The 123634-nt window shown below is 37.4% G+C and overlaps 11 protein-coding genes and 1 long non-coding RNA gene across 13 annotated transcripts; 7 read left to right on the top strand and 5 right to left on the bottom strand.

The window, feature by feature from the left end:
• The first annotated feature begins 21659 nt into the window (after positions 1–21659).
• On the top strand, positions 21660–26881 carry LOC142625518 (aspartyl protease family protein 1-like). Its single transcript, XM_075799158.1, has 4 exons — positions 21660–22147; positions 22256–22397; positions 25744–25979; positions 26785–26881. Exons 1-4 carry the CDS (start codon positions 21816–21818, stop codon positions 26879–26881), a joined length of 807 nt encoding a protein of 268 aa, XP_075655273.1. The 5' UTR covers positions 21660–21815.
• A 1068-nt stretch (positions 26882–27949) lies between these two features.
• On the top strand, positions 27950–29689 carry LOC142623396 (uncharacterized). The gene is made up of 4 exons (XR_012842136.1): positions 27950–28023; positions 28108–28207; positions 28291–28342; positions 29134–29689. It is a non-coding gene; the product is annotated as an uncharacterized LOC142623396 (long non-coding RNA).
• A 10208-nt stretch (positions 29690–39897) lies between these two features.
• LOC142625517 (uncharacterized) lies at positions 39898–40272 on the bottom strand. The gene has a single exon (XM_075799157.1). It carries the CDS (start codon positions 40270–40272, stop codon positions 39898–39900), a length of 375 nt encoding a protein of 124 aa, XP_075655272.1.
• A 188-nt stretch (positions 40273–40460) lies between these two features.
• Positions 40461–40829, bottom strand: LOC142625516 (uncharacterized). Its single transcript, XM_075799156.1, has one exon. The coding sequence runs from the start codon at positions 40827–40829 to the stop codon at positions 40461–40463; it is 369 nt and encodes a 122-aa protein (XP_075655271.1).
• Positions 40830–40973: 144 nt separating this feature from the next.
• LOC142625515 (uncharacterized) lies at positions 40974–41732 on the bottom strand. The gene has a single exon (XM_075799155.1). The coding sequence runs from the start codon at positions 41730–41732 to the stop codon at positions 40974–40976; it is 759 nt and encodes a 252-aa protein (XP_075655270.1).
• Positions 41733–44540: 2808 nt separating this feature from the next.
• LOC142625514 (uncharacterized) lies at positions 44541–45755 on the bottom strand. The gene is made up of 2 exons (XM_075799154.1): positions 45450–45755; positions 44541–45362 (listed from the first exon to the last, which is right to left on the bottom strand). The coding sequence occupies exons 1-2, from the start codon at positions 45753–45755 to the stop codon at positions 44541–44543; spliced, it is 1128 nt and encodes a 375-aa protein (XP_075655269.1).
• A 1601-nt stretch (positions 45756–47356) lies between these two features.
• On the top strand, positions 47357–48787 carry LOC142625513 (uncharacterized). Its single transcript, XM_075799153.1, has 2 exons — positions 47357–47743; positions 48215–48787. Exons 1-2 carry the CDS (start codon positions 47357–47359, stop codon positions 48785–48787), a joined length of 960 nt encoding a protein of 319 aa, XP_075655268.1.
• Positions 48788–57254: 8467 nt separating this feature from the next.
• On the top strand, positions 57255–63321 carry LOC142625601 (aspartyl protease family protein 1-like). Its single transcript, XM_075799254.1, has 10 exons — positions 57255–57808; positions 57904–58048; positions 60557–60792; positions 61397–61621; positions 61743–61878; positions 61964–62037; positions 62122–62233; positions 62310–62370; positions 62858–62929; positions 63037–63321. The coding sequence occupies exons 1-10, from the start codon at positions 57477–57479 to the stop codon at positions 63198–63200; spliced, it is 1557 nt and encodes a 518-aa protein (XP_075655369.1). The 5' UTR covers positions 57255–57476; the 3' UTR covers positions 63201–63321.
• Positions 63322–68274: 4953 nt separating this feature from the next.
• Positions 68275–70410, bottom strand: LOC142625512 (uncharacterized). Its single transcript, XM_075799152.1, has 3 exons — positions 69796–70410; positions 69021–69531; positions 68275–68773 (listed from the first exon to the last, which is right to left on the bottom strand). Exons 1-3 carry the CDS (start codon positions 70408–70410, stop codon positions 68373–68375), a joined length of 1527 nt encoding a protein of 508 aa, XP_075655267.1. The 3' UTR covers positions 68275–68372.
• Positions 70411–71165: 755 nt separating this feature from the next.
• Positions 71166–76503, top strand: LOC142625600 (aspartyl protease family protein 1-like). The gene is made up of 10 exons (XM_075799253.1): positions 71166–71616; positions 71714–71849; positions 74042–74277; positions 74444–74668; positions 74835–74970; positions 75064–75137; positions 75217–75316; positions 75407–75464; positions 75846–75917; positions 76001–76503. The coding sequence occupies exons 1-10, from the start codon at positions 71276–71278 to the stop codon at positions 76216–76218; spliced, it is 1596 nt and encodes a 531-aa protein (XP_075655368.1). The 5' UTR covers positions 71166–71275; the 3' UTR covers positions 76219–76503.
• Positions 76504–79545: 3042 nt separating this feature from the next.
• Positions 79546–88500, top strand: LOC142624615 (aspartyl protease family protein 1-like). The gene is made up of 10 exons (XM_075798262.1): positions 79546–79974; positions 81421–81562; positions 85370–85602; positions 86025–86249; positions 86373–86508; positions 86596–86669; positions 86759–86879; positions 86959–87016; positions 87869–87940; positions 88046–88500. Exons 1-10 carry the CDS (start codon positions 79661–79663, stop codon positions 88276–88278), a joined length of 1608 nt encoding a protein of 535 aa, XP_075654377.1. The 5' UTR covers positions 79546–79660; the 3' UTR covers positions 88279–88500.
• An 18631-nt stretch (positions 88501–107131) lies between these two features.
• Positions 107132–114035, top strand: LOC142624616 (aspartyl protease family protein 1-like). 2 transcript variants are annotated; one of them, XM_075798263.1, is made up of 10 exons: positions 107132–107618; positions 108164–108305; positions 110957–111189; positions 111615–111839; positions 111963–112098; positions 112186–112259; positions 112349–112457; positions 112545–112602; positions 113433–113504; positions 113610–114035. In XM_075798263.1, exons 1-10 carry the CDS (start codon positions 107311–107313, stop codon positions 113816–113818), a joined length of 1566 nt encoding a protein of 521 aa, XP_075654378.1. In that variant the 5' UTR covers positions 107132–107310; the 3' UTR covers positions 113819–114035. The 2 variants fall into 2 exon arrangements, with proteins under 2 accessions (XP_075654378.1, XP_075654379.1); XM_075798264.1 differs by having other exon boundaries at positions 107169–107618; positions 111615–111830.
• Positions 114036–123634: the final 9599 nt, after the last annotated feature.

Here is a 123634-nt window from a genome sequence, read left to right as displayed (position 1 = left end):
GTCCGGAGGTGGTAGACGTAGATTTCATCGTGGTCGATGCTTATTCTCCCTATACGGCTATTGTAGCAAGGCCTTGGCTGCATGCATTAGGGGCAGTTTCCTCAACCTTGCATGTCAAAGTCAAATTTCATACTGGGGACCAGGTGGTGGAGTTACTTGGGAGTCAATTTGTGGCTCGACAGTGTGTCACGGCTGCAATTCTGCATCGACCAGAACCAGACTCCTCGGCCTCGGCTAACGGAGAAGCATAGCAATCAAAGTCTCTTGCCGCAGCCGACGTAGATGAAGCGGTATGGGAAGAATTGGAGAAAATTCTTATAGACAATGACCCTAAGAAGTTCTTCCAGGTTGGAGTTCAATTGCCACAGGAAGAGAAGACGGAGCTGATTTTATTTTTAAGGAAAAATATGGATGTATTTGCTTGGAACGCGTATGAGGCCCCTGGGGTTGACCCGAGCTTCATATGTCATCATTTAAACGTCAGTCCAACTGTAGTACCGAGGAGGCAACCACCTCGGAGATCCTCCAAAGAACATTCTGAAGCCGTAAAAGAGGAAGTGCTCAAACTCAAGAAGACAGGTGCTATCAAAGAAGTATTTTATCCTGAATGGTTAGCCCATACGGTGGTGGTGAAAAAGAAGAATGGGAAGTGGAGAGTTTGTGTAGACTTCACAGATTTAAACAAAGCTTGCCCGAAGGACTCATTCCCAATGCCTCGGATTGATCAATTGGTTGACGCTACTGTTGGACATCCTCGGATGAGTTTCTTGATGCTTTCCAAGGTTATCACTAGATACCTTTAGCCGTTGAGGATCAAGAGAAGACTGTATTCGTCACTCCTACAGGAAATTATCATTATAAGGTAATGCTCTTTGGTTTAAAAAACGCAGGGGCTACCTACCAAAGGATGATGACGAGAATGTTTGAGGCACAGCTAGGTAAAACTATTGAGGTATACGTGGATGATATGGTGGTAAAGAGTAAAGAAGTTTCTGCACATCTGGAAGATCTGAGCAACACTTTTCAGAAGCTAAGAGAGTATAAATTGCGGCTCAACACCTCTAAATGCTCTTTTGGTGTGGGATCGGGCAAGTTTCTAGGATATATGGTGACTCACCAGGGAATTGAAGTGAATCCTGCTCAGGTTAAGGCAATAAACAGCTTACACCCACCTCGGAATCCTAAAGAAGTGCAAAGGCTAACAGGTATGACTGCTGCTCTCAACCGATTTATATCTCGGTCCGTGGACAAATGCAGAACTTTCTTTCAATTATTGAATAAATGGAAGGGTTTTGAATGGACCGAGGAGTGCGCGGTGGCTTTCCAACAGCTAAAAGAATATCTCTCGCGACCGCCAGTTATGTCTCGACTAGAAGTTGATGAAATTCTGTTTGCATATATTGCAGTGGCTAACCGTGCAGTTAGTTTGGTTCTTATCCGAGATGACAATAACATCCAGAGACCGGTTTATTATGTAAGCAAATCTCTGCATGAGGCCGAGCTGAGTTATTTGCCACTGGAGAAAGCTATCTTGGCGGTGGTACATGCTACACGAAGACTTCCCCATTACTTCCAATCTCATACGGTTGTTGTTCTTACACAACTCCCTCTTAAATCAATTCTGCGAAGTGCAGATTATATGGAAAGAATTGCCAAATGGGGAACTGTCCTAGGAGCTTTCGATATCAAGTATATGCCTCGCACCTCTATAAAGGGACAGGTTATCGCGGACCTTGTGGCGGAATTTGCTGAGCCTTCGTTAGAAGACTGTGAAGAAGGCATGGGTAAAAAGTCAGTAGGCATGATTTCGTGTGAAGGGCCTCCATTATGGAAAGTCCATGTTGATGGAGCAGCAAATCAGAGGGGATCGGGTATAGGACTAGTTTTGATATCCCCAGAGGGAATTACTTTTGAGAAATCTTTGAGATTAGGATTCTCGGCCACCAACAATGAAGCAGAATATGAGGCCGTCCTCGCAGGGATGAGCATGGTTCATAAAATGGGAGGAAAGACGGTGCAAATGTTCTCGGATTCACTATTAGAGGTAGGCCAAGTAGAAGGGAAGCTAGAAGCAAGGGATTCCAGAATGCGAGAATACCTAACCCAGGTCAGGTATATGCAATCTAAATTTGAGTCTTTTTTACTATTGCATGTATCCAGATGTGGCAATACCCATGCCGACTTATTAGCCACGCTCGCAACGTCCTCGGCACAAAGTCTACCACGAGTTATCCTCGTTGAAGATCTGTTGAAACCCACTGGGACGGATGGTAACTCCACTCAAATTCTTCAAATTAGGACAGGGCCTAGTTGGATGGATCAAATAGTAACATTTCTAAGAAAAGACATACTGAATGGAGAGAAAGCTGAAGCAGATAAAGTTCGCAGGAAAGCCACTCGTTTCTGGTTATCCGAGGACCAGAAATTGTACAAACGTTCCTTTTCGGGACCATATTTGTTATGCATGCACCCCAAGGCAACGGAGCTACTTTTGGAAGAGTTACACGAAGGGATTTGTGGAAGTCACACAGGGGGAAGGTCTTTAGCTCACAGAGCCCTTACTCAGGGCTATTGGTGGCCAAATATGCAGAGAGAGGCGTAAGATTATGCAAAGAAGTGTGACCAATGTCAAACGTTCGCTCCAAATATACATCAACCAGGGGGAGTCCTGAATCCTCTATCTAGTCCATGGCCTTTCGCTCAATGGGGCTTGGACATTGTTGGACCCTTCCCCAAAGCAAGAGGAAATAGACGGTGGCTCCTCGTGGGAACAGATTATTTCACCAAATGGGTTGAAGCCGAGCCATTATCAAATATCAGAAACATGGAAGCAAAAAAGTTTGTATGGAAGAATATCGTTACCAGGTTCGGCATCCCTCATACTCTCATTTCAGATAATAGTTTACAATTTGATAGCAAAGCCTTTCGAAAATACTGCTGTGATTTGGGCATCACGAATAGATATTCCACTCCGGCTTATCCCCAAGGAAATGGGCAAGCCGAGGCTGTCAACAAAGTAATAGTGAGCGGACTCAAAAAGAGGTTGGGTGACGCCAAGGGGAGGTGGGTGGAAGAACTGCCACATGTCTTGTGGACGTATCGAACTACACCACGAAGATCCACAGGTGAAACACCCTTCGCCATGACTTATGGAGCCGAGGCAGTAATACCCTTAGAAACTGGGTTCCCAACCCTGAAGAAAAGCTCCTTCATTCCAGATAGCAATGATGACCTATTAATGAGGAACTTAGACTTAGTTGAAGAACGACGAGAAAACGCCATGGTTCAACTAGCTTATTATCAACATAAGCTCAAGCAGGGGTATGATTCTCATGTGAAACTTCGACCTCTTGGACCTGGTGACTTAGTATTAAGGAAAGTTTTGGGCACGACGAAGAATCCTGCGTGAGGAAAATTGGGGCCCAACTGGGAAGGACCTTATCGTATTACTTCGGTCGCAGGAATAGGGGCCTACAATCTGGAAGATTTGGACGAACGTGTTGTACAACGTCCCTGGAATGTAAATAATCTACGAAGGTACTATTACTAAATAAAAGGCACTTCGGCCGTTTTTTGTTGTAAACTGCATTACGTTCATTATCTTCGTTCGTCTAAATTGATATTCTTTACTAAAGTGTTAAACAGAACCTAAGTTACGTCTGGTCCTCGAATCATTTACTTGGGGAAAATTAACCTTTCAATGTGTTCGTCTAAGTATCAAGCTGAAACTTGGTATGCCTGGATCCTCGGACCACATACCTCGTTTAAATTGATATTCTTTACTAAGTGTTAAACAGAACCTAAGTTACGTCTGGTCCTCGGATCATCTACTTGGGGAAAATTAACCTTTCAATGTGTTCGTCGAAATATCAAGCTGAAACTTGGTATGCCTGGATCCTCAGACCACACACCTCGTCTAAATTGATATTCTTTACTAAGTGTTAAACAGAACCTAAGTAACGTCTGGTCCTCGGATCATCTACTTGGGGAAAATTAACCTTTCAATGTGTTCGTCTAAGTATCAAGCTGAAACTTGGTATGCCTGGATCCTCGGACCACATACCTCGTCTAAATTGATATTCTTTACTAAGTGTTAAACAGAACCTAAGTTACGTCTGGTCCTCGGATCATCTACTTGGGGAAAATTAACCTTTCAATGTGTTCGTCGAAGTATCAAGCTGAAACTTGGTATGCCTGGATCCTCGGACCACACACCTCGTCTAAATTGATATTCTTTACTAAGTGTTAAACAGAACCTAAGTTACGTCTGGTCCTCGGATCATCTACTTGGGGAAAATTAACCTTTCAATGTGTTCGTCTAAGTATCAAGCTGAAACTTGGTATGTCTGGATCCTCGGACCACATACCTCGTTTAAATTGATATTCTTTACTAAGTGTTAAACAGAGCCTAAGTTACGTCTGGTCCTCAGATCATCTACTTGGGGAAAATTAACCTTTCAATGTGTTCGTCGAAGTATCAAGCTGAAACTTGGTATGCCTGGATCCTCGGACCATACACCTCGTCTAAATTGATATTCTTTACTAAGTGTTAAACAGAACCTAAGTTACGTCTGGTCCTCGGATCATCTACTTTGGGAAAATTAACCTTTCAATGTGTTCGTCTAAGTATCAAGCTGAAACTTGGTATGCTTGGATCCTCGGACCACATACCTCGTCTAAATTGATATTCTTTACCAAGTGTTAAACAAAACCTAATTTAGGCCTGGTCCTCGGATCATTTACTTGGGAAGAATTAACATTTCTTTTCTTTTTTGTCAAAACATCAAATCTTTGCATACCTAAGTTAAAAGACCATATGCCTTATTTTTACATAGTTCAACTAGAGATCCAAAATGAAGAATCAATTACTTAAATGCATCACTTAATGCAGTTCCCGGCATAATTAAACCTTCCTGGAGTATCAATTTCAATTCAGGTTATTGCTATTAACTTTGGTAAAGAGCAAAAAGATGGTACTTTTTGAACAATATGATCAAAATAAAGCAAAAAAGTAAGAATCATCTAAACAAGGAAAACAACATTCATGCTTATATTAGATTCCAATAGTACTTTTGCGATTACACTTAGATATTACACTTAGAGATAAAATAAAATAAAAATAAAGAAAGGAAAGACAACAAGGCCATCCTTTCAAATTTCAGCTTAATCTTCAGAGGGCCTTTGGGGTCTTGAGGAGATGGAAGCTGAACCGAGGACTCAACGGCAATTCCTTTGCCTTTAGGATCATCTATCAAAGTTATTGGATTAGCTTGGTCACCCAACTCATCCTTTGAAGATTCCTGAAGGTCACTTGAGGGCTGTACGTCTTCAAGTGCCTTTTCTTGTGCTGGATCAACTTGTTTAGGAGCATCTTCATGAAGAGTTGAGTCTTTAGCCAAGTCACCCCCCCTATCCTCAGATGATCCCTGGGCAGCTTCTTGGGCAGCTTCAGGAATGGTAGAAGCTCGAATTGCAGGAGGATAGTAGACACTCTCTGCTTTCCAAAGAGTGGAAGAGACATCAACCCCAGCTTGGGAAAGTGCCTCATTCCACACTTGGAGGCAGTAATGCCTACATACCTCGGGAACCTGAGCCTTGAAAGTTTCGGTGACCTCCTTCACACCTATATCATAACCGTCTTGTTCGGCTTGGTCCCTTGAGATCTCGGCCTCTTCTTTTGCTTTCTCAGCCTTTTTCTTCTCCTCAAGGGCTTCCTCTTTGCCCTTGATGGCCTCCTCTTTGGCCATCTCAGACTCGTTCAGATCTTTCTTGAGATCCTCTACGAGCCTTCGTGCTGCTAAGAGGTTATCGTCGGCTTGACGGAGCATTAGGCGCTGATCCTCGGCCTATTTAGTCGTTGTTTTCAGATCAGCCTCTAAGCCTGCCTTATCACTCTCTGCCTTAGCCAACTTTTCTGTGACCTCCTGCAGTTTCTTCTTGTGAAGGTCCAAGATCTTTTGGGCGGCTTCACGCCTGGATTCCTCGGCCTTCAGAGATTTGTAGGAGCTGATGGCAATTTCTTCTGCCTTATGGGCAAATTGAACGACCTACGAGAAAAAAATATAAAACTTAGACACATATATATATATATGTAATAAAAATAATAACCAAGGTTTTAGAGGAAAAAACTCACCATTGCAAGCTCCTTCTTCAAAGTCATGAAAACGGTGTGGTCCCTTTTCTTTCTAAGCTCAACCATGTCCTCGGGGAGTAACAGCGCCTGCTCCAATGCATCTGCGACGCATGCAGCTGTCCCTTCATCGGAATTTCTAATGGACGCGTCCACGGTGATGGCCTCATCGTCCATGGACATGTCAGGAAGCCATATAGGGGCACGCACGGCCACCTGTTGTTCGGTTCTTCTTTTCGACCTAGTCTGCATGGTGCGGGCCTGCTTTCCACCCTTTTCCACCTCGGGCTCCTTGGAAAGAGAGCCCTTTCCTGCCTCCACCACTTCCTTCCCTTTCGGCTGATCCCTTTTTCTTTTGAGATCAGCTATGTTGGTGCGTTGAGTTTGGGAGGATGGGGGAGGAGGAGGAAGCCTAGTTTCAGGGCCTTTGTCAGCACCCTTTTTCTTGAGTCCGAGGGCGCACCTCTTTAGGAGGTTCTTGGACTCTAGGGCCCTTGTCAGCGCCCTCGAGGACATCTTTTAGGCTGGGCTTAATCTTACGTTGAATACCCATGTTGTCAGGTTCTTGACTAGTAGCCTTTGAGATTTATGTAGAGGTGCCGAGGATGGGAGTTGAATCTTCAGGAGAGTAGGGTCGATTAAAAACCTCAAACTCGTCCTCGGAATCTGATACCTCAAGTATTTCTTCTTCTTCTTCCTTTACGGTAGGGTAGGAAGACGCAGCTTCACCAGAGGTTGATTGTGTGGAGAAAGGGATTGTGGGAATCCCAACTGGAACGAATTGTGGTGGTTGGATTGGTTGGGTGACCAAAGTGCCTTGAGGAATGGTAGTCCCCTCCGGTAGCAAGAAACCTTCAACGGCAACGCTAATCCGAGGAAGACGAGGATCGTGGGCTTTGATCACGCACTTCGGTGCCTGAAAGGCTTTGGATATCGGAGTGTAGCCGAGGATCAGATGAGCCGCTCAGAGTTGGCCATCAGTATGCACGAAAACCTCAGCTTGTAGGATCCTATCCAACCGTCCAAAATCAACAAGATTAGGATGACGATCCGCGGCGTGTGGATCTGTAGAGTTATCCAAGTAAAAGAGGGTAAGAATAAGTAAAAAGACAAAGGATAATAGTATGTAAAAGAAACTTCACCTGGAGTCCCTTCCCTTGTCGGGCAGGGGAGGCCGTCGTGCCAATTCCCTGATACGATCAGGAAGTCATTTTTTAGGCCCTTATTTGATTCAGGCAGGCATTGAATTAGCCTAACTTCTGGGTATCTAGATTTTAGGTAATATTCGTCTTTTTTGCTTAGGTAATGGAGGTTATAAACCCAGTTCACGTCATGGTAAGTGAGCCCGAGGTTCATCTTCTCATTTAAGGCATCTATAGAACCTAGGATCCTAAAGACATTTGGGGCGCACTGGGTGGGAGCTAATCTAAAAGCCCTAAAATAATCCCTAGTCACGGTTCCCATGGGGATTTTCATTCCCCCTTCGATGAACGCAATCATCGGGATTACAACTTCCCCCGTTTTCCTTTTTGTATAATATTCTTCCTCGTTACAGTACCTAATAGATACACCCGAGGGGATTTTGTACTTAACCTTAAACTGCTCTATCTTTTCGTTTGAATCCACCAAGGACGCAAATCTACCCATCTTTGAAAAAAGGGGGTGTGAAGAAAACTAACAAAGAACTACGCCGAGGATGAAAGATACAGAGAAAAAGAGAAGATGGGAAGGAAAAGAAACAAAAGAAACAAAAAGCTGATAAGAAGGGAAAAGAGTATTGAAGAACTTACTTTTGAAAAAGAAGAAAGCACGGTCACCTCGGACAGGGTACTTGATAGAAAGAGAAAGTATGGGAAGATGGAAAGTGTGGCAGGTACGTTATGAGGTTACTGTAGTGTGAAGAATTTTGAAGAAAGTTAGTATTTATATATCAAAAGGTGTTTTGAAGCGGGCGAATTCCCGCCTCAACACAGGAATCGCTCTCGACCGTTGGATATGTGTCACATCATTAAAACGTGGGAGACATAGAGGCGCCAACAATTAATTCGGGGGCGTTTCGCATACCGAAGCATCGGGAACACGCGATGGGTAATTCAGAAGTTATTTACGTCAGCAATATTGCCAAGATTCTGCAGGTTAAAAAGGTCTTTTAAGTCGAGATTCTATTTTTCTCCCGAGGTTAAAAAATAAAGAATCTCGAGGGGCTATTGTAGGGGTATTAGGCCCAGTAATTTATGAAGGATGGCCCAACGAAGTCTTTTGGGCTGGAAACCCAAATCCGAAGACATCAAAATGATTGTGGAGTATCTAAATGTCCAAATACGTCCGAGGAGTAGATTTGTCCTCGGATTATTAGGCCGAGGACATAGGAAGAGAAGTTTAGTGTCCCCGGGTTATATTATAAAGAATCCTACGATTATGGGAATACACAGTACACGTGGAAGACAATAGAAAGAGCGGTGGAATGTCTAAAGTAAAGCTGCTACCACCGCCCATACATTAAAAGCTCTGTAATTGATACGCTGACTGTATAGATGGAAGGATGGGACCTGAGCATGGAGCTTGGAACTTGGTCCCTAATCCCAGCGGGCTTTAGGGAAGAATGGATGGGACAAGTATCCGGAATGAGGATTGCAACCAAAAAGTGGAAGATGATGAAGAGAAGGAAATGAGTATAAATAGAAGGGAAGACATATGAGAAAAGGAGAGGACTTTTGGAGTAGAAGAGAGAGAGCCAATAGTAGATGATAATCAACCTTTGTATCCAAACTCAAAGAAATATTATTATAAACTATCCTCAAATTTCGTCCGATGAGGAATTCCCTGTCTTACTTTTGCAAACAACTCTTTAATTTGTCCCACTGGGCCCAAAGCCCATCCTTTCCCTGATTGTCTAAACCATCCTTGAAATCTAGATTACAAACCCATCCTCTACAAATTTATTGTAAAGAAAGGCCTTTCAAGCCCATCTCCCACCAGTCAGAGTTTGGGAATTTGAATTGTGTCCTTACACCTTCTATATTTACAAAAGATCAAGGTCGAAGATTAGTAACTACCCAATCCTAAAATATTTAAATTTCAAGATTTTTCTACTTTAAAAATTATATATAAAACTGAAGTTTGTGTACGAGATAGTAAATATATAATACCTGATTAACATAAAATTTGGAGTAAAATTTAGAGTGGTCAAAATTTCAAAATGTTAATCGTATATAAATTAAAAGTGGGTCATGCTAACGAGTGCCCTTAAGGCATTGGCTAACAATCCTTTTAGAAAAATTTTAACACTACTTTTATGGGAAATGAAAAAAGTTGTTAAAACGTTAATTACTTTTTTCTTTTTCCATAAAAACTTTCTTTAAATGGATTATTAACCAATACCCTAAAGGTATTCGTTACCATTTCCTCCATAAAGGTTATGGATTAGTATAATATTGTAATGGCCGGGTTGCATCAATTGTAACTATATTCAAGTCAAAGCTAGTATAACTCTTTACCTACATAAATTTTTATATTATTTTAATATATTTATGTTTCATACCCATACTATCATTTATTTCGTGCCACAGTATTTTTTGGCAAAGAATCTACTCTTTTGAAGAACTTTCTACAAGTGATTTAGATTTGTAAGGGTAAAACACTTGACCTTCATTTTTAGAGCACTAGAAAATCCAAAAAAAGGGTATACATCATTTCAAGAGAATGATCTTTGTACGTCCAAATTCCACAAACTATTATTGATAACATCATTTTGTGAAAATTGTATTCAACATTCTCTGTTTTTATTCCACACGTCATTTTGTGACGTACTCTAGCGTTCCAAGAAACCTACATTTCAACGCAAGAAGGGATATGAGCTAGTCTTTGCACTTACGTACGTGAAAGTGCAATTAATACATAAATAAGTTTATGCTCGAATATTATAATTATCTCTTAAAAAATAAAATTAAATAATCTGTAGAGACATTTTCACCTCTCTTTCTAACTTAATTTATCATAATCATTGATGAAGCTGAAGATTGGCCTCGTCAGTACGCTCTTCGTCAGTGTCGATGGACAAGCTTCGGTACCTGTTATCCAAAGAAGAAAGGCAGGGGAGGTTTCACCGGTATGGTGTCGGTTAAGAATACTCTGATGCCAAAGTCAGCTAAATGGCTTTCGAAAAGTTCTCTCGCAAGTGTATCTCTAGATTTTCAAGTGTCTTTACCTGAGTTCTATAGTTTGCCTTAAGTGGGTGCAGTTATGTCTGTTAATGTTGCTCTGAGCGTTTTTCTCCTAAGAGAAACGTAGCATTAATTGACAATGATGATTCCATTTAAGGTGTAACGGATGACCGTTGGGCCATCATTGCTGATCTTGTAACTGTTTCGACGCACTCATTGCTTGTCAGCTGTCCTGAGTGCATTTATTTGCGTCTTTAATGAATAATGGCTTTCCTCGTCTGTAAGGACAACGTATGACGACAGGGTCTTGCCATTTCTCTCATTCTTGACTTGAATGTGGTTATGATCATCTCTCATCTAGACAATCTCCACTTGATATTCGTCAGTTGCCCCCCCATTCCTTGGTCGTCAAGCAGTTGGACGATCTTAGGAATGTGACTGGACGTGACGCTTCCTATCTTTTCAATTCCTGAAATTTGGCTTCTCGTTTTAAATGCAAAATGACTACTCTTCAGGAAACGAACACGTGTTGGTCTTCCATTCATGGCGCGTGTGAGGCTTCCTTGATTTTGGCGCGCTTTAATTCCAAGTTTTCCTTTTAGAGAAAACTGTTCCTTTTCCTCCATCCTATTTGGCCTGGACTTCAGGGCGCTAAGAAATCTTCATTCTTCAAAATTTCCCTGTAAGGCCTCTTTTCCTATGCTTTGATGGTTGGTTTTGAATTCCTTAGTCAAGAGTGACCCTCGATCTTGTTTTTCTTTGCTTGGTTGGGAGTTTTCTTAAAATATTCCTCGGGTCAACACCCCCAAGTAGGCATGTTTGTATCTCGTTTTTTTGCTCTTAGGCCCGTTTTACTTTTTCTCTACCCTCTAATCCATCAATCTCTAATAAAACACCATTCAGAGATGACTGCCGTCGAGTAAACGGTGGATGATGTTAGGTCTAGCGAGTTGGAGACTGGGTTGTCCTCCAATGCAGAATCTTTGAGTAAGGTAATGGATACTGCTACTTCTAAGTTACCCTCATCCTCGTCTTCACCCCCGTTGCATGCTCTTTGGGAGTCTTGCTCCTTAAAATAGAGTCATCTGAAGGGTTTTAGGAAGAGATTTTAGTTTCCCAAAGGGACCTCTGTTAGATTGCCTCGCTTTGGTGATTGCCTACGGAGAGGTGTGTTTTTACAAGGCTGATTTCTTGTGTGGCCTTCGCTTCCCCATCGACCGTTTATCATGCATCTTCTAAACGAATTCCATATTGCCCCTGGTCAGCTCGTCCCTAACGCTTGGAGGACGATAATAAGTTGTATGTCCATTTGGATGTCTGCTTACGATGGGGAGATGATTACTTTGAACGAATTTTTGTTTTTGTACCGTTTGAAAGCCTCTACCCACTATGGGTATTTTGAACTTTTGCCTTGGACTAGGGAATCTAGGATCGTTAGGGGTTTTCCATCATCCTTTCGTGATTGGAAATCACTATATTTTTTTCATTTCTGGAACGGGTTGGGAAACCTTGTCTGACGATTTCTGGGGGGAAGTCCCAAGATTACTACAAAAATGGGAAGTCCCAACACTTGGTGCGTATTTCCGTTGCTCTCTTCTATTTTTCTTTCATGTCTTGATTGCTCGTCTAATGACGTTGTCCTTCTAATTTTTTACAGCTCTTGATCATCCTAATCTGGAAGATAAACACCGCCATCAGGTCCATGCTGCCCTTGCCTATGCTCATGAAATTGAGGATTTTGACGACCTCGTTGATCCTTGTCACCTATTGGACTGTTGCTTAGGCCCTGAGCCCTCGAAGTACGCTTTAGAGAAAATTTGTCGAGAGGAAAAAAGTAAGATCCTCTATCCCTTACTTTGTCTTTCTAACTTTGTTGGTACTCTTCCTAACTGTCTAACTGGGAATTGCCCTTACTTCCTCTTCTTTTTCTTTTTTTTTTACTTAGCAGAAATGGCCACCAAATACAGTAAAGATAAGTATGCCCACATCAAGAACTTGAAAAACGAACCTTTAGCTAACCTGACTTCCAATTCAAAGAAAAGGAAGCTGAGTGATGAGAAGACTGAGACCGTTACTCTCCCCCCCATTCATGCTGCCCTTTCTTCTCCTACTCTGTCTTTGGAAGTGATTGCCATTACTCCTCCAATTACTCGTGCAAAAGGTAAAGGCAAAGTTGGGAGGAGTGTATGGGACAATCCTGCTACTGCTCTGGGTTGTGCTCACAACGTGATCACCGATGATGAACTCAAGGGTTTGTCGTCCATTCCCTCTCATGAGCTGGTCAGTCGACATATTCATAAGTTAGTGCATGTATGGGGTTTTATTCCTCGAGCATTTGTGTTTATTTGTACGAGTGATTGTGCATAATTTCCCTCCTTAGTTACTGGTTTCCATTAGGTTCTCAGGGAGTCGCTGCGCATCACAACTGACTATTTGAACACAGAAGAGAAGGTTGTGGTGGCTACTTCAAAGGCAGAATCCGTCGAGGTTGAATGCTCCAAGTTGAGGAAGATTGAATAACATCATGAACGAGATGAATGATGCGAACTAGAAAGTAAAGGAGCTTACTGAGGCCTTGCGTGTAAAAAAGGCTCTTGTTGTTCAGAAAGACGGAGAGATTTAGGCTGCCCTCCTAAAGACTGACACGGAGAAAGACAAAATCATCCAGAAGTTCAAGCAGTTGAAGGAATTTTTAGATCTTCAATTTATGCAGTACTTTAAAGGGTTCGAGCTTTTGCATCGATGGAAAATGAAGCACCACAACTTAGCCGTGGACTTCTCAGTTTGGACTTTAAGAAGATTGACACGGAGATCCTTGAAGACAAAGCTAAGGAGCAAGAAGAAACTAAAGCTGGTGCCATGGAGAAAAACCCTGCTGAGGACGAGGTCATTGAAGGAAAAGACGTTGATGTTTCTGTTGTTCCTCCCTCATAATTTCTTTCCTTTCTTTTTTTTTTTCGCTTGTTTGGAAAACACTGGGTGCCCCTTTTCTTTCGGGGTTTTATTTTTCAACAAACATTGGTTGCCTCCTTGTTTTGAGGCTTTTACTTTGGACAAACTCTGTTTTTTTTTAAAAAAATTTGTCGCTTTGCTCACACTATAACTTGTTGCTTAATTTGTTGCTTAGTTTATGATCTGGACTTGTCAAGTGCATTGGCTTAGTCTTTTGTTCTCGTGATTTAAACTTAACGTTTTTATCACATGATTTGGATTTGTGACTTCGCCATTCATATAGACGGAGTTTTTCTCCTTGTGATTTAAACTTGACGTTTTTATCACTAAATTTGGATTTTAACTTTGTCATTTACATTGACGAGGCTTTTATCCTTGTGATTTAAACTTGACGTTTTTATCACTGAATTTGGATTTTAACTTCGTCATTTACATTGACGAGGCTTTTATCCTAGTGATTTAAACTTGACGTTTTTATCACTTTGCCCATAATTCAAACCCATCAGAGTTTTTATCATAACTGTTGCGCTTTGAACTTTTCTTTTCGATTGAGGGAGATTTTCACCATGAAGTATTTGTCATCAAAAGAAATAGCTCTGCAGACTTTTTGTCTGTTTTATTCATCCTCGTTTGTAAAAAGGGGTTACAAGGGTAATACTTCATGAAAACACAAAAAGTGCTAAAAATAGAGTACTGAAAGAAAAAAAGGATAAATGCATAAAAACAATGAAATTGAAGTCCCACTTTTCTATGGACGAATAAACGAGATGTTCCAAACCCTGGAACTTATTAGGGTCGAAAGTCTGTTCCTTCACTAGTAATACTTTTTGAAATGCTCTGTGTTTTAAGGACGAGACAAAGGTTTCTCATTCACGCCCTCTAGGTAGTAGCTCCCTCTTCTCGAATAACGAACGACCTTGTATGGGCCTTCCCAATTATGGCGTAGCTTCCCTTCATTTGGATCTTTGGTGGGTTATGAAACCTTCTGCAAAACCATATCTCCAAGATTAAAACGCTTCAACTTTACCCGCTGAATATAGTACCTCGTCATCCTTTCCTGATACAAGGCCATCCTCTGAGCTACGTCGTCTCTATCCTCGGGTAAAAAATCCAGAGCTAACTTGAGGCCTTCGTCATTACTCTATTCATCATAACATGTCCTTCTAAGGCTTAACACTCCAACTTCCACAGGAATTACTGCTTCAGTTCCAAACGCCATCTTAAAGGGTGTCTCGCCTATTGGTGTCCTCACCGTTGTCCTATAAGCCCATAACACCCCTGGGAGCTCATCAGGCCATGCTCCTTTTGCCTCCTTAAGTCAGGTTTTGATCAGTTTGAGCAAAGTCCAATTTGTGACTTCAGTCTGGCCATTTTCCTATGGATGTCCAGGGGAAGAATAGTGATTTCTTATCCCCAATTCCTTGCAAAAATCCCTGAACTTGTGGCTATCAAATTGTCGTCCATTATCGGAGATGATGATCGTGGAATTCCAAATCGACAAACAAGGTTTTTCCACACCAAGTGTTGTATCTTGGCTTCCGTTATAACTGCCAAAGGCTTTGCTTCCACCCACTTTGTGAAATAATCAATAGGGATGACTGAAAATTTTACCTGCTTCTTACTAAGGGGTAGGGGGCCCATTATGTCGATTCCCCATGTGAAGAATGGCCATGGTGAGGTGATGTTAGTTAAGTGCTCTGCTGGGACATGCTGCATGTTTCCAAACCGTTGGCACTTGTCACATCTCTAGACGACCTGAGCTGCATCTTTTTGCATGGTTGGCCAGAAATATCCTACATGAGCAACCTGTCCAACGAGTGATCGAGGTCCAGAGTGATTTCCACAAACTCTTTCGTGGATCTCTCTTAGCACATACTCGACACCTTCTAGATTGAGGCACTTTAAGTAGGGTTGTGAAAATCCCCTCTTGTAGAGCTCGTCGTTCAAGATGGTGAATTTGGACGACCTTATCTTGACTCTCCTAGCTTCTGAGTGATCTGCAGGGAGGTTACCATCCTTGATGTACGTGATTATTGGGTCCATCCAGCCTTCTACTAATTGAACGTAGTTCATGTCAGACCCCTCAATGCTTGGGAGGTGCTGCACTTCCATGTACAATCCAAGTTGTCCTTCATTGGTATTTGATGATGCCAACCTAGCAACTTCGTCCGCTTCTAAGTTTTCCTCCCTTAGTACCTAAGTGATCTTGACATCATCAAAGTTAGAAACTAACTGATTAGTCAATGTTAAGTACCTTTTCATCCTGTCCTCCTTAGCCTCGTATTCGTTGGTTGTTTGTCCTACCACAAGCTTTGAATCAGAGTTTAGCTTTAAGTTTCTTGCACCCAAGGCTTTTGCATCCTCAAGCCCGTTAGGACAGCTTCGTACTCCACTTCGTTATTCGTTGTTGGGAATTGAAGCTAGACCCCGTACCTGAGAATGTCTTTCTTAGGGGATAAGAGGACTACTCCTACTCCGCCCATGCCTGATGCTGAAGACCCATCTGTATACACCGTCCAGTAATCTGATTCTGGATCTTGATCCATAGTAAATTCGGCGACAAAGTGCTCCAATGCTTGGGTCTTGATTGTCGTTTTGGGCCTATAATCAACATCAAATTGACATAACTCCACCGCCCATTGGACCATTCTCCCTGATGCATCTAGTCTTCCCATCGCCTTGCGTAAGGGTTGGTGTTAGGACATATGTGATTGAATGTTAGGAAAATATGTCAACATTTTATGTAATTGGCTAATCCTTTGACAAAACGCACTTTACTTTTAATTGGATAGATCTAGGATGTGTTTAATGCTTCAAGAAACCTTGTTTCAAGATCAAGTATTAAAGTCATGCAAGTCTGTCCAAGATTCAAGTGTGAAAAGTGTTGTTCATTAAAACTCGACAGCTAGCTCAACAGCTAGCATCTATCGAGAATTAAAGAATTATTCTAGCTCGTGGCTCAACAGCAGCTCGACAGCTAGGGTATATGTCGAGATTTATGAAACTCAGTTTGTCTGAACTATTTTTCATCCAATTCGTGATTATGTGTTTGGGATTTCTTTTCTCACAACCCTAAACATATATAAGGATTATTTTAAGGACCGTATCAAGTTACACAGCGGAGAGCACAATTGCATAAAAGCATAATTCCTCAAGTGTGACCAAAAACTTAGTTTTCCCTAGTTCTTGAAGAAGCTGCTGTGTTTGTACATCATAGGGTTTTGTGACCAAGCAACTTCGTGATCTTTATGTGTTGAAGAGCAGAAGAACTTCGTGATCTTTATGTATTGTTCAATTTTGTTAATTGGGTGTGTTTTTGAAATCAGCCTATTTAGATTTTTACTAATTACTTTTTGTTAAAATTATGCTAAAGCATACATGTATTTCGAAAAAAAGAAAAAAGAAAACTCCAAAAAACTATACATAAAAACTATAAAAAAAATAAACAAATAAACTGGTGGCAAACATTTCCAGTTCCAGCCCAAACAGGTTTGGCCCAAGAAACACACTTAAACCACTGAAGATTTAAAACACCCACGGCTTTGACCTCACTCTCGTCTATAAGCATAAACCTATCACACGCAGCACTCGATAGCTCTCTGTCTCTCTTGACGACTATTCTATTCCTTGTTTTCTAACTTTTTTTTAAATGGTTTTGATATTTCAATTTGTATTATGCTTAAATACAAACACGAGAAATTGAAAAATCCAAAACGCAAGAAAAAAAAAGTGTCATAAACAATCTTGATGCCCGCCATATTCGTTAAGAAATTTTGAGTTTGGCATGCAACGATTAGCGATCCACCATTTGAAAGCAATAAAAGTGATTGACTGCATATTTCATTATTATTTCTTGCATTTGCCTCTTCAATGTCATATTAGCTCTATAAAAATGATCTAATTAATTTTCTCGGCAAGAAATAGTAATAATAATTAACTAATCGCTATCCCGTGTGATGCACAGGATAGTTAAATAAAAATGAAAAATACTTATTTTGCTTAAAGGTTTATGATTTAGCTTTAAAAAATGTATAACTTGAAAATAAATGAAAATAAGTAATTTTTTGTTCAATATAATAATTTAGAAAAATTCTTTTTCTTTCATATCATTTGTTCTACATAACACATTCCGGCGTGGGCTATTTTATAGTGATGACTTTACATAATACTCAACTTCAATTAAATCTACTATCCACCACTAATCTAATCTATGTTATCTTGATAGTAAATCTACATATTGCATTCTCATATTCTTAGAACTTGTCACATCATTATTATTATCTATATCATATACTATATAATAAAAGTTGGGTATAAAAGCCGTAGTTGTGCCAAGTGGCTGCACTAAATTGCAAATAGAAATTTAGAATTTTAAAAAAATTAATATTATTTTTTTATTTTACTTATCTTCTTCTCCTATAATTTCTGAATTGATAAAAATCTTAATTTGATTACAATCCAAACTCTTCATCTAATCATTTTATTATTATAATTTATAAGTTGATAAAAATTTTTAATTTGATTACAATTCAAACTCTTCATCTAATTCTTTTTTTTATTTAAATTATACTATTACGTATAAAAAAATGCTCTCAAAGTGATAAAGAAAACAAATAGGTTTATTCTTTGTTGTTTTTCTAAATTTATATCTCAATTTATAATTTGCGTTAATATCTTAATTTTAAATTATGAATAATTTTGATTATATTCTTTATATTGAATGTAAATTATTGTTTATAATTTTTTGGTTGTGTTATATTCTTCGAAAAAAAGAAATAAAATAAAATAAAAGAGTTTATATAAATTTGGCAACAGAGCTAAATAGATAAAGCTAAGAAATGTTTGCTAATAATAGTTTTGTTAGTAACTTTATTTTAGCATGATTTAAAAAAAAAATTGAATAGAGAGATAATTTATTAAAGTGATTTAAACTCTACTAAAACTTTCTTAAGGGATTGGTTTAAAAAAATTGCAAAGTAATTTTCTAATTGTTAACTACTATGCGCTAACTTCTAACTACCAAACCCCACAATTGAAATACTAATCCGTGTGAGATACTACTTTCAAGTATTAATATTTTAGCTATTATATATTAACGCTGACTTTTATATATATATATATATATATATATATATATATATATATATATATATATATATATATATATAAAAGAGGGGTTTTCTACCACCCTGCAAAACAAATGGACTATAACAAAAATTAGTTAAATAGGGATAAGACTACACCGCCTCTTTTCTACAATATATATTAAATTCATATCATTTTTCATGCATATTCACACGCTACATGAAGGAATTATAATAAGAATTATTTAGACAGAGGTAAGACTACACCAACTTTTTTCTACAATAAATATTAAATTTAGATCAATTTTCATGCATATACACACACATGTTGCATGCAACGCACAAGACTTAAATTTTAAATTTAAACTTAGACTTGGTAGGGTGAAGCCCACTCAAGTTTCAATGCCTTCTTCCATGCTTTCAATGACAAAAATTAAATTCTCATGTGAGTCTCTCTCTACTACAAATTTTTAAATGTTTAATAATTTAGATTGTTCTTAATTATTGAATTGAGGTTTCACTTAAACATGATTTCAATTATTTTTTCGGATACTTTTTAATTATTAAATTCAAAGGTTTTCCATTAAAATATATGTGATTAATTGAGCCTTAAAGTTCAATGTATTATTGAAAATCATTATATATATATATATATGCATTTTATGATACCTTAGTTTCACACAACATGCATTCATTATGTAATTAAAAGTAAAATATTCATTTATTTTTATTATTTATTTTAAGTAAATTAATAAAAAAATTATTTATATATAAATTTTGATTAAGCCGTGCATTGCACGGGCATAATGCTGGTATAATATAAAACTGAAAATTTTGACTTTTTTAGATACTTAGGTTAGAATTAGGATTAAAAAAATAATTATAATTTTTTTTAATTAGACCTCACATTAGAATATTTTTTTTAAAAAAGGACTCACTTTAGGTTTAAAAAAAAAAGAAAAAAGAAAAATTCACGTAAAAAAAATTAGGATTAAGGAAAAAAGAGAGAAACTCCTGTTAGGATTCTCTCACTATTTAGTTTGAAAAATTAAAATTTTTTTATAAATTAAATGATGATGTCACGTTAGATTTTTTTTTTTTTTAAAAGGACTCACTTTAGGTTTCAAAAAAAGAAAAAAAGAAAGATTCACGTAAAAAAAATTTAGGATTAAGGAAAAAAAGAGACTCCTATTAGGATTCTCTCACTATTTAGTTTGAAAAATTAAAAAAAATCTATAAATTAAAATGATGATGTCACCTTAGTTTTAAAGGACTCACTTTAGGTTTCAAAAAAAGAAAAAGCAAAGATTCACATAAAAAAAATTAGGATTAAGGAAAAAAGAGAGAGAATCCTGTTAGGACTCTCACTATTTAGTTTAAAAAATTAAAATTTGTTTATAAATTAAAATGATAATGTCGAAAATTGTGGGAGTTTCAGCGGTTTCGGTTATATATATATATATATATATATATATATATAGATAAACATGATCCACACGTCAAGATAATACCAACAATTGTTCATCCATTTTGTACTCCTTTTTAAAAAATAAATAAAATGGGCATGAAGTTAGTATTCTATTATATTGCATGTAGAGACCTATATTTGGATTCTTCTAAGAGAATATATATATATATATATATATATATATATATATATATATGTATGTATGTATGTATATATTGTAACAGCACGATTTGTACCTGGACTCAAGAACAAGTAATGGGCTCAGGCCCAAAGAGCCTTATATAATGAAATTTGTAGAGTATGGGTTTGAAACCTATGTTTGGGATGTTGGAAGTTGATCAACAGGCTAAAATGCCGCTGTCTATGCAAGTAATAGATAGACGTAACAAAAATCCTCCTCGGACGTAAGCTGGGGACAATTTATATAGTTTTTCCTTTCTTAAGTAAAATATTACAATTCTTCGTTTTTCAGCCAAGAAGCAGATCCCCCTCTTCTTTCCTCTCTCGTCTTCTTATATACTTCTTCTTCTTCCCTGTTTCATCCACGTGTCACACAAATCTTCCTCCTAGATACTTGTTCCATCCACCACATTCTTGAAGTCTTCAAATAATAGTAGGAAGGCTAAATTCTACTGTTTAGAGGTCATTTATCTATTAATGCGGCCAGGGAAGTAGATGCAGGGCCTTTAATGTGGTCATAACAGCTTTTTTCTCAAATATTTCTCACACGTTCCTGCTTCTAAAGGGTGCTTGGATCACACTTTTACCCACCAGTTCTTCCAGAATTCTGCCTCTAGGCCGTTTAGCAAGTCCCTGGGCCTTTATTGGGCCTGTCCGAGAAGATACTCCTGCTCAGACAACTCCTCGGACCACTATAGTGCGGACTGACCTGTGGGCCTAAAGACTCTGATCAAACAGACTTGTACCAACCAATCAGGTCCAAAACCCAAACGTTTATTCAAGCACTTTTATCCCTCACACACACACACACACACACACATATATATATATATATATATAATAATTTAACAAGGCTTAGTTAGAAAGGTTTTGTTAAGATGGGTCACCTTTAAATTGAAGGGTTTGTTGTGATATTCAAAATTGTCATTAGGTTTCTAACCTTTATTAAATCTCTTTAAAATTGTTTGAAAGGTACAAAAACATTAGTTTTAAAATTACGAAGTAAATGGAATAGAGTCAAAATAGTCTTCAACTGAGGCACGAAAATCCTATACTCCAATAGAATTTTTCTTTAACTTCTCTTAGCCAATATATAACCTCTAGTCAGTATCCAACTGAGGCACGAAAATCCTATTCTCCAATATATAACCTCTAGTCGTGAACTGGGTGATGTATATTAATTTACTTACGCACTCATGATACTTAATTTATTTTTGTTTCATTCTTTACCATTGTTTTATAGTCTTTTTATTTGGCGAGACTTTCTCAACCCTTGTATCATTATTTGTATTGAATTTAAAGTAAACTCAAAAGAAATTATAACCATCATAGTTTGCAAATTTTCTTGGCATTTGGGTTCGTTTGGACTAAATGTTTAAAAAATCTGTAGTTAAATTCAACAAACATTTTTATGAACAATTTTTTGAGTGTGTGAACATAAGTATTGTTCGGTTTTGTCAGTTGAGTATTCGTTGGATAAGCATTTCCAAATCGAACCCAATCAGAGGTTTGGCCCAAAAACCAAATCCGCGTGGTGACTCACACTTCATCCTACCAATAAAATTATAAAACAAACACTTTGACCGCTGAATATATAAATAAAACACCCGCGGTTTCCACCTCCCTCTCGCAACTATCATTTGACTTTCACCTACTGGCGTGGCGTCGATAGATGGCTCTCTCTCTCTCTCTCTCTCTCTCTCTCTCTCTCTACGACTATCTATATCCCCCATGAGAACGTTTCAACTTCCTCTCCCTACATATAAAACCAAAAATCTTCATTTTCATGCTTCAAGTTTACGAGACCCCCAAGTCTTTAAAAAAAAGCTAACTAAGCAATGGCTTGTGCTTGCACCTCTACTTCTTCATATTCATTGACTTCGAGATCATACATGCTACTGGTATTGTTACTACTGGGATTGAATTCCAGGATCTGTCACGGGTTGGGATCATTTGGATTCGACATTCACCACCGGTTCTCGGATCCAGTTAAGCAAATTCTGGGCTTTGAGGGGCTTCCAGAGAAAGGGAGCGTAGAGTACTATGTTGCTATCACTCACCGAGACAGCATAATGCGGGGCCGTCACCTCGCCGCCAGTAACAACCAGTCACCGGCACCGCTCACTTTCGCCAATGGAAACGACACCTTCCTATTCAACGGTTTGGGATTGTATGATCCTTAAGAGTCACTCCTTTTACTTTACTTTTTTTTTTTTCCTGGGAGTTCCAGTTCCTTTTCTTCTAACTTTGTTTCTTCAAAATGGTGTTGATATTTCAGTTTGTATTATGCTAATGTTTCTGTGGGGACACCAAGTGTATCATATTTGGTAGCATTAGACACAGGCAGTGCTTTATTCTGGCTACCATGCGATTGTAACAACAGTACTTGCGAAACCAGCTTACAAACACCATCTGGACAGGTATGTAATTTATTATCTATAACTTATTTGCTTGCACTCATGGATTTCTAATCTTTGAATTATATTTTTACTTCAAGTACTCCTATCTGGAATCATTTATTGTGTAATTGTGATATATTTTTCTTCTAAAAAAATTTAAATATATATATATATATATATTTGCATTACAAAGGATATGACAACCAAAGGATATATATATATATATATATATATATATATATATATATATATATATATTTATATATTTGTTCTGGCTACCATGCGATTGTTTGAATAGCAATACTTGCTATTCATCTGGACAGGTAATATATAGTTTTTTTATTTACTTTATTTGCTATTGGTATCGTTATGGAACTTTCATCTTTTAATTTAATATTTACTTCAACTCCTATCTAGAATTATTTATTGTGTGATAGTGATCCCTTTTTCTTCTATAAATTATGTTTTTTTTATTTTTGACTTTAATTTGCATGAAAGGGGATGACAATTAAAGAAGATAAAAAGTAGGTAAAGAATTCAAAAAGACTTAAATACAAACACTAGAATTAGAAAAATCCAACGTGTCTCTATATTAACCGGAAATTATGCAGTATTCTTGTTCATCATTTCACTAAAAGATTCTTACTTGTTTAAAATTACTGAGTCAATTTATAATTAAAAATAAATAAATAGATTTGTTAAACTAAGAGAGAGTGAGAGAGAGAGAGAGAGAGAATTGTCATAAACAATTATATATTTGAGCTGACCGTACGTGCCAAACCTTCCACACATTGATAGCCTCTTGAAAAATATGTCTAAGTGTTACCTTTAATGATTGCACCAAAATGGATCTACAATCCAAAATCAAATTAGTTAATATAGGTGAAAATTAATGGCATCATATATAGCAGAATTTAACCAATTATATACTTAATGGGAGGAGATTCTTATTTGATTAGCAGGAAAATTTTGTAATTTTAATTGTTTTGGTTTCAATTAAGCATGTGTAGGAAAACTACTTTAGGCAAGTTATAATTTTCTACTTAGTGGTTAGATACATAGATATCCATATCGCTATTATATCATTAGAGTCTATATTGACCTCGAACTTTGTCCTCTACGCAAATGCCCGTGATCAGTAACTTTAAAAATATCTTCTTTGTTTATGATAAGATCGGAATTCTCTTTATAATAATGGTAGTTTGTAAATATTATCAGCCATAGCCCATAGTGATGTTGTCCCCAATCTTCATACCTGCCACAATCATTTAGAAGTACTCTTGAGTTTGGTACATAAATGGATTTGCCATCCACCGTTTGAAAGCAATACAAATGATTAGCTACATATAAAATTCTTGTACTTGCCTCTTCAATATCATATTTCCTCAATAAAAATTTCCCAATTTTCTTTACAATGGAATAATAATAATAACAACAACAACATGATCCACAATTCAAGAGATAATACCGATAATTGTTCTATCATATTGCAAGTACCTCTTATTTGGTTTGTTTTAACATAAGAACCAATTTTTTTCTATTTCACATAACATAATCACTTTCCGAAAATACTCATATTAGATTATTTATTCTAAACACTATTTCATTAAAATATCAATTTTTTTTAATTATTTCTCATTCTTCACATATAATAATTATCATCTACTATCTTTCTTCATCTTCGAAATACATAAAAACAAAGTAAAAAAGTAAATGTAAAATGAATAGTACCAATATAAATTTACATACTTATTATAGCCATAGATGAATTTTACACAATTATATATAAACTGATGTGAAAGATTTTAAGAGTTGTTTAAGGAAAATGTAGAGTTTTCTTTTTTTTTTACAAAACTAATGTAAATTCTCTTAAATAGTTAGCACATGTCCATTCGCATTTATTGAAACGAACTACCTTTAAATTCTCCAATATTTTAATTAGGCTTCTAAGTTCTAAGGTATCGGCTTTATTAAATCTAGTTAAAATTGTTGGTAAAAATATAAAACATTAGTCGTTTTATAATTAGAAAAGTCAATGGAATTGAGACAGAATAGTCTCTAATTGAGGCATGGAAATCCTACACTCTTAAGAGATTTAAACCCTATGCAATTAGTCAAGAATCTTATAACTTAATTGGCTGACACTTTTTAATATTTTTAATAAAGACATTCTAGACTCTAGAGTTAAATCTCCTAATCTCAAACTATCAATGTTAAAAAAATAATAAATAAAAAAAATGCAATTTGCACTCAAAAAATTATATATGTTAACTTCTCTCTTCCAAGATATAACAACCTAATACCTTGACCTCCCCCCTATTTGAATTCCTTATGATATGCAATTGAAACAAGTTTTTGCTAATGGTAAAAAAGGGATTTGAAACAAGTTTTTGCTAGGATATAAATAGATTGCCCTTTCTTGTACTAAAATAGGTGCCCAACCCCAAGGGGTATTTCCCTAACTGGCGTATTAAGCTATTGCTCCCCATTAGGGCGGTAAATTTAGAAGGCCCCCGCCTCCTCTTTAGACGCACATATGTGGAATTGACCCATTTCTTGCATCAAACCAAGGAAGTCAATACCGTACCGGAGGTTGTACCGGTTTGGCCACCGGTACGATATATTTCGGATACCGGTCAATACCGGTGTACCGTTTCGGGTTTACCGCATATATACACACACACACACACACACCAAAATCTCTAGAACCATGTTTATAAACATATAATATTCTACTTATATTATAGTAAATATAAAAGTTTATTATAAAACATTACCTCAATTCAGAAAAAATTATTCATAGTTTTAGACTTTAGTATCAAATAAAAGAAAAAAAAAACACAATATAAAAAATAGAAAGCTTAGTTGTTCATTGCATACTAAGAAAACAAATAATACTAAGAAGTTAATATAAATAAGTTACCATTATGCCTTTACAAAAATTCAAAAATTACAAAACTAAAAAAAAAAATTTTTAAAAAAAAATTTTTCTGTACCGGCCGGTATTGCCCGAAATTAGCCGGTATGACCGGTACGCGGCCGGTATTTTTTCCGGTACAATATAGAAGTATACCGGTACCGGTGCACTGGCCGGTACGGCCGGTACCGGTACGGTATCGGCCACACTGCATCAAACACTTGTTTAAAGTCCTATAACATCATCAATTATAAATTAATTCAAATTATTTCTTTATTAATGTGGGGAATAAGTTATTTACCGAAACAATAACTTACCACTAGAACTTAATTAACCCGTGAAACTCATACCTTTTTTAATTCAGTCAACCAATTTTTTACTAAAATCAAAAATTTCATTTATTCATTTTAATATCAAAATGCAACAATAATTAATCTTGTTGCCAAGCAGGTACTACTAAACTTCAACATCTACAGTCCTAATGCATCATCAACAAGCAATAAAGTTTCTTGCAACAGCAGTATCTATTGCGATCCAAATCAATGTACTTCAGCTAATAGCGATTGTGCATATAGTGTTGTGTATTATTCAAACATGTCAACATCTGGGATCTTGGTAGAGGATGTTTTGCACTTAATTACAGATGATGATCAATCAAAAGTTGTAGATGCTCCAATCACTTTAGGGTAGGTTATTTTTCATTGCTTTCCTAGAAACCAAAATCTTTGGAGGAAATATTCTTTCAAGTGAAAATCATATTGATTTTATATCATATCCAATATCAATTTTTAAAAAAAAAACTGGATAATAAATAATTGTTAGGTAAAAATGACAAAAATTTATGGTATAGTTGATATTTCGGTAAATATATTAGATCATTTCGATGATAAATTTGGAGTTTGGTATAGGCTCTTTTCCTCCTCAAGTAAGTATAATGATTTGTACCACCGCTCTCCCTTGAAATGGTAATCACTTTACAAGTATAAATGCTTGTGGGGTATGGAGGGTAAGGGTCGGGGTTTAAGTCTCTAGGAAGGAGCTTCACACACATATACACTTAGATTAGGCTAGAGTAGAAATTCTATTTTATATTAAAAAAAATGTATAATGATTTGTAAGGGTTAGTAAGGTGTTTTATGGCCTCGAGCTGACTAATTCAATAAAAGTCTCTTTTGTGCGAAAATAGAATTAATTAATGTAAAAAGTTTTAAAAATTCCCATAATGAAGGCAGGTTATGCTTGGAATTTTCATGATATCAAACACTTTTAGAGGGCTAGTGATATTACTAGAAAAAAATTAATGTCTTTAGTATGGTCATTAAAAAAAATCATCATTGGTGGGCCAACATTACTTTTTCTTTGATAATTAGGGGTGAGGGGATCTAATCATTGAAGTTGCTTCTTCTTAATACCTCCTGGTCAGATCATTTCGGCAAATTTTCATTAATTTGTGTGTAACCCATGTAATCCAACCCTTTTATTTTGCTTCAGTTGTGGTAAAAATGAGACTGGTATTTTTCTAGAGGGATCAGCACTAGGGGTGGCAATTCGTGTTCGCGTGTTGGGTTCGTGTCGTGTCAAGTCATGAGTATTCGACTACATAGGTCAACACTAACCCGACCTGTTTATTAAACGGGTCAAGATTTCTCAACCCTAACACGACCCATTTATTAAACGGGTCAGTCGTGTCGACCTGTTTATCAGATTTTATCAAAATGAAAAATAAAAATTAATGAAAAAACAAACAAATAAATATTTTTAATATAAAATTTAGAACTAACGAGTAACTGCATCACAAATAATCATTCAAAGTTAAAGCATATCTCAATATCACAAATAATCAATCACAATATGTCAAAGAAAATAAATCACAACAACTAATAAGTTTATATACCTAGAGTTTGAAGGGTATATTGGTAAAATATCATTTAATTAAACGGGTCAGACGGGTCAAACAGGTTCTATGTGTTCAACCCTAACCCAACCCATTTATTAAACGGGTTAGTCGTGTCAACCCGAATATGACACGAACCCGTTAAGCCTCAACCCATAACCTGCTAATTTCGTGTCGTGTCGTGTCGGGTTCGCGGGTCGTGTCAAATTTTGCCACCCCTAATCAGCACCAAACGGTCTAATTGGGCTTGCTCTTAATAACATATCTGTTCCAAGCACCTTAGCAAGAAATGGGCTAGGTCCAAATTCTTTTTCCATGTGTTTTGGATCTGATGGGACAGGGAGAATAAATTTTGGAGATAATGGCACCTCGGAACAAAAAGAAACATCATTCACTGTTGGGTCCTCATTGTAAGTTGTCACTTCTTATCACTGTAAATGTCAATGCCAAATTATTTAGTTTAACAAGAAGACTATCTTTGACTAAAACCTCATGCTGCTTGCACTAATTTTTCCCTGGTAAACTTGTTACCAGTCCAATTTATAACATTAGCATCACTCAAATAAATGTTGGAGTGAATGTTTCTGAAATGGAGTTCAGTGCAATCTTTGACTCTGGTACATCGATTACACAACTAAGCGATCCAGTTTATACATTTATTTCTGAAACTGTAAGTAATTTAAATGACAACTTTTAGTTTTATATATCATTGGAACTTCATCTTACGGAAAATGAATGGATGTGATTTGTGTTACTTTGCAGTTCAATTCCCAGGTCACAGAAAAGTGAAATTTATCAAATTCCCAAATTCATTTTGAATACTGTTATGACTTGAGGTATTTGGGGAAAACCTATTCTTATTTTGTATTGGTTTTCTCTTTTCAACTTTGAACCACTAATTAGCTCCACTTTAATTGTAGTGCAAATCAATCCTCACCTATGATCCCTATAATTCTGACAATGAAAGGTGGAGAACAATATTATCTCACTAATCCAACAACAGAAGCGATCTCTACAAAGGTGTGTTGTCACACTTATTAGTGCTTAATTTAAGATCTTATTCTTGCCTATGTTATGCTGAAAATTGATGTTGTGGTCTCCAGGGTGGATATTGTCTAGCTATTCTCAAAAGTACAGATATAAACGTCATAGGACGTAAGTATATATTTATCAAAATTACTATCCTGATTATAAACCAGTTTGTCTTGATAAAATTTCATTTTCATGTTTTATTTTGAAATTTTACATTTGTGCATTCATTCCTTTTATAAGGACACTATCAGACAGAGAAAACAATTAAAGTTTGGATGCTTTACTTAACCTTACGTTATTTGTAACTTTATCGATTATGAATTATGAAGTTGATAAAAAGCAATAAAGTATTTGAATTTTCTTTTTCTTTTTTGGGAGAGCAATATTACATAATTTCTAGATTGATGAATGTGATTTCTTGGGGTGGGTAAATTGCAACTTTTTAGTGAATAGGTCAGATCTACATATTTCAATTATCTTGTGTCCAATTTATATTAAATTTTCTAAATCATTACTATATTAACCCTTTTAATTAAGTAATCTCATCCTTGTTAGACCAACATTTCCACAATATGGCTAAAAAACATTATGCCAAGAATCCAATTAGCTGTCTCTAACTTAAAAATTATAAAGTTTATACAATAAGACATCATCAATGGGAGGTTTACACAACAGGAAGCTAGTCATGGTTGGCTCCCCTCTATGTTTTAAATCAGACTCTAGCATGTGCAGAAGAAACCGCAAACATGATTTTCATATAATCATTGCACATAGAACAAGCCAATATTGTCAACTTCTATTTTGGGAAAACCAGCACCTAGACTTTGATGGTCCCTCATATCATTTAGCTATTATGTGTCCTAAAATGTTTAAATTTAGAATTTCTACTTTATGGTTTAATTTATTTTATCCAGAAAACTTCATGACTGGTTATCGCATAGTTTTCAATCGAGATAAGATGATCTTAGGTTGGAAGCCATCTAACTGAGAGTTAATTCAACTTTTTCTTTATATTGAATTTCATTATGCGAGTCAATTTTTTCTTCTCCTATTAAATTCTTAATGACCATAAAGAGACATGTTCTTCTCCTATTAAATTCTTTATGACCATAAAGAGACATGGTGCCCACAGGTTACGATGATTCAAATTTGAACAATTCTACTATCAGCCCATCACACTCTCCTACTGCTTCACCTAGCAGTCCATCAGTCTCTCCTGCTACCTCTCCTGCTTTTACTTGCACAATCATGATGATTTTTGTTTCAGTCTTAGCTATTGTTTGATATCTTTTTATTTGGCGAGACTTTCTGGACCCCAGTATCATTATTTGTATTGAATTTAAAAGTCAAAAGAAATTGGAACCATCAATAGCTTGCTAATTTTCTTGCCATATGAGTCCGTTTGGACTAAATGTTTGTAATATGTACAATCACTTTTTTGTATAAATTTTTGAGTATGTCAATATATAGTATTGTTCAGTTTTGTTAAGTGGGTGTGTTTTTGAAACCAGGCTATTTTGCTTTTTACTAATTACTTTTTGTTTAAATTGTACTAAAACATATTTGTACTTCTTAAAAAGATGGGAAAAAAATTTCTAAAAAATATACATAAAGACTAAAAAATAAACAAATAAACTGGTGGCAAACGTTTCCACATCCAGCCCAAACAGATTTGGCCCTAGAAACACACTTACACCAATGAAGATTTAGAACACCCGCGGTTTTGACCTCACTCTCGTCTACAAGCGTCGACCTGTGACACCTAGCACTCGATAGCTCTCTATCTCTCTCGACGACTATACTATCCCGGGCCCTATTTTCTTGGTCTTCCTCAAGTGGGAACATGTCACCTTCCTCTCCCTATATATGAACTAAATATCTCCAAATTACTCAGCCATTTCATGCCTAAACATTCGGAGACCAAGTCTGTTTTTCTCTCCGCAAAAAAAATATCAAGCTAAGCAATGTCTTGGGCTTTGAACAGTACAACGTTGTTCATATTCATTGACTTGCGGTTCATATATACTACTGGTTTTTTTACTGTTGGGACTGAGTTCTGCAAGCTGTTACGAGTTGGGTTCATTTGGCTTCAACATTCACCACCGATTCTCGGATCCGGTTAAGAAAATTCTAGGTTTTGATGGACTTCCAAAGAAAGGAAGCATAGAGTACTACGCTGTTATGACTCACCAAGACCACATAATCAGGGGCCGTCACCTTGCCGCCAGTAACAACCAGTTGCCAGCGCCGCTCACTTTCGCTAATGGAAATGACATCTCTTCCTCATCAATTTGGGAAGGTATTAAAGATATTTTTTATATGTAAAAATGTAATTTTACTATCTAATAATTTTTCCCAGAAAACTATTTTAGTTATTTAAGTTTGAAGTTTGTTAATTCGGTCAAGTAACATTAAAATTTGGAAATAGTCATTTTAATCTCACTACAAAAAAAAAGCTCTATAGCCGCGTTTTTAAAACGTGGCTATAGCTCAAAAAAACGTGATTATAGGACGATTTGGTCTATAGCTGCGTTTGTTTAAGCCACATTTTCAACCATGGCCTAAAATACGTAATTATAAGCTTGAGGGGTCTATGGCCACATTTTTTCAAACGCGGCTATAGGCCAGGACCAATTGCCGCGTTTTTATAAATAGGACTATAAGCCCGGACCAATGGCCGCATTTTTACTTATTTTATACTAGTTACTATGTTGTGGAGTCTCTTTGTTAGAGTTTAGGATATATGGACACTTTATTTGGAATGTCGTAACGATGTCCATACATCTTAAGTTAGAGTTATACTTATCTAAAATTTTACAGCCAAACGTGTTATCTGGCATGCTTCTTATTTAATATTAATAAAGCGGGAAATATGCTCTTATTGGATAGATACCATGATTAGTACTATTTTATTTTCTTGGTGACCAAACAACTTCGTTCTAGGAGTTCTTCCGGTTTCTCTTCTACTAACTTTTCTTTAAAATGGTTTTGATATTTCAGTTTGTATTATGCTAATGTTTCTGTGAGGACACCAAGTTTATATTTTTGGTAGTGCTAGACACAGGCAGTAAAAATAAATAAAAAGTAAAAAAGTTTGAGGGGAATGAGGGAAATTGCACCGGGTGCAATCCATAGGATATTACACCCAATCCAAATCTTATGAGCATGACCTCACTGAGATAAAATAAAAAAAAATAAAAAATAAAAAAAACATTCCACTAGAACAACTCAGCTCCAAGGATTGGGTTTATGGACAAAGACCAAATCGGCATGATTCAAAGTGAAGTCTACTTACAAATTATTTGCTAGAGGAGATAATTGTGCAGCTGGAGAAGGAAATTCCAATTATATATAGATAGAAACAGGCAGTGTTGAAAAGAATCTAGAACCTTAAAATTCTTAGTAGTTTGGGTCATTTGGGCCATAATATATCCTACACAAATGAAATAAGATTTCTTCCAGTCTCTAACAGTAAGACTAAGAGAAATGGAGTCTTTGACTTGCAATGAAATACTGGAATGGACAATAATGGTGTCATTGCTCATTTAGACGGCAAGAAATTAATAAGATGTATTATGAAGGATTTGAATTGCATCAGTCTCAGATCCAAGCTGCGCGGCTCTAACTATTCTTAATAGCTACCAAGACAATGGCAAAACCAAAAACTTTTTCCAGGAGGGCCAAACTAAATAAGGCAAAATTCTTAAGTACAAACATATAATTTATTCTAAAGAAAGTACATTAATTGATAAATTAAATTTGACCTAACAAAGCTGTTTCATACATTCTTTTATGGTATTGCAATTTTTTACAATTGATTTTGAGCTTAATTTTTCAAATAATCTATTAGTATTAAAAAGTAGAGTAAACCTTCAGTCCGAATGTGGCGTAAATGGGCTAATTTACACCACCAATTAAACACTGCCACACCAGTCCTATATTGAAAGATTAATACACACTAGCACACACAATCCCATCTCAATTATACTCAAAATCCTCCCCATACTATTCAGACCTAAAGAACAACTCCTCCAACGCCTAAACCCAAAGACGACTTCTTCCTCTCCTCTGAGCACCAGAGCTTCGCCGCCACACACCTCGTCTCTGCAGCTAGCGCCGTCACACCTTGAAATTGCCACAATTGAGAGAAACAAAGTAAAATGTCCATATAATTTTCAAGGCTGCACCACCTGTCTCACCAAATTCAATGGCTCCCTAGGTTCACTTGATAAAAATTTTGAAACAAACATTCAATTTCTGGTATATAAGAAGCAATTTATTTTGCATATATGAAAAAAAAAAAAAAATCCAGGCTAGCTGGGAAAAAAAAAAAAAAACCTACAATCATATTGATTTTAGGGTTTGACCTACCACTTAAGAATCTAATCAAAACCCATAAAAATACCAAAAAACATAAAAATCCATGCCAAATCAACAAAACCCATACCAATATAAACAAATTGATATCCAAATTATCCCAAACACATCAAATCACGAAATCCAAAGTTTGGGGAAATAGCAAATCATAAAAGAACACACCTTAGGTCCAGTGCGGTGGCACCAGCTCCATAGATGAGTTGTGCGGCGGCGCCAACGGCGGGGCTCCAGTGCTCAAAGGAGAGGAAGAAGTTGTCTTTGGGTTTAGGCATTGGAGGAGTTGTTCTTTAGGCCTGAATCGTATGGAGGGAATTTTGAGTTAAATTGAGATGTGATTGTGTGTGCTAGTGTGTATTACTCTTTCAATACAGGACTGACATGGTAGTGTTTAATTGGTAGTGTAAATCAGCCCATTTACGCCACATCCGGACTGGAGGTTTACTCTAACAATTATATACATATAAGAAAGAAGCATCATTTTTATATCTACAATTCCACACTATTAATTTAGCCTAAACAAAATAAAAATAAAAATCAACACAATTAAATCTATAACTCACATAGCACTATCAGCACAAATCCAAATGTATATAATAGATTTAAACTTAAAATATCACACGGCACAAATCCACGAGCCACTCACACTGTAGCACAAATCCAGACCTTTCGCTTAGCACATATCACAATGCAACACAAATCACAATGCACACAAATGAAAAAATATTAACACTACTATTGCAAACATAAATTGGTAAAGTTGTTGAGTACAGCAAATAGAGACACATACGTTTGTGAATTGCCTTGTCCTGTTGATCATGGTTGTGGCTGTGGCTACTGCTACTCAAGGCACGAAGGCAACATGGCTACTAGCGGTGCGATTGGGTATTACTATTATGGATTTGTAAATGAAGAGTTTTTTTTTTTTGGGTTATTAGGGCCTTGTTATTTTGCATTCTTTTTTGGGTATGTTGTTTTTATACTAATTATGGACTGGTTCAAAAGTTTTAGGGATCAATTATAAAAATTTTAAGGTATATATATTTTTTCTTTTGTGATAAAACTAAATTTTAAATTTTGAGAAGTCCAAATTCTAAAATTTAAGGGGGGCAATTAGTATATTTTTCGTTTGAATTGTGAATTTATCCTACCTCGTCCCCCCCCCCCCCTAGCTCTACCTCTGTTAATCAAGAAGTCTTCAGGATTAGACTTTTGGCACAGCTTGCAATACAAGGAACCCATTAAATAACTAGGGTTGAAGATTATGCTTTGTTTATCTTTGGATTAAGTTTAATTATATATGTTGTTTACCAAGCACACATGCAATTTAAGATGTGATGGCAAGTTTGTCATGATACAATTGTATACCCCTATTTAATTAAGAGTTTGGTTTATATCTAGTACTTTTTTAATTAAAATTTTCTTTTGTTTTAATTAAAAACTGTCACATAAAATATGGAGATTAAACCTACTACTATTTGTCATTGTATATTTAAAATAAAAGAAAACATCCAGTTAAAAAAGTATTGGAGCTAGATAAGCCAAACCCTTTAATTAACAAAGTTTTCTAACATTCAAAGTCAAAAATTAAGGGGGAAAAAATTCATTGGTGGGCAATTGATAGATATCAATTCCATAGTTTTCAAAGTCCATATATGATGAACAAAATACTTTGACTTTGTATGTAAAAACTATGTACACAAAATTTTGGCATTGTAATGACCGGCTACATTCATTAGATTTTTTTTTTTTTTTTTTGAGAATCAGCTACATTCATTAGAATTTGATTTGGATTGTGTGGACAATTAAATAAGACGACCTCTCTCCTACCTAACATATACATGCATGCATACGAGAAACCAATAAGCAAATAGAGAAGTCAACTACTTTAGCATTACCACTCTAAATTTTCAACTACTCTAGCGTAGGTTCTAGCGTAGGTTCCGGCTTCGATTCTTTGGTTTAATAATATGTATATATATATTTCAACTATACTCCACATCATTCTATGTGATGTTATACTTATATCACTCTATATTTTTCATCACAAATAATATTTTGGCTAATCAAGCATAAAAATATATTATCTTCTTATACCTTCTATATTTACAAAAGATCAAGGTCGAAGATTAGTAACTACCCAATCCTAAAATATTTAAATTTCAAGATTTTTCTACTTTAAAAATTATATATAAAACTTAAGTTTGTGTACGAGATAGTAAATATATAATACCTAATTAACATAAAATTTGGAGTAAAATTTAGAGTGGTCAAAATTTCAAAATGTTAATCGTATATAAATTAAAAGTGGGTCATGCTAACGAGTGCCCTTAAGGCATTGGTTAACAATCTTTTTCGAAAAATTTTGACACCATTTTTATGGGAAATGAAAAAAGTTGTTAAAATATTAATTATTTTTTTCTTTTTCCATAAAACTTTTTTTTAAATGGATTATTAATCAATGCCTTAAATGTATTCGTTAGCATTTCCCCCATAAAGTTTATGGATTAGTATAATATTGTAATGGCCGGGTTGCATCAATTGTAACTTAATTCAAGTCAAAGCTAGTATAACTCTTTACCTACATAAATTTTTATATTATTTTAATATATTGAGAATTCAACCTGGAATGGGTAGTATCGATGTAATTCAACAGTTGATTAAAATACTTATTCAATAAAAAATCGTGACATAACAGTGCACTGAATTATGATTATATATCATGATTTTATGTTTCATACCCATACTATCATTTATTTCGTGCCACAGTATTTTTTGGCAAAGAATCTACTCTTTTGAAGAACTTTCTACAAGTGATTTAGATTTGTAAGGGTAAAACACTTGACCTTCATTTTTAGAGCACTAGAAAATCCAAAAAAAGGGTATACATCATTTCAAGAGAATGATCTTTGTACGTCCAAATTCCACAAACTATTATTGATAACATCATTTTGTGAAAATTGTATTCAACATTCTCTGTTTTTATTCCACACGTCATTTTGTGACGTACTCTAGCGTTCCAAGAAACCTACATTTCAACGCAAGAAGGGATATGAGCTAGTCTTTGCACTTTGGTACGTGAAAGTGCAATTAATACATAAATAAGTTTATGCTCAAATATTGTAATTATCTCTTAAAAAAAAATTAAATAATCTGTAGAGATATTTTCACCCCTCTTTCTAACTTAATTTATCATAATCATTGATGAAGCTGAAGATTGGCCTCGTCAGTATGCTCTTCGTCAGTGTCGATGGACAAGCTTCGGTACCTATTATCCAAAGAAGAAAGGCAGGGGAGGTTTCACCGGTGTGGTGTCAGTTAAGAATACTCTGATGCCAAAGTCAACTAAATGGCTTTCGAAAAATTCTCTCGCAAGTGTATCTCTAGATTTTCAAGTGTCTTTACCTGAGTTCTATCTTCCTTTTTATAGTTTGCCTCGAGTGGGTGTAGTTATGTCTGTTAATGTTGCTCTGAGCGTTTTTTTCTTGAGAGAAACGTAGCATTAATTGATAATGATGATTCCATTTAAGGTGTAACGGATGACCGTTGGGCCATCATTGTTGATCTTGTAACTGTTCCAGCGCACTCATTGCTTGTTAGCTGTCCTAAGTGCATTTATTTGCGTCTTTAATGAATAATGGCTTGCCTCGTCTGTAAGGACGACGTATGACGACGGGGTCTTGCCCTTGCTCTCATTCTTGACTTGAATGTGGTTAAGATCATCTCTCATCTAGAGGATCTCCACTTGATATTCGTCAGTTGCCCCCCCATTCCTTGGTCGTCAAGTGGTTAGACAATCTTAGGAATGTGACTGGACGTGACGCTTCGTATCTTTTCGATTCCTGAAATTTGGCTTCTCGTTTTAAATGCAAAACGACTACTCTTCAAGAAACGAACACGTGTTGGTCTTCCATTCATGGCGCGTGTGAGGCTTCCTTGATTTTGGCGCGCTTTAATTCCAAGTTTTCCTTTTAGAGAAAACTGTTCCTCTTCCTCCATCCTATTTGGTCTGGACTTCAGGGCGCTGAGAAATCTTCATTCTTCAAAATTTCCCTGTGAGGCCTCTTTTCCTATGCTTTGATGGTTGGTTTTGAATTCTTTAGTCAAGAGTGCCCCTCGGTCTCGTTTTTCTTTGCTTGGTTGGGAGTTTTCTTAAAATATTCCTCGTGTCAACGTCCCCAAGTAGGCATGTTTGTATCTCGTTTTTTTGCCCTTAGGCCCGTTTTACTTTTTCTCTACCCTCTAATCCATCAATCTCTGATAAAACACCATCCAGAGATGAATGCCGTCGAGTAAAGGGTGGATGATGTTAGGTCTAGCGAGTTGGAGACTAGGGTGTCCTCCAACGTAGAATCTTTGAGTAAGGTAATGGATACCGCTACTTCTAAGTTACCGTCATCCTCGTCTTCACCCCCGTTGCATGCTCTTTAGGAGTCTTGCTTCTTAAAATAGAGTCATCTGAAGGGTTTTAGGAAGAGGTTTCAGTTTCCCAAAGGGACCTCTGTTAGATTGCCTCGCTTGGATGAGAAAGCTTGCAACTTTGCCTATGGAGAGGTGTGTTTTTACAAGGCTGATTTCTTGTGTGGCCTTCGCTTCCCCATCCATCCGTTTATCATGCATCTTCTAAACGAATTCCAGATTGCCCCTGGTCAGCTCATCCCTAACGCTTGGAGGACGATAATAAGTTGTATGTCCATTTGGATGTCTGCTTGCGATGGGGAGATGATTACTTTGAACGAATTTTTGTTTTTGTACCATTTGAAAGCCTCTACCCACTATGGGTATTTTGAACTTTTGCCTTGGACTAGGGAATCTAAGATCGTTAAGGGTTTTCCTTCATCCTTTCGTGATTGGAAATCACAATATTTTTTTCATTTCTGGAACGGGTTGGGAAACCTTGTCTGACGATTTTTGGGGGGAAGTCCCGAGATTACTACAAAATGGGAAGTCCCAACACTTGGTGCGTATTTCCGTTGTTCTCTTCTATTTTTCTTTCATGTCTTGATTGCTCGTCTAATGACGATTTCCTTCTAACTTTTAACAGCTCTTGATCATCCTAACCTGGAAGATAAACACCGCCATCAGGTCCGTGCTGCCCTTGCCTATGCTCATGAAAATGAGGATTTTGACGACCTCGTTGATCCTTGTCACCTGTTTGACTGTTGCTTAGGCCCTGAGCCCTCGAAGTACGGTTTAGAGAAAATCTGTCGAGAGGAAAAAAGTAAGATCGTCTATCCCTTACTTCGTCTTTTTAACTTTGTTGGTACTCTTCCTAACTGTCTAACTGGGAATTGCCCTTACTTCCTCTTTTTTTTTTTTACTTAGCAGAAATGGCCACCAAATACAGTAAAGATAAGTATGCCCGCATCAAGAACTTGAAAAACGAACCTTTAGCTAACCTGATTTCTAATTCGAAGAAAAGGAAGCTGAGTGAAGAGAAGACTGAGACCGCTGCTCTCCACCCCGTTCATGCTGCCCCTTCTTCTCCTACTCCGTCTCTGGAAGTGATTGCCATTACTCCTCCAATTACTCGTGCAAAAGGTAAAGGCAAAGTTGGGAGGAGTGTATGGGACAATCCTGCTACTGCTCTGGGTCGTGCTTACAACGTGATCACCGACGATGAACTCAAGGGTTTGTCATCCATTCCCTCCCATGAGCTGGTCAGTCGACATATTCATAAGTTGGTGCAGGTATGGGGTTTTGTTCCTCGAGCATTTGTGTTTATTTGTACGAGTGATTGTGCATAATTTCCCTCCTTAGTTACTAGTTTCCATTAGGTTCTCAGGGAGTCGCTGTGCATCACAACTGACTATTTGAACACGGAAGAGAAGGTTGTGGTGGCTACTTCGAAGGCAGAATCCGTCAAGGTTGAAAGCTCCAAGTTGAGGAAAGATTTTATTAACATCATAAACGAGATGAATGATGCAAACCAGAAAGTAAAGGAGCTTACTGAGGCCTTGCGTGTAGAAAAGGCACTTGTTGTTTAGAAAGACGGAGAGATTCAAGCTGCCCTCCTAAAGACTGACACGGAGAGAGACAAGATCATCCAGAAGTTCAAGCAATCGGAGGAATTTTTAGATCTTCAATTTATGCAGTACTTTAAAGGGTTCAAGCTTCTACATCGATGGACAATGAAGCACCACAACTTAGCCGTGGACTTCTCAGTTTGGACTTTAAGAAGATTGACACGGAGATCCTTGAAGACAAAGCTAAGGAGCAAGAAGAAACTAAAGCTGGTGCCATGGAGAAAAACCCTGCTGAGGACGAGGTCATTGAAGGAAAAGACGCTGATGATTCTGTTGTTTCTCCCTCATAATTTATTTCCTTCCTTTTTTTTTCACTTGTTTGGAAAACACTGGGTGCCCCTTTTCTTTCGGGGTTTTATTTTTCAACAAACATTGGTTGCCTCCTTGTTTTGAGGCTTTTACTTTGGACAAACTCTGTTTTTTTTTTTTTTTAAATTTGTCGCTTTGCTCACACTATAACTTGTTGCTTAATTTATCGCTTAGTTTATGATCTAGACTTGTCAAGTACATTGGCTTAGTCTTTTGTTCTCGTGATTTAAACTTAACGTTTTTATCACGTGATTTGGTTTTGTGACTTCGCCATTCATATAGACAAAGTTTTTCTCCTTGTGATTTAAACTTGACGTTTTTATCAGGAAATTTGGATTTTGACTTCGTCATTTACATTGACGAGGCTTTTATTCTTGTGATTTAAACTAAACGTTTTTATCACTAAATTTGGATTTTAACTTCGTCATTTATATTGACGAGGCTTTTATCCTTATGATTTAAACTTGGCGTTTTTATCACTAAATTTGGATTTTAACTTTGTCATTTATATTGATGAGGCTTTTATCCTTGTGATTTAAACTTAACGTTTTTATCACTGAATTTGGATTTTAACTTCGTCATTTACATTGACGAGGCTTTTATCACTTTGCCCATGATTCAAACCCATCAGATTTTTTATCATAACTGTCACACTTTGAACTTTTCTTTTCGATTGAGGGAGATTTTCACCATGAAGTATTTGTCATCAAAAGAAATAGCTCTGCAAACTTTTTGTCTGTTTTATTCATCCTCGTTTGTAAAAAGGGGTTACAAGGGTAATACTTCATGAAAACACAAAAAGTGCTAAAAATAGAATACTGAAAGAAAAAAAGGATAAATGCATATAAACAATGAAATTGAAGTCCCACTTATCTATGGACGAATAAACGAGATGTTCCAAACCCTGGAACTTATTAGGGCTAAAAGTTTGTTCCCTCACTGGTAATACTTTTTGAAATGCTCTGTGTTTTAAGGACGAAACAAAGGTTTCTCATTCGCATCCTCTAGGTAGTAGCTCCCTCTTCTCGAATAACGGACGACCTTGTATGGGCCTTCCCAATTGTGGCCTAGCTTCCCTTCATTTGGATCTTTGGTGGCTTGTGAAACCTTTTGCATAACCATATCTCCAAGATTAAAACGCTTCAGCTTTACCCTCTGGTTATAGTACCTCGTCATCCTCTCCTGATACAAGGCCATCCTTTGAGGTACGTCATCTCTATCCTTGGGTAAACAATCCAAAGCTAACTTGAGGCCTTCATCATTACCCTGTTCATCATAACATGTCCTTTTAAGGCTTGACACTCCAACTTCGACAAGAATTACTGCTTCGGTTCCAAACGCCATCTTAAAGGGTGTCTCACCTGTTGGTGTCCTCACCGTCTTCCTATAAGCCCATAACACCCCTGGGAACTCATCAGGCCATGCTCATTTTGCCCCCTCAAGTTAGGTTTTGATCAGTTTGAGCAAAGTCCGATTTGTGACTTCAATCTGGCCATTTTCCTATGGATGTCCAGGGGAAGAATAGTGATTTCTTATCCCCAGTTCCTTGCAAAAATCCCTGAACTTGTGGCTATCAAATTGTCGTCCATTATCGGAGATGATGACCGTGGAATTCCAAATCGACAGACAAGGTTTTTCCACACCAAGTGTTGTATCTTGGCTTCCGTTATAACTGCCAAAGGCTTTGCTTCCACCCACTTCGTGAAATAATCAATAGCGATGACTAGAAATTTTACCTGCTTCTTACCAAGGGGCAGGGGGCCCATTATGTCGATTCCCCATGTGGAGAATGGCCATGGTGAGGTGATGTTAGTTAAGTGCTCTGCTGGGACATGCTGCACGTTTCCAAACCGTTGGCACTTGTCACATCTCTGGACGACCTGAGCTGCATCTTTTTGCATGGTTGGCCAGAAATTTCCTACATAAGCAACCTATCCAACGAGTGATCGTGGTCCAGAGTGATTTCCACAAACTCCTTCGTGGATCTCTCTTAGCACATACTCGGCATCTTCTAGATTGAGGCACTTTAAGTAGGGTTGTGAAAATCACCTCTTGTAGAGCTCGTCGTTCAAGATGGTGAATCTGGACGACCTTATCTTGACTTTCCTGGCTTCTGAGTGATCTGCAGGGAGGTTACCATCCTTGATGTACGTGATTATTGGGTCCATCCAGCCTTCTACTGATTGAATGTAGTTCACGTCAAACCCCTCAATGCTTGGGAGGTGCTGCACTTCCATGTACAATCTAGGTCGTCCTTCATTGGTGTTTAATGATGCCAGCCTAGCAACTTCGTCCGATTTTAAGTTTTCCTCCCTTAGTACCTGAGTGATCTTGACATCATCAAAGTTAGAAACTAACTGATTAGTCAATGTTAAGTACCTTTTCATCCTGTCCTCCTTGACCTCATATTCGTTGGTTATCTGTCCTACCACAAGCTTGGAATCAGAGTTTAGCTTTAAGTTTCTTGCACCCAAGGCTTTTGCAATCCTCAAGCCCATTAGGACAACTTCGTACTCTACTTCGTTATTCGTCGCTGGGAATTGAAGCTGGACCCCGTACCTGAGAATGTCTTTCTTAGGGGATAAATGGACCACTCCTACTCCGCCCATGCCTGATGCTGAAGACCCATCTGTATACACCGTCCAGTAATCTAATTCTGGATCTTGATCAGCCATAGTAAATTCGGCGACAAAGTGCGCCAATGCTTGGGTCTTGATTGTCGTTTTGGGCCTATAATCAACATCAAATTGACATAACTCCACCGCCCATTGGACCATTCTCCCTGCTGCGTCTGGTCTTCCCATCGCCTTGCGTAAGGGTTGGTGTTAGGACATATGTGATTGAATGTTAGGAAAATATGTCAACATTTTATGTAATTGGCTAATCCTTTGACAAAACACACTTTACTTTTAATTGGGTAGATCTAGGATGTGTTTAATGCTTCAAGAAATCTTGTTTCAAGATCAAGTGTTAAAGCCATGCAAGTCTGTCCAAGATTTAAGTGTGAAAAGTGTTATTCATTAAAGCTCGACAGCTAGCATCTCTCGAGAATTAAAGAGATGTTCTAGCTCGTGGCTCAATAGTAGCTCGACAGCTAGGGTATCTGTCGAGATTTATGAAACTCAATTTTTCTGGACTATTTTTCATCCAATTCGTGATTATGTGTTTGGGTTTTCTTTTCTCACATCCCTAAACATCCATATCAAGTTACACAACGGAGAGCACAATTGCATGAGAGCATAATTCCTCAAGTGTGACCGAAAACTTAGTTTTCCTTAGTTCTTGAAGAAGCTGCTGTGTTTGTACATCATAGGGTTTTGTGACCAAGCAACTTCGTGATCTTTATGTGTTGAAGAGCAGAAGAACTTTGCAACCAACATCCTTCTCAAGTTGGTGATTGAAGTCACGTACTGGGATCCGCACAATTGGTTAGTCACGTACTAGGAGCCGTGCAATACAAGGGAGAGATTGTCACTATAGAACAAGTCCAATTAAGTATTGAGGTAAGGGTTCAACTTTAGGTTGGTATAAGGTACTGGGATTCCTTTACTTGTAATCGTTTGTTTTGATAATATTGGATTCTCGGGAGTGGTGACCTTAAAATCACCTGGTGAGGTTTTTGCCTCAGAAGTTTTCCCCATTCATAAACAAATCACCTTGTCAAATTTAATCTCCGCTGCATTTAGTTATTTGGTGATTTTGCTGCCACGCTCATTACATGTAATTGAACCTAATTAATTTACTTGGCTAATTAATTGGTTAATTCATCACAAGGGGTCAATATATTTTTGGCCTATCAGTTGGTCCATCATAACTAATATCGTGTCTGCCTGAAAATAGGGACGGAGCTTCCTTGACGCGACGATTAGCGCAAAGGCTAACTTTTCTATCCTTGGGTATCTTGCTTCTGTGCCTTAGAAAGCCTGACTTGTGTAACAAATTGGCTTCTGAATCCTGAGCTCTTCAAGAACCAGTGTTGAGCTCACAGCTGTTTGGGAAATGGCAAAATATAGGAATAAATCTTCCCCTTCAACGGACGGGATCAGGAAGGGTGGTTTGGACAGGTAGTCTTCGAGAGCCTGGAAAGCTTCTTCACATTCCTCTGTCCATTGAAAATCTTGCTTCAATGTTTTGAAAAACGGGAGCCATTTGTCTATGGCTCTAGAGATGAACCTGATCAAAGCTGCCACTCCTCCTGTCAGCCTCTATACCTCCTTCACACTTCTTGGGGAGGTCATTTTTAATATAGCTTTGACCTTCTCTAGATTGGCCTCTATGCCTCGTTGTGAGACCATGAACCCCAGGAACTTGCCTGATGAGACCCCAAATGTGTACTTCATCGGATTCAACCTCATCCGATACTTCCTCAATGTGTCGAAAGTTTCCTTGAGGCTGTCCAAATGCGACTCTGCTTTCCTGATTTTTACAAGCATGTCATCCACATAAACTTCCATATTTTTTCCAATCTGCTTGCTAAACATCAGGTTCACCAGCCTCTGGTAAGTCGTTCCTGCATTCTTCAGGCCAAATGGCATAACCTTGTAGCAGTATAACCCCTGGCTAGTAACAAAGGCTGTTTTCTCCTGGTCTTCTTCGTTCATGCAGATTTGGTTATAGCCTGAGAATGCATCCATGAAGGTTAGCAGCTCATGGCCAGCTGTTGAATCTACTAGCTGATCGATCTTGGGAAGTGGAAAACTATCCTTTGGGCAAGCACAATTGAGATCTGTAAAGTCAATGCACATGCGCCATTTCCCATTGGACTTCTTCACCATGACAATGTTGGCTAACCATTCAGGATAGTAGACTTCCCTAATGAACCCAGCAGTCAAAAGCTTCTCTACTTCTTCCACAATAGCTTTATTCTTTTCAGGAGCAAAAACTCGTCGCTTCTGCTGGACGGGCTTTCTGGTGGGATCGACATTCAACTTATGTTCTATCACTGTGTTGTCTATACCCGGCATATCATTATAAGTCTAGGTGAAAATATCTAGATTCTGTTTCAGGAACTTCATGATCCTGTCCTTCAGGTCCAGGTCAAGTCATGCTCCTACCTTTGTAACCTTGGTAACGTCTCCTTCCACTAGGTTCACATATTCTACCACCCAGGTATGGTTTTCTCTTGAGGCTAACACCGCTTGGTAACACTCTCTAGCCAAAAGTTGGTCCCTACTTTTCTGTCCTACCCCGTGCGGGGTTAGAAACTTCATCTTCAGGCAATAGGTCGAGGTTACGACCTTAAGCCGATTCAGTGTAGGCCGTCCCAGAATGACATTATAGGTCGATAGGCAGTCAATGATCAGAAAATCAACTTGTTTAGTTACCTGGGCTGGATGCGTTCTTGTCGTGACTGACAATGAAATGATACCTTTTGGATAGATTCGATCTCCACTAAAGCTAACCAACAGGGATTTGAAAGGTCTAAGCCTCTTTGGGTCTAACCTCAACTGGTAGACCATCATATACATTATATCTGCGAAGCTCCCATTGTTAACCAATACTCTCCTTGTGTTGAAACCTTCAATTTCTAGCATAATGACAAGTGGATCATCGTGGGGTTGTTTAATCCCACTCACATCCCGTTCAGAGAATATGATGTCGTCACTCTCTGATCATCGACACTTTGGAGATGGATGCTTGATGTGGACGTTGTTGATTTGCCTATGATAAGTCTTCTTCAAAGACTTGTACGACCCTCCTGATACAGTTCCTCCTGCTATCATTCGTATTTCACCCATGACTTGCTTGGGATGATCCCGTCCATCATCCTTGGCATCGTCATGAGGCTTGTCGTCAGTCCGCGCCCAAGGATTATGATCTCTCTTGATGAACTTTTGGAGTTTTCCCCGTTGAATCAATTCTTCTATATGTTCTTTCAAATCACGACATTCGTCAGTGTAATGGTCATGATCCTTGTGAAAACGACAGTATTTCTTCAGGTCATGCTTCCTGGAAGACGTGCTTAACGGCTTGGGCCATTTTAGCCCTGGTTCGTCCTTAATCTGCATCAGGATTTTATCTGAAGGCATTACTAATGGGGTGAAGTTCATTTTCTTCTTCGGGGCATCAAAGCTGATCTTACTGGCCTTAGTCTCTGAATATGAGTCTTTAGGATCCTTCTTCTTACCATGAGAATCACCAGGTTCTTCCTTCTTTTGCTTTCTCGTTAGCCCCTTCGCAGTAAGGGCATCCTCACCGCTTATGTACTTCTGAGCTTTAAACAGGAGATTCTTCATAAAGGTTGGCGGCGTCTTCCCCAACGAAAAGACGAGATCAGGGTTGTTGAGTCCGGCCTGGAAGGTCGTCATTATCACCTGGTCATCAGCTTCATCAATCTCCAACATAGCCTTGTTGAAACATTTCACATAATCCCTTAGGCTTTTCCCTTCCAACTGCCTTACTATTAGCAAGTAAGAGGTTGGCCTTTTGTGACGCTGTCCCCCATTGAAATAGCAGACAAATTAGTCACTAAGCTCTTCGAAATTTGCTATTAAAGACACTGGCAGCTTACTAAACCATACCCTAGCAGTCCCTCTGAGGGTAACAAGAAAAGATCTGCAGATAACTTTGTCCGAGGTTTGTTGGAGGTTCAAGATAGTCTTGAAGGCCCCTATATGGTCAAGAGGGTCCTTCGTGCCATCATAGAACTCTAGCTGTGGAAAAAGAAACTTTGGAGGCAGAGGGCATTCCAAAACACTGGCTGTGAAAGGTGAGTCTGTTCGTTTGAGCATGCCATCAAGGTTCATCATTGTCTTCCCCTTCATGGCATTCTTCACTTCGTCAAGCTCCCTTCGTAAGCTCTTCATCAAGTGATCATTATCATGCATGGACTGCCCGGTGTCTTTTGTTGTATCCTTTCCCTTGCTGTTTCCAGGGCTGCTTGCTTCCTCATCATGTCTGCTACGGCTATGTTAGTGGTACAAAGCATTACTACCTTCTGGACGGGCTCGGCACTTCAACTCTTCGCGTTCTACTTCATTAGCTCTTGCACATTGCTATCAGAGCCTAAATCTGTTGAGCCATCATCACAAGATTTGGAGGTGGTGCTAGTGTGGAGTCCATCAAGCGACAGGAGCTTTATCGATAGGAGCAAGATGGCTTGAGAATGAATCAACTCATAAACAACGTGTTTCCCACAAAACGTAGTCAAAGTGATGAAGCCAAAGATTGACTTTGCCAGTGTCAATGGACGAGCTTCGATACCTATAATCAAAAGAAGAAAGGTAGGGGAGGTTTCACCGGCGTGGTGCCAGTTAAGAATACTCTGATGTCAACGTCAGCTAAATGGCTTTCAACAAATTCTCTCACAAGTGTATCTCTAGATTTTCAAGTGTCTTTACTTGAGTTCTATCCTCCATTTTATAGTTTGCCTTGGGTTGGTGCAGTTATGTATGTTAATGCTACTCTGAGCCTTTTTCTCCTAAGAGAAACGTAGCATTAATTGACAATGATGATTCCATGTAAGATGTAATGGATGAACATTGGGTCATCATTGCTCTTGTAACTGTTCCGGCGCACTCATTGCTTATCAGCTGTCCTGAGTGCATTTATTTGCATCTTTAATGAATCACGTATGACGACGGGGTCTTGCCCTTGCTCTCATTCTTGACTTGAATGTGGTTAAGATTGTCTCTCATCTAGACAATCTCCACTTGATATTCGTCAATAATTACGCAAGTTAGAGACTTTTCCTAGGTGAAAGTTGAGATTCAATTAGTCTTCGAGTAAACTAGGATTGTTGGTTCCCATAATCTAGCTTGCGAATTAAGTTCTGACTGACTTTAATAATTGCTTGAGCAAGTTTCTAGATCTTCAACATGTTCAAGCAGCTCATTACATGTACTTTTACCTAAATTACATGCACAACAACCCTCGTTGACGCTTATATAGGCTCTTGGAATTTATCAATATAGGTTATATAACACTAACAACTTGTATCAAATTAAACACAACTCTCGTTGACACTTATATCATGGAATTTGTCAATATAAGTTATATAACACTAACAACTTGTAACAAAACGTTTAGATTAAGGATCAAGAATCTAACATTGACATTTTATATGTGATAGTGGAAAATAAGAATGATAAGTTGAATATATCACATCACACAAGTGAGAACATTAAAAACTATATTTTAATTTGTGTTTTGATTGAGGCCATGATAAATGAAAACTTGATGCCAACTTTTTCAGAAAAATTACAGCACATTCAGATAATAATTATATAAAAAATAAAAAATAAAAAAAACTCTAGAGAACAAGGTTCCACAATCAAGAAAATAGGCATTATCCCATAAAATAAAATAAAATAAAAAGTGGTTAGTTGTAATAATAAATAGTCCCCAGATAATATTTCTTGCTCATTACAAATTTTTTTTTTCGAGTCATTGATTGCTCTTTAACAACTCAACAACTCTATTTCGAGAGATGCTGGAGGTGGGGTCTGTGCTGATGGAGGCATGGAGATTGAGGGACACGGAGGATTGCTCCTCTAGAGTGCACTTCAATTCGTCCATAACCCCATATAAAATTATGAATATATTGATATGGAATTGCAGGGGTGCAATGAAACCCCAATTCAGGAAAACAGTGATGGACTTGGTAGAATGGCACTCACCAATTATTATGGTGATTACTGAAACAAGGCTTAGTGGAGCTAGAGCCGAGGAAATCATTGAGACTTTGCCTTTTGAAGGAGCTGCTATGGCTGATACTATTGGCTTTGCAGGAGGTAGCTGGTTGCTGTGGCGCCCAGACCTAGTGCAGGTGGATGTTTTGGCTGCAACAGAACAGGAAATTCATGCCATCATCCGGGTAAGATCCCAAACCTCTAACTGGCTTATTAGTCTTATATATGCTAGTCCTAGGTTGGCTAAAAGATGTATGCTATGGGAAAATCTTAAATTGTTAGCTAATCTCCATGACTTACCCTGGACTCTAATGGGAGACTTTAATAAGGTAATTAGTGAAGAAGAGAAGCTTGGGGGTAATCCTATTTGCCAAAGAAGGGTGAGGGCTATCCAAGACTGCATGAATGATTGCCACATGATGGATTTGGGTTTCTCTGGGCCAAAATTCACCTGGTCCAACAAAAGGGAATTAGGGGGTTTAATTCAATGTAGGTTGGATAGATGTTGGGCCAACCCATAATGGAAGGCTCTATTCCCAGAAGCAAATGTCACCCACCTGGCTAGAGTAAATTTAGACCATTGCCCTCTCCTCCTTAATTTATGTCCCAACATGGGTAATGCATCTAATATGCCCTTTAGGTTTCAATCTATTTAGCTTAGCCACGCTGACTTTCCTGCCATTGTGAGGGAGGCCTGGGCAGGTAAGGATTCAGACATGGATGGTGCTATCAAAAACTTCACCTCTAGAGCCCAACGGTGGAATAAGGAAGTGTTTGGAAATGTGTTTGCTAAGAAGAAACAATTATTGGCTAGATTGCTGGGCACTCAAAGAGCTCTTGCCAACAATCCCAATAACTTTCTGATTAACCTTCAAGACCTGCTGTCTAAGGAGTATAACCTCATACTTCAACTTGAGGAAGAAATTTGGGCCATGAAGTCTAGAACCAATTGGACCATTTTTGGGGAAAGAAACACGGCCTACTTCCACATGTCTACTATGACCAGAAGAAGCAAAAACAGGATTACCAGCATTCAAAATGATGAGGGTGAATGGGTGCATAATGTTGAGGAAGTTAAGGAGATCTTCATCTCAAATTTTAAAAAGCTTTATCAAACTGATCAAACCACCTACCCTCTGAACCAGCCATGGGAGTCTGATTGGTGTGGGAAGCTAAGCGAAGAAGAAGCAATAAATATGGCCCACATGCCTTCAGACTTAGAGATCTAAACTGCCCTTAAGTCTATGAAGCTATATAAAGCTCCGGGTAGTGATGGGATGCATGCAAGATTTTTTCAGAGATTCTGGCTATTGGTGGGTGAGTCGGTTAGGAGAGAGGTGAAAGAGATCTTTGCAAATCAAAAAGTCCTAGAATACCTCAATCAAACTTTAATTGCTCTTATCCCAAAACAGCTTAGCCCTAAGACTGTTAGTCATTATAGACCCATAAGTCTATGTAACACTGTGTACAAAATTGTTTCAAAAATTCTTGTCAAGAGATTGAGACCCCTTCTGCCCTCCCTTATCTCCCCTATGCAAGCTGCCTTCTTGAAGGGAGGAGAGGTTCAGATAATGTCATAATTTCCCAAGAGCTCATATATTCCCTTAGGAAGAGAAAGAATAAGGATGGATACATGGTGGTGAAGATAGACCTTGAAAAGGCTTATGACCGCCTTGAGTAAAGTTTCATTAAAATGATTCTTGAACACTTTGGTTTTCCGGAGAATGTCACCAAGTTAATTATGAGTTGTGTCTCTACAACTTCATCCTCTCTCCTCTTCAATGGGAGTAAACTTGAACCTTTCCAACCCTCGAGAGGAATCCGCCAAGGCGATCCTATTTCCCCTTACCTATTCCTGTTGTGCATGGAATTCTTAGGTGCCTAAATCACTAAGATGTGTGAAGATAAGAGATGGGATAAGGTCAGAGCTTCTAGGAATGGCCCAAGTTTTCGCATGTTTTCTTTGCAGATGACCTCATGTTGTTTGCTAAGGCAAATACTATGAATTGTGAAGCAATCCTTGAGGTATTAAACAATTTCTGCAACTTGGCAGGGCAGAACGTGAACCATGGAAAATCCAAAATTTTCTTCTCTCTGAATGTTACTAGGAGAAGAAAGAGAATTGTTTGTAGAAGATTGGGCATCCATGCAACCACCAACCTAGGTAAATACTTGGGATTCCCTATCTTACACGAAGGCAAAGTGGGCAATACTTTCAATTTTGTCATGGAGAAAATTCAAAGCAAACTCTCTGGTTGGAAAACCAAGCTTCTTTCAAGAGCTGGGAAACTTGTTTTGGCTAAAACATCTGCTGCACCTATTGCGGATTATTACATGCAATGTCATGCCCTCCCTAACAAAGTTTGTGATGGTATAGACAAGATGATAAGGGACTTAAGAAGAGGCTGGATGACGCGAAGGGTAGATGGGTAGAGGAGCTACCACATGTTTTATGGACGTATCGAACTACTCCGTGCAGATCCACTGGAGAAACACCATTCTCTATGACTTATGGGGCCGAGGCAGTGATACCTTTAGAATCTGGTTTCCCCACACTAAGGACGAGTTCTTTTAGTCCAGAAAATAACAACAACCTCCTAGAGAAGAGCCTGGATCTGGGTGAGGAACGGCGAGAGGCCGCTATGGTCCAAATGGCTTATTATCAGCAGAAGCTTAAACGCGAGCATGATGCCCATGTGAGGCTAAGGCCACTAGCACCAGGGGATCTGGTGTTAAGAAAGGTTGTGGGTACCGCCAAAAACCCAGCTTGGGGAAAGCTAGGACCAAATTGGGAAGGACCCTACCGGATCATCTCTGTAGCAGGCATAGGGTCATATCGACTAGCTGATCTAGATGAAAAAATTGTACAACGCCCCTGGAATGTAAACAACCTTCGAAGGTATTATTACTAATAAAAAGCACTTTTGTCGTTCGTTGGTCAAATTATCAATATGTACTTGGGTTTTTTTCTTACAATTTTTAAGTATCAAACAGAAACTTGGTGATGCATGGTCCTCGGACCACATACCTTGTGGAAATTGATGTCTTATCATTTGTTAAATAGAACCTTAGTTATGCCGGGTCCACAGACCTTCTACTTTGGGAAAATTAACATCTTAAGTTACAATTTTTAAGTATCAAACAGAAACTTGGTGATGCATGGTCTTCGGACCACATACCTTGTGGAAATTGATGTCTTATCATTTGTTAAACAGAACCTTAGTTATGCCGGGTCCATAGACCTTCTACTTTGGGAAAATTAACATCTTAAGTTACAATTTTTAAGTATCAAACAGAAACTTGGTGATGCATGGTCCTCAGACCACATACCTTGTGGAAATTGATGTCTTATCATTTGTTAAACAGAACCTTAGTTATACCGGGTCCATGGACCTTCTACTTTGTTGAAATTAACATTTTTAGGTTACAAATTCTAAGTATCAAGTGGGAATGTGGATATGTATTGCTCTCGGCCCATCTACCTTGTACAAATTGACATCGTACTTATCATTAAGCCAAATTTTATTTATGTCAAGTCCTTGGATTCTAAGTCAGGTTTTTAGTTGTGCCTCAGTGTGTCTCACATGTTATATTCTTGAGGCATAATTTGTAAGATATAAGCTAAGCATGTGTACTGTTATTTAAAGTTATGATGGTTCAAATATTGAAAGCGGAGTTGGTTGTTCCACTCATTCTTTTTTGTTTGTGCTGATGAGAAATCTTATAGCAAAAAAAGTACAAGTCAAATGAAGATTAAACAAGACAGTCTTTCATTAATTGCTTCTGATATATATTACAAAGAAAGTCTTTGTTACATAACAAAAAAAATAGGGGGGGAAAAGTCCTAGGCTCGGCCTTAAGCTTTTGAAAGAGGGTCCCGCTTGGAAGTGCCGGTCGCTTCAGTGCTCTTCAGCTCCATCTCAAAAGAGGATTGGGCTTGTTTTCCTTTGTTTGTTGGCACTGGTGGAGGGACGATAGCCCCGGAGCTTTGGCCCATGACCTTCTCAGCACCTTCACCCTGTTCCTTCTCTTTGTTGGAACTCGTAGGTTTTGTAGGAGCAGGAACGGGCTCTGGGATCACAGGAGGGGGCATGGAAGAAGCTGTCTCAGGAGTAAGGGCAACAGGAGGAAGCTCTTCTATCTCCTGTATGTCTAGGGGAAGCCAAATGTTCTCGGGCTTCCTCAGCTCGGCAGTTGAAGGAACCCCTGCTACATTCAAGGCTTCCCCCCAAACTTGCTGGCAGTATTCTCGGCACAGCGTGGCGAACTCCTCTGTCAGCTGTTCTTTTGTCGCCGCTACCCCTTCCTTGTAAGCAGCCTTCTTCGCGGCCTCCAGCGAGTCCTTGAAGGTGCGGGCCTCGTCCTTCATCTTGGCAAACTCTTTCTTCAAGTTGAAGTGATCCTGCTGAGCTTTGGATAACTCTTCATCCTTCTGACGAAGAAGCTTGCATTGCCCCTCCACCTAGGTCTGCATCGTCTTCAAGCTGGCCTCGGCACCGTCCCTTTCCCTTTTTAGCTCCACCAGCTGTGTGGTGAGCTTCTCATTTTGGGCAAGGGCCTGACCTAGGGGACTTCTCGGTCTCCAGCCAAAGCTCCAGTTCAAGCCCAGCCTTCTTCCGAGAATCCTCCACCCACTTCTCGGCAACAAAGACTTCCTAGACGGCCTGTGACAAGATATCAAAATATCAAACGTATAAAAAGGTCTTCTACAAAAAGATGAAGATAAGATTTAAATACTTACCAAGCCCAAGTCCATTTTTAGCGAAAGGAACAGCTGGGACTGAGTCATCTTATCTAGGGCCTCCATGTCCCTGGGCAGCAGGAGAGGACGTTCCAAGGCATCGGCCAGGTGGAGGGCATGGCCATGTTGGAACATCCTAATGTTGGACTGGCAAGGGATTGGTGCCCCGTCCAACTTAAGCTCGGGAGACCAGTTAGCCTGTGCACGGCACACCTCGGCAACGTCTCTGATCTCCCCACTTTCCACTGACGAGGCATGTCCCTTGCCCTTGTCAGGTCTTTGTTGCTGGGGCTGTTGTTATTGTTGTTTCTGTTTCTTCTGTCGCTCCCCATCAACCTCCTCCTCCTCACCCTTCCTTTTCTTCCTAGTCTCCGTAACAAGAGGCTTCAGATCGGACGGAGGAGGGGGTGGAGGCAAGGACGGAGGGACCTGCGACCCACCTGCCCCCTTTTTGGAGACTCTCTCGCCCCTCTTTTGCATTAGTCCCTTCAAGACGTCCATCTCTTCTTCTTCGGAGCTAGAGTCAGCGCAAGCGACTATCAAACCTTCTATCCCCGAAGTCTCGGTGGGCTCGTCCTCCTCGTCCGAGAGAATGATAAACGGGTTTTCTCGAGGCCTTTTGACGTCCTCGAGTTGAAACTGTTCTATCTCCTCGTCCAACGAGTGTGGCGAGGACGCTTGCTCTTCTGGGACGGAAGTTGTCTGGGAGTGCGCTGAGAGGGGAATTGCTGCAATTGGGCGTGTGTATAGAATGATGGTGGGATCGTCGGGAAGATCGTGGTCGGAGAGGAAGCCTGGTCGTGCAACGTTTATCCTTCTATGTCGCTTATCCCCCGCGATAATTGCGTTTTCTATCTCTTGAAAGTCCGATGATATAGGATCGTATCCTAATATCAAATGTGCTACTCTCACTTATAAATCTTCACTCACGAAGACTTCTGAATGGAGGACGCGATTTGAGTCGGCAACGTTGCAGAAGCTCAGGCGTGGGCGTACGTGTTGTTTATCTGCAAGAAGAGACATTCGAAAGGACAAACATGGTCAGATCAGTGATAAAAGTGAAGACTAGAAGTAATAATGTGCAATAAGGATTAAAGCAATAAAGGCGATGGGATCGAATCACCGGTTAAGGAATTTAGCTCCTAAGGAGTCACACCTAGATCTCCCCATACGACTGGGCAGTGAGGGCCGTCATGCCAGTTCCCTGAGGCGATGAGGTAGTCGTCCTTCATGCCCTTGTTGGATTTAGGCAGACAGGAGATCAGCCTGACTATGCTGGACCGTGATTTGATGTAATATCCTACGTTTTTAAGTTTGTGGCACTCGTACATAAAGGCAACGTCGTGCCATGTGAGGTTTAGGCCCATTTGCTCGTTCAGAGCGTCTACACTACCTAAGACCCTAAACACGTTGGGTGCGCACTGGTCTGGGCATAACCTGTGGCTGCAAAGGTATTCCCTGGTCACATTTCTCATAGGGAGAGTCAATCCACCTTCTATGAAGGCAATCATTGGAATGATGACTTCTCCCGTTTTCCTAGCGTCGCCTATGGCTTCTATTGGGCAATACTTTAGACCTTCATCGTTGGGAATATGGTACTTGGCTCTAAACCCTTCCATACCGGCGTCGGTATCAACCAGGCACTTAAATCTACCCATCTAAGAGAAGCGAAAATGCGAGTTTAAAGAAGAAAGAAGTTTAGAGGGGAGCTGAGGATAGAATCCGAGAAGGAAGGAATAAAGAAAAGCAAAAACTTACTGGAGTTGGTTATGCGGTTCTCCACAAATTTCTGGAGAGAAAAGGTGATGATTGATACTTTGATACGATTGATTTCTGCAGAAGTGAATGAAGGCGCGGGTTTCCAAGCGTTTTGACGTGTAGGAGGCGGCCTCGAAATTGAATTTGTCCCGCTCAAAATCTCAGGGCCAACCTGTACCGTTGGATGTTCATCTTACCGTCGAACATGGGTAATAGGATGTAACTTGCGGCCATAAATGCGCGCGTTCCGGGTTTCGAAGTGTCAGAAGGCATTTTCAGGGAACGAAAAGACCCACACACATGTGGCGGTCTACAAAGCGTGTGGAATATGTACTGTTTGGTTCAAAACTCTATCTTTCTCCTCGAATGGGAGGGAAAAATAAAGTTTTGAGGGGCTATTGTGGGGGGGTAAAAATTCCCGAATAAACATTTGGGCTTTGGGCTTTATTGACAGGTATCAGTTTGTTTTTGGTTAAGGCCTCCAGGCCTACAAGTCAGTATGCACTATAAATGGCCGAGGAGTTATCCGAGGTGGAATGTCTCCTCGGACTGGCCCGGCAATGACCCTGGGACTTGCCAAGAAGGTTAAAGGCAGAATTCTGAAAAAACTGATGGGTAAGAGGGTGATCCAAGCACCCTCTAGACGCAAGGATGTGATAGAAATATCTAGGGAAAAAGCAGCTGCCTCCACATTAAAGACCCTGCATCTACCTCCCTGACCGTATTAATGGAAAATGACCTCTGAACAATAAAATGGAACCTGGCTGCTGTTATTTAAGGATTTCAAAGAAGGTGGTGGATGGGACAAGTATCTAAGAGAAAGATTTATATGACACGTGGGTGAACAGTGAAGAGGAAGAAGTATATAAGGAGACGAGAGAGGAAATAGAGGAGGGAGTGCTCGAAAACTGAAAGAAGAACTAAGAATTGTAAACTCTGGCCTAGAAAGAGAATATTTATACAAATCGTCCTCGACTTACGTCCGAGGAGATCTATTTGTCATATTCGTTTACCACTTGCACAGATTGTAACATTCTAGCTTGCTAATCAAACCTCCAACATCCCGAACCTAGATTTCAAACCCATACTCTACAAATTACATTGTATAAGGCTCATTGGGCCTGAGCCCAACATTCTCTTTTGGGTCCAAGTACGATTGTGCACTTACATATATATATATATATATATATATATATATATATATATATATATATATATTTTAGGTACCTCCACCATCTTCCATTCAATTTATATATATATATATATATATATATATATATATTTTAGGTACCTCCACCATCTTCCATTCAATTATATATATATATATATATATATATATATATATATATATATATATATATATATATATATGCATTTTATGATACTTTAATTTCACACAACATGCATTCATTATATAATTTAAAAGTAAAATATTCATTTGTTTTTATTATTTATTTTAAGTAAATTCATAAAAAAATTATTTACATATAAATTTTGATTAAGTCGTGCATCACACGAGCATAATGCCAGTTAATATAAAACTAAAAATTTTGACTTTTTTAGATACTTAGGTTAGAATTAGGATTAAAAAAATAATTATAATTTTTTTTTAATTAGACCTCATGTTAGAATATTTTTTTTAAAATGACTAACTTTAGGTTTCAAAAAAAGAAAAATGAAAGATTCAAGTAAAAAAAAAAAAAGGATTGAGGAAAAAAGAGAGAGGCTCCTGTTAGGATCCTCTCACTATTTAATTTGAAAAATTAAATTTTTTTTATAAATTAAAATGATGATGTCACGTTAGAATTTTTTATTTTTTTAAAAGACTCACTTTAGGTTTCAAAAAAAGAAAAAATAAAGATTCACATAAAAAAATTAGGATCAAGGAAAAAAAGAGAGAGATTTCTGTTAGGATTCTCTCACTATTTAGTTTCAAAAATTAAAATTTTTTTATAAATTAAAATGATGATGTCACGTTAGAATTTTTTTTATTTTATTAAAGGACTCACTTTAGGTTTCAAGAAAAGAAAAAAGAAAGATTCACGTAAAAAAAAAAAACTTTAGAATTAAGGAAAAAAGAGAGAGACTCCTGTTAGGACTCTCTCGGTATTTAGTTTAAAAAATTTAATTTTTTTATAAATTAAAATGATGATGTGAAAAATTATGGGAGTTTCAGAGTTTTCAGTTTTATATATATATATATATATATATAGATAAACAGGATCCACACGTCAAGATAATACCAACAATTGTTCATCCATTTTGTACTCCTTTTTAAAAAATAAATAAAATGGGCATGAAGTTAGTGTTCTATTATATTGCATGTAGAGACCTATATTTGGATTCTTCTGAGAGAATATATATATATATATATATATATATATATATATATATATATATATATATATAATAAATAAAATAATTTAACAAGGCTTATTTAGAAAGGTTTTGTTAAGATGGGTTACCTTTAAATTGAAGCGTTTGTTGTGATATCCAAAATTGTCATTAGGTTTCTAACCTTTATTAAATCTCTTAAAAATTGTTTGCAAGGTACAAAAACATTAGTTTTAAAATTACGAAGTAAATGGAATAGAGTCAAAATAGTCTTCAACTGAGGCACGAAAATCCTATACTCCAATAGAATCTTTCTTTAACTTCTCTTAGCCAGTATATAACCTCTAGTCAGTATCCAACTGAGGCACGAAAATCCTATTCTCCAATATATAACCTCTAGTCGTGAACTGGACTTTCTTGGTGATGTATATTAATTTACTTACGTACTCATGATACTTAATTTATTTTTGTTTCATTCTTTACCATTGTTTTATAGTCTTTTTATTTGGCGAGACTTTCTCAAGCCTTGTATCATTATTTGTATTGAATTTAAAGTAAACTCAAAAGAAATTATAACCATCAATAGTTTGCAAATTTTCTTGGCATCTGGGTTCGTTTGGACTAAATGTTTGAAAAATCTGTAGTTTCAAGTAATTTTTTGAGTGTGTGAACATTAGTATTGTTCGGTTTTGTCAATTGAATATTCGTTGGATAAGCATTTCCAAATCCAACCCAAGCAGAGGTTTGGCCCAAAAACCAAATCCGCGTGGTGACTCACACTTCATCCTACCAATAAAATTATAAAACAAACACTTTGACCGCTGAATTTATAAATAAAACACCCGCGGTTTCCACCTCCCTCTAGCAACTATCATTTGACTTTCACCCACTGCCGTGGCGTCGATAGATAGCTCTCTCTCTCTCTCTCTCTCTCTCTCTCTCTCTCTCTCTACGACTATCTATATCCCCCATCTTCTGATGAGAACGTTTCAACTTCCTCTCCCTACATATAAAACCAAAACTCTTCATTTTCATGCTTCAAGTTTACGAGACCCCCAAGTCTTTAAAAAAAAGCTAACTAAGCAATGGCTTGTGCTTGCACCTCTACTACTTGTTCATATTCACTGACTTCCGGATCACACATACAACTATTGGTATTGTTGCTACTGGGTTTGAGTTCCTGGACCTGTTATGGGTTGGGATCATTTGGGTTCGACATCCACCACCGGTTCTCCGATCCGGTTAAGCAAATTCTGGGTTTTGATGGGCTTCCAGAGAAAGGTAGCGTAGAGTACTATGCTGCTATTGCTCATCGAGACCACATAATCAAGGGCCGCCACCTCGCCGCCAGTAACAACCAGTCGCCACTCACTTTCGCCAATGGAAACGAAACCTTATTCCTCAACAATTTTGGAAGGTATATTTGATCCTCATAATCTTTTTTTTGAGTTCTTCCTGTTCCTTAATTTTCTGGAAACTGACTTGTTAAAAAAATGGTGTTTGATATTTCAGTTTGTATTATGCTAATGTTTCTGTGGGGACACCGAGTTTGTCATATTTGGTAGCATTGGACACAGGCAGTGATTTGTTCTGGCTACCATGCGATTGTTTGAATAGCAATACTTGCGTAGCTGGCTTAAAGACATCATCTGGACAGGTAATATATAGCTTTTTTATTTACTTTATTTGCTTTTGGTATCGTTGTGGAACTTTCATCTTTTAATTTAATATTTACTTCAACTCCTATCTAGAATTATTTATTGTGTGATAGTGATACCTTTTTCTTCTATAAATTATGTTTGTTTATTTTGACTTTAATTTGCATAAAAGGGGATGACAATTAAAGAAGATAAAAGTGGGTAAAGAATTCAAAAAGACTTAAATACAAACACTAGAATTAGAAAAATCCAACGTGTCTCTATATTAACCGGAAATTATGCAGTATTTTTGTTCATCATTTCACTAAAAGACTCTCACCTGTTTAAAATTATTGAGTCAATTTATAATTAAAAATAAATAAATAGATTTGTTAAACTAACTTAACAATTTTAAACACATATATGAGAGTCTTTTAGTCATTCCACTAAGAGAGAGAGAGAGAGAGAGAGAGAGAATTGTCATAAACAATTATATATTTGAGCTGACCTACGTACGTGCCAAACCATCCACACATCGATAGCCTCTTGAAAAATATGTCTAAGTGTTACCTTTAATGATTGCACCAAAATGGATCTACAATCCAAAATCAAATTAGTTAATATAGGTGAAAATTAATGGCATCATATATAGCAGAATTTAACCAATTATATACTCAATTTGAGGAGATTCTTATTTGATTAGCAGGAAAATTTTGTAATTTTAATTGTTTTGGTTCAATTAAGCATGTGTAGGAAAACTACTTTAGGCAAGTTATAATTTTCTACTTAGTGGTTAGATACATAGATATCCATATCGCTATTATATCATTAGAGTCTATATTGACCTCGAACTTTGTCCTCTACGCAAATGCCCGTGATCAGTAACTTTAAAAATATCTTCTTTGTTTATGATAAGATCGGAATTCTCTTTATAATAATGGTAGTTTGTAAATATTATCAGCCATAGCCCATAGTGATGTTGTCCCCAATCTTCATACCTGCCACAATAATTTAGAAGTAGTCTTGAGTTTGGTACATAAATGGACTTTTCATCCACCATTTGAAAGCGATACAAATGATTAGCTACATATAAAATTCTTGTACTTGCCTCTTCAATATCATATTTCCTCAATAAAAATTTCCCAATTTTCTTTACAATGGAATAATAATAATAACAACAACAACAACATGATCCACAATTCAAGAGATAATACCGATAATTGTTCTATCATATTGCAAGTACATCTTATTTGGTTTGTTTTAATATAAGAACCAATTTTTTTCTATTTCACATAACATAATCACTTTCCAAAAATACTCATATTAGATTATTTATTCTAAACACTATTTCATTAAAATATCAATTTTTTTTAATTATTTCTCATTCTTCACATATAATAATTATCATCTACTATCTTTCTTCATCTTCGGAATACATAAAAACAAAGTAAAAAATTAAATGTAAAATGAATAGTACCAATATAAATTTACATAGTTATTATAGCCATAGATGGATTTTACACAATTATATATAAACTGATGTGAAAGATTTTAAGAGTTGTTTAAGGAAAATGTAGAGTTTTTTTTTTTTACAAAACTAATGTAAATTCTCTTAAATAGTTAGCACATGTCCATTCGCATTTATTGAAACGAACTATCTTTAAATTCTCCAATATTTTAATTAGGCTTCTAAGGAATTAGCTTTATTGAATCTCCTCAAAATTGTTGATAAAAGTATAAAACATTAGTTTTAAAATTAGAAGAGTAAATGGAATTGAGACAAAATAGTCTCTAAAGAGGCATGGAAATCCTACACTCTTAAGAGATTTAAACCCTATGCAATTAGTCAAGAATCTTATAACTTAATTGGCTGACACTTTTTAATATTTTTAATAAAGACATTCTAGACTCTAGAGTTAAATCTCCTAATCTTGAACTATCAATGTTAAAAAAATAATAAATAAAAAAAATGCAATTTGCACACAAAAAATTATATATGTTAACTTCTCTCTTCCAATATATAACAACCTAATACCTTGACCTCCCCCCTATTTGAATTCCTTATGATATGCAATTGAAACAAGTTTTTGCTAATGGTAAAAAAGGGGCTTTGAAACAAGTTTTTGCTAGGATATAAATAGATTGCCCTTTCTTGTACTAAAATAGGTGCCCAACCCCAAGGGGTATTTCCCTAACTGGCGTATTAAGCTATTGCTCCCCATTAGGGCGGTAAATTTAGAAGGCCCCCGCCTCCTCTTTAGACGCACATATGTGGAATTGACCCATTTCTTGCATCAAACACTTGTTTAAAGTCCTATAACATCATCAATTATAAATTAATTCAAATTATTTCTTTATTAATGTGGGGAATAAGTTATTTACCGAAACAATAACTTCCCAATAAAACTTTATTAACACATGAAATTAAGTTGTGCTTTTTTTCTAATTCAATCAATCAAAATCAAAATTATATTTTCTCATTTTAATATCAAAATGCAACAACACTTACTTATCCTCTTATCAAGCAGGTAGTAAACCTTAACATCTACAGTCCTAATGCATCATCAACAAGCAAAAGTGTTCCTTGTGGTAGCAATTACTTGTGCAGTTCAAATCAGTGTCTCTCAGCCAATAGTGATTGTGCTTATAATTATGCCTATGCTTCAAATGACACTTCAACTTCTGGGATTTTGGTAGAGGATGTTTTGCACTTAATTACAGATGATGGTCAATCAAAAGCTGTTGATGCTCTAGTTACTTTGGGGTAGGTTATTTTTCATTGCTTTCCTACCAAAATCTTTGGAAGAAATATTCTTTCAAGTGAAAATCATATTGATTTTATATCATATCCAATATCAATTTTAAAAAAAAACTGGATAATAAATAATTGTTAGGTAAAAATGACAAAAATTTATGGTATAGTTGATATTTCGGAAAATATATTAGATCATTTCGATGATAAATTTGGAGTTTGGTATAGGCTCTTTTCCTCCTCAAGTAAGTATAATGATTTGTAAGGGTTAACAAGGTGTTTTATGGCCTCAAGCTGACTAATTCAATAAAAGTCTCTTTTGTGCGAAAATAGAATTAATTAATGTAAAAAGTTTTAAAAATTCCCATAATGAAGGCAGGTTATGCTTGGAATTTTCATGATATCAAAAACATTTTGAGGGCTCAGAGAGATCACTAGAAAAAATTAATGTCTTTAATATGGTCATCAATTTTTTAACTCATCATTGGTGGGCAAGCATTACTTTCTAATTCGTTAAAATTGCTTCTTGTTAATACCTCTTGGTAAGATCTGTTCTAATTCATTGAAGTTGCTTCTTGCTAACCCCATGTAATCCAACCCTTTTATTTTGCTTCAGTTGTGGTAAAAATGAGACTGGTATTTTTCTAGAGGGAGCAGCACCAAACGGTCTAATTGGGCTTGGTCTTAATAACATATCTGTTCCAAGCACCTTAGCAAGAAATGGGCTAGGTCCAAATTCTTTTTCCATGTGTTTTGGATCTGATGTAATTGGGAGAATAAATTTTGGAGATAATGGCACCTCGGACCAAAAAGAAACACCATTCACTGCTGAACCACTATTGTAAGTTGTAACTTCTCAATATTTTAAATGTTGATAACAAGGTTATCTAATATTTAGTTTATCAATAAGATTATCTTTGACCAGAACCTCATGCTAATTGCACTTGGAAACTTGTTACCAGTCCTACTTATAACATCACTATCACTCAAATAAACATAGGAGTGAATGTTTCTCAGATGGAGTTCAATGCAATCTTTGACTCCGGTACATCAATTACACAATTAAGTGACCCAGCTTATACATTTATTTCTGAGAGTGTAAGTGATTTAAATTATAAGTTTTATACATCATTAAAACTTCATCTTATGAAAAATGAATGTATATGATCTATTTTCTTTGCAGTTCAATTCCCAAGTCACAGAAAAACGATATCCATCAAATTCCCAAATCCCCTTTGAATACTGTTATTATTTAAGGTATTTGAAGAAAATTTATTCTTATTGTGTATTTGTTTTCTCCTTCCAACTCTAAAGCACTAATTAGATCCACTTTATTTTTAGTGCAAATCAAACACAATACATGATCAGTTATACGGCACCTACAGTGAATCTTACAATGAAAGGTGGAGACCAATATTTTGTCACTGATCCAACAGTATTGATCTCTACTCAGGTGTGGTATCACTTATTAGTGCTTTAACATATTGTTTCTAGTTGAGTTATGCTGAAATTGATGTTATGGTTTGCAGGCTGGATATTTATATTGCTTGGGTCTTCTCCAAAGTGATGAAGGCATAAACATCATAGGACGTAAGTGTGTGTGTATATATAATCATTTCAAAATTTATGTTTTTCAATCATTTCAAAATTTTGAGTGATTACAGCTTTTGGGTGAATATATATATAGGTTAGATCTACAAATTTGGATCATCTTGTGTACAAGTCTGTTAAAAGTGGGAAATTAAAATTTTAAATTCATTACTATTTTCACCCTTAGAATTTAGTGATCACTTCCTAGCTAAACCAATTTTTTCAAAGTATGGTTAATACACTATATGCCAAAAAACCTATTTAGCAGGAGGCTAGTCATGGTTGGTTGCAGTGCAAAAGAAATAACAAACATGGTTTTCATTTAATCATGGCCTTATTGAAGAAGCTTGAATTGCTAAATTACATTTTGAGAAAATCGTTACCTGGACTTTAATGGTGCCATATATTTTTTTAGTCACTATGCTTCTTAACATGTTTGAGTTGAAAGTTTTACATTTCTAATTTGAATCAATTTATTTTCATCCAGAAAACTTCATGACTGGTTATCGCATAGTTTTCAACCATGATAAGATGGTTCTGGGTTGGAAGGCATCTAATTGTGAGTTAGTTCGTCTTTTTCTTTATATTGAATTTCAATATACAATTCAATTTTTCCTTCTCCTAGTGAATTTTTAATGTGACAATAAAGAGATTTGGTGACCACAGGTTACAATGATTTGAATTCGCAAACTTCACCTACCACCCCATCACAATCTCCTGCTCTTGCTGGCAATCCAAAATCCACAGCGCCATCTAGTCATTTATCCAAGTTGAAGGCTTTTACTTACACACTCGTGATACTTCTTGTTTCATTCTTTGCCATTGTTTAATATTCTTGTTATTAATTGGCTAGACTTTCTTGACCCTTGTATCATTATTTGTACTTAATTTATAGTTAATTTAAAAGAAATTGGAAGCATTGATAGCTTGCTAATTTTCTTGCCACTTGAATCCATTTGGACTAAATGTTTGAAAAAACTATAATTTTCAATAATAACTTTTATGTACATGTACAAATTTTTTTTTTTTTTTGGTTTTGTCAATTGAGAGTTGTTAGATAAGCATTTCCAGATCCGGCCCTAGTAGGTTTGGCCCAAAACCAGGTCCATGTGGTGACCCCACTTCACCCTACCAAGAAACGCACTTTAGAGCATTGATTAGTATCCGAACAAGTGTGATCAAACCAGGATTAGGATTCAGTGTAATTACTCTCATTCCTCTCACAAAATTTTTCACTTTTAACTTTTTTAACATTTTTTATTTAATTGTTGAGAATGAAAGTTTTTTTTTTAAACTCTTAATCTCAGCCATTGAAAACTAGTGTTGCACTTGATCTCAATCTGTTTAAACCGATGTTGTCAAAAACCCAAAGGGCAAGGTCCCTGACCTTGGTCAGCAATGTGTTGGACTTAGTAGTAGAGAATCCCTAACCTTAAACAAAGTTCCTTTAAAAGAAACAAGGCAAACCATTATCTTACACTAAGAGAACAGCCCCTCAGTCAACTGCAGGGGATAATGTACTGCTAGAACCTTCTCAGTTTTAAGGGCTTTGATCACAATCTATAACTCAAAGAATGCTATAAATATCCATCTAAATCATAAATGAAGGAATGCACTCTAAATCCCATTATTCTAATATTTTTCTTTCCATTAACTTAACCTTTGAAATGCCTTTCATCAACTCCACCGGTTGTTTGAAGTCTAAAAGTATGTTGGTCAATCCATGCAAGTTATACCTTGCTGAATTTCAACTTGTTTGCTGCCCTGCATGGTTTGGAATTCTTCGATAATATGATTCCTCAATTTAAATTAGGAAAAATGACATATTTTCACCCTAAACTATACCCAAAATTATAGTTTGTATCATAAACTTTCAAAATACATGATTAGCACTTAAACTATGTTACACTTTACACCATACCGTCAATTCTATCATTATGTTGGATGGCATAACGTAAAAAGACATAATTACCCCTCTTCCATATCTCTTAAAAACAAATAAGAAATTACATTTTAACACCCTAAATTATACTCTCAATTACACTTTGCACCTTAAACATTAGTTTTCCACTTGTGTAGTAAGTATTTTCTACTCCAATTTCTTTTCCTTTTAGAGAAAATATAAAATCACAACTTCTTTGCCACAATTGTGATGTGAAAAAGTATGAGTAGCGGAAAAAAAATAGTAGGTCCATGCCTAAGTAATAAGCGACCACGACCACCGCACACCCTTGGTGCGATAGTCACTCCACAAGTATAAGTGCTTGTGGGGTGTGGAGGGCAAGAGCCGGGATTCAAGTCTCCAAGAGAGAGCTTCACACACATATACACTTAGATTAGGCTGGAGTAGAATTCTATCTTGTATCAACAAAAAAAAAAATAAGCAACCACTCATAATCTATCATGTCAGAATTATAATAAAAAGTAGTGAAATAGTGTGTGGTACAATTATTCTTTTTTTTTTTGTGGTAATCAGGCATTAAACATTAAACAAAACTAACTAACAGATACATCAGAGCAAAAACGCTCATACAATGTTCCAACTGCATCAAGACTAGCCAACAAGGCCCCATCAGCTGAGGGGAATTGAAAAACAAAAAAAAATCATGTGGACTAGCAGCACCTCTTCTAGCAAGCGTGTCGGCGCATTTATTAGCTTCCCTAAAGCAATGCTGAATTTTGACCCTTGGTATCCTCTTCAAACCTTCCTTACAGTCAGCAATAATAACTTCATTACCATTTGAACTCCTCTCATCTTTCATAAGCAAATCCACCACAAGCTTAGCATCAAGTTCAATTATAACATTTTCCAAGTTTAAATCAGTGCATAGATTAATCCCATCACGAAGAGCCCATAACTCCGCCGCCACACTGGTAGTATACTCAATTGCTCTAGCATCACCACTCACCCAATCTCCCTTAGAGTCATAAATAATTCCTCTTCCACCTACTCTACCCAAATTTCCCATGAAGGAGCCGTCAGAGTTCAACTTAAACCAATTGTCTGGAAAGGCATTCTACAGAACCTGGATTGGTGTTGTGGAGCATCTCACCTTCGTATGGGCACCGAAAAAAGCAAACTCAACAACTTTGGCAAGAGTTTCTGTCATGAGAGGTTTATGGTTGGGATTATTTCCAAACACTAATTTGTTACGCCGAAGCCATAAACTCCATACACCAAATGGAAGTATAATACCCCAGCTAATGCCCGATGTGGAAGCTAGATTCAAAGCACAATTGGTATGAAGCCAATCCTCGAGATTCATATTGTAGAACCAACTGCGATGTTCAAGAGGGAGAAGTGAGTCCCAAAAGATTCGGGCTTGGGGGCAATCTCTCAAAGTGTGAATAATAGATTCAATTGCATCATTACACAGTGGAAAGAGGGAAGAAATGTTTATCCCTCTTGCAGATAGGACTTCTCTTACAGGTATGCTCCTGTGTAAAGCATTGCCATAAAAAACACCTAACTTTAGGGAAGGTGTTTGCTTTCCAGACCAAGGCACCAACAAAAGGAAGATCACGGGGACAATCATTTGCTATACAAGCCAATTTGTAAGCTTCCTTAAGATCAAATTCACCATTGGGAGAAGAGGCCCAAGCTATTTGGTCAACACTTGCTGCTGTTATCGGAAAAGGAGTAGCTTTAATTTTTTGGCTTAAGTGATTAGGAAGAGAAAAGGACACGCCTCCTAAATTCCAAAAATTATGCTTAACAATATCTTTCAGAAGAAGATGCTCCTCCCCTCTTTGGGAAGGGCCTACAATCAGACTTCTTAGTGTGCCATCACCCAACCATTTGTCATACTAAAATGAGAGATCACTATTCTTCCCTGCTATCCATTTCATGACATTCTTAGATACTGACTCACCCTTCTTAATAGCTACCCATGTGGATGAACAAGACCGGGGCTTAAGGAGGTTTTGCCCCCTTGTACCAGAATATTTGTGAGATAACACCCTGGCCCAAAGAGAGTCTTTCTCCTGGTGCAATCGCCAATTCAGCTTGGCCAACAATGCTATATTCTTTTCCTTAGTTGTCTGAAGGCCCAAACCTCCATATTTTTCTCTATAGTAATTTTCTTCCAGCTAATTAAATGCAACTTCCTTTTATTTTCTGTAGACCCCCAAATAAAATTACCGCACAATTTATCAATGTTTTGAGTAACCTTACTAGGGAGAGATGCATACTACATGGCATAGTTCGGGATGGTAGAAAGTGTTGCCTGGGTCAACACAGCCCTCCTAACAAAGGATAATAGGTGTGTTTTCCTGCCCGCTAGTCAGTTTTGGACTCTTTCAACAATGGCCCCAAAATCTTGAGGTGTTTATGTGTGCTTAATAGGAAAGCCGAGGTATTTCCCAAGGCTAGGAGTTGATCGAAATTCTAAAATATTGTAAAGCTCTTCTCTTGTGCTTGGATCAGCATTAGGGGAGAAAAACACGGGATTTTTCTACCTTAACCTTCTGACCAGACAGATCACAGAAGGTGTCAAGAACATCTCTGACAGCTCTACAGTTTTTAACATCAACCTTTGCAAAAAGAACTAGATCATCGACAAGAATAGGTGGGAGAAGGTTGCACCACCTCTAGAAGCCGAGATGGGGTCTCATAACTTGGCTTCACATTTTTCCATGATGAAAGCCCCTAAGATTTCCATACATAAAATGAACAGGTAAGGCGAGAGAGGGTCCCCTTGCCTTATGCCCCTTGATGGGAGACCACCATTGAAGAGCACAGATATGGAAGAGGATGTAACACAACTCATGATAAGAGAATTCAGGCGACTCGGAAACCTGCAAAGGGATAAGGTGTCCCTTATAAAGCTCCATTCCAAGTAGTCGTAAGTTTTTTCTAAATCAATCTTAATTGCCATAAACCCTTCTTTGCCTTTCTTTTTGGACATGGAATGAACAAGTTCTTACACAATGATGGTATTGTCCACACCCTTTCTCTTAAGCACAAAAGCAGTTTAAAGAGGAGAGACTAGATAATACAAAACAGGTCGAATGCGAGCCACAAGGTGTTTTGTGATAACCTTATATATTGTATTACAGAGGCCAATGGGTCGAAAGTTGCTGAGAGATTCTGGGCTATTGCATTTCAAAATGAGGGTGATCAAGGTTCTATTGAGGTATTCAAGGATTTTTTCAGACTAGAAAATCTGATTAACCTCAATTTTAACCAAGGGACCCACGACAAGCCAGAACCGTTAGAAGAATCCGACATGAAGTCCGTCTAGCCCCAATGCTTTATACGGTTTAAAAGACCTTAAGGCAACAAAGATTTCTTCATCAGTGTTTGGGAGCTCAAGTTTGCTAATATCTTCATCATTCAGACTGATCTTCCAAAAGGGGGGCTGCCATTCCTTCAAAGAGGAATTGCAATGTGAGGTAGTGAAGAGGTCCAAGAAGCCTTGCCTAATGAAGTTAGCAATTTCATTCTCCCCATTTAACCATCTGGTCCTTCAAACTTGTGATGCGGTTCCTTCTCCGCTGAATCAAAGTGGAATTATGAAAGAATACAGTATTTCTATCTCCTTCCACCACCCAAGAGATTCTGGACTTCATACTCCAAAATTCAACTTCCAAGGTGTCAATTATTGATAATTCACTAAGGAGTGATTTTTCAAGTTCAATCAGGAAGTTGTTTGGATTACTGCCCAAGGCAATTTGGATTACCTTAAGCCTGGCACAGATACATCTCTTTCTATGGAAGATATTTCCAAAGTGATCTCTATTCCATGTTCTAGCTTTTTTTGTGAATGTAGTAATAGCATTAGAAATGCTAGAAGGGCCTGACCAAGCATCACTAACCAGACCAGCAAATGAAGGATGGGTGAGCCACAACAGTTGAAATCGAAAAGGACAAGAATGGTGAGTCCCATGATCATGCCTTAAAGAGAGTAGAACAAAGCTATGGTCCGAATAAGATCTTTCCAATGCTTGACACAAGCTTCCTAATAAATAAATAAAAATTCAATCAGCATTGACAAAGACTGTCAATTCTTTCTTACACAAGATGAGGAAGTGGTTGCCGATTGGTCCAAGTGAATCAGAGACCAAAAAAAACCCAAATCAATCATACCACAATTATTTAAACAATCTTGGAATTTAAGCGCTCTAGAAATGCAAACAGGTCTGCCCCCAAACTTGGCTTCGCCAAGCAGAACTTTATTAAAGTCACCCGCAGTAATCCAGGGCAACGCATGCAACTCTGCTACCTTAGAGAGATTATCCCACAAAAGACGTCTTTCTGCATATCTAGGGCTGGCATAAATAGCAGACAGCAACCAGGAAGCATTTGAGGATAGGTCTTTCACTAATGCATGAATCTTTTGCTCCATGGATGAAAGTTTAAAAATTTCCACTTGGGTTGAATCCCAAAGAAGCCAAATCCCACCTGAATAGCATATATTGTTGGCATGGAATGCCCCATAAAAAAGAAGCCTATCTGTAATTTATTTAGCTTTGGAGTCAATCACTTTAGTCTCAGTAATAATCATAATAGCAAGGCAGTGAGTTTGAGTCATATTATGCACAAAAGATTGAAATGAGGGGTTAAGATCACCCCGACAATTCCACACTAATATATTCATTATATACAAGAATAAATAATAGAATAGATCAGCCAAAAGCAGAGGGCTCACCTCCACCTTCAATTTGCATTCCATCCAAGTCCACTTTATGATTTCCTTGAGCAGGATCTTTGTGAATTTCATCTTGGACCATATTATCCTCCTCTTGGACTGAGCATGGGCTTGATATGACCTCACTTCCCTTTTTGGGAGGTCTAAGCTTGGGGTCAATATGCTTCAACTCCGCCGTCGAGACGTTGAGGGCAACCATTGCAACAAGCTCCAACATATCCCTATTAGGAGGAGGCTTTTGATTTGAGATGTCCCTCAGAGTTGTTTTCGCCGAATACACATTTATCTCTTCACTACCAACACCAGCTATGGTCTCCCCCTGACCCACAACTCCAAGTGTAGAAGTACCCATATCAGGCAGAGGTTCAAACCCGGATATCATAGAGCTACCTGCTAAGAATACAATCAGTTTAGTCAATTGGTGATTAGAATCACTACCAAGCAAAAAGGTGTTTCTCTCTACGATTTTCTTCTGCCGATATTCCTTCACCCCCAATGCACCATGCCCTCTCTAGTTGGACCTTATATTTCGAGATAGAGATTTAGGGGTTGGCTGAGGTAGTGTGGTCCTAGGCTTATCTTTGCCTTTAGCTTGGCTAGTGCGATTTGTTGCAGGCGCACTAACCTCTAACGAAAGCTTGGAGTTTTTTGGGTTGTCTCTTTCCTTAGAGACTGATGGGTTAGGCCTAGAAAAGGTTGGACTTTCGGGTTTTCAAAAGGGGAGCCATACTATAAGGGGTTGTTAGGCTGTGTCTTTTTTCTCTTTTTTGAAGACCTTCTTTTTTCGTGAAACAAGGACCCATGGCCCATATGCATCTCCGCTGGGTTCATTGCATTCTAAAGCTACTATAACGTGCCCATCAACTTTGTCTTCTTCCTTCCTATCATCCTTGTTCACTGGTGTCTTGGTCATGTATGGACAGCACTCCACCTTGTGCCCAATACGGCCATAGGAAAAACGAAGAGAATTGATTACCTTGTATAACACAGGTTGCTCAACACCTCCAGTTCGAATTAGCTTGATGAGGGGCTTCTTGAAATTTATTTGAACGCAGATTCTAACAAACCGACCCCTGGACTCAGTTGCTGTATACGTATCAACTCTTAGAACTAGACCAATGGCCTGGCTGAGTTCTCGCAGTACCGAGGGTTTGTAGTACTTAATAGGTAACTCTGGCAGACGTATCCACACAACGACAGATGTGACGCTAGTCGTAGATGGCTTAAAGTTAGGCTCCCAGTTTCTAATGGATAGGTCATGTCCACCAACAAACCAAGGACCATCCTTTAGCACCCTTTCATATTCCTCTTTCAGCGAAAAACGTATAAGGAAGAAGCCCTTCTCCAGGTTGACGCAATCCATCCTACCACTAGGTTTCCAGAGACTCATGACTCACGATGAAAGGAAGTGATAGCCGACTGTCTTGCCTACAACCTTGATGATAAGAGCGTTGGCCCATTGTGCTCTCATATTAGCCTTCCTTGATCCGGATAGATTTACTGCTACTATCCTTGCAGCTAGCTCTGAGCACTCATCGTCTGATTCAACCTCAGTTTCCATATTATTTTCAAAACTAAAATAGGCACCAAGGATCTCCCCAGTGAGTCTCTCCTTATAAGAGCTCCTTCTTCCCTCTGAACTCTGAAAGCTACTAGCAGAAACACTAGTGGCTCGATGATACTCCTTGACTTTCTTAGTGCTACATTGCAGCTCTTCATCCTCCTCTCGTGACCTCCCACTTGCAATGAGAGACTCATGTCCTTCCTTCGCAATTCTTAATTTTTTAGAGAGTATTGGTTGTGGTACAATTATTCTTTCTTTTAGGATATCCTTCTCCAATGAATGGTTTATAACAAATAGAATGAGACTATGACCATCTTGCCTTTTGTCAAATCAAAAACCAACCATTTTGAAAAAAGAAATAAAGAGGGATATTGAAGTGTTGTTACAATCGAAAGAAATCAAGAAGGAAAGAAAAGAAACAATGACTTCAATTTCCCGCTCTCTATAGTCAAAAAAAACAAAATCGTCAATGCACACTCTCCTAACAACCTCCTCAACTGTCAAAACAAAAAGCAAAAAGGTGGGATCCACAACACATGCCTAAAATTTAATACTTTCCACTCACAGACACAAACAGTTCAAGATCCTCACATCACATAACAACTCTCTGTCTCTCTCTCTCTCAGAAATCACCAAACCCAAAAACCCAATTGCTTTTGATAGAAGAAGAAGAAGAAGAAGAAGAAGAAACATGCCTTCTTTCCATTCCTCTAAACTCTTCTTCTTCTTCTTCTTCTTCTTCTTCTTTCTCATCTTCCTCTCGCTGCACACCTGCTGCAATGCGCGCAGCATCTTCACCTTCAAGATGCACCACCGCTTCTCCGAACCCGTCAAGAAATGGTCCAACTCCACCGGAATGCTCTCTCCGGCCCCGGAAAAGGGCACCGTCGAGTACTACTCCGACCTCGCCGACCGCGATCGCCTCCTCCTCCTCCACCACCTCCTCCTCCGCGGCCGCAAGCTCTCCGATTCTGACGCATCCCTCTCTTTCGCCGACGGCAACTCCACCTTCCGCATTAGCTCCCTCGGATTGTACGTTTCTTTATACATTTATATGTATGTATATAGTTAAAGTTTCCAAATTTGGGTCACGATTGAAATGTTTTCTTGTTTTGGAGATTTGGTACAGTTTGCATTACACGACGGTGCAATTGGGGACGCCAGGAGTGAAGTTTATGGTAGCACTGGACACTGGGAGTGACCTGTTTTGGGTGCCATGTGATTGCAGTAAATGTGCTTCTACTGAGGGCACTGTTTATACTTCTGTATGCTCTCTTCTCATTTCTAATTCTATGTCCTCTCAATATCAAATTTTTTTTTTTTTTAATTTTAGCTTATTATGTGTGTGTTTTGTGAGAAAGTAGATGCTAAACTGAATTGGGGTGGGCTTTTTTTTTTTTTTTTTTTTTTACAAGAGTCTAATTTAAGTATATACATGTGAGTCTCCTTCCTAGGAGACTTGAATCATGATCTTGCCCCCTAACTTTATACTTGTGGAGTGACAATAACGTCAAGAATGTGCAGTGGTTGAATTGGGGGGCTTTGTTTGGCTGAAATCAGGTCAGAGATATTTATGGTATTTGGTGTGTTTATATAAGCTTTAAAAAAGAAGTGGTAATCCCAAATCTGTGATATGGGCCTCTCAACTCTTTTTTTTTTTATAAACTAAAAGCGTTTTTAAAAATAAATAATAATAATTCTAGGGATACGCCCAATTTCACAACATGTTGATGTGTGTGATTGTGAGTAGTAGACACTTTTTGCTCACTCTTGTTTATATGGATCCACCACTTTTGGTTGATCACTCAAAGTCTACCAAGTAAATTAGGTGTGAAAATGGGTGTGTTGATAGTATTTAGGTGTGAAAATGGATTTTTTTTTTTACCATGTAGTGGATATAGTTGAGATCTGTTCCTTTGATTGTGGACACTTAAAAATCATTTCTTTTTATTGATTGCCATTCTGTTAATGTGGATTTTTGATGTAATAAAGATTTAGCCTCGGTTTGTGTTTGTGTTGGGGAAAAGCGATTGAGGGGTTTCACTAGATTAGGAATCTTCTACCTTTTCGGCATCAAAACTGCTGAGACACATTAAATTAAATTTAGCAAACTAAGTATAATACCACATTGAGCTTGAGTTAAACATGAAAAATTTGCATGAATGGTGACCTTGATCAAGAGTACGTTGTCCTCTATCCCTACCTTTTTATGTCACACTTTACACTGCCTACTCATGTGGCCAATAATTGGAGAAACTTCAAAGAGAATTCCTATGGAGAAGCATTGGTGACACTAACAAATTCCATTTGGTGGATTGGAGAGTGGTTTGCCCCCCTATTAAAGAGGACAGTTTGGGTATCAGAAAACTCAATTCTTTTAACCAAGCCCTCATAGGGAAGTGGCTCTGGAGATTCATAATGGAAAGGGACCATTTGTGGAGGAGAGTAATTTATGCCAAATATGGGGAAAGGTGGGGAGGTTGGACTGCAGAGTAAATTTGGGATAAACATGGGATTAGCTTGTGGAAGGGCATTCACACTGGATGGGATTCCTCTTCTAATTTCTTACAGTTTGATCTTCGAGAAGAGTCCAGGGTGAGGTTTTGGACCAATATTTGGTGTGGTGACAGCCCCCTTAAGGATTTGTTTCACTTAGCGGTGAACAAGGAAGCCTTAGAGTCTTCATATCTGGCTGGCCCATCAGAGGGTGAGGCCAGCATTGGAGTCATCAGTTCATCAAGCACTGTTGATACTTTTCTTGGGGTCCTTGTTCTATGATAATCTGCCTCCCTTAGAAGAGCATTTGGATGGCTAAGTTTCCAATAAAGGTGACTTTTTTCTTATGGACCCATCCCTTGGGAGATCCCTAGCAGTTGATAACCTTCGCAAGCATCAAATTTTAATATTTTATTGGTGCTGTATGTTTTAATGTAGTGGGGAATCTATTGACATATGGTCCTTTATCTTTACTTGGTTGGGTTAGCCATTAGCTTGGGTGTCACCCAAATCTGTGATTGAACTGTTAGAATGTTGGCAAGGTTGGTTTTAGCAACATAGAGGAGCCAAGGTGTGGCAAGCCTTGCCCTTGTATGTCATTTGGAATCTTTCCTTTGAAAGAAATAGATGGGTCTTTGATGTCATTGAACATCCTTCTTATGTCATCAAAGAGCGTATTTTGCAGACGTTGTTTCATTGGATGCATGCTCTTGGCAGCATCCCCTATATGACATTATGTTCATTTTATTGATATCGTTTCCTTTCGAGTTGTATTCTTTAAAAAGGGCTAGTACACATCCTTTGTGTCTTTCCTGTTTCCTTTTCTAATAAATTTCTTACTTCGTGATTCTAATTTTTGGTTGTTTGTTTATAAAATTTCATCTTTGGTTTTTTTTTTTTTTTCCTTCAACTGCTTTTTTCTGCCCTTCCATTGCATTCAATGAAATTAATCATTTTGTAGGATTTTGAGCTTAATATATACAACCCTAAAGGGTCATCAACAAGCAAAAAGGTAACTTGCAACAGCAGTCTTTGTGCACACCGTAATCAATGCTTTGGAGAATTCAGTGATTGCCCTTACATGGTCTCTTATGTCTCTGCTGAAACATCTACTTCTGGGATATTGGTAGAGGATGTTCTCCACTTAACAACAGAAGATAGTCATCAGGAAAGTGTTGAGGCATATATCACATTTGGGTAAGTTCTATGATTAGCTTTAACTTATTTGAACATTTGTGCCTTACTCCAAGACCATTCTTTTGATGAGAGTGTTTTTGGTTTATTGGTTTTTTTTTTTTTTTACTCTGTTCCCCCCTTTCATTTAATCATGTCTAGAGATTAAGATGCAATATGAATTGTACAGCTGTGGACAGGTTCAAAGTGGTTCATTTCTGGACGTTGCAGCTCCCAATGGTTTGCTTGGGCTAGGTATGGAGAAGTTATCAGTTCCTAGCATTTTATCCAGCAAAGGTTTTACAGCAGATTCATTCTCCATGTGCTTTGGACGTGATGGGATTGGAAGGATCAGTTTTGGAGACAAGGGTAGTTCTGATCAAGAAGAGACACCTTTTAATTTGAACCCATCACAGTAAGTGGTAATTTCTGTTAGTTGATGCCAATTGCTTGTGAATCTATACAACAACAAAGCCCTAGCCCTAAATATGGTTGCTTTTGTGAATCTATGTTGATAATTTTCTCTAATGGAAAGATTAATCTAGTTACTTTTGTCTCTTATGTCTTAACATTTCCTACAGCCCAACTTATAACATCACTGTTACTCAAATTCAAGTTGGCACAACTCTAATTGATGTGGATTTCAATGCACTTTTTGATTCTGGGACCTCTTTTACATACTTGGTTGAGCCAACCTACACCAGACTTGTAGAGAGTGTGAGCACGTAAAATGATGAAATAATTTTACTTGGTTCTTTTTATTATATACATATGGAGTGTTGGACCTTAGCAATTTCGTGTTCTTTTCAGTTCCATGAACAGACTCAAGATAGGCGGCGACAATCTGATCCAAAGATCCCTTTTGAATACTGTTACAATATGAGGTTGCATACTTAGTCTTATCCATATTTAAGTTTTAGTTTCTATGCTCCGTATCTAAAACGTGATCTTTATGATGTGCAGTCCTAATGCTAATGCTAGTCTGATACCTAGCATGAGTTTAACCATGAAAGGTGAAAGCCAGTACACTGTCTATGATCCCATAATTGTCATCTCTACACTGGTAATGTTTAGTTCCTGGTTCCTGTTCAGTACTATTTTTGTTGTTTAGTAGCAAGCTATACTAAATACCTTTCTGCCTAATGATATGCAGAGTGAACTTGTTTATTGCCTGGCTATTGTCAAGGGCACTGAACTGAATATAATTGGACGTAAGTCTTGTACATTGCATTTAATAAATAGTCACAATTTCATGGATGCATATGCTGTATTTAATATCTGTGATGTAATCAAGTTCAAACCCAGGCAAAATTATCGTCTAGCAGTTCTTACACTACTCAAAATTAAACTGAACAAATAACACTCACATACCAGGCTTCTTTAATTCCTATTACTCCATGGTCAAGATAAAATGATGATAGGCCAATTTGGCATGCTCAATGAAACTAGCTACAATTGTTTCCTTGACCTCAATCTTAGATCAGTAGTGTGCTTCCTTTTGTTCAAGACAATGCATCAATGTCCATGCTTTTGTTTAGCTATTTCTCCATGAACTCTGCTTGCTAATAATTCAGCAATTGCTCTTTATACAGAAAACTTTATGACTGGCTACCGTGTCGTATTTGACCGAGAAAAGCTTGTTTTGGGCTGGAAGAAGTTTGATTGTAAGTTTTGCTCTCATTTATGCACATACTGTTCTTCCACGTTTTCATCTACAATCTTTTTAACCAGCCTTTCGCCCATGCAGGTTATGACATTGAGGATCAAAATACTTTCTCGATAAAACCACATGCTACCACTGTGCCTCCTGCTGTTGCTGTCGGAATAGGTAACTACTCTACTCCAAAATCAACAAAAGAGACCGGGAATAGTTCCCAAAGTTCAGTTGCATGGCCATCTTTCTATAATCATCCTTTTCCTTTGGCTTGCTTCAGATTCCTCATCATATTGTTTCTATTATTGTAGCATTTCTCAAGTCAATTGTTTTTCAGGCCAATTTTGATTTCCATACATTAGTATTAGGTCAAATCCGTGTATCATGTGTAGATATAACTATGCCTTTACCAGTCCTGCAGTCCCATTTAATCCACTTTTGGTTTCGAGTTCGCGTTACAATTTTTGTCTCACGGAATGCTACAATATCTCCATCCTGATTGTGGAGTGTAAATATTCTGCACTAACACAATGTGATACACCATTTGTAGTATTCTCCTTATTATATTATTAGTTTTTTTGGCTTTAATCATCTAATACAGGACATGTCTACCTCATTGTTGTATATGAAATTCTCATAGAATAGACGCAGCTGCATACTTTTCAGTGGCCTTCTATTTTCTGTCTAAAGGATCATTTTCCGGTTGCTGACTTTTATCTCATTGTCTGGTTCCTATTAGGTTCATTTGGATGTTCCGAGAAGTTTAACCATTCTTCTCTTCTTCTTGTTTTTTCCTTTTTTTCTTTTTGGTTTTTCCAATTTTGTCTCTCATTTCATCATTACTTTAGGACCCGGTGGAAGAGAGAGAAAGAGAGAGTACTATTTGCTCCCTAATTCATGGCTATCTGCCTCCCTAATTCCCGGCTATCTGCCTGAGATTGTCATCAAACTTATTAGACAAAAATTGAAATCTCCAAAATATAGGCACCAGTTTCTTTTAATCTTAACGTTTTTCAAGTACAATCATTACATGGTGGAAGTAAGTACCGCAATTGGCATAAAATATAGTTCGTATCACATTCGCATGATAGTATTAAATTGTAGAAACCTAAATTTTAAGTCAAATTGGTCATGCTTTTCATGTATATAATAAGACACCCTACGCAAACGTAAAGCGAATATAAAACATAAAGAGTTATTAGAAAAAAGAATTTGTGTACGCAATAACTGAACTCTACCAAACAGAGAGATGAGTCACAGAGACTCTGAGAGTAGTGCTCAATCGAGTGCTTGTAAATATAAGTCAATCCGGTAGTTTCCAGCGACTTGCGTTGTAAGCGTTCAAACTTTCAGAGTCCAAGTTAAAACTTTGGGCAAATAATAAAACCCATATAAAAAAGTAAATGACCCACTTCACACGCAAAGAAAGTGTGAACCATAGACGCCATTAATGTCAGTAGTCATAGTAGGGGTGACGATTCGTGTTTGCGTGTCGGATTCGTGTCGTGTCAAGTTCGTGTCGTGTCAAGTCATGAGGATTCGACTACATAGGTTAACACTAATCCAACATGCTTAAATGAGTCAAAATTCCTCAACTCTAACACGACTCATTTATTAAACGGGTCAGTTGTGTCGACTTGTTTATCAGCTTTTATCAAAATGAAAAATAATAATTAATGAAAAAACAAACAAATAAATATTTTTAATATAAAATTCAGAATTAATGAATAACTACATCACAAATAATCGTTCAAAATTAAAGCATATCTCAATATCACAAATAATCAATCACAATATGTCAAAGAAAATAAATCACAACAACTAATAAGTTTATATACCAAGAGTTTGAAGGATATATTGGTAAAATATTATTTAATTAAACGGGTCAAACGAGTTTTATGTGTTCAACACTAACTCAACTCATTTATTAAACGGGTTAGCCGTGTCAACTCGAATATAACACGAACCCGTTAAGCCTCAACCCATAACCTGCTAATTTTGTGCCGTGTCATGTCGAGTTTGCGGATCATATCAAATTTTGCCATCCCTACATAGTAGTAGCTATCTCCATGAATATCAAAATTTTAATGAACTCATTCAATGAAAGTTGTGTTAGTTAAGTTAGACCGTTTTTCTCATCAGAAGTTTCTAACGTCTTGAAACAGCACACGTGGCTCAATTTCTGACCTATCTGATTTTTTTACAGCGATTGGAATCTAAAATTATTCTTATTTCAACGGCTTTCTTTTTGGTGCATCCAACGACTTTTTGGTCATCAATTTGCAATTTTTTGCATTCATATGTCCGTTGTTTTTTTTGCTATGGATATATATGTCTTTATGTTAAGCGTTTTTCATGCTCTTTACTCTTTTTTTTTCTTCTTGATTATTTTCTCTAAGCTATTTTTTTTCATATAATTTCAGAATTTGGCTTACATTGTCAAGGGTTTGGTTTATCTCGAGTACTTTTTTAACTGGAATTTTCTTTTATTTTAATGAGAAACGGTCACATTACTCACTAACTAAATAGAATGTAGAGATTAAACTCATTACTACTTATCACTATATATTTAAAACAAAAAGAAATATCTAGTTAAAAAAAATATTAAAAATATGCTAAACCTAATTGTCAAATATGATTTCTAATCATGTCCCAATTTTACGTGTGATATAAATTAAGTTTGGGTTGTTAAGCTTGATTTATTTTGCTTTTTATAATTTGAATTTTTTTTTTTTATTCCTCATTTTTAGATTATACAATGTAGGGAACTTTCCTCTTTCATATTTTTTTTTTTTTGGGTAAGTTCCTCTTTCATCATTACTTCCACTTGTGATAAAAAGGATATATTAATGTCAATCAAATATGTAACATTGACATCCTAGTCAAATATTTATGACTTTGACAGTTTGACACGGTTTGTAATAGCTGTAAATAAAAGCGACAGAATTTAAGTATATACCCCACAGGAAATGTTAAAAGTTAACAGTCCAAATACTTAAAATTTGACTTTCTGAACGAGTCTAAACTATAAAGGTCATTGGTAGGGCTTCTTGGATGTATAACTAGGAAGGAGTGGTTCATGTTTAACTAGAAAGCAATGGTTTCAAAAATGATGTAGACCTTATCATTGATTTTTTAAAATAAAAACAAAAACAAAAACAAAATTTAAGGTTGTAGTAGTCGGAGCTTTAAACAACGATCGAGATTTTTTTACTTATTTTATAATTCATTAAATGAAAACATAATCATATATTCTCCAAACGAAATTGTGGGACATTTTAGACCCATAAAATCTTTAGGACCACGAATGCTGTTAAATATATATATATATAAAAGTAAAAAAAAGTGAAGGGCTTGACACTAAAATCTCTTATTATTAGTCTTTAAAACTTGAAATAAAAAATAAAAAAACAAAAAAATCTTCAAAAAAAAAAAAATTCGTGAGCTCCAATTAACTCAATTGATAAAATTTTTCATGGTTAAATAAAATATCTGATATTCAATTTTTGCTTATAACAAAAAATAATTAATACCTTAATATAATAATAAATAGCTATCATTTTCATGATGGCCAAAGTCAAGGTCAACCGACCTCCAAAGTACATCTTCTCTCTCTCTCTATCTGTGTTTTGTTTTATCAACTGAAACTCTTTCACAAAAATCCTCTCATTCCCTTCATTTTGATGCGTAAGCTTTTGTACTCAATTCAGCTTATTTCTCTTATCTGCAAAAGCTTCTAAGCCCCCACTAACCATGGCTCCCACAACAACAATGACTTGTTGTACATATTATTATAGCATAATACTAGTGATGGTTTTGTTGAGCTCGTGGAGGAGCTGTGACGGGTTGGGAACATTCGGGTTCAAAATCCACCACAGGTTTTCGGATCCAGTGAAGGGAATTCTGGGTGTTGATGAGCTTCCAGAGAAAGGTAGCGTGGATTACTATGTCGCTATGGCCCACAGAGATCGCATCATCCGTGGCCGCCACCTCGCCTCCGTCAACGACCAGTCGCCTCTCGCTTTCTCCGCTGGAAACGACACTTACCGCCTTGGTTCTTTGGGATTGTATGATCCTTATTCCACTCATCAAATAATCATTCAAATATATGTTTTTAGTTAATATATTTTTTTATTTTTTATTTTTTGTGTGTTTTTTAGTGAGCTTTTGATATGATATTTTTTGGTTTCTTTTTTTTTTATTTTTTATGGGAGATATTTTTTGGTTTCTTATAAAGAGAGAGTTGTTTTTTTATGGGAGATATTTTTTAGTGTCCACTTGTATTATTGTAAGGTGCGGTTTGGATGGCCTTGAACGCGTTCAGCTTCAGCGTTGTTTTTTTTTTTTTTTCCCTGCGGCACGTCTCTTCTCAAGGGATAAATTACTGTTTATATAATGTAAAGTATACTGTACAGTTATTTTTTAAAAAAATTTTAATTAAAAATAAGTCTTAATACTTTTTATACATTTAAAAATTATTTTTTTACACTATTTTTAATTTTCAACTTACGCTCTGTTTGCTTCAATGAAAAACTTTGTGTAAAGATTGTTTTCCTTATTTTTCAATATTTGGTAACATAAAAAAAATATAAGTAAAAGGAAAACTATCTTTGGTCAATATAAAAAGTATGACTTATTTTTAGAAATTATTTTCTATTAAATTTTTTTGAAAAACAACTCTATCTCACAGCAAGCTAAATAAGGGAAGTTAAGAGGTTATTTTTCAACTTATTTAAAGTTGCTATTAAACATTAAAAAATGAGATAGTTTTATAGAAAATGCTTTTTAAAAAATGTCTCATTTTTTAGAAAATATTATTATTGAAACAAACAGAACGTTAATCCAAACGTCACCTAAAAGTTATAACTTTTTTTTATTTTTTATTTTTAGCTTTAATATCAATGATATGATAAAAAAAGATCATCAAACAAACGCGTGCTTTATTCCATTGTTTTACAGCTAAACGCGTATTTTCTGGCATTTCTTTCTTAATCATTAGCGTGTGTTTGGATAACTTGGCGTTTGCGTTTTGATGAAAAATTTTTGCGTTTTTTTTTTTTTTCCTTCTGCTGATGCACGATTCAGGGGGGACAGTGGTTACTGTTCATGCTACTGTGCATGAACAGTAGCCGCATTTGCTGACTTTTCAGCACCTCTGTGGGTCCCGTATACTGTTCACGGGACTCACAAACTTCACTTTACATAATTTTTTTATTAAAAATGGGTCCCACGGTACTATTCACACATTTAAAAATTATTTTGGTATAGTGTTTTCAGTTTTCAGTTTTCAATTTTCAGCAATAAGCTCTATCCAAACAGATCCTTAGACTGGAAAACATAGGTCTCCCAGCCTATCCAAAGAGACCCCAAATGAGAAATATATATTTTTTATTATTATTTTTAAATTTTTCTGGGTGACCAAACTGTTCGTTACAATTAGGTTAGGTGTACTGTCTTTATTATTTTATTTGGTTAATTAATTTATTTATTTTTTATGTTTGTTGATGTTTCAGTTTGCATTATGCTAATGTTTCTTTGGGGAATCCGAGTTTATCATTCTTGGTGGCATTAGACACAGGCAGTGATTTGTTCTGGTTACCATGTGATTGTCATAAAAATGGTTGCTTAAAGGCCTTACCATTATCATCTGGAGCGGTATGTTTACTTTTTTGCTTTGAATTTTCGGTTTCTTTGCTATTGGTTTTATACTTCCAATTGATACGGCTATATGGGTTCCTTTTTCTTCCTTTGCTATTGCAGTCATACATGCTTAAAAACTTGTTAGAAAATGGGCTTGAATAGAGTGCATCAATTGCACATAGATTTGGTATCATATAGGAATATTAACCCAACTTATTTAAAGATGAATCTGTCTTATATGGCTAGGAAACTCTCAGTCAACTTGGATCGTAGATTTTTTTGTCTTTTTTTTTATTTATTATTATTATTATGGAATTCTACTTGAAAAGGTACTATAGGCAAATAGAATATTACTCATATGAATGAGTAAAGCATGGCAAGTATTTAATGTTTGACAAGTTGAATTGTTATTCACGCTAGCATTAAATATGCATGTCCTTTTTGCAAACATTGCCAAGAAAGCCTGACTTTAGCCCATCCTCAAATATTTGTGTGTAATTTAACCTAAGAACCTACTCTCTCTCTCTCTCTCTCTCTATATATATATATATATATATATATATATATATATATATTATTTTTCTAAAAAACCGTATCAAAATTTTAATTCTTAAAATATTAATTTTTTTTAATTTTTAATTATGTTTCTCTCTTCATACTTTATAGCCATCCTCCATTCTTTTCCTTCCTTCTCAAGAAATGCAAAGAATGAATAAAAAATGCAAATACAACGCAACCGTGTAATTTACACAGTTACTTTAGTTAAAATAGAAAATGGAGCGTAGATACATAACTTTACACAGACAGATCTAGGTGATTTTTAAGGTTGACAAGCCAAAATTTTGCATGAACTAAGAAAATTTACACCACAAATACCGATCTCCAAGCCAATGCAGAGAGAGAGACCAATAAAAAAAGAAGTAGAAGTTGCTACAATAAACTCTACAAGTAAGAGTTTAGCAAGATTATAAATTGTTTTAGGTGTAGCAACCTAGATATAGCATGTTTTTTGTTGTTTGGGTAAAATAGAATTTCCGGAGTTTTACAAACCTAGATGCTAATGCTCTAATAACACACCTATTTTCTCTACGTGGTGTGAACAGTTTCTCAATATTGCTAACTTTAGTTTCCTCTTAATCTAGTATATATATTAGAAGCAGCTTTGTTATGTGAGGTGTAGAGTGGAAAAATGTGAGGGTGAGAAAATTACTTGATAGGGGCTATGTGGAGGAGGCTGTGCAGCAATTCAAGAGAAGAGAAAACTTCTCTTTGTTTTACGTGCAGCCCCAAACTTTGTATTTAAGAGAGAGAACTTTGTATTTGTGTGAGAGAGTAATTTGGGTGTAATAGGGTTTGAGTTTTGTGATATTGCCTCTACACCATTTTGAATTCTCTAAATTGTTAATGAAATTTTTTCTTGTTGCCATCTATGGATGTAGGACAAGAGTCAAACCATGTAAATCCCAAGTGTTTTTTCTTGTTTTGTGTTTGTGTCTAGTTTTCTTTCTAGTCCTCTTTGTTTCCTATTATTTGTTTTGGATATATTTCTAAAGCCTACATTCCACTATCAATCTTGTGTGGGAATGTTATCTAAAAACCCTTTCTTACAACGAATTGGTAATAGAGATTCCACTGCTACAACAAATTGGTATCAACGCTTCTACTTTTACAACAAATTGATATCAGACCCAAGGTTCATTACCTAGGCAGTTGAATTTTTTCTTCAAATCCAAGGTTCACTACCTATGCATATATATTTGTTCTTCAGAGCCAGAGTTCATTGCCTAGGTATTTGGATTTGTTCTTCAGAGTCAAGGTTCACTACCTAGGCGTTTGAATTTGTTCTCTTGGAGATTTTGTTGATTGGTTTGTGGATCTGAGTACTGGGGAGAAGATGTCAAAGAAGGATTGGGTAAAGATAAATAGATAAGCTTGTAGCACCATCCATTTGTGTTTGATCAAGTTTTAATATTGATTGAACTTGATCAATATGCATTGTGTTTGAGCGTGTTTGGGTGCATTTGGCTCTCGTTGGCGTATTTGGAGTTTGATTGGAGTTATATGCATTTTGCTCATTTGGTAGGGCTCTAATTCAATTTGTCACCATCTTTGGCTGGATTTGGAGCCCATTGGCGTACATGGAAGTAGTTTGAGGCGATTACACTTTGGCATTTTGGTTGGGCTTAGTGTTTGAGTTGGCCCTTGAAGCATTTGTGGCTTAAGATAAGTCTCTCCAAGGTGAAGAGGAACTTGATTAAATTTGGTGGTTTGCAAATCTCTCCATCGTGGAGAATTGTTGTAGAGCTTAACGCAATTTGTGATTAATCTTATTTGGATTTAGGAGAAATTCCTAAATTTGACTTGGTTTGGAAGATTGTTTGTTAGAATTTAAGTTAAGGTGGGGATTTGTTAGATGTTGACTCATATTCCTATTTTGACTTGATTTGGGGTTGCAATTTGAGATAGTCCCTTAGGACTTTGATGGAGGTGATGGAGAAGTTTCATTTCTGAAGCTTGATACAGTTCAAGTCAGCATGGAGATTTGCTAGAATATGGCTTGTAAGTGCGCATAGATTGGCATAACACAGGGATATAATCCAAATTAGAGGTGACTTTGTTTTATACGGCAAAGAAACCTTTCTCAGCCAACTTGGATTGTAGCCTTCTTATTTTGACTATGGATTTCTACTTGAAAAAGTACTATAAGCCAAATAGTACTTATATATGAATTCTATAGGCAGGGAAGAGTAAGCAAGGCAGGTATTTGATGGTTGACATGTTGACTTGGTTATTCATGCTTGCATCAAATGCATGTCTTTTTGCATGCATTGTCAAGTAAGCGTGACTTTAGTTCCTTGAATATCATGCCTGTCTTCTCTGCGTGGTGTATACAATTTCTCAATATTCCAACTTTGGTTTCCTCTTGATATAGTATATATATTAAATGCAGTTTGTTATGTGAGGTGTAGAGCAGCAAAATGTGATAGTAAGAGACCTCTTTGAAGGGGGCTGTGTGGGGAAGGTTGTGCAGCAATTCCAGAGAAGAGAAAATTTCTCTTTGTTTTAGGTGCAGCCCCTAGCTTCGTATTTGAGAGAGAGAACTTTGTATTTGTATGAGAAAGTAATTTGGGTGTATTGGGGTTTTGGTTTTGTGATAGTTCTTTTACACTATTTTGTATTCTCTAATTTTATTAGTGAAATTTCTTCTTGTCACTATCCATGGACATAGGCCAAAAGCCAAACCACATCTCCTTAGTGTTATCTCTTGTGTGATGGGGTCAATTTTTCTTTCTAGTTCTCTTTGTTTCCTATAATTTGTTCTGGAGATCTTTCTAAATCCATACTCCACAATCAATCTTGTGCGTGAATACTATCTAAAGGCCCTTTCATACAACAAAATTGGTAATAGAACTTCCTCCATTAGAACAATTTGGTATCAGTGCTTCCACCCTTACAACTTTCATCTAGATTTTCCAAATGATTTACAACTAAAATGAGAGTTTTTAGATAAAGGGGAAATGAATTGAACTGTCCAATTAATTAGTAACTAAAAATGTGTCAAGTTGTGGCATGGGCTCCTGGTGGTAGTGCCCATCATTTTATTTACCACACCCAGAAAATATTTTACCGTTGTAAGGGCTATATGGGATAAGGAAATGTATATTTATTGACTGAAATTATAATCTGTTTTACCGGATCAGAATTTTAGATTGGACTTATGTTGTCCGTGTATTTGGTTGTTTGTCGAGAGGTGGTGAAAGAAGCTTTGTTCGAGTCCTGAATTCGTTGACAATTACTTACTTAATCCTTTTTATCAAGCAGGTAATAAACCTTAACATCTACAGTCCTAATAATTCATCGACAAGTGGAATAATTCCTTGCAACAGCACCTCCTGCAAAAAAAGTCACTGCTCTTCAGCAAGTCCTAATTGTCCTTACAAAGTCGAGTATCTTTCTAATAACACTTCGTCTACTGGGATCTTCGTGGAGGATCTTTTGCACTTAATTCGAGATGATGATCAATCAAAAGCTGTTGATGCTAATATTACTTTTGGGTAGGTTATTTTTTATAGCTTTGCTGCCAAAAACTTTGGAGGAAATAATATTTTCTAGTGACCATTAAACTTATGTTAAGTTTCAAGTGATATCAATTTCTATAGACCTGGATGAAAATTAAAAATTGTTTGTTAAAGTGAAAATTTTGGAATTGCTGATATTTTGGCAAATGTACATCACTTGGTAATGAATCTGCAGTTTGGTATGGCTTTTTCCTCCTCAGGTAGGATTAATTATTTATGAGGTATCATGATATCAGAAACTATTAGAGGAGTAGTAATTTTCTGTGTCACTGATGGGCTAACATACTTTATTATTCATTGAAGTTGCTTCTTGTTTTTTCTGCTTGTTGGTCATACCCATTCAACAAATTTTTGTTTATTTGTGTGACTTCTGAACTAAGCTTGTAATTTTGTTGCAGTTGTGGTCAACTTCAGACTGGTACTTTTTTGGAGGGTGCAGCACCAAATGGTCTTTTTGGGCTCGGTATGGATAATATATCTGTTCCTAGCACCTTAGCAAGATTAGGGCTAGCTTCAAATTCTTTTTCCATGTGTTTTGGACGTGATGGGATTGGGAGAATAAAGTTCGGAGATAATGGCAGCTCAGACCAACGAAAAACGCCATTCAACATTAGGTCAACACAGTAAGTTGTCAGTTATCAATATTGCAAAAGCAGATGGCAAAGTAATTTAGTTTGGCAAGAAACTCTGTTTGCCCTGAATCTCATGCTACTTACACTGATTTTGCCTTTGGAACTTGTTACCAGTCCAACTTACAACATCAGCATCACTCAAACAACTGTGGGAAAAATTGTTTCTGCACTGGAGCTCAGTGCAATCTTTGACTCAGGAACATCATTTACAAGCCTAAAAGACCCAGCTTATACATTTATTTCTGAGAGTGTAAGTAATTTAAATGTTGTGTTTCCTGATACTATTGGGATTCCATTTTATACCGTACAAGTTTATATGATTTATGTTATTTTGCAGTTCAACTCCCAGGTCCTAGAAAGGCGGCATCCATCTGATTCCCAGATTCCTTTTGAATACTGTTATGACTTAAGGTCGTCTATATCTGGAGAAAAACTCATTCCTGTTTTGTATTAGTTTTCTCCTTTCAACTATGAAGTACTGATTTCCACTTTATATGCAGTGTAAATCTAAGTCAACCCAATTATACAATCAATATTACAATCCCTGATATAAATCTGACAATGAAGGGTGGGGACCAATATTCTCTCATTGATCCATTAGCAGTGGTAACTACTAATAAGGTATGGTCTAACTCTATACTTCTTTTCTATCTTACTCCTGCTTGAGTTAAACTAAAGAATTTGATGATGTGGTCTCCAGGGTGGATACATGTATTGTCTGGCTCTTCTCAAAAATGAGGTTATAAACATCATAGGACGTGAGTATTTATTTATAATTAACTATCCTTATTTTAAAACCTGTTCATATTGATGAAATTGCATTTTCATGTTTGTCGCTTTCAAATTTTCACTTTGTGCGTTCATTCCTTTCTAAGGGGACTATTAGAAAAAACTATGCAGTTTTTCTTAAATATTTAGTTGCCTCTTTTGGAGAAAAAGATTACATAATGTCTGGATTGATGGAAGTGGTTTCTTGGGATGGGGGAAGAGGAAGGGGTAATTGCAGCTTTTGGGGTGAATAGATCAGATATTCAATTTTCAGTCAATGTGTGTACAATTATAACTTAACAAACTATAATTTTAATCAAAACTTAGGTACAATTGTGTAGTTGTTGTACATTAGGTTCCCCAAATATATTCAAACGCATGGTTGTATTGACCAATGAAGCATAAACAATATTTTCTTTTCCAAGGACAAATTTAATGCAACTATGGATTTGATTTTTAATCTGGAACCTATTGCATTGTACCTATGTTTTTACCCAAAACTCATTATGCCAAGAAGCCTGTTCAGTAATCTCTAATTTGGAGATTATAAAGTTTGTACTGTATGACATTATCAAGGAGGAGTTCAAATAATAGGAAGCTGGTCATGGTTGGCTGCACTCTACCTTTTAAATCAAATATTAAAATTTGCATGAGAAACAACATACACAGGCTCCATCTAATCACTGCATCATCGAACAGGCCAGTCTTGCCTAGAAAGATTTTGGGAAAATTATCACCTTGAGTTTTTTGTCTCCTAATATCAATCAAAGCAATTATGCATCCAAACATGTTTGAACTGAGAAATTGCAACTTACAATATGAATTTCTTTATTTTCATCCAGAGAACTTCATGACTGGCTATAACATAGTTTTTGATCGCGAGAAGGTTGTATTGGGTTGGAAGGCATCCAACTGTGAGTATAGTTTAAACTTTCTCTTTAGATTGAATTTCAATGTACAATCTTTTCTACTCATGGTGAATTCATTAAGTGACTATAATAAAAACTTGGTGTCACCAGGTTATGATGATGAGAATTTCAGCACTCTACCTATCAGCCCATCACACTCTCCTGCTTACTCTCCTGCTCACTCTCCTGCTCACTCCCCTGCTGCTGTCAATCCAGAAGCCACAGCAAACAGTGGAACCAAATCTGATCCACCTGTGTCACCACCATCCAGTTATTCACCCAAGTTGAAGCCCTTTCACTACACACTTGCGATGCTTCTTCTTTCATTTCTGGCCATTGTTTGATTATTCTTTTTTAAGTGCTGAGCCTTTCTTGGTCTTTGAATCATTTATACGGATATGCATTGTATTTGTGGTCATTACAGAACAGATTGGAAGCTTGTTGGCTTCCTATTTTTGTAGGTGTTAGTAGCATTAGGTTGAACATGAGGTTTGTAATAATATATATTTTTTATTTATTTATAAGCAGAAACCATTGGCATAGAGTTTCTATATTTTATGTTTAAATTTTGAGAATTTTCAGCAATGCAATTCATTCCATCTTTTTGGGCCAAAGCAATCGGAAATTTTCAGCAATGCAAGGTCATTCTTTGATAAAACTATGGTCGTTAGGCAGAGCAATAACTGGTAAAATACTAAAAAATATGTACTCCAACACACACACACATAAAGTTATACAAATTATTTTTTTGTTTCATATTTACTATTTATATTAAACAATAAAATATTCCTTTTTTTATATCTTAAATTTTTTTATCAATTAAGATTTTTATCTATTTTAAATTATTAGATTTTAAATTCATATATAATATGTATGTGTAGGGAGGAAATGATTCAAGTTACGGAATTAACAGCATGTTGTAACTGTAAGTGTACAATTGCGCCTGGACTCAAAAAACAAACGTGGGCTCAGGCCCAATGAGCCTTAGACAATAAAATTTGTAGAGTGTGGGCTCGAAATCTAGTTTAGTGGTGTTGGAAGCTTGATAAACAGACTAGAGTGTTATAGTATTTGCAAACAATAAACAAATATGACAAAGGAACCTCCTCGGACGTAAGCCAATGACCATTTATGTATTATTTTTCTTTCTCTTTTTAAAGATTACAATTCTTAGTCCCTCTCTAGTTTACTGACCGACCCCCTATTCTTTACCCTCTTCTCTTCTTAAATACTTCTCATTCTTCCCTCTTTGTCCACGTGTCACGCAAATCTTATCATTTGATCTTTTTTCTTCTTTCCACCACCTTCTTGAAGTCTTTAAACAATAGCAAGAAGGTGAATTTTACTGTTCAGGGGTCACTTCCCCATCAATGCGGCCAAGGAGGTAGGTAAAGGGGCTTAAATGTGGAGGTAGCAGCCTTTTTTTGAGATATTTCTCTCACACCGTTGCGTCCAGAGGGTACTTGGATCCTCCTCTTAACCAACAGTCTTTCCAGAACCCTGCCTCTGATCTTCCTGGCGAATCCCAAGGTCATCGCGAGTCTGTCCGAGGGGAGATTCGTCCTTAGACGAATCCTCGAACCTTCGCCTTGTGGGCCGACTTGTAGTCTTAAAGACCTTTAGTCCAAAACGGGCTGGCACCTGTCAATAAAGCCCAAGGCCCAAATACTTGCTCAAGTCCCTTTACTCCCCACAATAGCCCCTCAAAACTTTATTTTTCCCCATCTGAGGAGAAAAATGGAGTTTTAATCTGACCAGAATACCCTCCACACGTTTCGTATGTCTCCACGCATGTTTGGGTCCTTCCGTTTCCCAGAAAATGCCGTCTGGCGCTTCGAATTTCAAAACACTCGCATTTATGACCGCAAGTTACACTCTGTTCCCACGTTCAACGGTGAGATAAACATCCAACGGTCCGTGTCGCCCCCTGAAAATTTGGGCAAGACGAATACAATTTCGAGGCCGCCTCTGGTACATTATAACGCTTGGAAATCTACGCCTTCATCCATTTCTTCAGAACTTAATCACATCAAAGCATCAGTCATTGCCTTTTCTCTCCAGAAACCCGTGGAAATTCGCACAACTAAACTTTGTAAGTGCTTGCTTTCTTTGCTCCATTCTTCTCAGATTCTGTCCTCGGCTCCTTTCCTAACTACTCTCCCTCTCAAAACGTGCTTTTTCTTTCCTCCTAAATGGGTAGATTTAAGTGCTTGGTAGACACCGCCGCTGGGATGGAGGGCTTTAGGGCTAAGTACCAGATTCCCAGTGACGTAGGCTTGAAATACTGTCCGGCAGAAGCCGTAGGTGGTTCTAGGAAGACGGGAGAGGTTATCATCCCTATGATCACCTTCATAGAAGGTGGGATGACCCTCCCTATGAGAAGTGTAACTAGGGAATACCTTCGCAACCATAGGTTATGCCCAGACCAATGTGCACCCAATGTATTTAGGGTCCTAAGAAGCATTAACGCTCTAAATGAGCAGATGGACTTGAACCTCACATGGCACGATGTTGCCTTTATGTACGAATGCCACAAACTTAAGGGCGTAGGTTATTACATCAAATCCCGGTCTAGTGTAGCTAGGTTAATTTCTTGTCTGCCCAAGTCCAATAAAGGCATGAAGGACGACTACCTCATCGCCTCAGGCAACTGGCACGACGGCCCTCACTGCCCAGTCGTATGGGGAGATCTAGGTGTGACTCCTTAGAAGTTAGTTTATTCTACCACATGATTCAATCTCAGTACCGTTTGATACTTTATTTCTTACTGTACATTATTGTTTCCGTTTTTCTCGCATTCATCACAGACCTGACCATGTTTGTCTCCTTGGGTGTCTTTTTTCACAAACAAACAACACGTACGCCCGCGATTGAGCTATTGCAACGTCGCCAATCTAAACCGCATCCTTCGTTCAGAAGTTTTTGTGAGTGAAGACTTGCAAGTAAGAGCGGCTCACTTAATACTCGGATACGACCCCATATCCTCGAATTTCCAAGAGATAGAGAACGCGATTATCGCGGGGGACATTTGACGCAGGAGGATCAACGTAGCAAGGCCGAACTTTCTCGCCGACCACGACCTTCCTGACAAACTCAACACCATCCTATACACACGACCCATCGCGGCGATCCCTCTCTCAGCGCACTCTCAGACAACCGCTGTCCCGGAGGAGCAAGTGTCCTCGTCGCACTCGTTGGACGAGGAGATAGACCAGTTTCAGCTCGAGGACGTCGAAAGACCCCGAGGAAACCCGTTTGTCGTACTCTCTGACGAGGAGGACGAGCCCGCCGAGGCCTCTGGCATTGCAGGTTTAATAGTTGCACGCCCAGACGACAGTTCCGAGGAGGAAGAGATGAACGTGCTTAAAGGCCTTCTGAATAAGAGAGGCGAGAGAGTCGCCAAAAAAGGGGCGAGGGGATCCCAAGTTCCTCCGTCCTTGCCACCACCCCCTCCTCCAGCTGATCCTAAGCCTCCCATTGAGGAGCCTAAGAAGAAAAGAAAGGGGGAGGCCGAGAAGGCCGGTGGTGAAAAACAGAAGAAACTGAAACAGCAACCATAGCAAGCTCAGCAGCAAAAACTGGACAAAGGCAAGGGACGTGCTCGTTCAGTTGAAAGTGGGGAGATTAGGGACTTGGCCGAAGTGCGCCGAGCACCGGCTACCTGGTCTCCCGAGTTGAGACTGGACGGAGCACCAATTCCCTACTAGTCCACCCTTAGGGCGTTCCAACAAGGCCATGCCCTCCACCTGGCCGATGCGTTGGAATGTCCCCTTCTGCTGCCTAAGGACATGGAAGCCTTGGAAAAAATGAGCCAGTCTCAGCTGTTCCTTTCTTTGAAAAGGGACTTAGCCCTGGTAAGTTTCACTCCGTATGTACATTTCATTTCTTATGATTTCTGACTATTAGTGAATGTTTTCCTGCGTCTAATCCTCTGATACTTTGTCACAGGCCGTTCAAGAGGTCTTCGCTGCCGAGAAGTTCATGGAGGATTCTCAGAAGAAGGCCGGAATGGAGCAGGAGATTCGGATGGAGACTGAGAAGTCCCTAGGTCAGGCCCTCGCAGAAAACGAGAAACTCTCCTCTCAGCTGGCCAACCTAAAAAGAGAAAGAGACGGCGCCGAGACCAACTTGAGAACCATGAGAACTCAGGTGGAGGGGCAGCGCAAGCTTCTTCATCAAAAGGATGAAGAGCTATCCAAAGCTCAGAAGGAACGCTTTGACTTGGAGAAGGAGATTGCGAAGATGAGGGAGGAGGCTCGCACCTTCAGGGATTCGCTAGAGGTCGCGAAGAAGGCTAGCTATAAGGAAGGGGTGACGGCGACAGAAGACCAGCTGACAGAGGCATTTGCGGCCTTGTGCCGAGAATACTGTCAACAGGTTTGGGGCGAAGCCTTAAACGTAGCAGGGGTTCCTTCGGCTTCCGAACTGAGGAAGCCCGAGAACATTTGGCTTCCCCTAGACATACAGGAGATAGAAGAGACTTCTGTTGTCGCACCTGCCCTTGAGATAGCTCCTTCTGCTTTCCCCCTTGCGATCCTAGAGCCCATTCCGGATCCTACAGAACCTATAGGTTCCCATAAAGAGAAGGAAGTGGGTGGAGGCGCCGAGAAGGACCTACACCAAAGTGTTGAGCCCATCCTCCCTCCATCAACTACAACAGACAAAGGGAAACAGGCCCTGTCTTCCTTCGAGGTGGAGTTAAGAAACACTGAGGTGAGCAGTACTTCCCAGCAAGACCCCCCTCTAAAAGCTTAGGGCCGAACCTAGGGCTTCTTTTTTCCATGTAACTAAAATTTTCCATGTAATGTATATCAAAGACAATTAATGAAAGTCAGTTTCTTTTGATCTTCATCTGTCTTCTGTTTATTTTATCTTTGTGTTTACCATTAGAGTACTCCTTAGCATACAACGAAAGAATGAATGGAACAACTAACTCCACTTTCAGTAGTTGATCAATGACAACTTTAAACAACAGTACGTATACTTGCCTTGTACCTCGCAAATTACATCTTAGGAGTGTAACAAGCATGACACAATAACGAACACCTAACAAGCTAACTTAACTTTTTGCTAACATCTGTAAAGTAAAGTGTTCAAGAACCTGACAAAAACAAACTTGGTTTAGATGATAAGTAGTGCCTCACTTTGCAAATCAATGTGATACTTAGAAATTGTAACCTAAAACATTAATTTTAGTAAAGTGTGGGGTCCGAGGACCCTACATTTCCAACTCTCTTCTTGATACTTAAAAATGTATAGCTTAAAATCCCATTTAGCCATGGTTCCGTTTATCAAATAATAAGATATCAATTTTCACAAGGTATGCGGTCCGAGGACCGTGCAAAACCAAGTTTCTGTTTAACACTTAGCAACAGTAACTTACGACGTTAATTTCCCCAAAGTAGAAGGTCTGTGGACTTGACATAACTAAGGTTTTGTTTAACAAATAATAAGATATCAATTTCCACAAGGTATGTGGTCCGAGGACCGTGCAAAACCACATTTCTGTTTGATATTTAGTAACATATCAATTTCCACAAGGTACGTAGTCCGAGGACCATTCATTACCAAGTTTCTGTTTGATATTAAGTAACAGTAACTTAAGATGTTAATTTTCCCAAAGTAGAAGGTCTGTGGACCTGACATAACTAAGGTTCTGTTTAACAAATAATAAGATATCAATTTCCACAAGGTATATGGTCTGAGGACCATGCATAACCAGGTTTCTGTTTGATATTTAGTAACATATCAATTTCCACAAGGTACGTAGTCCGAGGACCATTCATTACCAAGTTTCTGTTTGATATTTAGTAATAGTAACTTAAGATGTTAATTTCCCCAAAGTAGAAGGTCTGTGGACTTGACATAACTAAGATTCTGTTTAACAAATAATAAGATATCAATTTCCACAAGGTATGTGGTCCGAGGACCATGCATAACCAGGTTTCTGTTTGACATTTAGTAACATATCAATTTCCACAAAGTATGTGGTCCGAGGACCATGCATTACCAAGTTTCTGTTTGATATTTAGTAACATATCAATTTCCAAAAGGTACGTAGTCCGAGGACCATTCATTACCAAGTTTTTGTTTGATATTTAGTAACATATCAATTTCCACAAGGTACGTAGTCCGAGAACCATTCATTACCAAGTTTTTGTTTGATATTTAGTAACAGTAACTTAAGATGTTAATTTTTCCAAAGTAGAAGGTCTGTGGACCTGACATAATTAAGGTTCTGTTTAACAAATAATAAGATATCAATTTTCACAAGGTATGTGATCCGAGGACCATGCATAACTAGGTTTCTATTTGATATTTAGTAACATATCAATTTCCACAAGGTACGTAGTCCGAGGACCATTCATTATCAAGTTTCTGTTTGATATTTAGTAACAGTAACTTAAGGTGTTAATTTCCCCAAAGTAGAAGGTTTGTGGACCTGACATAACTAAGGTTCTGTTTAATAAATAATAAGATATCAATTTTCACAAGGTATGTGGTCCGAGGACCATGCATAACCAGGTTTCTGTTTGATATTTAGTAACATATCAATTTCCACAAGGTACGTAGTCCGAGGACCATTCATTACCAAGTTTCTGTTTGATATTTAGTAACAGTAACTTAAGATGTTAATTTCCCCAAAGTAGAAGGTCTGTGTACCTGACATAACTAAGGTTCTGTTTAACAAATAATAAGATATCAATTTTCACAAGATATGTGGTCCGAGGACCATGCATAACCAGGTTTCTGTTTGATATATCAATTTTCACAAAGTATGTGGTCCGAGGACCATGCATTACCAAGTTTCTGTTTGATATTTAGTAACATATCAATTTTCACAAGGTACGTAGTCCGAGGACCATTCATTACCAAGTTTCTGTTTGATATTTAGTAACATATCAATTTCCACAAGGTACGTAGTCCGAGGACCATTCATTACCAAGTTTCTGTTTGATATTTAGTAACAGTAACTTAAGATGTTAATTTCCCCAAAGTAGAAGGTCTGTAGACCTGACATAACTAAGGTTCTCTTTAACAAATAATAAGATATCAATTTCCACAAGATATGTGGTCCGAGGACCATGCATAACCAAGTTTTTGTTTGATATTTAGTAACATATCAATTTCCACAAGGTACGTAGTCCGAGGACCATTCATTACCAAGTTTCTGTTTGATATTTAGTAACAGTAACTTAAGATGTTAATTTCCCCAAAGTAGAATGTCTATGGACCTAACATAACTAAGGTTCTGTTTAACAAATAATAAGATATCAATTTCCACAAGGTATGTGGTCCGAGGACCATGCATAACCAGGTTTCTGTTTGATATTTAGTAACATATCAATTTCCACAAGGTACGTAGTCCGAGGACCATTCATTACCAAATTTCTGTTTAATATTTAGTAACAATAACTTAAGATGTTAATTTCCCCAAAGTAGAAGGTCTATGGACTTGACATAACTAAGGTTCTGTTTAACAAATAATAAGAAATCAATTTCAACAAGGTATGTGGTCCGAGGACCATGCATAACCAGGTTTCTGTTTGATATTTAGTAACATATCAATTTCCACAAAGTATATGGTCCGAGGACCATGCATTACCAAGTTTCTGTTTGATATTTTGGAAGTTGTAATTTACGGGCCCATATACATTCATAATTTAAACCACGAACGACAAAAATACCTTTTATTAATAATAATACCTTCGGAGGTTGTTTACATTTCACGGGCATTGTACAACTTTTTCATCTAGATCAACTAGTCGATATGACCCTATGCCTGCTACAAAAATAATGCGATATGGTCCTTCCCAGCTTGGTCCTAGCTTGCCCCAAGCTGGCTTTCTAGCAGTACCCACAACTTTTCTCAGCACCAGATCCCCATGCGCAAATGGCCTTAGCTTCACATGGGCATCATACCCTCGTTTAAGCTTTTGCTAATAATAAGCCATTTGGACCATAGCTGCCTCTCGTCGTTCCTCAACTAAATCCAGGCCTTTTTGTAGGAGGCCGTTGTTATTTTCTGGACTAAAGGAACTCGTCCTTAGCGTGGGGAAACCAGATTCTAAAGGTATCACTACCTCGGCCCCATAAGTCATAGAGAATAGCGTTTCTCATGTGGATCTGTGCGGCGTAGTTCAATACGTCTGCAAAACATGTGGTAGTTCTTCTACCCATCTGCCCTTCGCATCGTCCAGCCTTTTCTTGAGTCCACTAACTATGACCTTGTTAACGGCCTCGGTTTGCCCGTTTCCCTGAGGATAAGCTGGAGTGGAGTACCTATTTATGATGCACATGTCACCACAATATTTCCTAAAAGCTCTACTATCAAACTGAACGCTATTGTCCGAAATGAGTGCGTGTGGTACCCCAAATCTAGTGATGATGTTCTTTTAGATAAACCTCTTGGAATCGACATCCCTAATATTCGCTAAGGGCTCAGCCTCGACCCATTTAGTGAAGTAATCGGTCCCCACGAGTAGCCACATTTTGTTTCCTACAGCCTTCGGAAATGGCCCTACTATGTCCAATCCCCATTGAGCGAAAGACCAAGGACTAGAGAGAGGATTAAGGACTCCTCCAGGCTGATGAATGTTAGGAGTGAACCTCTGGCATTGGTCACACTTTCTCGCATAGTCCTGAGCTTCCCTCTGCATATTGGGCCACCAATATCCTTGAGTCAGGGCCCTATGAGCTAGGGACCTTCCCCCAATATGGCTCCCGTAAATTTCCTCATGCAGTTCTTCCAAAAGTGCCTCCATTGATTCGGGGTGCACGTATAACAAATATGGTCCGGAGAATGATCGTTTGTACAATTTCTAATCCTCGAACAACCAAAAACGCGGTGCCTTTCGACGGATCTTATCTGCTTCAGACTTGTCCTCGAGAAGAATGTCGTTTTTCAAAAAAGATATCACAGGGTCGATCCAACTAGGTCCAGGCCTTATTAAATGAACCCGGGCTGCACTAACAGTAATAAAAGCTAGCTCTAGCAAATCTTCGACAAGGATAATTCTAGGCAAGCCCTGAGCCAATGATGTCGCTAAGGTAGCCAAAGAGTCTGCATGTGTATTTCCACTTCTAGAAACGTGAGACAGGATAAAGGAATCAAATTTAGACTGTAAACGTTTGACCTGGGTCAAGTATTCTTGCATTCTTGGGTCTCTAGCCTCTATGGTCCCTGTCACCTGGCCGACCACTAACTGGGAATCCGAGACATGTGAACTCCCTTTCCACCCATCCTGTACACCATGTTCATGCCGATCAAGACTGCTTCATACTCAGCCTCATTATTAGTAGCCGAGAACGCCAACCTCTGAGATTTTTCGAAGACAATTCCCTCAGGGGATACCAGGACAAGTCCGATACCAGACCCTCTCTGGTTAACTGTCCCATCAACGGACACTTTCCAAGTGGGAGGTGTTGTGCCCGTGATCATGCCAACTGATTTTTCATCCATGTGTGATTCCTTCACAGTCTCTTCCAACAATGGTTCTGCAAACTCCGCCACCAAATCCACAAGAACTTGGCCCTTCACCGAAGTGCGCGGCATGTATTTGATATCAAAGGCTCCCAAAATAGTTCCCCATTTAGCCACCCTTCCAGAGTAGTCGGCACTGCGTAACACTGATTTAAGGGGCAGTTGGGTCAAAACTACAACGATGTGGGACTGGAAATAGTGAGGGAGCTTCCACGTGACATGAACTACGGCTAGAAGTGCTTTCTCCAAAAGTAGATAACGCACCTCGGCCTCATTTAAGGACTTACTGACATAGTAGACCGGTCTTTGCACCCCACCGTCGTCCCTTATAAGGACTAGGCTAACTGCATGGACGGCCACTGCCAAGTACGCAAACAAGACCTCGTCTACCTCAGGCCGAGACATAATGGGTGGCTGGGAAAGATACTGCTTAAGCTGTTGAAAAGCTACCACGCAGTCCTCGGACCATTGGAACCCTTTCCATTTATTCAAAAGTTAAAAAAAAGGCCTGCATCTGTCAGCTGACCGAAAGATGACCTACTGAGAGCAGCGATCATTCCGGTTAATTTCTAAACTTCCTTTGGATTTCGAGGTGGCTGTAAGCCTTGAATAGCTCTGACCTGTGCCGGGTTCACTTCTATTCCTCTATGTGTAACCATATAACCTAGAAACTTTCTGGAACTCACGCCAAAAGAACATTTTGAGGCATTTAGGCGCAGCTTGTACTTTCTAAGTACCTGAAAGGTGTCGTCCAAATCTTTCACATGCAAAGGTATTGTTTTACTCTTCACTACCATACCATCCACGTATACCTCAATGGTCTTTCCAAGTTGTAACTCAAACATTCTGGTCATCATCCTTTGGTAGGTAGCCCCAGCATTCTTCAATCCGAACGGAATGACCTTGTAGTGATAGTTCCCTGTTGGAGTAATAAAAGCAGTCTTCTCCTGATCCTCCGTCGCCAATGGAATTTGATGATAACCCTGGAAGGCATCCAAAAAGCTCATCCGAGGATGTCCCAACGTGGCGTCCACAAGCTGGTCAATGTGTGGCATAGGGAATGAGTCTTTTGGGCAGGCTTTGTTTAAGTCTGTGAAGTCCACACATACTCTCCAATTTCCGTTCTTCTTTTTCACCACTACCGTATGCGCCAGCCACTCTGGGTAGAAAACTTCCTTAATAGCTCTTGCCCTCTTGAGCTTAAGCACTTCCTCTTTAATAGCCTCGAAGTGCTCTTTTGAAGAACGCCGGGGTGGCTGCCTTCTAGGGAGAATAGCAGGAGTGACGTTCAAATGATGACAGATAAAGCTTGGGTCTACCCCCGGAGCCTCGTAGGGATCCCATGTAAAGACATCGATGTTATCCTTCAAAAACTCCAGCAACTCCATCTTTTCTTGACATGGTAAACGTATGCCAACTTGAAAGAACTTTTCAGGATCGTCCGCTATCAGAAACCTTTCCAAGTCTTCGCATATAGCCTCCTAAACTGTCACCACGTCGGGCTCATCTGGAGTCGTTAGTTGCTATAAGTCTTTCACAGCCGAGGTCGAGGACTCCGTTTCGGGCTGATGCAGCACCGCAGCCGATATACATTGCTTGGCCACCGCCTGGCTACCGAGAATCTCTTTAACGTACTCCCCCAAGGGGAATTTAACCTTAACATGCAAGGTAGAGGAGACAGCACCCAGAGCATGCAGCTAGGGCCTGGCAAGGATGGCTGTGTGTGGAGAGTATGCGTCAACCACAATAAAATCCACCTCAACCGTTTCGGATCCAGATTACACGGGCAAACGAATCTGTCCCTTTGGTATAACGGCTTTACCTTCAAAGCTTATGAGTGGCGAATCATACGGAGTGAGATCTTCCAATTTCAACCTTAGCCCCTTGAATAAGTCAGGATACATGATGTCTGCGCCGCTGCCTTGATCAATCATCACCCTTTTTACATCATAATTCCCTATTCTTAGAGTGACCACCAGTGCATCGTCATGGGGTTGAATGGTCCCAACCTTATCCTCCTCTGAAAATCTCAAGACGGGCACATTCACTTTCAACCTCTTCGGCTTAGAGCCCGCCTCATCGACCTGGGAGTGCGAAACTGCCATCACCCTGGTGGGACATGAACCGGTCTTGCCAGGCGCAGCGAAAATAACGTTGATCGTTCCCAAGGGCGACCGAAATGAATTATTCCTCTAATTATTCCAGCCGAATTGACTGCCCTGCCCATTAGGTTGGTACAAGTGTTGCTTTAATTTTCCTTCGTTGACAAGCTGCTCCAAGTGGTTCTAGTGGGTCCGACAGTTCTCGGTAGTATGACCTACATCTTGATAGTACTGACAAAAGAGATTATGATTCCTCTTGGCAGGATCCCCTGCCATCTTACTGGGCCATCTGAAGTAGGGTTCCTTACGGACCTTCTCCAGTAACTGGTGCACCGGTTCTCAGAATACAGTATTAACAGTCTAAGGTGCTGCCAAGCCAGACTGCCCGGTGTAATCTCTCCTCAGCCTGTTGTTGTGATATTTGTCTGACCTGAAATTCCTTCTCTCTTGCGGGATAACCTTCGCCTTACCCTTTCCCTGCTATTGGTCTTCCTCGACCCTTTTGTATTCGTCAATACAGTCCATGAGGCGACGTACACTCTATACAGGTTTTTTGGTCAAGGACTTCCTCAAGTCATGATCAGTAGGAAGGCCTACTTTAAAGGTATTGATCGCCACCTCGTCAAAATCACCGTCTATCTCATTAAACATCTCCCAATACCTATCGAAGTATGCTTTCAACGTCTCGCCCTCCTTCATAGCCATAGATAACAATGAGTCCAACGGTCGAGGAACTCTGCTGCATGTAATAAACTGTGACGCGAATGCTCTAGTCAGTTTCCCGAACGAACGTACAGACCCCGATTTAAGACCATTGAACCACCTCATAGCAACAGGTCCCAAGCTAGAAGGGAAAACTTTGCACATCAGGGTCTCATTGTGAGAATGCATCGCCATTCTCTGGTTAAAGTGGCTCACGTGTTCCACCGGATCAATCCGGCCGTTATAAATGGTGAAGGTGGGCTGGGTGAACCTCCTAGGGAGCCTCCCATTCTCAATCCTACGTGAGAATGACGATTTGGAGAGTTGGTGCAACGCCCTGCTCATAGCATCGTTCCCTAAGCCCCTAAAGGGGAGCTTCCTGTGCCTATGACTTGGTGGGTCATCCTCTTCGCAAAAGGATGTTTTGCTGGGGGGCGACCATGACCTTGAACTGTAACTACTTCCCCGGGATTCCCCCGAAGAAGGATTAGATGAGGATGACGCACGCCTGCGTCTGACGCGGCGCAACTTCTTCTTAAGGTGATTAATCTCCTTTTGCATGGCCTTGGCACCATCTTCATGGGTGGTACTGCCTCCACCGTGGGTATGACTCGCTCTAGGATATTCGGTGTGGACGCTTCCCTCTCGATCCCTCCGGCGCTCAAGACGCTTGAAAAGATCCTCGAGTTCAGGTTGCGATCCCTGAGACTCTGCATGGTGTGAGCCTGAGCCTGAGCCTGCCATGGTGTTCCAACTCCTCCAACACTAAATTCCCATAGACGGCGCCAATTGTAAGTGCACAATTGCGCCTGGACCCAAAAACAAACGTGGGCTCAGGCCCAACGAGCCTTAGACAATAAAATTTGTAGAGTTTGAGCTCGAAATCTAATTTAGTGGTGTTGGAAGCTTGATAAACAGACTAGAGTGTTATGGTATTTGCAAACAATAAACAAATATGACAAACGAACCTCCTCGGACGTAAGTCGAGGACCATTAATGTATTATCTTTCTTTCTCTTTTTAAAGATTACAATTCTTAGTCCCTCTCTAGTTTACTGACCGGCCCCCTATTCTTTACCCTCTTCTCTTCTTAAATACTTCTCCTTCTTCCCTCTTTGTCCACGTGTCACGCAAATCTTATCCTTTGATCTTTTTTCTTCTTTCCACCACCTTCTTGAAATCTTTAAACAATAGCAAGAAGGTCAATTCTACTGTTCAGGGTTCACTTCCCCATCAATGCGGCCAAGGAGGTAGGTAAATGGGCTTAAATGTGGAGGTAGCAGCCTTTTTCTGAGATATTTCTCTCACACTGTTGCGTCCAGAGGGTATGTTGTTTCTATAGAAGGTGCAATGGCTACTTTTAGAAATTTCATTGGAGTTTGATAATACCTATATCACTCCAATGTAACCAAATATAAATATTCATTGCAAATATACTTGATTGTTGATATAGGTATTATCAAACTCCAATGAAATTTCTAAAAGTAGCCATTGCACCTTCTATAGAAACAACATAGCAATTAATCAAGTAAACATCAGAGTTCATTACCACCAACTATTGAACTATGCACCATACCTTCAAACTACCTTCATCAGTAAACTCAACAAAGGAAAAACAAATAATAGAATTGGGGTCATCACATATACAACAGTCAATAACCTTCACACCAAAAAATGAACTTCTTCAAGACCAAAATTTCAATTACCGTATCAGCAAAGCATTTATTTTAAAATTGACATACATAGCAGCAAGTTGTTTGCCAATGGACATAGGGAGCACCAATGGACAAAAACAAGAAATCAAAACATTACAAAATAAATTTTTTTTTTTTTTTTTTTTTTTTAGCAAGGACCGAAAAAGAAAATTAATTAAAGAAGGGCAAATCTTTGACAATGAAATCAAAAAAGGAGGGAGAAAAAAACTGATAATCAAAATGTCTAAATCTAATCTCGTTTGGGGTTGGCTTTAGAATAACGGTGAAACTTACAGTATTTCATTTGTTAGATTGATCTGTGTTTCAGATGCATAATCAAAGCATATTCCAAATATACAAAGAAAAAAAAAAGAGAATACAGCACATAAAAGCAGAGAACACGTCTTACCCAAGAGTGGGTCTCTCCTTCGAGCTACAAGAATGAAACCAAAACACTAGATCAGTAAAAATGAATGGCTATTTTTCAGCAAATTATGGATCATAACTGATAGTATCAAAGGTGGATTTTTTCAGCAAAATCAAACAAACCCAATTCAAAAAACATTAAGATAAGATCAAAACAAATACTCTATAGATAATAAAAATCCAAACAGCAAGATCCCCCAACCATTTAAAACAAAAAAAAAACAAAAAAAAAACAAAATCCTGAAGTACCGATTAGAGAGACTGAGAGACATAGGAAATTTACCGGAACCACCACCAGAATTGGTGGAGCGGAACACAGTGGTTGCTAGCTGTAGCCATGGAATTGAGCCATGGAGTCCTAGAGAAAGATATGATGAAAGAGATTTGTGGGTTTCAGGGTAATCCGACAGACCAAGCCCGCTCTTGTCAAAACTAGCGAGGCGGAGCAATGGCTGTGCTGGAGGCACAGTTGGGGTTGAGAGGAGCGTCAGGGAGAGGGAGGTAGAGAGAGAAAAATCCCTGGCGGAAGTGAGAGAGTGAGAGAAAAATAAGAGGAGAGAGAGTTTTTCTGAAATCATTCGGGCTAACTGTTGCTAAGTGAAAACTGAAAAGAGAAGAGAAAGAGATAGGCACGCGGATCGCCAGCTTGGACAGATAACGTGTCAATATTTTGAGCATTGGATTTAATCTATGGCTGACATTAAAGCTATTGCACACTGTGCAAGACCCTAGATATTGCACGGGATATGGATCCATATCAATTGATCCAATACCAGATATACTGCATGAAGGTTAACACTTAACAGTGATCCCCTCAGAAAGCCACAAGTCTTGTACTTGGTTTTTTTTTTTTTTTTTTTTGGGTGAATTATCGAGCCTGCAATGTTTGGCTTTCAGTTGTTTTATGCAGGCAAAAATATCATTTGGGTCTTTACTTTTCTAGGTTATTGTCAATTTGGTTCATGTTATTTTTAACTTACAATCAATTTTCTTTAATAAGTTGACAATAGGAACCAAATTACTACAAATTGAACATAACACGCACTAAATTGACCGCTATCAAATTGATAGTAACTCCAAAATATAGAAACCATATTGGTATTTTTTCCTTTTTATAGAGTAAATCCATAAAAGTAAAAAGCTGAGTTTATAATACTCTCTACATCTCCCGGTTCCCGTTAGGAAAACAAGAAAACTGAAATTTATAAATTTAATAATTAAAAAAAAAAAAAAAAGCCTCACTATTCTCCACCTGAAATCTAAAGCAGGACAATTTGTGAAATTAGGGATTTTGAGATACCAAAAGTGTTGGTTAACGTGGATTGATTTTTTTTTTAAAGTTTAATCATGTGGCATAAAAATTATTTTTTATTTTGACCTTTAGGCTTTAGGCAAATTAACATTTTTCATTTATTTATCACTTTAATGACATAGACTATTTTGACACAATATTAAAAAAAAAAAAATTGAGAATCACAATATTAAAAAGTTAAAAGATTAAACATACAAATTTGAAACGTTATAATCAAATTAACAATGCATACATAAAAAGGTAATTTACCTAAAGCATTTTTGTTTTTTGCTTATTATTATTATTTTAAATGCTTAATTAGTTAATTATTTATAATATTTTAAAAACTTATATTAAGATAACATAAATATGCTAATAAATTGAAATATAATGAAAATTAAATAAGTTAATGTACATAACCGTATTTCTTTCTTTTTTTATTCCCTTTTTATATCACATTTAAAAAAATTCTAAAAAAATAAAAAATTGAACCGAGTAAAACGCATAAATATTCTATATTTCATCTCATATATTACCATGGTTCTTCGGACAACATATTGGTAGGTACTAGGTAGTAGACTCTATTATTGAGAAAAACAAGATGATTTTAGGGATTTTGAGATCCCAAATGTGTTGGTTAATGCGGATCTTTTTCCTTTTCTTTTTAATCCATGTAGCACTACATGTGACATCCTAATTGGCATTAAAGTCATTTTTATTTTAACCGTTAGTCATATTAGTATTTTTCATTCATCACTTATTGATATAAACTATTTTGACACAATACCAAAATGTTTAAGACTAAACTAACACATTTAAAATGTTTAAATCAAATTGACACATAAAATAAACGTCATGGACCAAAAAGTAATTTGCCCAATAAACATGGCTAAAATTGGGGTAAATATATACTAAATATTTTAAATGCTTAATTAGTTTATTATAATATTTTATAAATTGTATTAAGAAGATAACATAAATATGCTACCAAATTGGAACATATTAAAAAAAATAACTTAATATATACAACCATTCTTTTAGCATTGAATATACGCTACTAGCACAAGAGCAAAAAGTACTTACTACCATACAATAAATTAGCTAAGAACATCCACATCAGTTCATTCATTTTACACATTCATTTTTATACTAAAAATCTACTTTTTCTATTTTGCACATCCATTTTTACAATACACCCACATCAGTTCATCTGTCTTACCACCTCTTTTAATTAAATAATCAATTTCCTCACATTTTTTATTATTTCCCTCAACTACCGCATATAATACCCGCGCTCTCTCTCTCTCTCTCTCTCTCTACACCCATCTCTCCTTCTCGATCACCTCTCCCTCTCCGATCCACATCTCTCCTTCTCGATCAACTCTCCCTCTCTGATCCACCTCTCAGATCAACTCTCCCTCTCCGATCCACATCTCAGATCAACTCTCCCTCTCCCTCTCTGATCCACCATCTCAAATAAACTCTCCCTCTCGATCAACTCTCCCTCTCCGATCCACGAGCTCAGACTAACTCTCCCTCTCCGATCCACAAGCTCCAAGCTCCGATCCACGATCCGCGGCTCCGATCCACAATCCACGAGCTCCGATCAACGATCCGCAAGCTCCGATCATGATCTGCGAGCTCCAATCACGATCCGCGGCTCTGTGTTTGTGTATCTCTGTTTTTTTTTTTTTTTGAGCAAGTGTATCTCTATGTTGATTTTCTGTGTGGATGTGTTTGTGTGTGGGTGTGTTTGTGTTTGTGTGCATCTGAGGAAAAAGAAGATGAGGAGTTGAGTTTTAACTGGATTTGTTGAGCACGGAAAAAAAAAAAAAGGAGCGAACGAAAAATTATAAAATAATGGGATAAACGCGCTACAGTAACCGTGTAAATATACACGGTTACTGTAGCTCGTGGATGAATTTGCATAATTTTAGACATTTTTACATCCACTGATGGGGGAGTTTTTTGCTCAAAATGTGTAAAATTAGTAGTTATTTCTATTTTAGAAGCTTTTACATGAACTGGTATGGATACTCTAAAAACAAGGCAATATGGCATATCAACTGTACGAACCTTTGACAATTACTGCAATGTTCTCTCTTTATTCTGATATTCCACTTGCAAAATGTTCGCTAATATCAAAATTTGCCATGGGCCTGTAACAATGGCTATAAATATCATCCAAAGATCCCAAATGCGAACTACACCCTATGACCACAATGAAATCCCATAACTGTCGTACACAAGAGGATCACAAAAATCCCAATCACACCACCATCCAAATAAACAAATAAATAAATAGGTTAGTATATAGCCTAGTTTAGCCTAACCCATCGAACTTAACCCAATATACTGTGTTTGTAGTATACTCATATTACTTGTATCTCACACATACTTAGCATATATAAGACTCTCTATTGTATAGCGTTATTCACATCAATATACAAACTATTCACTCACTCTCTCTCTCTTTATATTTTTAACATGGTATCAGAGCAATAGCTCTGACTTTCTGGTACCTGTGATCATCTCCGGCATTCTTCCGCTGCCCTTATCTTCATCCAGTAGCCATTGTCAGAAGCAAGTTACCACTGTCACGCTCACAGCCACTACAACACTCGGATCTTGTCATCCTATTCATCAAACTGCCAAAACAAAGGCATACCTTGATAGATCTACCCATTCCGAGAAAAACCCAACCGGTGACAAGCAGAAATAAGGTGACATGCGCTAACATGCGCTTCCTAAAAATTCTGCCTCACGAGCACGCGCTGCCATGTGTCTCCAGAACAAGCCATGCGCTCCACACGCTTGTCACTCAATCCACACGTCTCATGCCCCAAAGCCGTTTTCGCGTCAAGCCACGTCAGCCCTAGGGTGACGTCATCCTGCCATGTCATCGTATTGCATCATCCGCTTACATCAGCACACCTCAACAGTTGACTTCTGACCACCTTGTTTCTAACCATGTCCCAATTTTACGTGCAATATAAATTAAGTTTGGGTTGTTAAGCTTGATTTATTTTGCTTTTTATAATTTGAATTTTTTTTTTATTCCTTATTTTTTAGATTATACGATGTAGGGAACTTTCCTCTTTCATCATTTTTTTTTTTGGGTAAGTTCATCTTTCATCATTACTTCCACTTGTGATAAAAAGGATATATTAATGTCAATCAAATATCTAACATTGACATCCTAGTCAAATATATATGACTTTGACAGTTTGACACGGTTTGTAATAGCTGTAAATAAAAGCGACAGAATTTAAGTATATACCCCGCAGGAAAGGTACGTGTTAAAAGTTAACAGACCAAATTCTTAAAATTTAATTTTTTGAACGAGTCTAAACTATAAAGGTCATTGGTAGGGCTTCTTGGATGTATAACTAGGAAGGAGTGGTTCATGTTTAACTAGAAAGCAATGGTTTCAAAAATGATGTAGAACTTATCATTGATTTTTTAAAATAAAAACAAAAACAAAAACAAAATTTAAGATGGTAGTAGTCGGTGCTTTAAACAACGATCGAGATTCTCTCTCTCTCTCTCTCTCTGTTTTGTTTTATCAACTGACACTCTTTCACAATTTAAGTACATTCCCTTTATCTTGATGCGTAAGCTTTTGTACACAAGTTTATTTCTCTTATCTGCAAAAGCTTCTAAGCCCCCCCACTAACCATGGTTCCCACAACAACAATGAATTGTTGTACATATTATTATAGCATAATACTAGTGATGGTTTTGTTGAGCTCGTGGAGGAGCTGTGACGGGTTGGGAACATTCGGGTTCGAAATCCACCACAGGTTTTCGGATCCAGTGAAGGGAATTCTGGGTGTTGATAAGCTTCCAGAGAAAGGTAGCGTGGATTACTATGTTGCGATGGCCCACAGAGATCGCATCATCCGTGGCCGCCACCTCGCCTCCATCAACGACCAGTCGCCTCTCGCTTTCTCCGGTGGAAACGACACTTTCCTCTTTTTGGGATTGTATGATCCTTTATTCCACTCCTCAAATAATGATAAAAATATATATATATATATATATATATATATATATATATTTTTTTTTTTTTTTTTTGGGTGGGTTTTTTAGTGAACTTTTGATATGATATTTTTTTGGTTTCTTTTTATTTTTTTATGGGAGATATTTTTTTGGTTTCTGATAAAGAGAAAGAGTTGTTTTTTAGTGGCCAATTGTATTATTGTAAGTAAAAGTTATAACTTTTTTGTGGTCTTTTTTCTTTTTCTTTTTCTTTTTTAGCTTTAATATCAATGATATGATAAAAAATAAAAAATAAAAAGATTCATCCCATTGGTTTACAGCTAAACGCGTATTTTCTGGCATTTCTTTCTTAGGAAAACATAGGTCTCCCAGCCTATCCAAAGAGACCCCAAATGAGAAATATATATTTTTTATTATTATTTTTAAATTTTTCTGGGTGACCAAACTGTTCGTTACAATTAGGTTAGGTGTACTGACTTTATTATTTTATTTGGTTAATTTTTTTTTTCTATGTTTGTTGATGTTTCAGTTTGCATTATGCTAATGTTTCTTTGGGGAATCCGAGTTTATCATTCTTGGTGGCGTTAGACACAGGCAGTGATTTGTTCTGGTTACCATGTGATTGTAAGAAAAATGGTTGCATAAAGGGCTTACGGTCATCATCTGGAAAGGTATGTTACTTTTTTTCACTTTGAATTTTTGGTTTCTTAGTTATTAGTTTTATTACTTCCATTTGATACGGTTATATGGGTTCCTTTTTCTTCCTTTGCTATTGCAGTCATATATGCTTAAAAACTTGTTAGAAAATTGGCTTGAATCGAGTGCATCAATTGCACATAGATTTGGCATCATATAGGAATATAACCCAACTTATTAAAAGATGAATCTCTTATATGGCTAGGAAAGTCTCAGTCAACTTGGATTGTAGCCCTTTTTTTTTTTTAACTATGGAATTCAACTTGAAAAAGTATGGGCAAATAGAATAGTACTCGTATGAATGAGTAAAGCAAGGCAGGCATAACTTTTCTTTTTTTTTTTTTATGAAAACAAGTTTGGCATTTGATGTTTGACTAGTTGAATTGTTATTTACTCTAGCATTAAATATGCATGTCCTTTTTGCAATATTGTCAGGAAGCGTGACTTTAGCTCTCTAAAATAAGTGAATTCCCATGCAAATTTTCTATTCTTAAAATATCAATTTTTTTATTTTTTTTAATTACGTTTCTCTCTTCGCACCTCACAACCACCATTCATTCTCTTCGTTCTCAAGAAACATAAAGAATGAATGAAAAATGAAATTACACAATTACAGTAATTGTGTAAATTTACATGGTTAAATGAAGCATAGATGCATAACTTTACACAATCAAATCTAGGTGATTTTTAAGGTTGACAAGCCAAAATTGTGCATGAACTAAAAAAATTTACACCACAGATCTCCAAGCCAATCCGAGAGAGAGACAGAGAGAGACCCATAAATAAAAAAAAGAAGTAGAAGTTGCTACAATAAACTCTACAAGTAAGAGTTTAGCAAGATTGTAAATTGTTTTAGGTTAGCAATCCGGATGTAGCATGTTTTTTGTTGTTTGGGTAAAATAGCATTTCCGGAGTTTTACAAACCCGGATGCTAATGTTTGTCACCATCTTTGGGTGGATTTGGAGCCTAGTGGTGTATTTGGAAGTGGTTTGGGGTGATTTACACTTTGGTATTTTGGTTGGGCTTAGGCATTTGTGACTTAAGAGAAGTCTTTACAAGGTGAAGAGGAATTTGATTAAATTTGGTGGTTTGCAAATCTCTCCAACGCAGATAATTGATGTAGTGCTTGATACAATTTGTGATTATTCCTATTTGGATTTAGGAGAAATTCCTAATTTTGACACGGTTTGGAAGATTAGGTGGAATTTAAGTTAAGGTGGGGATTTGTTAAATGTTGAATCATATTCCTGTTTTGACTTGATTTGGGTTTGCAATTTGAGATAGCCCCTTAGGACTTTGATGGAGTTGATGGAGGAGTTTCATTTGTGAAGCTATTCAAGTCAAGATGGAGATTTGCTAGAAAATGGCTTGCAAGTGCGCATATATTGGCATAACACAGGGATATAATCCAAATTAGAGATGTCTTTATCTTATGCGGCAAGGAAACCTTTCTCAGTCAACTTGGATTGTAGCCTTCTTATTTTGACTATGGATTTCTACTTGAAAAAGTACTATAAACCAAATAGTACTTATATATGAATTCTATAGGCAGGGAAGAGTAAGCAAGGAAGGTATTTGATGGTTGACATATTGACTTGATTATTCACGCATGCATCAAATGCATGTCTTTTTGCATGCATTGTCAAGCAAGCGTGACTTTAGTTCTTTGAATATCATGCCTGTCTTCTCTACGTGGTGTATACAGTTTCTCAATTTTGCCAACTTTGGTTTCCTCTTGATATAGTATATCTATTAAATGCAGTTCGTTATGTGAGGAGTAGAGCAGCAAAATAGTAAGAGACCTCTTTGAAGGGGGCGGTGTGGGGAAGGTTGTGCAGCAATTCCAGAGAAGAGAAAATTTCTCTTTGTTTTAGGTGCAGCCCCTAGCTTTGTATTTGAGAGAGGGAATTTTGTATCTGTATGAGAAAGTAATTTGGGTGTATTGGGGTTTTGGTTTTGTGATAATTCCTTTACACTATTTTGTATTCTCTAAATTTATTAGTGAAATTTCTTCTTGTCACTGTCCATGGACATTGGCCAAAAGCCAAACCATGTCCCCTTAGTGTTCTCTCTTGTGTGTTTGGGTTTATTTTTCTTTCTAGTTCTCTTTGTTTCCTATAATTTGTTTTGAAGATCTTTCTAAATCCATACTCCACAATCAATCATGTGTGTGAATACTATCTAAAGGCCCTTTCCTACAACAAAATTGGTAATAGAACTTCCTCAATTAGAACAATTTGGTATCAGCATTTCCACCCTTACAACTTTCATCTAAGTTTTTCAAGTGATTTACAACTAAAATGAGAGTTTTTAGATAAAGGGGAAATGAATTGAAATGTCCAATTGATTAGTAACTAAAAATGTGTCAACTTGTGGCATGGGCTCCTGATGGTAGCGCCCATCATTTTATTTACCACACCCAGAAAATATCTTACCATTGTCAGGGCTATATGAGATAAGGAAATGTATATTTATTGATTAAAATTATAACCTGATTTACAGGATCGTAATTTTAGGTTGGACTTATGTAGTCCGTGTATTTGATTGCTTGTTGAGCAGTGGTGAAAGAAGCTTTGTTCAAGTCCTGAATCCCTTGACAATTACTTAATCCTTTTTATCAAGCAGGTACTAAACCTTAACATCTACAGTCCTAATAATTCATCAACAAGTGGAGTAATTCCTTGCAACAGCACCTTCTGCAAACAAAGTCACTGCTCTTCAGCAAGTGCTAATTGTGGTTATAAAGTCGCGTATCTTTCTAATAACACTTCATCTACTGGGATCTTCGTGGAGGATGTTTTGCACTTAATTAAAGATGATGATCAATCACAAGCTGTTGATGCTAATATTACTTTTGGGTAGGTTATCTTTTATTGCTTTGCTGCCAAAAACTTTGTGAGAAATAATATTTTCTAGTGACCATTAAACTTATGTTAAGTTTCAAGTGATATCAATTTCTATAGACCTGGATGAAAATTAAAAATTGTTTTTTAAAAGTGAAAATTTTGGAATTGCTGATATTTTGGCAAATGTACATCACTTGGTAATGAATCTGTAGTTTGGTATGGCTTTTTCCTCCCCAAGTAGGATTAATTATTTATGAGCTATCCTGATATCAGAAACTATTAGAGGAGTAAGTAATTTTCTGTGTCACTGATGGGCTAACATACTTTCTTATTCATTGAAGTTGCTTCTTGTTTTTTTTTGCTTGTTGGTCAGGCCCATTCAGCAAATTTTTGTTTATTTGTGTGACTTCTGAACTAAGCTTGTAATGTTGTTGCAGTTGTGGTCAACTTCAGACTGGTGCTTTTTTGGAGGGTGCAGCACCAAATGGTCTTTTTGGGCTCGGTATGGATGATATATCTGTTCCTAGCACCTTAGCAAAATTAGGGCTAGCTTCAAATTCTTTTTCCATGTGTTTTGGACCTGATGGGATTGGGAGAATTAAGTTCGGAGATAATGGCAGCTCAGACCAAAGAAAAACGCCATTCAATATTAGGTCAACACAGTAAGTTGTCAGTTATCAATATTGCAAAAGCTGATGGCAAAGTAATTTAGTTTGGCAAGAAACTCTCTTTGACCTGAATCTCATGCTACTTACACTGATTTTGCCCTGGGAACTTGTTACCAGTCCAACTTACAACATCAGCATCACTCAAACAACTGTGGGAAAAAATGTTTCTGCACTGGAGTTCAGTGCAATCTTTGACTCAGGATCATCAGTTACAAGCCTAAAAGACCCAGCTTATACATTTATTTCTGAGAGTGTAAGTAATTTAAATGTTGTGTTTCCTAATATTATTGAGATTCCATTTTATAATGTACAATTTTATATGATTTATGTTATTTTGCAGTTCAACTCCCAGGTCTCAGAAAGCCGGCATCCATCTAATCCCCAGATTCCTTTTGAATACTGTTATGACTTAAGGTCGTCTATATCTGGAGAAAAACCCATTCCTGTTTTGTATTAGTTTTCTCCTTTCAACTATGAAGTACTGATTTCCACTTTATATGCAGTGTAAATCTAAGTCAACCCAATTTTACATTCCCTGATATAAATCTGACAATGAAGGGTGGAGACCAATATTCTCTCACTGATCCAATAGAAGTGATGACTACTATTCAGGTATGGTCTAACTCTAACTATATATACTTCTTTACTATCCTATTCCTGCTTGAGTTAAACTAAAGAATTTGATGATGTGGTCTCCAGGGTGGATACATGTATTGTCTGGCTCTTCACAAAAATGAGGATATAAATATCATAGGACGTGAGTATTTATTTATAATTAACTATCCTTATTTTAAGACCTGTTCATATTGATGAAGTTGCATTTTCATGTTTGTCGCTTTCAAATTTTCACTTTGTGCGTTCATTCCTTTCTAAGGAGACTATCAGAAAATAACTATGCAGTTTTGCTTAAATATTTATTTGCCTCTTTTGGAGAAAAAGATTACATAATGTCTGGATTGATGGAAGTGGTTTCTTGGGATGGGGGAAGAGGAAGGGGTAATGCAGCTTTTGGGGTGAATAGATCAGATATTCAATTTTCATTCAATGTGTGTACAATTATAACTTAACAAACTAGAATTTTAATCAAAACTTACGTACAATATTAGGTTCCCCAAATAAATTCAAACACATAGTTGTATTGACCAATGAAGCATAAACAATGTTTTCTTTTCCTAGGACAAATTTAATGCAACTATGTATTTGATTTTTAATCGGGAACCTATTGCATCGTACCTATGTTTTTACCCAAAACTCATTATGTCAGAAGCCTGTTCAGTAATATTTTGGAGATAATAAAGTTCGTACTGTGTGAAATTATCAAGGAGGAGTTCAAATAGTAGGAAGCTGGTCATGGTTGGCTGCACTCTACCTTTTAAATCAGATATTAAAATTTGCATGAGAAACAACATACACAGCCTCCATTTAATCACTGCGTCATCAAACAAGCCAGTCTTGCCTAGTGAGATTTTGGGAAAATCATCACCTTGAGTTTTTTGCTCCTCATATCAATCAAAGCAATTATGCATCCAAACATGTTTGAACTAAGAAATTGCAACTTACAATATGAATTTCTTTATTTTCATCCAGAGAACTTCATGACTGGTTATAACATAGTTTTTGATCGCACGAAGAATGTATTGGGTTGGAAGGCATCTAACTGTGAGTATAGTTTGAACTTTTTCTTTAAATTGAATTTCAATGTACAATCTTTTCTTCTCCTGGTGAATTCATTAAGTGGCTATAATAAAAACTTGGTGTCACCAGGTTATGATGATGAGAATTTGAGCACTCTACCTATCAGCCCATCACACTCTCCTGCTCACTCCCCTGCTGCTGTCAATCCAGAAGCCACAGCAAATAATGGAACCAATTCTGATCCAACTGTGTCACCACCATCCAGTTATTCACCCAAGTTGAAGCCCTTTCATTACGCACTTGCGATGCTTCTTCTTTCATTTCTTGCCATTGTTTGATTATTCTTTTTTTAAGTGCTGAGCTTTCTTGGTCTTTGAATCATTTATACGGATATGCATTGTATTTCTAGTCATTACCGAGCTGATTGGAAGCTTAGTGGCTTCCTATTTTTGTAGGTGTTAGTAGCATTAGTTTGAACATGAGGTTTGTAAATAATATATATATTAATTTATAAGCAGAAACCATTGGTATAGAGTTTCTATATTTCATTTTTAAGTTTTGAGAATTTTCAGCAATGCAATTCATTCCATATTTTTGGGCCAAAGCAATCGAAAATTTTCAGCAATGCAGGGCCATTCTTTGATAAAGCGATGGTCGTTAGGCAGTGCAATAACTGGTAAAATACTTAAAAATATGTACTCCAACACACACACACACACACACACACACAAACACATAAAGTTATACAAAAAAATTTTTTTTGTTTCATATTTACTATTTATATTAAACATTAAAATTTTCATTTTTTTTATATCTTAAATTTTTTTTTATCAATTAAAATTTGTATCTAATTTAAATGATTAGATTTTAAATTCATATATAATATGTATGTGTGTAAGGGGAAATGATTCAAGTTACAATTAGTAGCATATTGTAACTATTTCAAATAAAATATGTGTAGAATTTGCACACTTTTACAGTAAATTAGATTTTAAATTAAACATAAATAAAATCCCCATAAAAAAAAAAGGTAAACAAAAATAAAATCATTTTAAATAGTAGTTATATGAGACAATAAATACAGTTATTATTTTGCTGCTTTCTTTTGGGTTAAGTAAATGAAAGAATATAGGGTAAATTATTTTTTTGGTGTCAAATGTTTCAAATATGTGAATTTAGTCTCTAACATTTTGATATTGCATTAAAATAGTTTATGCCATTAATTAATTGATAGAAAATGTTGAAAGGGGAAAAAGATTATACCACTTCAGATGTCACTTGGGAATTTTTTTTTCAAACCTATCCGTTTTTTTCCATTTAAGCAAAGCTAGAGGGGTACGATAGAAGTGAGCAACAAGTTTGGGCTTTATTAGAGTTTTATAAATTACATTGATGCCGATGCACCCAAACTCAAACAGTCCCAGTTTGAGCTTAAGACCGCAGCTCTCGCTCTATGTATCAATTGATCCAATACCAGATAAACTGCATGAAGGTTAACACTTAACTGTGATCCCGACCCTCAGAAAGCCACAAGTCTTGTCCTTGGTTTTTTTTTTTTTGGGTGAATTATCGAGCCTGCAATGTTTGGCTTTCAGTTGTTTTATGCTGGCAAAAAATATCATTTGGGACTTTACTTTTCTGGGTTATTGTCAATTTGGTTCATGTTAATTTTAACTTCCAGTCAATTTTCTTTAATAAGTTGACGATAGGAACCAAATTACTACAAGTTGAACATAACATATACTAAATTGACCGCTAATAAATTAATAATAACTCCAAAATATAGAAACCATAATAGTATTTTTGCTTTTCTATAGAGTAAATCCATAAAAGCTGAGTTTATATTACTCTCTAGTCTCTACATCTCCAGGTAGGAAAACAAGAAAACTGAAATTTATAAATTTATTAATTAAAAAAAAAAAAAAGCCTCACTATTCTCCACCTGAAATCTAAAGCAGGACAATTTGTGATTTTAGGGATTTTGAGATACCAAAAGTGTTGGTTAACGTGGATTGATTTTTTTTTTTCTTTAAAGTTTAATCATGTGGCATAAAAATTATTTTTTATTTTGACCCTTAGCCACATTAACATTTTTCATTTATCACTTTAATGACATAGACTAATTTGACACAATATAAAAAAGTTAAAAGACTAAACATACACATTTGAAATGTTATAATCAAATTAACAATGCAAACATAAAAAGGTAGTTTACCTAAAGCATTTTTGTTTTTTGCTTATTATTATTGTTGTTGTTATTGTTTTTATTATTATTTTAAATTCTTAATTAGTTGATTATTTATAATATTTTAAAAACTTATATTAAGATAACATAAATATGCTAATAAATTGAAATATAATGAAAAATAAATAACTTAATGTATATAACCGTATTTCTTTCTTTCTTTTTTATTCCCTTTTTCAAGTCACATTTTATAAAAAAATTCTAAAAAATATAATTAAAAAAATTGAACCGAGTAAAACCCATAAATATTCTATATTTCATCTCATATATTACCATGGTTCTTCGGACAACATATTGGTAGGTGCTAGGCAGTAGACTCTATTATTGAGAAAAACAAGATGATTTTAGGGATTTTGAGATCCCAAATGTGTTGGTTAATGCAGATCGTTTTTTTTTTTGAAATCCATGTAGCACTACGACATCCTAAGTGGCATTAAAATCATTTTTATTTTAACCGTTAGTCACATTAGTATTTTTCATTCATCACTTATTGACATAAACTATTTTGACACAATACCAAAATGTTTAAGACTAAACTAACATTTAAAATGTTTAAATCAAATTGACACATAAAATAAACGCCATGGACCAAAAAGTAATTTGCCCAATAAACATGGCTAAAATTGGGATAAATATATACTAAATGTTTTAAATGCCTAATTATTTTATTATAATATTTTATAAATTGTATTAAGAAGATAACATAAATATGCCACCAAATTGGAGCATGAGAAAAGAAATAACTTAATATATACAACCATAACTGTCATACACAAGAGGATCACAAAAATCCCAAATGCAAACTAAACCCTATGACCACAATGAAATCCCATAACTGTCATACACAAGAGGATCACAAAATCCCAATCACACCACCACTATCCAAATAAATAAATAAATAGGTTAGTATATAGCCTAGTTTAGCATAACTCATCAGGCTTAGCTCAGTACACTCTGTTTGTAGTATACTCATATTACTTGTACTTCACACATACTTAGCCTATATAAGGCTCTCTATTATACAACGTTATTCACATCAATATACAGACTATTCACTCACTCTCTCTCTCTCTCTCTCTCTCTCTCTCTCTCTCTCTCTCTCTCTCTATATATATATATATATATATATATATATATATATATATATATTCTTAATATGGTATTAAAGCAATAGCTCTGACTTTCTGGTACCTGTGATCATCTCCTGCATTCTCCTACTACCCTTCATCTAGTAGCCACTGTCAGAAGCGAGTTACCACCGTCATGCTCATAGCCACTGCAACACTCGAATCTTGTCATTCTGTTCATCAAACAGCCAAAGCAAAGGCATACCTTGACAAATCTACCCATTCCGAGAAAAACCCAACCGATGACAGGCCGAAATAAGGTGATATGCGCTAACATGCACCACCTAAAGATTCTGCCTCACGAGCACGCACTGCCACGCGCCTCCAGAACAAGCCATATACTTCACGCGCCTATCACTCAATCCACACGCCTCACACACTAGAGTTGTTTTCACGTCAAGCCACATCAACCCTAGGGTGACGTCATCCTACCACGTCAGCATATTGCGTCATCTGCTTACGTCACTACACGTCAGCAGTTGACTTCTGACCGTTGACCAGCACTATTGACCGTTGACTTTTTTACCAAAGTCTAAAATTTTCAACAAGGTCTATCTTGCTCAATTTTTCACGTAGATTCCATTTTTGGGCTTTGTTCTTCGTTTAAGGTCTCTAAATTCCTCTTTTTGGTTATTTTCTTCATTATGGCTCAAGAAAACGAACGAGACACTATACGTCCTATCACTGTTATCATGGATGGTCCTATTACCTATCATGCTTGGTCTCAGATTGTGATTTTCTTTCTCAAGGGTCGCAAATTATAGAGGTATGTAAATGGTTTGATTCCCAAACTAGTGCCAAAACCTAAGTCCAAAGCTACAACTGATGCCGATGTCTCCAAGACTATTGTTGCAGAGGATGATTAAGAAGCACTCCTAGAGGAATGGGAAAGTATTCAATGTAAGGTCTTGTCTTGATTTATCAATACCTCTGTACCTTCCATCTATAGTCTTCTTCCTCGTCTTGGTACTGTTGCGGCTACTTGGATATTTTTGTCCAATCGCTACAATTGCACCAATGATTCTAGCTTAGAGTTCCACATTGAATTAAAGTTTTATCAAATGTGCCAAGAGACAGGTTAGTCTATTTCTGATTATTATTCTCATACTTCTTCTATGTGGGAACAACTCTTTGCTGCAGATCCTCCATTACTGTTTCCTAAGGATATTGAGCTATTTTCCAAATATTGGGACCATTGTCGATTTATGCATTTCATGATGGGTTTACGTGAGGATTTTGAGCCTACTAGAGCTTCTCCACTTAGCCAGTCTCCTACTCCTTCTCTTGATGCTGCAATCAAGGAGCTCATCTCCGAGGAGAACCGTCGGCCTACTTATCACATGTCATCATCTGACCATGTGTTGGCTACGCCTTCTCTTTCCCCACAACCTCATGTTGCTGCAATTACTGCCCCTCCACAATTAACCTTTGGGCGTCCCTCCACTCAGTCTTCAAAAGGTACTCGTTATGAGTTTTGCCGTGCCAAGGGCCATGATATCTATGTTTGTCGCAAACTGCAAAAATTCATGCAAGAACAGAACAAAGCTCCTCCTCCTCGGGCAACTGCTATGTGTCCCTCAAATCTATCAATTCCTACACGTCCATATTTGGCTTCCTCACGTACTACAGCTAATATTGATGCAGTAGTTCAATAGGTTTTATCTCGAACTTCCATTGCACTTTTTGTCACCTCAGGTAACCATTCTTGGTTTTTTGATACTACATGTGGTAACCATATAACCCCTGATGAATCACAATTCTCTGATAAGGCACCCTTAGCACATCATATCTCTATTTACACAGCTGATGGAACTCCTACGCTTATTAATCATAAAGGAACAATCTCTACCCATAGTTTATCCCTTAATGACACTTTTCATATTCCAAAGTTGTCCCTCAATTTGCTTTCTATTGGTCAACTATGTGAATTAGGAGTTGATATTCTATTTACTAATCATGGTGTGGATGTGCAGGATCCCCGGACGGGTCAAGTGCTTGGGACAAGCCGTAAGGTTGGACGTACATTTAAGGTTCACGACTTGAAAATTCCTTCACAAGTTGTTTATGCTCCCGTTGCTACTACCACCCTCTCGCTTGATTTATGGCATGCTCATCTTGGTCATACATCATTATCTTGTCTTCAATTGTTAGCTTCTCAGGGTCATTTAGGTTCAATTCATTTTCTAAAATTTGATTGTACTTACTGTTATTTTGGCAAACAAACAAAATTGCCCTTTAATAATAGTGACTTTTTTTCTTCTACGCGTTTTGATCTTATACAATCTAATATTTGGGGTCCGGCACCAGTTACCACTAAGGGGTAATCTCAATATTTTATCATATTTGTGGATGAATTTTCTTGATATACTTGGATTTATCTACTTCACCATAGGTCTGAACTTGTGTCCATTTACCAAATATTTCATAAAATGATTGAAACACAGTTCAACCACACCTTTAAGATCTTTCGGTCAGATAATGCTCAAGAATATAATGATAAATCTTTCTTGTCCTTTTTAGATAGCAAAGGTACCCTCCCCCACCGATCTTGTCCCTACACCTCTCAACAACATGGTCATGCAGAACGAAAATACTGTCATATTCTTGATGTTGTCCGCACCCTTCTCATTTCTACCTCTATTCCTGAGCGCTTTTAGGGTGAGGCAACACTCACTGCTGTTTACACCATTAATCGTGTTCTTGCACCGACCACACACAATAAATCATCCTTTAAGCTTCTTTGTGGTCAAACCCCTGACTACTCATCTCTTTGGGTTTTTGGTTATGCTTGTTTTGTCTCTCTTCCTCCTTATGAACGAACAAAGCTCTAGCCTCGTGCTCGTCTCCGTTGCTTCCTTGGCTATGGTGTGTCCCAAAAAGGTTTTCGCTGCTATGACCCCATCACTCATCGCCTTCGTGTCTCTCGTCATGTTGAGTTTTGGGAACATCGTCTTTTCACGAGTCTTCAACAGTTTCCTATGTCCTCTTCCTCAGAGTCTCCCATTTTTACTAATCTTTTCCTTTCTCTTTATCCTGAATTTGTGAAGGATTCTTCAACATCGGCTACCTCTCCAAACGACTCATCTCTAGTTTTGTCCCCGGCACATGACCCGCCTGTCTTGGATCCTGTGGCACCACCGTCTCCTGAGCCTTTTATTGGTCCTGACCTTCGTCGCTTTAATCGAGTAAGCGTTCCTCCTCCTTATCTTACTGATTGTCACTGCTCTTTTGTTTTTGCCACCCTTTATGAGCCTCACACCTATCGTGAGACCTATACTGACCCTCTTTGGTAGTAAGCTTTGTCCAAAGAACTAGATGTCTTCACAAATATCACACTTGGGATATGGTTTATTTGCCTCCTGGTAAGTCTATTGTAAATTGTAGGTAGGTTTACTAGATCAAGACCAAGGCTGATGGATCTATTGAACGATACAAGGCTTGCCTCGTTGCCAAAGGCTTTACTTAGGAATATGACATTGACTATAAGGAAACATTTGCTCCTATTGCTCGCCTTACATCTATCAAATGTCTCATTGTTGTGGTTGCCATTCGCCATTGGCCTCTTTATCAGATGGAAGTGAAGAATACTTTCCTCAATGGAGACCTCCAAAAAGAAGTATACATGCAACCACCCCCTGGCTATCCTCACTCAGGCCGTCAAGTTTGTCGCCTTCGCCGTGCTCTTTATGGCCTCAAACAGGCTCCTCGGGCTTGGTTTGAAAAGTTTAGCTCAGTTGTTGCTCAGTAGGGTTTCACTTCAAGTCCTTATGACACTACTCTCTTTATTCGAAGATCCTCTGCTGGTATCACTTTTATTCTTCTTTATGTTGATGACATGATTATTACTAGCGATGATTCTACAGGTATTCGCTCTCTTCAGGACTTTCTTAGTTAGCATTTTGAGATGAAAGATTTGGGCACTCTCAACTATTTTCTTAGGCTTGAAGTTACCTCATCCTCTAATGGATACTACATTTCCCAAACTAAAAATGCTTCTAACCTTCTCTCCAAAGTCGGTATTACAAACAACAAAACTTTTTCCACTCCCTTGGAATACAATACCAAGCTCACACCCTTGGATGGTGAACCTATATCAAATGCTACTCGTTCTTGTCAGCTGGCTGGTAGTCTGATCTATCTCACTGTCACTCGCCCAAATATTTCACATGTCGTGAGTATGGTTAGTAAGTTCATGGACGCCCATTGTTCTATCCATTATGCTATTGTTCTTCAGATTCTCCAATACGTCAAGCGCACACTTTATTATGGTCTTCACTACTCCTCTCGGTCTTTTCTCGGGCTCCATGCTTATTCAGATGCAAATTAGGCAAGTGATCCAACTGATTGATACTCCATCACAGGTTTTTGTTTCATGTTAGGTACTTCTCTTGTCTCGTGGCGCAACAAGAAGCATGAGGTGGTTTCCAGTTCCAATATCGAAGCTAAGTATCGTGCTCTTGCTAACACCACCTGCAAGCTTGTCTGGCTTCGATGGCTTCAGTTGGCTTCCTCGTTGCCCATCGGGCTTAACCAAGTATACTGTGCTTGTAGTATACTCATATTATTTGTACTTCACACATACTTAATCTATATAAAGCTCTCTATTATACAGCGTTATTCACATCAATATACAGACTATGTAGTCTTTCTCTCTCTTTCTTTATATTCTTAACAAAATATAAATTGCATGTCAAAGTATAATCTACTAAAAACCTTCCGTCTTTGCAACTTGTCCCAATTTGACTTGCTTAATTGCAGCTTCCAACCCCCACAATCTATTCTTTTGCATGATGTTATGGAAACAGAATGCGGTTTTTTTCATTTCATCTTGGGATTCATTTTTTGAGATTTTTTTTACTTCTTTTTAACTGATCGAACAAAGGTTGAGAGATCATGTTGTAACTCCTTTTCTACCATACCTGCAGATTGCAATTTTCCACCTTTTTTTGACGTCTTCTTTGGCGGCTCATCAGATGGCAAGTGTGATGTTGTAGGTAACTCCAAATGCTCCGTTTCCACCAATTCTTGCTTGTTCTGCTGCCTCTGTTTCACCTGCCGCGCATAAGCTACACTCCTGCAACACCAAAACTCCAAATTTTAGCTTCTTTCTTTCTTTCTTTTATAACTTTTAGCACCAAACTAAAGCCAACCTAGTTACGAAGCAAGCAGCATATAGGGAAAAAAATTTGCAATATTTTGGAAGAATGGAACAAACAATGCCAAATAGATTCTTAAATTAGTTCATAATTTGGAATATCAAGATCATGCTTTTCATGTATATAAATATAAGTTACCTTTACACGCGTAAAGCGAATATAAAACATAAAGAGTTTTTAGAAAAAAGAATTTGTGTACACAATAATTGAATTCTACCTAACAAAGAGGAGTCAAAGAGACTCTGAGCGTAGTGCTCGATCGAGTGCTTGTAAATTTATGTCAATCCGGTAGTTTCCTGCAACTTTCGTTATCAAGAGTTCAAACTTCGAAGTCCAAGTTCAAACTTTAGGCAAATAATAAAACTTTAAGCAAAAGAAAATGTCCCATTCACACGCAAAAATAGTGTGAACCATAGAAGCCATTAATGTCAGCAGTCATTATTATTAGTAGCTATCTCCATGAATAGCTCTCAGTTAAGATCGCCTTTAGCCCCTAGAAAATTAATAACACCGAGATTGACGTTGAAGATCAAAATTTTAATGAACTCATTCAATGAAAGTTGTGTTGGTTAAGTAAGATCGTTTTTCTCACACATCACACATTCACACGTGGCTCGATTTCTGACCCTACCTGCTTTTTTTACAGCGATTGGTACCTAAAATTATTCTTATTTCAACGGCTTTTTTTTTGGTGCATCCAACGAACTTTTTGGTCATCAATTTGCAATTTTTTGCATTCATATGTCCCTTTTTTTTGTTGCTATGGATATATATGACTTTGTCTTAAACGTTTTTCATGCCCTTTACTTTTTTTTTTTTCTTGATTCTCTTCTCTATGCTCTTGTTTTTTCATATAATTTCAGTTTGGCCTAAACTGCCAAATATGCTTTCTATAACCATGTCCCAATTTCACATGCGTTATAAATCAAGTTTGGGTTCTTAAGCTTGATTTATTTTGCTTTTTATAATTTGAATTTTTTTTTTATTCATCATTTTTAGATTATACAATGTAAGGAACTTTCCTCTTTCATCATTTCTATCACTTGTGACAAAAAAAGATATATTAATGTCAATCAAATATCTAACATAGACAACCTAGCCATATATATATGACTTTGACACGGTTTGTAATAGCGGTATAAAAGCGGCAGAATTTAAATATATACCTTACAGGAAAGGAATGTGTTTAAAACAGTCCAAATACTTCAATGTAATTTGTTGAACGAATTTAGACTTTCTACGGCATCGGTAGGACTTCTTGGATGTTTAACTAGAAAGAATTGGTTTCAAAAATGATGTAGACCTTAACATTGATTTTTAAAATAAAAAAACAAAAAAAAATTAAAGATGGTAATAATTGGTGCTTTAAACAATCGATCAAGGATTTTTTTTTATATATAATTCATTAAATGAAAACATAATGCATATATTCTGAAAAAGAAATTGTGAGACATTTTTTACCCATAAACCATCTAAACAACCACGACTACATGAAAGTAAAAAAGTAAGGAGTAAGTTTAGATACAAAATTTGTTATACTTTAAAACAATAACTTTACTCAAAATTTATAAGATTATATTTTTTTTTTAGAAAAATGATATGTCCACAACATTTTTATAATAAATT

Source organism: Castanea sativa, chromosome 2 (assembly GCF_040712315.1).
Source record: "Castanea sativa cultivar Marrone di Chiusa Pesio chromosome 2, ASM4071231v1".
Lineage (NCBI taxonomy): Eukaryota > Viridiplantae > Streptophyta > Magnoliopsida > Fagales > Fagaceae > Castanea > Castanea sativa.
Note: the sequence above shows the minus strand (reverse complement) of the source record. Positions and strands in the feature narration are given on the sequence as shown.

Excerpts from the sequence above, each read along its gene's own strand:
- LOC142625600 (XM_075799253.1), top strand. The coding sequence starts at position 71,276 with ATGCCTTCTTTCCATTCCTCTAAACTCTTCTTCTTCTTCTTCTTCTTC. Across the intron at positions 71,617-71,713 it reads CGCATTAGCTCCCTCGGATT|TTTGCATTACACGACGGTGC; the intron begins GTACGTTTCTTT and ends GATTTGGTACAG. Across the intron at positions 74,971-75,063 it reads ACACCAGACTTGTAGAGAGT|TTCCATGAACAGACTCAAGA; the intron begins GTGAGCACGTAA and ends TGTTCTTTTCAG.
- LOC142625516 (XM_075799156.1), bottom strand. The coding sequence starts at position 40,829 with ATGCAAAAAGATGCAGCTCAGGTCGTCCAGAGATGTGACAAGTGCCAA.
- LOC142625513 (XM_075799153.1), top strand. The coding sequence starts at position 47,357 with ATGCTGGAGGTGGGGTCTGTGCTGATGGAGGCATGGAGATTGAGGGAC. Across the intron at positions 47,744-48,214 it reads AAATTCATGCCATCATCCGG|CTTAGCCACGCTGACTTTCC; the intron begins GTAAGATCCCAA and ends CAATCTATTTAG.
- LOC142625601 (XM_075799254.1), top strand. The coding sequence starts at position 57,477 with ATGGCTTGTGCTTGCACCTCTACTACTTGTTCATATTCACTGACTTCC. Across the intron at positions 62,234-62,309 it reads CAGTATTGATCTCTACTCAG|GCTGGATATTTATATTGCTT; the intron begins GTGTGGTATCAC and ends TATGGTTTGCAG. Across the intron at positions 62,371-62,857 it reads AGGCATAAACATCATAGGAC|AAAACTTCATGACTGGTTAT; the intron begins GTAAGTGTGTGT and ends ATTTTCATCCAG.
- LOC142625515 (XM_075799155.1), bottom strand. The coding sequence starts at position 41,732 with ATGGGAAGACCAGACGCAGCAGGGAGAATGGTCCAATGGGCGGTGGAG.
- LOC142625518 (XM_075799158.1), top strand. The coding sequence starts at position 21,816 with ATGGCTTGTGCTTGCACCTCTACTTCTTCATATTCATTGACTTCGAGA. Across the intron at positions 22,148-22,255 it reads CTATTCAACGGTTTGGGATT|TTTGTATTATGCTAATGTTT; the intron begins GTATGATCCTTA and ends TTGATATTTCAG. Across the intron at positions 25,980-26,784 it reads GATGCTCCAATCACTTTAGG|TTGTGGTAAAAATGAGACTG; the intron begins GTAGGTTATTTT and ends ATTTTGCTTCAG.
- LOC142624615 (XM_075798262.1), top strand. The coding sequence starts at position 79,661 with ATGGCTCCCACAACAACAATGACTTGTTGTACATATTATTATAGCATA. Across the intron at positions 81,563-85,369 it reads TACCATTATCATCTGGAGCG|GTAATAAACCTTAACATCTA; the intron begins GTATGTTTACTT and ends TTTATCAAGCAG. Across the intron at positions 86,880-86,958 it reads CAGTGGTAACTACTAATAAG|GGTGGATACATGTATTGTCT; the intron begins GTATGGTCTAAC and ends TGTGGTCTCCAG.
- LOC142625514 (XM_075799154.1), bottom strand. The coding sequence starts at position 45,755 with ATGCATGATAATGATCACTTGATGAAGAGCTTACGAAGGGAGCTTGAC. Across the intron at positions 45,363-45,449 it reads CCCTCAGAGGGACTGCTAGG|CGTCACAAAAGGCCAACCTC; the intron begins GTATGGTTTAGT and ends AATGGGGGACAG.
- LOC142625512 (XM_075799152.1), bottom strand. The coding sequence starts at position 70,410 with ATGAGTCTCTGGAAACCTAGTGGTAGGATGGATTGCGTCAACCTGGAG. Across the intron at positions 69,532-69,795 it reads TTGTTTCACGAAAAAAGAAG|AGAGGGCATGGTGCATTGGG; the intron begins GTCTTCAAAAAA and ends AGGTCCAACTAG. Across the intron at positions 68,774-69,020 it reads AATGCAAATTGAAGGTGGAG|GTGGGATTTGGCTTCTTTGG; the intron begins GTGAGCCCTCTG and ends TATGCTATTCAG.
- LOC142624616 (XM_075798263.1), top strand. The coding sequence starts at position 107,311 with ATGGTTCCCACAACAACAATGAATTGTTGTACATATTATTATAGCATA. Across the intron at positions 107,619-108,163 it reads ACTTTCCTCTTTTTGGGATT|TTTGCATTATGCTAATGTTT; the intron begins GTATGATCCTTT and ends TTGATGTTTCAG. Across the intron at positions 112,099-112,185 it reads ATACATTTATTTCTGAGAGT|TTCAACTCCCAGGTCTCAGA; the intron begins GTAAGTAATTTA and ends GTTATTTTGCAG.
- LOC142625517 (XM_075799157.1), bottom strand. The coding sequence starts at position 40,272 with ATGGCGTTTGGAACCGAAGCAGTAATTCTTGTCGAAGTTGGAGTGTCA.